Source organism: Harpia harpyja, chromosome 7 (genome assembly GCF_026419915.1).
Source record: "Harpia harpyja isolate bHarHar1 chromosome 7, bHarHar1 primary haplotype, whole genome shotgun sequence".
NCBI classification, from domain to species: domain Eukaryota; kingdom Metazoa; phylum Chordata; class Aves; order Accipitriformes; family Accipitridae; genus Harpia; species Harpia harpyja.
Genome location: NC_068946.1, coordinates 11,939,583 through 12,074,648, shown reverse-complemented (window position 1 = coordinate 12,074,648; position 135,066 = coordinate 11,939,583).

The following is a 135,066-nucleotide window of genomic DNA, read 5'->3' as shown; positions in this document are numbered from 1 at the left end:
CCCTTCCCTGTGGCAGAAGGAGCCGGACATTTGTCTTTTCGGCAAGAGGCTCTTCCGCGCCGAGCGCCATGAAATGATGCTTCTCTGGGAAAGTCCAGATCCCCACTGCTGTTGTGCCTGTAGATAGGGCGCCATGGGACCGTGAAGAGCAGCAAGAGCTTTCAGGGCTGGGCCCTTCCCTGTGGGAGAAGGAGCAGGACGTTTGCCTTTTCGGCAAGAGGCTCTGCCGCGGACGAGTGTCATGAGATGCTGAGTCTCTGAGATAGCCCAGATCGCCAGTCCTGTTGTGCCTGTAGGTAGGGCGCCAAAGGCACCGTGAAGAGCAGCAAGAGCTTTCAGGGCTGGGCCCTTCCCTGTGGGAGAATGAGCCGGACGTTTGCCTTTTAGGCAAGAGGCTCTGCCGCGGCCGAGCGCCATGAGATGTTGCTTCTCTGGGAAAGCCCAGATCCCCAGTGCTGTTGTGCCTGTAGATAGGGTGCCAAGGCACCGTGAAGAGCAGCAAGAGCTTTCAGGGCTGGGCCCTTCCCTGTGGGAGAAGGAGCCGGACGTTTGCCTTTTCTGCAAGAGGCTCTGCCGCGGCCGAGCGCCATGAGATTTTGTTTCTCTGGGAAAACACAGATCCGCAGTGCTGTTGTGCCTGTAGATAGGGCGCTAAGGCACCGTGAAGAGCAGCAACAGCTTTCAGGGCTGGGCCCTTCCCTGTTGCAGAAGGAGCCTCACATTTGCCTTTTCGGCAAGAGGCTCTGCCGCGGCCGAGCGCCATGAGATGTTGCGTCTCTGGGAAAGCCCAGATCCCCAGTGCTGTTGTGCCTGTAGATAGGGCGCCAAGGCACCGTGAAGAGCAGCAAGAGCTTTCAGGGCTGGGCCCTTCCCTGTTGCAGAAGGAGCAGGACGTTTGCCTTTTCGGCAAGAGGCTCTGCCGCTGCCGAGCGCCATGAGATGTTGGTTCATTGGGAAAGTCCAGATCCCCACTGCTGTTGTGCCTGTAGATAGGGCGCCATGGGACCGTGAAGAGCAGCAAGAGCTTTCAGGGCTGGGCCCTTCCCTGTGGAAGAAGGAGCCGCACTCTTGCTTTTTCGGTTAGAGGCTCTGCCACAGCCGAGCGCCATGATATATTGGTTCTCTGGGAAAGCCCAGATCCCGAGTGCTGTTGTGCCTGTAGATAGGGCGCCAAGGCACCGTGAAGAGCAGCAAGAGCTTTCAGGGCTGGGCCCTTCCCTGTGGGAGAAGGAGCCGGACGTTTGCCTTTTCGGCAAGAGGCTCTGCCGCGGCCAAGCGCCATGAGATGTTGCGTCTCTGGGAAAGTCCAGATCCCCAGTGCTGTTGTGCCTGTAGATAGGGCGCCAAGGCACCGTGAAGAGCAGCAAGAGCTTTCAGGGCTGGGCACTTCCCTGTGGGAGAATGAGCCGGACGTTTGCCTTTTCGGCAAGAGGCCCTGCCGCGGCCGAGCGCCATGGGATGTTGCTTCTCTGGGAAAGCCGATATTCCCAGTGCTGTTGTGCCTGTAGATAGGGCACCAAGGCACCGTGAAGAGCAGCAACAGCTTTCAGGGCTGGGCCCTTCCTTGTGGGAGAAGGAGCCGGACGTTTGCCTTTTCGGCAAGAGGCTCTGCCGCGGCCGAGCGCCATGAGATGTTGCGTCTCTGGGAAAACACAGATCCCCAGTGCTGTTGTGCCTGTAGATAGAGTGCTAAGGCACCGTGAAGAGCAGCAACAGCTTTCAGGGCTGGGCCCTTCCCTGTGGGAGAAGGAGCCGGACGTTTGCCTTTTCGGCAAGAGGCTCTGCCGCGGCCGTGCGCCATGAGATGTTGCTTCTCTGGGAAAGCCCAGATCCCCACTGCTCTTGTGCCTGTAGATAGGGTGCCAAGGTTAGGTGAAGAGCAGCAACAGCTTTCAGGGCTGGGCCCTTCCCTGTGGGAGAAGGAGCCGGACGTTTGCCTTTTCGGCAAGAGGCTCTGCCGCGGCCGAGCGCCATGAGATGTTGCTTCTCTGGGAAAGCCCAGATCCCCAGTGCTGTTGTGCCTGTAGATAGGGCGCCAAGGCACCGTGAAGAGCAGCAACAGCTTTCAGGGCTGGGCCCTTCCTTGTGGGAGAAGGAGCCGGACGTTTGCCTTTTCGGCAAGAGGCTCTGCCGCGGCCGAGCGCCATGAGATGTTGCGTCTCTGGGAAAACACAGATCCCCAGTGCTGTTGTGCCTGTAGATAGGGTGCTAAGGGACCGTGAAGAGCAGCAACAGCTTTCAGGGCTGGGCCCTTCCCTGTGGGAGAAGGAGCCGGACGTTTGCCTTTTCGGCAAGAGGCTCTGCCGCGGCCGTGCGCCATGAGATGTTGCTTCTCTGGGAAAGCCCAGATCCCCACTGCTGTTGTGCCTGTAGATAGGGTGCCAAGGTTAGGTGAAGAGCAGCAACAGCTTTCAGGGCTGGGCCCTTCCCTGTGGGAGAAGGAGCAGGACGTTTGCCTTTTCGGCAAGAGGCTCTGCCGCTGCCGAGCGCCATGAGATGTTGGTTCATTGGGAAAGCACAGATCCCCAGTGCTGTTGTGCCTGTAGATAGGGCGCCAAGGCACCGTGAAGAGCAGCAACAGCTTTCAGGGCTGGGCCCTTCCCTGTGGCAGAAGGAGCCGGACATTTGTCTTTTCGGCAAGAGGCTCTTCCGCGCCGAGCGCCATGAAATGATGCTTCTCTGGGAAAGTCCAGATCCCCACTGCTGTTGTGCCTGTAGATAGGGCGCCATGGGACCGTGAAGAGCAGCAAGAGCTTTCAGGGCTGGGCCCTTCCCTGTGGGAGAAGGAGCAGGACGTTTGCCTTTTCGGCAAGAGGCTCTGCCGCGGACGAGTGTCATGAGATGCTGAGTCTCTGAGATAGCCCAGATCGCCAGTCCTGTTGTGCCTGTAGATAGGGCGCCAAGGCACCGTGAAGAGCAGCAAGAGCTTTCAGGGCTGGGCCCTTCCCTGTGGGAGAAGGAGCCGGACGTTTGCCTTTTCTGCAAGAGGCTCTGCCGCGGCCGAGCGCCATGAGATTTTGTTTCTCTGGGAAAACACAGATCCGCAGTGCTGTTGTGCCTGTAGATAGGGCGCTAAGGCACCGTGAAGAGCAGCAACAGCTTTCAGGGCTGGGCCCTTCCCTGTTGCAGAAGGAGCCTCACATTTGCCTTTTCGGCAAGAGGCTCTGCCGCGGCCGAGCGCCATGAGATGTTGCGTCTCTGGGAAAGCCCAGATCCCCAGTGCTGTTGTGCCTGTAGATAGGGCGCCAAGGCACCGTGAAGAGCAGCAAGAGCTTTCAGGGCTGGGCCCTTCCCTGTTGCAGAAGGAGCAGGACGTTTGCCTTTTCGGCAAGAGGCTCTGCCGCTGCCGAGCGCCATGAGATGTTGGTTCATTGGGAAAGTCCAGATCCCCACTGCTGTTGTGCCTGTAGATAGGGCGCCATGGGACCGTGAAGAGCAGCAAGAGCTTTCAGGGCTGGGCCCTTCCCTGTGGGAGAAGGAGCCGCACTCTTGCTTTTTCGGTTAGAGGCTCTGCCACAGCCGAGCGCCATGATATATTGGTTCTCTGGGAAAGCCCAGATCCCGAGTGCTGTTGTGCCTGTAGATAGGGCGCCAAGGCACCGTGAAGAGCAGCAAGAGCTTTCAGGGCTGGGCCCTTCCCTGTGGGAGAAGGAGCCGGACGTTTGCCTTTTCGGCAAGAGGCCCTGCCGCGGCCGAGCGCCATGGGATGTTGCTTCTCTGGGAAAGCCGATATTCCCAGTGCTGTTGTGCCTGTAGATAGGGCACCAAGGCACCGTGAAGAGCAGCAACAGCTTTCAGGGCTGGGCCCTTCCTTGTGGGAGAAGGAGCCGGACGTTTGCCTTTTCGGCAAGAGGCTCTGCCGCGGCCGAGCGCCATGAGATGTTGCGTCTCTGGGAAAACACAGATCCCCAGTGCTGTTGTGCCTGTAGATAGAGTGCTAAGGCACCGTGAAGAGCAGCAACAGCTTTCAGGGCTGGGCCCTTCCCTGTGGGAGAAGGAGCCGGACGTTTGCCTTTTCGGCAAGAGGCTCTGCCGCGGCCGTGCGCCATGAGATGTTGCTTCTCTGGGAAAGCCCAGATCCCCACTGCTCTTGTGCCTGTAGATAGGGTGCCAAGGTTAGGTGAAGAGCAGCAACAGCTTTCAGGGCTGGGCCCTTCCCTGTGGGAGAAGGAGCCGGACGTTTGCCTTTTCGGCAAGAGGCTCTGCCGCGGCCGAGCGCCATGAGATGTTGCTTCTCTGGGAAAGCCCAGATCTCCACTGCTGTTGTGCCTGTAGATAGGGTGCCAAGGCACCGTGATGTGCAGCAAGAGCTTTCAGGGCTGGGCCCCCTGTGGCAGAAGGAACCGGACGTTTGCCTTTTCGGCAAGAGGCTCTGCCGCGGCCGAGCGCCATGAGATGTTGCTTCTCTGGGAAAGCCCAGATCCCCAGTGCTGTTGTGCCTGTAGATAGGGTGCTAAGGGACCGTGAAGAGCAGCAACAGCTTTCAGGGCTGGGCCCTTCCCTGTGGGAGAAGGAGCCGGACGTTTGCCTTTTCGGCAAGAGGCTCTGCCGCGGCCGTGTGCCATGAGATGTTGCTTCTCTGGGAAAGCCCAGATCCCCACTGCTGTTGTGCCTGTAGATAGGGTGCCAAGGTTAGGTGAAGAGCAGCAACAGCTTTCAGGGCTGGGCCCTTCCCTGTGGGAGAAGGAGCAGGACGTTTGCCTTTTCGGCAAGAGGCTCTGCCGCTGCCGAGCGCCATGAGATGTTGGTTCATTGGGAAAGCACAGATCCCCAGTGCTGTTGTGCCTGTAGATAGGGCGCCAAGGCACCGTGAAGAGCAGCAACAGCTTTCAGGGCTGGGCCCTTCCCTGTGGCAGAAGGAGCCGGACATTTGTCTTTTCGGCAAGAGGCTCTTCCGCGCCGAGCGCCATGAAATGATGCTTCTCTGGGAAAGTCCAGATCCCCACTGCTGTTGTGCCTGTAGATAGGGCGTCATGGGACCGTGAAGAGCAGCAAGAGCTTTCAGGGCTGGGCCCTTCCCTGTGGGAGAAGGAGCAGGACGTTTGCCTTTTCGGCAAGAGGCTCTGCCGCGGACGAGTGTCATGAGATGCTGAGTCTCTGAGATAGCCCAGATCGCCAGTCCTGTTGTGCCTGTAGATAGGGCGCCAAGGCACCGTGAAGAGCAGCAAGAGCTTTCAGGGCTGGGCCCTTCCCTGTTGCAGAAGGAGCAGGACGTTTGCCTTTTCGGCAAGAGGCTCTGCCGCTGCCGAGCGCCATGAGATGTTGGTTCATTGGGAAAGTCCAGATCCCCACTGCTGTTGTGCCTGTAGATAGGGCGCCATGGGACCGTGAAGAGCAGCAAGAGCTTTCAGGGCTGGGCCCTTCCCTGTGGGAGAAGGAGCCGCACTCTTGCTTTTTCGGTTAGAGGCTCTGCCACAGCCGAGCGCCATGATATATTGGTTCTCTGGGAAAGCCCAGATCCCGAGTGCTGTTGTGCCTGTAGATAGGGCGCCAAGGCACCGTGAAGAGCAGCAAGAGCTTTCAGGGCTGGGCCCTTCCCTGTGGGAGAAGGAGCCGGACGTTTGCCTTTTCGGCAAGAGGCCCTGCCGCGGCCGAGCGCCATGGGATGTTGCTTCTCTGGGAAAGCCGATATTCCCAGTGCTGTTGTGCCTGTAGATAGGGCACCAAGGCACCGTGAAGAGCAGCAACAGCTTTCAGGGCTGGGCCCTTCCTTGTGGGAGAAGGAGCCGGACGTTTGCCTTTTCGGCAAGAGGCTCTGCCGCGGCCGAGCGCCATGAGATGTTGCGTCTCTGGGAAAACACAGATCCCCAGTGCTGTTGTGCCTGTAGATAGAGTGCTAAGGCACCGTGAAGAGCAGCAACAGCTTTCAGGGCTGGGCCCTTCCCTGTGGGAGAAGGAGCCGGACGTTTGCCTTTTCGGCAAGAGGATCTGCCGCGGCCGTGCGCCATGAGATGTTGCTTCTCCTGGAAAGCCCAGATCCCCACTGCTCTTGTGCCTGTAGATAGGGTGCCAAGGTTAGGTGAAGAGCAGCAACAGCTTTCAGGGCTGGGCCCTTCCCTGTGGGAGAAGGAGCCGGACGTTTGCCTTTTCGGCAAGAGGCTCTGCCGCGGCCGAGCGCCATGAGATGTTGCTTCTCTGGGAAAGCCCAGATCTCCACTGCTGTTGTGCCTGTAGATAGGGTGCCAAGGCACCGTGATGTGCAGCAAGAGCTTTCAGGGCTGGGCCCCCTGTGGCAGAAGGAACCGGACGTTTGCCTTTTCGGCAAGAGGCTCTGCCGCGGCCGAGCGCCATGAGATGTTGCTTCTCTGGGAAAGCCCAGATCCCCAGTGCTGTTGTGCCTGTAGATAGGGCGCCAAGGCACCGTGAAGAGCAGCAACAGCTTTCAGGGCTGGGCCCTTCCTTGTGGGAGAAGGAGCCGGACGTTTGCCTTTTCGGCAAGAGGCTCTGCCGCGGCCGAGCGCCATGAGATGTTGCGTCTCTGGGAAAACACAGACCCCCAGTGCTGTTGTGCCTGTAGATAGGGTGCTAAGGGACCGTGAAGAGCAGCAACAGCTTTCAGGGCTGGGCCCTTCCCTGTGGGAGAAGGAGCCGGACGTTTGCCTTTTCGGCAAGAGGCTCTGCCGCGGCCGTGTGCCATGAGATGTTGCTTCTCTGGGAAAGCCCAGATCCCCACTGCTGTTGTGCCTGTAGATAGGGTGCCAAGGTTAGGTGAAGAGCAGCAACAGCTTTCAGGGCTGGGCCCTTCCCTGTGGGAGAAGGAGCAGGACGTTTGCCTTTTCGGCAAGAGGCTCTGCCGCTGCCGAGCGCCATGAGATGTTGGTTCATTGGGAAAGCACAGATCCCCAGTGCTGTTGTGCCTGTAGATAGGGCGCCAAGGCACCGTGAAGAGCAGCAACAGCTTTCAGGGCTGGGCCCTTCCCTGTGGCAGAAGGAGCCGGACATTTGTCTTTTCGGCAAGAGGCTCTTCCGCGCCGAGCGCCATGAAATGATGCTTCTCTGGGAAAGTCCAGATCCCCACTGCTGTTGTGCCTGTAGATAGGGCGTCATGGGACCGTGAAGAGCAGCAAGAGCTTTCAGGGCTGGGCCCTTCCCTGTGGGAGAAGGAGCAGGACGTTTGCCTTTTCGGCAAGAGGCTCTGCCGCGGACGAGTGTCATGAGATGCTGAGTCTCTGAGATAGCCCAGATCGCCAGTCCTGTTGTGCCTGTAGATAGGGCGCCAAAGGCACCGTGAAGAGCAGCAAGAGCTTTCAGGGCTGGGCCCTTCCCTGTGGGAGAATGAGCCGGACGTTTGCCTTTTAGGCAAGAGGCTCTGCCGCGGCCGAGCGCCATGAGATGTTGCTTCTCTGGGAAAGCCCAGATCCCCAGTGCTGTTGTGCCTGTAGATAGGGCGCCAAGGCCCCGTGAAGAGCAGCAAGAGCTTTCAGGGCTGGGGCCCTTCCCTGTGGGAGAAGGAGCCGGACGTTTGCCTTTTCTGCAAGAGGCTCTGCCGCGGCCGAGCGCCATGAGATTTTGTTTCTCTGGGAAAACACAGATCCGCAGTGCTGTTGTGCCTGTAGATAGGGCGCTAAGGCACCGTGAAGAGCAGCAACAGCTTTCAGGGCTGGGCCCTTCCCTGTTGCAGAAGGAGCCTCACATTTGCCTTTTCGGCAAGAGGCTCTGCCGCGGCCGAGCGCCATGAGATGTTGGTTCATTGGGAAAGTCCAGATCCCCACTGCTGTTGTGCCTGTAGATAGGGCGCCATGGGACCGTGAAGAGCAGCAAGAGCTTTCAGGGCTGGGCCCTTCCCTGTGGCAGAAGGAACCGGACGTTTGCCTTTTCGGCAAGAGGTTATGCCGCGGCCGAGCGCCATGAGATGTTGCTTCTCTGGTAAAGCCCAGATCCCCAGTGCTGTTGTGCCTGTAGATAGGGCACCAAGGCACCGTGAAGAGCAGCAAGAGCTTTCAGGGCTGGGCCCTTCCCTGTGGGAGAAGGAGCCGGACGTTTGCCTTTTCGGCAAGAGGCTCTGCCGCGGCCAAGCGCCATGAGATGTTGCGTCTCTGGGAAAGTCCAGATCCCCAGTGCTGTTGTGCCTGTAGATAGGGCGCCAAGGCACCGTGAAGAGCAGCAAGAGCTTTCAGGGCTGGGCCCTTCCCTGTGGGAGAATGAGCCGGACGTTTGCCTTTTCGGCAAGAGGCCCTGCCGCGGCCGAGCGCCATGGGATGTTGCTTCTCTGGGAAAGCCGATATTCCCAGTGCTGTTGTGCCTGTAGATAGGGCACCAAGGCACCGTGAAGAGCAGCAACAGCTTTCAGGGCTGGGCCCTTCCCTGTGGGAGAAGGAGCCGGACGTTTGCCTTTTCGGCAAGAGGCTCTGCCGCGGCCGTGCGCCATGAGATGTTGCTTCTCTGGGAAAGCCCAGATCCCCACTGCTCTTGTGCCTGTAGATAGGGTGCCAAGGTTAGGTGAAGAGCAGCAACAGCTTTCAGGGCTGGGCCCTTCCCTGTGGGAGAAGGAGCCGGACGTTTGCCTTTTCGGCAAGAGGCTCTGCCGCGGCCGAGCGCCATGAGATGTTGCTTCTCTGGGAAAGCCCAGATCTCCACTGCTGTTGTGCCTGTAGATAGGGTGCCAAGGCACCGTGATGTGCAGCAAGAGCTTTCAGGGCTGGGCCCTTCCCTGTGGCAGAAGGAACCGGACGTTTGCCTTTTCGGCAAGAGGCTATGCCGCGGCCGAGCGCCATGAGATGTTGCTTCTCTGGGAAAGCCCAGATCCCCAGTGCTGTTGTGCCTGTAGATAGGGCACCAAGGCACCGTGAAGAGCAGCAACAGCTTTCAGGGCTGGGCCCTTCCTTGTGGGAGAAGGAGCCGGACGTTTGCCTTTTCGGCAAGAGGCTCTGCCGCGGCCGAGCGCCATGAGATGTTGCGTCTCTGGGAAAACACAGATCCCCAGTGCTGTTGTGCCTGTAGATAGGGTGCTAAGGCACCGTGAAGAGCAGCAACAGCTTTCAGGGCTGGGCCCTTCCCTGTGGGAGAAGGAGCCGGACGTTTGCCTTTTCGGCAAGAGGCTATGCCGCGGCCGAGCGCCATGAGATGTTGCTTCTCTGGGAAAGCCCAGATCCCCAGTGCTGTTGTGCCTGTAGATAGGGCACCAAGGCACCGTGAAGAGCAGCAACAGCTTTCAGGGCTGGGCCCTTCCTTGTGGGAGAAGGAGCCGGACGTTTGCCTTTTCGGCAAGAGGCTCTGCCGCGGCCGAGCGCCATGAGATGTTGCGTCTCTGGGAAAACACAGATCCCCAGTGCTGTTGTGCCTGTAGATAGGGTGCTAAGGCACCGTGAAGAGCAGCAACAGCTTTCAGGGCTGGGCCCTTCCCTGTGGGGAGAAGGAGCCGGACGTTTGCCTTTTCGGCAAGAGGCTCTGCCGCGGCTGAGCGCCATGAGATGTTGCTTCTCTGGGAAAGCCCAGATCCCCAGTGCTGTTGTGCCTGTAGATAGGGCACCAAGGCACCGTGAGGAGCAGCAACAGCTTTCAGGGCTGGGCCCTTCCTTGTGGGAGAAGGAGCCGGACGTTTGCCTTTTCGGCAAGAGGCTCTGCCGCGGGCCGAGCGCCATGAGATGTTGCGTCTCTGGGAAAACACAGATCCCCAGTGCTGTTGTGCCTGTAGATAGGGTGCTAAGGCACCGTGAAGAGCAGCAACAGCTTTCAGGGCTGGGCCCTTCCCTGTGGGAGAAGGAGCCGGACGTTTGCCTTTTCGGCAAGAGGCTCTGCCGCGGCCGTGCGCCATGAGATGTTGCTTCTCTGGGAAAGCCCAGATCCCCACTGCTGTTGTGCCTGTAGATAGGGTGCCAAGGTTAGGTGAAGAGCAGCAACAGCTTTCAGGGCTGGGCCCTTCCCTGTGGGAGAAGGAGCCGGTTGTTTGCCTTTTCGGCAAGAGGCTCTGCCGCGGCCGAGCGCCATGAGATGATGCTTCTCTGGGAAAGTCCAGATCCCCAGTGCTGTTGTGCCTGTAGATAGGGCGCCATGGGACCGTGAAGAGAAGCAAGAGCTTTCAGGGCTGGGCCCTTCCCTGTGGGAGAAGGAGCCGGACGTTTGCCTTTTCCGCAAGAGGCTCTGCCGCGGCCGAGCGCCATGAGATGCTGCGTCTCTGGGAAAGCCCAGATCCGCAGTGCTGTTGTGCCTGTAGATAGGGTACCAAGGCACCGTGAAGAGCAGCAAGAGCTTTCAGGGCTGGGCCCTTCCCTGTGGGAGAAGGAGCCGGACGTTTGCCTTTTCGGCAAGAGGCTCTGCCGCGGCCGAGCGCCATGAGATGTTGCTTCTCTGGGAAAGCCCAGATCTCCACTGCTCTTGTGCCTGTAGATAGGGTGCCAAGGCACCGTGAAGAGCAGCAAGAGCTTTCAGGGCTGGGCCCTTCCCTGTGGCAGAAGGAGCAGGACGTTTGCCTTTTCGGCAAGAGGCTCTGCCGCTGCCGAGCGCCATGAGATGTTGGTTCATTGGGAAAGTCCAGATCTCCACTGCTGTTGTGCCTGTAGATAGGGCGCCATGGGACCGTGAAGAGCAGCAAGAGCTTTCAGGGCTGGGCCCCCTGTGGCAGAAGGAACCGTACGTTTGCCTTTTCGGCAAGAGGTTATGCCGCGGCCGAGCGCCATGAGATGTTGCTTCTCTGGGAAAGCCCAGATCCCCAGTGCTGTTGTGCCTGTAGATAGGGCACCAAGGCACCGTGAAGAGCAGCAACAGCTTTCAGGGCTGGGCCCTTCCTTGTGGGAGAATGAGCCGGACGTTTGCCTTTTCGGCAAGAGGCTCTGCCGCGGCCGAGCGCCATGAGATGTTGCGTCTCTGGGAAAACACAGATCCCCAGTGCTGTTGTGCCTGTAGATAGGGCGCCATGGGACCGTGAAGAGCAGCAAGAGCTTTCAGGGCTGGGCCCTTCCCTGTGGGAGAAGGAGCCGCAATTTTGCTTTTTCGGTTAGAGGCTCTGCCACAGCCGAGCGCCATGATATATTGCTTCTCTGGGAAAGCCCAGATCCCCAGTGCTGTTGTGCCTGTAGATAGGGCGCCAAGGCACCGTGAAGAGCAGCAAGAGCTTTCAGGGCTGGGCCCTTCCCTGTGGGAGAAGGAGCCGGACGTTTGCCTTTTCGGCAAGAGGCTCTGCCGCGGCCAAGCGCCATGAGATGTTGCTTCTCTGGGAAAGCCCAGATCCCCACTGCTCTTGTGCCTGTAGATAGGGTGCCAAGGTTAGGTGAAGAGCAGCAACAGCTTTCAGGGCTGGGCCCTTCCCTGTGGGAGAAGGAGCCGGACGTTTGCCTTTTCGGCAAGAGGCTCTGCCGCGGCCGAGCGCCATGAGATGTTGCTTCTCTGGGAAAGACCAGATCTCCACTGCTGTTGTGCCTGTAGATAGGGTGCCAAGGCACCGTGATGTGCAGCAAGAGCTTTCAGGGCTGGGCCCTTCCCTGTGGCAGAAGGAACCGGACGTTTGCCTTTTCGGCAAGAGGCTATGCCGCGGCCGAGCGCCATGAGATGTTGCTTCTCTGGGAAAGCCCAGATCCCCAGTGCTGTTGTGCCTGTAGATAGGGCACCAAGGCACCGTGAAGAGCAGCAACAGCTTTCAGGGCTGGGCCCTTCCCTGTGGGAGAAGGAGCCGGACGTTTGCCTTTTCGGCAAGAGGCTCTGCCGCGGCCAAGCGCCATGAGATGTTGCTTCTCTGGGAAAGCCCAGATCCCCACTGCTCTTGTGCCTGTAGATAGGGTGCCAAGGTTAGGTGAAGAGCAGCAACAGCTTTCAGGGCTGGGCCCTTCCCTGTGGGAGAAGGAGCCGGACGTTTGCCTTTTCGGCAAGAGGCTCTGCCGCGGCCGAGCGCCATGAGATGTTGCTTCTCTGGGAAAGACCAGATCTCCACTGCTGTTGTGCCTGTAGATAGGGTGCCAAGGCACCGTGATGTGCAGCAAGAGCTTTCAGGGCTGGGCCCTTCCCTGTGGCAGAAGGAACCGGACGTTTGCCTTTTCGGCAAGAGGCTATGCCGCGGCCGAGCGCCATGAGATGTTGCTTCTCTGGGAAAGCCCAGATCCCCAGTGCTGTTGTGCCTGTAGATAGGGCACCAAGGCACCGTGAAGAGCAGCAACAGCTTTCAGGGCTGGGCCCTTCCTTGTGGGAGAAGGAGCCGGACGTTTGCCTTTTCGGCAAGAGGCTCTGCCGCGGCCGAGCGCCATGAGATGTTGCGTCTCTGGGAAAACACAGATCCCCAGTGCTGTTGTGCCTGTAGATAGGGTGCTAAGGCACCGTGAAGAGCAGCAACAGCTTTCAGGGCTGGGCCCTTCCCTGTGGGAGAAGGAGCCGGACGTTTGCCTTTTCGGCAAGAGGCTATGCCGCGGCCGAGCGCCATGAGATGTTGCTTCTCTGGGAAAGCCCAGATCCCCAGTGCTGTTGTGCCTGTAGATAGGGCACCAAGGCACCGTGAAGAGCAGCAACAGCTTTCAGGGCTGGGCCCTTCCTTGTGGGAGAAGGAGCCGGACGTTTGCCTTTTCGGCAAGAGGCTCTGCCGCGGCCGAGCGCCATGAGATGTTGCGTCTCTGGGAAAACACAGATCCCCAGTGCTGTTGTGCCTGTAGATAGGGTGCTAAGGCACCGTGAAGAGCAGCAACAGCTTTCAGGGCTGGGCCCTTCCCTGTGGGAGAAGGAGCCGGACGTTTGCCTTTTCGGCAAGAGGCTCTGCCGCGGCTGAGCGCCATGAGATGTTGCTTCTCTGGGAAAGCCCAGATCCCCAGTGCTGTTGTGCCTGTAGATAGGGCACCAAGGCACCGTGAGGAGCAGCAACAGCTTTCAGGGCTGGGCCCTTCCTTGTGGGAGAAGGAGCCGGACGTTTGCCTTTTCGGCAAGAGGCTCTGCCGCGGCCGAGCGCCATGAGATGTTGCGTCTCTGGGAAAACACAGATCCCCAGTGCTGTTGTGCCTGTAGATAGGGTGCTAAGGCACCGTGAAGAGCAGCAACAGCTTTCAGGGCTGGGCCCTTCCCTGTGGGAGAAGGAGCCGGACGTTTGCCTTTTCGGCAAGAGGCTCTGCCGCGGCCGTGCGCCATGAGATGTTGCTTCTCTGGGAAAGCCCAGATCCCCACTGCTGTTGTGCCTGTAGATAGGGTGCCAAGGTTAGGTGAAGAGCAGCAACAGCTTTCAGGGCTGGGCCCTTCCCTGTGGGAGAAGGAGCCGGTTGTTTGCCTTTTCGGCAAGAGGCTCTGCCGCGGCCGAGCGCCATGAGATGATGCTTCTCTGGGAAAGTCCAGATCCCCAGTGCTGTTGTGCCTGTAGATAGGGCGCCATGGGACCGTGAAGAGAAGCAAGAGCTTTCAGGGCTGGGCCCTTCCCTGTGGGAGAAAGAGCCGGACGTTTGCCTTTTCCGCAAGAGGCTCTGCCGCGGCCGAGCGCCATGAGATGCTGCGTCTCTGGGAAAGCCCAGATCCCCAGTGCTGTTGTGCCTGTAGATAGGGTACCAAGGCACCGTGAAGAGCAGCAAGAGCTTTCAGGGCTGGGCCCTTCCCTGTGGGAGAAGGAGCCGGACGTTTGCCTTTTCGGCAAGAGGCTCTGCCGCGGCCGAGCGCCATGAGATGTTGCTTCTCTGGGAAAGCCCAGATCTCCACTGCTGTTGTGCCTGTAGATAGGGTGCCAAGGCACCGTGAAGAGCATCAAGAGCTTTCAGGGCTGGGCCCTTCCCTGTGGGAGAATGAGCCGGACGTTTGCCTTTTCGGCAAGAGGCCCTGCCGCGGCCGAGCGCCATGGGATGTTGCTTCTCTGGGAAAGCCGAGATTCCCAGTGCTGTTGTTCCTGTAGATAGGGCACCAAGGCACCGTGAAGAGCAGCAACAGCTTTCAGGGCTGGGCCCTTCCTTGTGGGAGAAGGAGCCGGACGTTTGCCTTTTCGGCAAGAGGCTCTGCCGCGGCCGAGCGCCATGAGATGTTGCGTCTCTGGGAAAACACAGATCCCCAGTGCTGTTGTGCCTGTAGATAGGGTGCTAAGGCACCGTGAAGAGCAGCAACAGCTTTCAGGGCTGGGCCCTTCCCTGTGGGAGAAGGAGCCGGACGTTTGCCTTTTCGGCAAGAGGCTCTGCCGCGGCCGTGCGCCATGAGATGTTGCTTCTCTGGGAAAGCCCAGATCCCCACTGCTGTTGTGCCTGTAGATAGGGTGCCAAGGTTAGGTGAAGAGCAGCAACAGCTTTCAGGGCTGGGCCCTTCCCTGTGGGAGAAGGAGCCGGTTGTTTGCCTTTTCGGCAAGAGGCTCTGCCGCGGCCGAGCGCCATGAGATGATGCTTCTCTGGGAAAGTCCAGATCCCCAGTGCTGTTGTGCCTGTAGATAGGGCGCCATGGGACCGTGAAGAGAAGCAAGAGCTTTCAGGGCTGGGCCCTTCCCTGTGGGAGAAAGAGCCGGACGTTTGCCTTTTCCGCAAGAGGCTCTGCCGCGGCCGAGCGCCATGAGATGCTGCGTCTCTGGGAAAGCCCAGATCTCCACTGCTGTTGTGCCTGTAGATAGGGTGCCAAGGCACCGTGAAGAGCAGCAAGAGCTTTCAGGGCTGGGCACTTCCCTGTGGGAGAAGGAGCCGGACGTTTGCCTTTTCTGCAAGAGGCTCTGCCGCGGCCGAGCGCCATGAGATGTTGCGTCTCTGGGAAAGCCCAGATCTCCACTGCTGTTGTGCCTGTAGATAGGGTGCCAAGGCACCGTGATGTGCAGCAAGAGCTTTCAGGGCTGGGCCCTTCCCTGTGGCAGAAGGAACCGGACGTTTGCCTTTTCGGCAAGAGGCTATGCCGCGGCCGAGCGCCATGAGATGTTGCTTCTCTGGGAAAGCCCAGATCCCCAGTGCTGTTGTGCCTGTAGATAGGGCACCAAGGCACCGTGAAGAGCAGCAACAGCTTTCAGGGCTGGGCCCTTCCTTGTGGGAGAAGGAGCCGGACGTTTGCCTTTTCGGCAAGAGGCTCTGCCGCGGCCGAGCGCCATGAGATGTTGCGTCTCTGGGAAAACACAGATCCCCAGTGCTGTTGTGCCTGTAGATAGGGTGCTAAGGCACCGTGAAGAGCAGCAACAGCTTTCAGGGCTGGGCCCTTCCCTGTGGGAGAAGGAGCCGGACGTTTGCCTTTTCGGCAAGAGGCTATGCCGCGGCCGAGCGCCATGAGATGTTGCTTCTCTGGGAAAGCCCAGATCCCCAGTGCTGTTGTGCCTGTAGATAGGGCACCAAGGCACCGTGAAGAGCAGCAACAGCTTTCAGGGCTGGGCCCTTCCTTGTGGGAGAAGGAGCCGGACGTTTGCCTTTTCGGCAAGAGGCTCTGCCGCGGCCGAGCGCCATGAGATGTTGCGTCTCTGGGAAAACACAGATCCCCAGTGCTGTTGTGCCTGTAGATAGGGTGCTAAGGCACCGTGAAGAGCAGCAACAGCTTTCAGGGCTGGGCCCTTCCCTGTGGGAGAAGGAGCCGGACGTTTGCCTTTTCGGCAAGAGGCTCTGCCGCGGCTGAGCGCCATGAGATGTTGCTTCTCTGGGAAAGCCCAGATCCCCAGTGCTGTTGTGCCTGTAGATAGGGCACCAAGGCACCGTGAGGAGCAGCAACAGCTTTCAGGGCTGGGCCCTTCCTTGTGGGAGAAGGAGCCGGACGTTTGCCTTTTCGGCAAGAGGCTCTGCCGCGGCCGAGCGCCATGAGATGTTGCGTCTCTGGGAAAACACAGATCCCCAGTGCTGTTGTGCCTGTAGATAGGGTGCTAAGGCACCGTGAAGAGCAGCAACAGCTTTCAGGGCTGGGCCCTTCCCTGTGGGAGAAGGAGCCGGACGTTTGCCTTTTCGGCAAGAGGCTCTGCCGCGGCCGTGCGCCATGAGATGTTGCTTCTCTGGGAAAGCCCAGATCCCCACTGCTGTTGTGCCTGTAGATAGGGTGCCAAGGTTAGGTGAAGAGCAGCAACAGCTTTCAGGGCTGGGCCCTTCCCTGTGGGAGAAGGAGCCGGTTGTTTGCCTTTTCGGCAAGAGGCTCTGCCGCGGCCGAGCGCCATGAGATGATGCTTCTCTGGGAAAGTCCAGATCCCCAGTGCTGTTGTGCCTGTAGATAGGGCGCCATGGGACCGTGAAGAGAAGCAAGAGCTTTCAGGGCTGGGCCCTTCCCTGTGGGAGAAGGAGCCGGACGTTTGCCTTTTCCGCAAGAGGCTCTGCCGCGGCCGAGCGCCATGAGATGCTGCGTCTCTGGGAAAGCCCAGATCCGCAGTGCTGTTGTGCCTGTAGATAGGGTACCAAGGCACCGTGAAGAGCAGCAAGAGCTTTCAGGGCTGGGCCCTTCCCTGTGGGAGAAGGAGCCGGACGTTTGCCTTTTCGGCAAGAGGCTCTGCCGCGGCCGAGCGCCATGAGATGTTGCTTCTCTGGGAAAGCCCAGATCTCCACTGCTGTTGTGCCTGTAGATAGGGTGCCAAGGCACCGTGAAGAGCAGCAAGAGCTTTCAGGGCTGGGCCCTTCCCTGTGGCAGAAGGAGCAGGACGTTTGCCTTTTCGGCAAGAGGCTCTGCCGCTGCCGAGCGCCATGAGATGTTGGTTCATTGGGAAAGTCCAGATCCCCACTGCTGTTGTGCCTGTAGATAGGGCGCCATGGGACCGTGAAGAGCAGCAAGAGCTTTCAGGGCTGGGCCCCCTGTGGCAGAAGGAACCGTACGTTTGCCTTTTCGGCAAGAGGTTATGCCGCGGCCGAGCGCCATGAGATGTTGCTTCTCTGGGAAAGCCCAGATCCCCAGTGCTGTTGTGCCTGTAGATAGGGCACCAAGGCACCGTGAAGAGCAGCAACAGCTTTCAGGGCTGGGCCCTTCCTTGTGGGAGAAGGAGCCGGACGTTTGCCTTTTCGGCAAGAGGCTCTGCCGCGGCCGAGCGCCATGAGATGTTGCGTCTCTGGGAAAACACAGATCCCCAGTGCTGTTGTGCCTGTAGATAGGGCGCCATGGGACCGTGAAGAGCAGCAAGAGCTTTCAGGGCTGGGCCCTTCCCTGTGGGAGAAGGAGCCGCACTTTTGCTTTTTCGGTTAGAGGCTCTGCCACAGCCGAGCGCCATGATATATTGCTTCTCTGGGAAAGCCCAGATCCCCAGTGCTGTTGTGCCTGTAGATAGGGCGCCAAGGCACCGTGAAGAGCAGCAAGAGCTTTCAGGGCTGGGCCCTTCCCTGTGGGAGAAGGAGCCGGACGTTTGCCTTTTCGGCAAGAGGCTCTGCCGCGGCCAAGCGCCATGAGATGTTGCTTCTCTGGGAAAGCCCAGATCCCCACTGCTCTTGTGCCTGTAGATAGGGTGCCAAGGTTAGGTGAAGAGCAGCAACAGCTTTCAGGGCTGGGCCCTTCCCTGTGGGAGAAGGAGCCGGACGTTTGCCCTTTCGGCAAGAGGCTCTGCCGCGGCCGAGCGCCATGAGATGTTGCTTCTCTGGGAAAGACCAGATCTCCACTGCTGTTGTGCCTGTAGATAGGGTGCCAAGGCACCGTGATGTGCAGCAAGAGCTTTCAGGGCTGGGCCCTTCCCTGTGGCAGAAGGAACCGGACGTTTGCCTTTTCGGCAAGAGGCTATGCCGCGGCCGAGCGCCATGAGATGTTGCTTCTCTGGGAAAGCCCAGATCCCCAGTGCTGTTGTGCCTGTAGATAGGGCACCAAGGCACCGTGAAGAGCAGCAACAGCTTTCAGGGCTGGGCCCTTCCCTGTGGGAGAAGGAGCCGGACGTTTGCCTTTTCCGCAAGAGGCTCTGCCGCGGCCAAGCGCCATGAGATGTTGCTTCTCTGGGAAAGCCCAGATCCCCACTGCTCTTGTGCCTGTAGATAGGGTGCCAAGGTTAGGTGAAGAGCAGCAACAGCTTTCAGGGCTGGGCCCTTCCCTGTGGGAGAAGGAGCCGGACGTTTGCCTTTTCGGCAAGAGGCTCTGCCGCGGCCGAGCGCCATGAGATGTTGCTTCTCTGGGAAAGACCAGATCTCCACTGCTGTTGTGCCTGTAGATAGGGTGCCAAGGCACCGTGATGTGCAGCAAGAGCTTTCAGGGCTGGGCCCTTCCCTGTGGCAGAAGGAACCGGACGTTTGCCTTTTCGGCAAGAGGCTATGCCGCGGCCGAGCGCCATGAGATGTTGCTTCTCTGGGAAAGCCCAGATCCCCAGTGCTGTTGTGCCTGTAGATAGGGCACCAAGGCACCGTGAAGAGCAGCAACAGCTTTCAGGGCTGGGCCCTTCCTTGTGGGAGAAGGAGCCGGACGTTTGCCTTTTCGGCAAGAGGCTCTGCCGCGGCCGAGCGCCATGAGATGTTGCGTCTCTGGGAAAACACAGATCCCCAGTGCTGTTGTGCCTGTAGATAGGGTGCTAAGGCACCGTGAAGAGCAGCAACAGCTTTCAGGGCTGGGCCCTTCCCTGTGGGAGAAGGAGCCGGACGTTTGCCTTTTCGGCAAGAGGCTATGCCGCGGCCGAGCGCCATGAGATGTTGCTTCTCTGGGAAAGCCCAGATCCCCAGTGCTGTTGTGCCTGTAGATAGGGCACCAAGGCACCGTGAAGAGCAGCAACAGCTTTCAGGGCTGGGCCCTTCCTTGTGGGAGAAGGAGCCGGACGTTTGCCTTTTCGGCAAGAGGCTCTGCCGCGGCCGAGCGCCATGAGATGTTGCGTCTCTGGGAAAACACAGATCCCCAGTGCTGTTGTGCCTGTAGATAGGGTGCTAAGGCACCGTGAAGAGCAGCAACAGCTTTCAGGGCTGGGCCCTTCCCTGTGGGAGAAGGAGCCGGACGTTTGCCTTTTCGGCAAGAGGCTCTGCCGCGGCTGAGCGCCATGAGATGTTGCTTCTCTGGGAAAGCCCAGATCCCCAGTGCTGTTGTGCCTGTAGATAGGGCACCAAGGCACCGTGAGGAGCAGCAACAGCTTTCAGGGCTGGGCCCTTCCTTGTGGGAGAAGGAGCCGGACGTTTGCCTTTTCGGCAAGAGGCTCTGCCGCGGCCGAGCGCCATGAGATGTTGCGTCTCTGGGAAAACACAGATCCCCAGTGCTGTTGTGCCTGTAGATAGGGTGCTAAGGCACCGTGAAGAGCAGCAACAGCTTTCAGGGCTGGGCCCTTCCCTGTGGGAGAAGGAGCCGGACGTTTGCCTTTTCGGCAAGAGGCTCTGCCGCGGCCGTGCGCCATGAGATGTTGCTTCTCTGGGAAAGCCCAGATCCCCACTGCTGTTGTGCCTGTAGATAGGGTGCCAAGGTTAGGTGAAGAGCAGCAACAGCTTTCAGGGCTGGGCCCTTCCCTGTGGGAGAAGGAGCCGGTTGTTTGCCTTTTCGGCAAGAGGCTCTGCCGCGGCCGAGCGCCATGAGATGATGCTTCTCTGGGAAAGTCCAGATCCCCAGTGCTGTTGTGCCTGTAGATAGGGCGCCATGGGACCGTGAAGAGAAGCAAGAGCTTTCAGGGCTGGGCCCTTCCCTGTGGGAGAAAGAGCCGGACGTTTGCCTTTTCCGCAAGAGGCTCTGCCGCGGCCGAGCGCCATGAGATGCTGCGTCTCTGGGAAAGCCCAGATCCCCAGTGCTGTTGTGCCTGTAGATAGGGTACCAAGGCACCGTGAAGAGCAGCAAGAGCTTTCAGGGCTGGGCCCTTCCCTGTGGGAGAAGGAGCCGGACGTTTGCCTTTTCGGCAAGAGGCTCTGCCGCGGCCGAGCGCCATGAGATGTTGCTTCTCTGGGAAAGCCCAGATCTCCACTGCTGTTGTGCCTGTAGATAGGGTGCCAAGGCACCGTGAAGAGCATCAAGAGCTTTCAGGGCTGGGCCCTTCCCTGTGGGAGAATGAGCCGGACGTTTGCCTTTTCGGCAAGAGGCCCTGCCGCGGCCGAGCGCCATGGGATGTTGCTTCTCTGGGAAAGCCGAGATTCCCAGTGCTGTTGTTCCTGTAGATAGGGCACCAAGGCATCGTGAAGAGCAGCAACAGCTTTCAGGGCTGGGCCCTTCCTTGTGGGAGAAGGAGCCGGACGTTTGCCTTTTCGGCAAGAGGCTCTGCCGCGGCCGAGCGCCATGAGATGTTGCGTCTCTGGGAAAACACAGATCCCCAGTGCTGTTGTGCCTGTAGATAGGGTGCTAAGGCACCGTGAAGAGCAGCAACAGCTTTCAGGGCTGGGCCCTTCCCTGTGGGAGAAGGAGCCGGACGTTTGCCTTTTCGGCAAGAGGCTCTGCCGCGGCCGTGCGCCATGAGATGTTGCTTCTCTGGGAAAGCCCAGATCCCCACTGCTGTTGTGCCTGTAGATAGGGTGCCAAGGTTAGGTGAAGAGCAGCAACAGCTTTCAGGGCTGGGCCCTTCCCTGTGGGAGAAGGAGCCGGACGTTTGCCTTTTCGGCAAGAGGCTCTGCCGCGGCCGAGCGCCATGAGATGATGCTTCTCTGGGAAAGTCCAGATCCCCAGTGCTGTTGTGCCTGTAGATAGGGCGCCATGGGACCGTGAAGAGAAGCAAGAGCTTTCAGGGCTGGGCCCTTCCCTGTGGGAGAAAGAGCCGGACGTTTGCCTTTTCCGCAAGAGGCTCTGCCGCGGCCGAGCGCCATGAGATGCTGCGTCTCTGGGAAAGCCCAGATCTCCACTGCTGTTGTGCCTGTAGATAGGGTGCCAAGGCACCGTGAAGAGCAGCAACAGCTTTCAGGGCTGGGCACTTCCCTGTGGGAGAAGGAGCCGGACGTTTGCCTTTTCTGCAAGAGGCTCTGCCGCGGCCGAGCGCCATGAGATGTTGCGTCTCTGGGAAAGCCCAGATCCCCAGTGCTGTTGTGCCTGTAGATAGGGCGCCAAGGCACCGTGAAGAGCAGCAAGAGCTTTCAGGGCTGGGCCCTTCCCTGTGGGAGAAGGAGCCGGACGTTTGCTTTTTCGGCAAGAGGCTCTGCCGCGGCCGAGCGCCATGAGATGTTGCGTCTCTGGGAATGCCGAGATCCCCAGTGCTGTTGTGCCTGTAGATAGGGCGCCAAGACACCGTGAAGAGCAGCAACAGCTTTCAGGGCTGGGCCCTTCCCTGTGGGAGAAGGAGCCGGACGTTTGCCTTTTCGGCAAGAGGCTCTGCCGCGGCCGAGCGCCATGAGATGTTTCTTCTCTGGGAAAGCCCAGATCCCCACTGCTGTTGTGCCTGTAGATAGGGCGCCATGGGACCGTGAAGAGCAGCAAGAGCTTTCAGGGCTGGGCCCTTCCCTGTGGCAGAAGGAGCCGGACATTTGTCTTTTCGGCAAGAGGCTCTTCCGCGCCGAGCGCCATGAGATGTTGCTTCTCTGGGAAAGCCCAGATCCCCAGTGCTGTTGTGCCTGTAGATAGGGCGCCAAGGTTAGGTGAACAGCAGCAACAGCTTTCAGGGCTGGGCCCTTCCCTGTGGGAGAAGGAGCCGCACTTTTGCTTTTTCGGTTAGAGGCTCTGCCACCGGCGAGCGCCATGATATGTTGCTTCTCTGGGAAAGCCCAGATCCCCAGTGCTGTTGTGCCTGTAGATAGGGCGCCAAGGCACCGTGAAGAGCAGCAAGAGCTTTCAGGGCTGGGCCCTTCCCTGTGGGAGAAGGAGCCGGACATTTGCCTTTTCGGCAAGAGGCTCTGCCGCTGCTGAGCACCATGGGATGTAGCGTCTCTGGGAAAGCCCAGACCCCCCGGTGCTGTTGTGCCTGTAGATAGCGTGCCAAGGCACCGTGAAGAGCAGCAACAGCTTTCAGGGCTGGGCCCTTCCCTGTGGGAGAAGGAGCCGGACGTTTGCCTTTTCGGCAAGAGGCTCTGCCGCGGCCGAGCGCCATGGGATGTTGCTTCTCTGGGAAAGCCCAGAACCCCAGTGCTCTTGTGCCTGTAGATAGGGCGCCAAGGCACCATGAAGAGCAGCAACAGCTTTCAGGGCTGGGCCCTTCCTTGTGGGAGAAGGAGCCGGACGTTTGCCTTTTCGGCAAGAGGCTCTGCCGCGGCCGAGCGCCATGAGATGTTGCGTCTCTGGGAAAGCCCAGATCCCCAGTGCTGTTGTGCCTGTAGATAGGGCACCAAGGCACCGTGAAGAGCAGCAAGAGCTTTCAGGGCTGGGCCCTTCCCTGTGGGAGAAGGAGCCGGACGTTTGCCTTTTCTGCAAGAGGCTCTGCCGCGGCCGAGCGCCATGAGATGTTGCTTCTCTGGGAAAGCCCAGATCCCCAGTGCTGTTGTGCCTGTAGATAGGGCGCCAAGGCACCGTGAAGAGCAGCAACAGCTTTCAGGGCTGGGCCCTTCCCTGTGGGAGAAGGAGCCGGACGTTTGCCTTTTCGGCAAGAGGCTCTGCCGCGGCCGAGCGCCATGAGATGCTGCGTCTCTGGGAAAGCCCAGATCCCCAGTGCTGTTGTGCCTGTAGATAGGGTACCAAGGCACCGTGAAGAGCAGCAACAGCTTTCAGGGCTGGGCCCTTCCCTGTGGGAGAAGGAGCCGGACATTTGTCTTTTCGGCAAGAGGCTCTTCTGCGGCCGAGCGCCATGAGATGTTGCTTCTCTGGTAAAGCCCAGATCCCCAGTGCTGTTGTGCCTGTAGATAGGGCGCCAAGGTTAGGTGAAGAGCAGCAACAGCTTTCAGGGCTGGGCCCTTCCTTGTGGGAGAAGGAGCCGGACGTTTGCCTTTTCGGCAAGAGGCTCTGCCGCTGCTGAGCACCATGGGATGTTGCGTCTCTGGGAAAGCCCAGAACCCCAGTGCTGTTGTGCCTGTAGATAGGGCGCCAAGGCACCATGAAGAGCAGCAAGAGCTTTCAGGGCTGGGCCCTTCCCTGTGGGAGAAGGAGCCGGACGTTTGCCTTTTCGGCAAGAGGCTCTGCCGCGGCCGAGCGCCATGAGATGTTGGTTCTCTGGGAAAGCCCAGATCCCCAGTGCTGTTGTGCCTGTAGATAGGGCGCCAAGGCATCGTGAAGAGCAGCAACAGCTTTCAGGGCTGGGCCCTTCCCTGTGGGAGAAGGAGCCGCACATTTGCCTTTTCGGAAAGAGGCTCTGCCGCTGCCGAGCGCCTTGAGATGTTGCATCTCTGGGAAAGAGCAGATCCCCACTGCTGTTGTGCCTGTAGATAGGGTGCCAAGGTTAGGAGGAACAGCAGCAACAGCTTTCAGGGCTGGGCCCTTCCCTGTGGGAGAAGGAGCCGGACGTTTGCCTTTTCGGCAAGAGGCTCTGCCGCGGCCGAGCGCCATGAGATGCTGCGTCATTGGGAAAGCCCAGATCCCCAGTGCTGTTGTGCCTGTAGATAGGGTACCAAGGCACCGTGAAGAGCAGCAACAGCTTTCAGGGCTGGGCCCTTCCCTGTGGGAGAATGAGCCGGACATTTGTCTTTTCGGCAAGAGGCTCTTCCGCGGCCGAGCGCCATGAGATGTTGCGTCTCTGGGAAAGCCCAGATCCCCAGTGCTGTTGTGCCTGTAGATAGGGCGCCAAGGTTAGGTGAACAGCAGCAACAACTTTCAGGGCTGGGCCCTTCCCTGTGGGAGAAGGAGCCGGACGTTTGCCTTTTCGGCAAGAGGCTCTGCCGCGGCCGAGCGCCATGAGATGTTGGTTCTCTGGGAAAGCACAGATCACCAGTGCTGTTGTGCCTGTAGATAGGGCGCCAAGGTTAGGTGAACAGCAGCAACAGCTTTCAGGGCTGGGCCCTTCCCTGTGGGAGAAGGAGCCGGACGTTTGCCTTTTCGGCAAGAGGCTCTGCCGCGGCCGAGCGCCATGAGATGTTGCTTCTCTGGGAAAGCCCAGATCCCCAGTGCTGTTGTGCCTGTAGATAGGGCCGCAAGGTTAGGTGAAGAGTAGCAACAGCTTTCAGGGCTGGGCCTCTCCCTGTGGGAGAAGGAGCCTGACGTTTGCCTTTTCTGCAAGAGGCTCTGCCGCGGCCGAGCGCCATGAGATGTTGCGTCTCTGGGAAAGCCCAGATCCCCAGTGCTGTTGTGCCTGTAGATAGGGCACCAAGGCACCGTGAAGAGCAGCAAGAGCTTTCAGGGCTGGGCCCTTCCCTGTGGGAGAAGGAGCCGGACGTTTGCCTTTTCTGCAAGAGGCTCTGCCGCGGCCGAGCGCCATGAGATGTTGCTTCTCTGGGAAAGCCCAGATCCCCAGTGCTGTTGTGCCTGTAGATAGGGCGCCAAGGTTAGGTGAAGAGCAGCAACAGCTTTCAGGGCTGGGCCCTTCCCTGTGGGAGAAGGAGCCGGACGTTTGCCTTTTCGGCAAGAGGCTCTGCCGCGGCCGAGCGCCATGAGATGTTGCGTCTCTGGGAAAGCCCAGATCCCCAGTGCTGTTGTGCCTGTAGATAGGGCGCCAAGGCACCGTGAAGAGCAGCAAGAGCTTTCAGGGCTGGGCCCTTCCCTGTGGGAGAAGGAGCCGGACGTTTGCTTTTTCGGCAAGAGGCTCTGCCGCGGCCGAGCGCCATGAGATGTTGCGTCTGTGGGAAAACACAGATCCCCAGTGCTGTTGTGCCTGTAGATAGGGCGCCAAGACACCGTGAAGAGCAGCAACAGCTTTCAGGGCTGGGCCCTTCCCTGTCGGAGAAGGAGCCGGACGTTTGCCTTTTCGGCAAGAGGCTCTGCCGCGGCCGAGCGCCATGAGATGTTGCTTCTCTGGGAAAGCCGAGATTCCCAGTGCTGTTGTGCCTGTAGATAGGGCACCAAGGCACCGTGAAGAGCAGCAACAGCTTTAAGGGCTGGGCCCTTCCTTGTGGGAGAAGGAGCCGGACGTTTGCCTTTTCGGCAAGAGGCTCTGCCGCGGCCGAGCGCCATGAGATGTTGCGTCTCTGGGAAAACACAGATCCCCCGTGCTGTTGTGCCTGTAGATAGGGCAGCAAGGTTAGGTGAAGAGCAGCAAGAGCTTTCAGGGCTGGGCCTCTCCCTGTGGGAGAAGGAGCCTGACGTTTGCCTTTTCGGCAAGAGGCTCTGCCGCGGCCGAGCGCCATGAGATGTTGCTTCTCTGGGAAAGCCCAGATCTCCACTGCTGTTGTGCCTGTAGATAGGGTGCCAAGGCACCGTGAAGAGCATCAAGAGCTTTCAGGGCTGGGCCCTTCCCTGTGGGAGAATGAGCCGGACGTTTGCCTTTTCGGCAAGAGGCCCTGCCGCGGCCGAGCGCCATGGGATGTTGCTTCTCTGGGAAAGCCGAGATTCCCAGTGCTGTTGTGCCTGTAGATAGGGCACCAAGGCACCGTGAAGAGCAGCAACAGCTTTAAGGGCTGGGCCCTTCCCTGTGGGAGAAGGAGCCGGACGTTTGCCTTTTCGGCAAGAGGCTCTGCCGCGGCCGAGCGCCATGAGATGCTGCGTCATTGGGAAAGCCCAGATCCCCAGTGCTGTTGTGCCTGTAGATAGGGTACCAAGGCACCGTGAAGAGCAGCAACAGCTTTCAGGGCTGGGCCCCTTCCCTGTGGGAGAAGGAGCCGGACATTTGTCTTTTCGGCAAGAGGCTCTGCCGCGGCCGAGCGCCATGAGATGTTGCTTCTCTGGTAAAGCCCAGATCCCCAGTGCTGTTGTGCCTGTAGATAGGGCGCCAAGGTTAGGTGAACAGCAGCAACAGCTTTCAGGGCTGGGCCCTTCCCTGTGGGAGAAGGAGCCGCAATTTTGCTTTTTCGGTTAGAGGCTCTGCCACCGGCGAGCGCCATGATATGTTGCTTCTCTGGGAAAGCCCAGATCCCCAGTGCTGTTGTGCCTGTAGATAGGGCGCCAAGGCACCGTGAAGAGCAGCAAGAGGTTTCAGGGCTGGGCCCTTCCCTGTGGGAGAAGGAGCCGGACATTTGCCTTTTCGGCAAGAGGCTCTGCCGCGGCAGAGCACCATGAGATGTTGCGTCTGTGGGAAAACACAGATCCCCAGTGCTGTTGTGCCTGTAGATAGGGCGCCAAGGCACCATGAAGAGCAGCAACAGCTTTCAGGGCTGGGCCCTTCCCTGTGGGAGAAGGAGCCGGACGTTTGCCTTTTCGGCAAGAGGGTCTGCCGCGGCTGAGCGCCATGAGATGTTGGTTCTCTGGGAAAGCACAGATCACCAGTGCTGTTGTGCCTGTAGATAGGGCGCCAAGGCACCATGAAGAGCAGCAACAGCTTTCAGGGCTGGGCCCTTCCTTGTGGGAGAAGGAGCCGGACGTTTGCCTTTTCGGCAAGAGGGTCTGCCGCGGCCGAGCGCCATGAGATGTTGCGTCTCTGGGAAAGCACAGATCCCCAGTGCTGTTGTGCCTGTAGATAGGGTGCCATGGGACCGTGAAGAGCAGCAACAGCTTTCAGGGCTGGGCCCTTCCCTGTGGGAGAAGGAATTGGACGTTTGCCTTTTCAGCAAGTGGCTCTGCCGCGGCCGAGCGCCATGAGATGTTGGTTCACTGGGAAAGCACAGATCCGCAGTGCTGTTGTGCCTGTAGATAGGACGCTAAGGCACAGTGAAGAGCAGCAAGAGCTTTCAGGGCTGGGCCCTTCCTTGTGGGAGAAGGAGCCGGACGTTTGCCTTTTCAGCAAGAGGCTCTGCCGCGGCCGAGCGCCATGAGATGTTGCGTCTCTGGGAAAGCCCAGATCCCCAGTGCTGTTGTGCCTGTAGATAGGGCGCCAAGGCATCGTGAAGAGCAGCAACAGCTTTCAGGGCTGGGCCCTTCCCTGTGGGAGAAGGAGCCGCACATTTGCCTTTTCGGAAAGAGGCTCTGCCGCTGCCGAGCGCCTTGAGATGTTGCATCTCTGGGAAAGAGCAGATCCCCACTGCTGTTGTGCCTGTAGATAGGGTGCCAAGGTTAGGAGGAACAGCAGCAACAGCTTTCAGGGCTGGGCCCTTCCCTGTGGGAGAAGGAGCCGGACGTTTGCCTTTTCGGCAAGAGGCTCTGCCGCGGCCGAGCGCCATGAGATGCTGCGTCATTGGGAAAGCCCAGATCCCCAGTGCTGTTGTGCCTGTAGATAGGGTACCAAGGCACCGTGAAGAGCAGCAACAGCTTTCAGGGCTGGGCCCTTCCCTGTGGGAGAATGAGCCGGACATTTGTCTTTTCGGCAAGAGGCTCTTCCGCGGCCGAGCGCCATGAGATGTTGCGTCTCTGGGAAAGCCCAGATCCCCAGTGCTGTTGTGCCTGTAGATAGGGCGCCAAGGTTAGGTGAACAGCAGCAACAACTTTCAGGGCTGGGCCCTTCCCTGTGGGAGAAGGAGCCGGACGTTTGCCTTTTCGGCAAGAGGCTCTGCCGCGGCCGAGCGCCATGAGATGTTGGTTCTCTGGGAAAGCACAGATCACCAGTGCTGTTGTGCCTGTAGATAGGGCGCCAAGGTTAGGTGAACAGCAGCAACAGCTTTCAGGGCTGGGCCCTTCCCTGTGGGAGAAGGAGCCGGACGTTTGCCTTTTCGGCAAGAGGCTCTGCCGCGGCCGAGCGCCATGAGATGTTGCTTCTCTGGGAAAGCCCAGATCCCCAGTGCTGTTGTGCCTGTAGATAGGGCCGCAAGGTTAGGTGAAGAGTAGCAACAGCTTTCAGGGCTGGGCCTCTCCCTGTGGGAGAAGGAGCCTGACGTTTGCCTTTTCTGCAAGAGGCTCTGCCGCGGCCGAGCGCCATGAGATGTTGCGTCTCTGGGAAAGCCCAGATCCCCAGTGCTGTTGTGCCTGTAGATAGGGCACCAAGGCACCGTGAAGAGCAGCAAGAGCTTTCAGGGCTGGGCCCTTCCCTGTGGGAGAAGGAGCCGGACGTTTGCCTTTTCTGCAAGAGGCTCTGCCGCGGCCGAGCGCCATGAGATGTTGCTTCTCTGGGAAAGCCCAGATCCCCAGTGCTGTTGTGCCTGTAGATAGGGCGCCAAGGTTAGGTGAAGAGCAGCAACAGCTTTCAGGGCTGGGCCCTTCCCTGTGGGAGAAGGAGCCGGACGTTTGCCTTTTCGGCAAGAGGCTCTGCCGCGGCCGAGCGCCATGAGATGTTGCGTCTCTGGGAAAGCCCAGATCCCCAGTGCTGTTGTGCCTGTAGATAGGGCGCCAAGGCACCGTGAAGAGCAGCAAGAGCTTTCAGGGCTGGGCCCTTCCCTGTGGGAGAAGGAGCCGGACGTTTGCTTTTTCGGCAAGAGGCTCTGCCGCGGCCGAGCGCCATGAGATGTTGCGTCTGTGGGAAAACACAGATCCCCAGTGCTGTTGTGCCTGTAGATAGGGCGCCAAGACACCGTGAAGAGCAGCAACAGCTTTCAGGGCTGGGCCCTTCCCTGTCGGAGAAGGAGCCGGACGTTTGCCTTTTCGGCAAGAGGCTCTGCCGCGGCCGAGCGCCATGAGATGTTGCTTCTCTGGGAAAGCCGAGATTCCCAGTGCTGTTGTGCCTGTAGATAGGGCACCAAGGCACCGTGAAGAGCAGCAACAGCTTTAAGGGCTGGGCCCTTCCTTGTGGGAGAAGGAGCCGGACGTTTGCCTTTTCGGCAAGAGGCTCTGCCGCGGCCGAGCGCCATGAGATGTTGCGTCTCTGGGAAAACACAGATCCCCCGTGCTGTTGTGCCTGTAGATAGGGCAGCAAGGTTAGGTGAAGAGCAGCAAGAGCTTTCAGGGCTGGGCCTCTCCCTGTGGGAGAAGGAGCCTGACGTTTGCCTTTTCGGCAAGAGGCTCTGCCGCGGCCGAGCGCCATGAGATGTTGCTTCTCTGGGAAAGCCCAGATCTCCACTGCTGTTGTGCCTGTAGATAGGGTGCCAAGGCACCGTGAAGAGCATCAAGAGCTTTCAGGGCTGGGCCCTTCCCTGTGGGAGAATGAGCCGGACGTTTGCCTTTTCGGCAAGAGGCCCTGCCGCGGCCGAGCGCCATGGGATGTTGCTTCTCTGGGAAAGCCGAGATTCCCAGTGCTGTTGTGCCTGTAGATAGGGCACCAAGGCACCGTGAAGAGCAGCAACAGCTTTAAGGGCTGGGCCCTTCCCTGTGGGAGAAGGAGCCGGACGTTTGCCTTTTCGGCAAGAGGCTCTGCCGCGGCCGAGCGCCATGAGATGCTGCGTCATTGGGAAAGCCCAGATCCCCAGTGCTGTTGTGCCTGTAGATAGGGTACCAAGGCACCGTGAAGAGCAGCAACAGCTTTCAGGGCTGGGCCCTTCCCTGTGGGAGAAGGAGCCGGACATTTGTCTTTTCGGCAAGAGGCTCTGCCGCGGCCGAGCGCCATGAGATGTTGCTTCTCTGGTAAAGCCCAGATCCCCAGTGCTGTTGTGCCTGTAGATAGGGCGCCAAGGTTAGGTGAACAGCAGCAACAGCTTTCAGGGCTGGGCCCTTCCCTGTGGGAGAAGGAGCCGCAATTTTGCTTTTTCGGTTAGAGGCTCTGCCACCGGCGAGCGCCATGATATGTTGCTTCTCTGGGAAAGCCCAGATCCCCAGTGCTGTTGTGCCTGTAGATAGGGCGCCAAGGCACCGTGAAGAGCAGCAAGAGGTTTCAGGGCTGGGCCCTTCCCTGTGGGAGAAGGAGCCGGACATTTGCCTTTTCGGCAAGAGGCTCTGCCGCGGCAGAGCACCATGAGATGTTGCGTCTGTGGGAAAACACAGATCCCCAGTGCTGTTGTGCCTGTAGATAGGGCGCCAAGGCACCATGAAGAGCAGCAACAGCTTTCAGGGCTGGGCCCTTCCCTGTGGGAGAAGGAGCCGGACGTTTGCCTTTTCGGCAAGAGGGTCTGCCGCGGCTGAGCGCCATGAGATGTTGGTTCTCTGGGAAAGCACAGATCACCAGTGCTGTTGTGCCTGTAGATAGGGCGCCAAGGCACCATGAAGAGCAGCAACAGCTTTCAGGGCTGGGCCCTTCCTTGTGGGAGAAGGAGCCGGACGTTTGCCTTTTCGGCAAGAGGGTCTGCCGCGGCCGAGCGCCATGAGATGTTGCGTCTCTGGGAAAGCACAGATCCCCAGTGCTGTTGTGCCTGTAGATAGGGTGCCATGGGACCGTGAAGAGCAGCAACAGCTTTCAGGGCTGGGCCCTTCCCTGTGGGAGAAGGAATTGGACGTTTGCCTTTTCAGCAAGTGGCTCTGCCGCGGCCGAGCGCCATGAGATGTTGGTTCACTGGGAAAGCACAGATCCGCAGTGCTGTTGTGCCTGTAGATAGGACGCTAAGGCACAGTGAAGAGCAGCAAGAGCTTTCAGGGCTGGGCCCTTCCTTGTGGGAGAAGGAGCCGGACGTTTGCCTTTTCAGCAAGAGGCTCTGCCGCGGCCGAGCGCCATGAGATGTTGCGTCTCTGGGAAAGCCCAGATCCCCAGTGCTGTTGTGCCTGTAGATAGGGCATAAATCACCGTGAAGACCAGCAACAGCTTTCAGGGCTGGGCCCTTCGCTGTGGGAGAAGGAGCCAGACGTTTGCCTTTTCGGCAAGTGGATCTGCCGCGGCCGAGCACCATGAGATGTTGCGTCTCTGGGAAAGCCCAGATCCCCGGTGCTGTTGTGCCTGTAGATAGGGCGCCAAGGCATCGTGAAGAGCAGCAACAGCTTTCAGGGCTGGGCCCTTCCCTGTGGCAGAAGGAGCCGCACATTTGCCTTTTCGGAAAGAGGCTCTGCCGCTGCCGAGCGCCTTGAGATGTTGCGTCTCTGGGAAAGACCAGATCCCCAGTGCTGTTGTGCCTGTAGATAGGGTGCTAAGGGATCTTTAAGAGCAGCAAAAGCTTTCAGGGCTGGTCCCTTCCCTGTGCGAGACGGAGCCGGACGTTTGCCTTTTCGGCAAGAGGCTCTGCCGCGGACGAGCGCCATGAGATGTTGCTTCTCTGGGAAAGCCCAGATCCCCAATGCTGTTGTGCCTGTAGATAGGGCGCCAAGGCACCGTGAAGAGCAGCAACAGCTTTCAGGGCTGGGCCCTTCCCTGTGGGAGAATGAGCCGGACGTTTGCCTTTTCGGCAAGAGGCCCTGCCGCGGCCGAGCGCCATGGGATGTTGCTTCTCTGGGAAAGCCGAGATTCTCAGTGCTGTTGTGCCTGTAGATAGGGCACCAAGGCACCGTGAAGAGCAGCAACAGCTTTCAGGGCTGGGCCCTTCCCTGTGGGAGAAGGAGCCGGACGTTTGCCTTTTCGGCAAGAGGCTCTGCCGCGGCCGAGCGCCATGAGATGCTGCGTCATTGGGAAAGCCCAGATCCCCAGTGCTGTTGTGCCTGTAGATAGGGCTTAAATCACCGTGAAGACCAGCAACAGCTTTCAGGGCTGGGCCCTTCGCTGTGGGAGAAGGAGCCAGACGTTTGCCTTTTCGGCAAGTGGATCTCCCGCGGCCGAGCGCCATGAGATGTTGCGTCTCTGGGAAAGCCCAGATCCCCAGTGCTGTTGTGCCTGTAGATAGGGTGCTAAGGGATCTTTAAGAGCAGCAAAAGCTTTCAGGGCTGGTCCCTTCCCTGTGCGAGACGGAGCCGGACGTTTGCCTTTTCGGCAAGAGGCTCTGCCGCGGCCGAGCGCCATGAGATGTTGCTTCTCTGGGAAAGCCCAGATCCCCAATTCTGTTGTGCCTGTAGATAGGGCGCCAAGGCACCGTGAAGAGCAGCAACAGCTTTCAGGGCTGGGCCCTTCCCTGTGGGAGAAGGAGCAGGACGTTTGCCTTTTCGGCAAAAGGCTCTGCCGCGGACGAGTGTCATGAGATGCTGAGTCTCTGAGATAGCCCAGATCCCCAGTCCTGTTGTGCCTGTAGATAGGGCGCCAAGGCACCGTGAAGAGCAGCAAGAGCTTTCAGGGCTGGGCCCTTCCCTGTGGGAGAATGAGCCGGACGTTTGCCTTTTCGGCAAGAGGCTCTGCCGCGGCCGAGCGCCATGAGATGAAGCGTCTCTGGGAAAACACAGATCCCCAGTGTTGTTGTGCCTGTAGATAGGGCGCCAAGGCACTGTGAAGAGCTGCAACATCTTTCAGGGCTGGGCCCTTCCCTGTGGCAGAAGGAGCCGGACGTTTGCCTTTTCTGCAAGAGGCTCTGCCGCGACCGAGCGCCATGAGATGTTGCTTCTCTGGGAAAGCCCAGATCCCCAGTCCTGTTGTGCCTGTAGATAGGGCGCCAAGGCACCGTGAAGAGCAGCAAGAGCTTTCAGGGCTGCGCCCTTCCCTGTGGGAGAATGAGCCGGACGTTTGACTTTTAGGCAAGAGGCTCTGCCGCGGCCGAGCGCCATGAGATGTTGCTTCTCTGGGAAAGCCCAGATCCCCACTGCTCTTGTGCCTGTAGATAGGGCAGCAAGGTTAGGTGAAGAGTAGCAACAGCTTTCAGGGCTGGGCCTCTCCCTGTGGGAGAAGGAGCCTGACGTTTGCCTTTTCGGCAAGAGGCTCTGCCGCGGCCGAGCGCCATGAGATGTTGCTTCTCTGGGAAAGCCCAGATCCCCAGTGCTGTTGTGCCTGTAGATAGGGCACCAAGGCACCGTGAAGAGCAGCAAGAGCTTTCAGGGCTGGGCCCTTCCCTGTGGGAGAAGGAGCCGGACGTTTGCCTTTTCTGCAAGAGGCTCTGCCGCGGCCGAGCGCCATGAGATGTTGCTTCTCTGGGAAAGCCCAGATCCCCAGTGCTGTTGTGCCTGTAGATAGGGCGCCAAGGTTAGGTGAAGAGCAGCAACAGCTTTCAGGGCTGGGCCCTTCCCTGTGGGAGAAGGAGCCGCAATTTTGCTTTTTCGGTTAGAGGCTCTGCCACCGGCGAGCGCCATGATATGTTGCTTCTCTGGGAAAGCCCAGATCCCCAGTGCTGTTGTGCCTGTAGATAGGGCGCCAAGGCACCGTGAAGAGCAGCAAGAGCTTTCAGGGCTGGGCCCTTCCCTGTTGGAGAAGGAGCCGGACATTTGCCTTTTCGGCAAGAGGCTCTGCCGCGGCAGAGCACCATGAGATGTTGCGTCTGTGGGAAAACACAGATCCCCAGTGCTGTTGTGCCTGTAGATAGGGCGCCAAGGCACCATGAAGAGCAGCAACAGCTTTCAGGGCTGGGCCCTTCCCTGTGGGAGAAGGAGCCGGACGTTTGCCTTTTCGGCAAGAGGGTCTGCCGCGGCTGAGCGCCATGAGATGTTGGTTCTCTGGGAAAGCACAGATCACCAGTGCTGTTGTGCCTGTAGATAGGGCGCCAAGGCACCATGAAGAGCAGCAACAGCTTTCAGGGCTGGGCCCTTCCTTGTGGGAGAAGAGGCCGGACGTTTGCCTTTTCGGCAAGAGGGTCTGCCGCGGCCGAGCGCCATGAGATGTTGCGTCTCTGGGAAAGCACAGATCCCCAGTGCTGTTGTGCCTGTAGATAGGGTGCCATGGGACCGTGAAGAGCAGCAACAGCTTTCAGGGCTGGGCCCTTCCCTGTGGGAGCAGGAATTGGACGTTTGCCTTTTCAGCAAGTGGCTCTGCCGCGGCCGAGCGCCATGAGATGTTGGTTCACTGGGAAAGCACAGATCCGCAGTGCTGTTGTGCCTGTAGATAGGACGCTAAGGCACAGTGAAGAGCAGCAAGAGCTTTCAGGGCTGGGCCCTTCCTTGTGGGAGAAGGAGCCGGACGTTTGCCTTTTCAGCAAGAGGCTCTGCCGCGGCCGAGCGCCATGAGATGTTGCGTCTCTGGGAAAGCCCAGATCCCCAGTGCTGTTGTGCCTGTAGATAGGGCGTAAATCACCGTGAAGACCAGCAACAGCTTTCAGGGCTGGGCCCTTCGCTGTGGGAGAAGGAGCCAGACGTTTGCCTTTTCGGCAAGTGGATCTGCCGCGGCCGAGCACCATGAGATGTTGCGTCTCTGGGAAAGCCCAGATCCCCGGTGCTGTTGTGCCTGTAGATAGGGCGCCAAGGCATCGTGAAGAGCAGCAACAGCTTTCAGGGCTGGGCCCTTCCCTGTGGCAGAAGGAGCCGCACATTTGCCTTTTCGGAAAGAGGCTCTGCCGCTGCCGAGCGCCTTGAGATGTTGCGTCTCTGGGAAAGCCCAGATCCCCAGTGCTGTTGTGCCTGTAGATAGGGTGCTAAGGGATCTTTAAGAGCAGCAAAAGCTTTCAGGGCTGGTCCCTTCCCTGTGCGAGACGGAGCCGGACGTTTGCCTTTTCGGCAAGAGGCTCTGCCGCGGCCGAGCGCCATGAGATGTTGCTTCTCTGGGAAAGCCCAGATCCCCAATGCTGTTGTGCCTGTAGATAGGGCGCCAAGGCACCGTGAAGAGCAGCAACAGCTTTCAGGGCTGGGCCCTTCCCTGTGGGAGAAGGAGCAGGACGTTTGCCTTTTCGGCAAGAGGCTCTGCCGCGGACGAGTGTCATGAGATGCTGAGTCTCTGAGATAGCCCAGATCGCCAGTCCTGTTGTGCCTGTAGATAGGGCGCCAAAGGCACCGTGAAGAGCAGCAAGAGCTTTCAGGGCTGGGCCCTTCCCTGTGGGAGAAGGAGCCGGACGTTTGCCTTTTCGGCAAGAGGCTCTGCCGCGGCCGAGTGCCATGAGATGAAGCGTCTCTGGGAAAACACAGATCCCCAGTGTTGTTGTGCCTGTAGATAGGGCGCCAAGGCACTGTGAAGAGCTGCAACATCTTTCAGGGCTGGGCCCTTCCCTGTGGCAGAAGGAGCCGGACGTTTGCCTTTTCTGCAAGAGGCTCTGCCGCGGCCGAGCGCCATGAGATGTTGCTTCTCTGGGAAAGCCCAGATCCCCAGTCCTGTTGTGCCTGTAGATAGGGCAGCAAGGTTAGGTGAAGAGCAGCAAGAGCTTTCAGGGCTGGGCCTCTCCCTGTGGGAGAAGGAGCCGGACGTTTGCCTTTTCGGCAAGAGGCTCTGCCGCGGCCGAGCGCCATGAGATGTTGCTTCTCTGGGAAAGCCCAGATCTCCACTGCTGTTGTGCCTGTAGATAGGGTGCCAAGGCACCGTGAAGAGCATCAAGAGCTTTCAGGGCTGGGCCCTTCCCTGTGGGAGAATGAGCCGGACGTTTGCCTTTTCGGCAAGAGGCCCTGCCGCGGCCGAGCGCCATGGGATGTTGCTTCTCTGGGAAAGCCGAGATTCCCAGTGCTGTTGTGCCTGTAGATAGGGCACCAAGGCACCGTGAAGAGCAGCAACAGCTTTAAGGGCTGGGCCCTTCCCTGTGGGAGAAGGAGCCGGACGTTTGCCTTTTCGGCAAGAGGCTCTGCCGCGGGCCGAGCGCCATGAGATGCTGCGTCATTGGGAAAGCCCAGATCCCCAGTGCTGTTGTGCCTGTAGATAGGGCTTAAATCACCGTGAAGACCAGCAACAGCTTTCAGGGCTGGGCCCTTCGCTGTGGGAGAAGGAGCCAGACGTTTGCCTTTTCGGCAAGTGGATCTGCCGCGGCCGAGCGCCATGAGATGTTGCGTCTCTGGGAAAGCCCAGATCCCCAGTGCTGTTGTGCCTGTAGATAGGGTGCTAAGGGATCTTTAAGAGCAGCAAAAGCTTTCAGGGCTGGTCCCTTCCCTGTGCGAGACGGAGCCGGACGTTTGCCTTTTCGGCAAGAGGCTCTGCCGCGGCCGAGCGCCATGAGATGTTGCTTCTCTGGGAAAGCCCAGATCCCCAATGCTGTTGTGCCTGTAGATAGGGCGCCAAGGCACCGTGAAGAGCAGCAACAGCTTTCAGGGCTGGGCCCTTCCCTGTGGGAGAAGGAGCAGGACGTTTGCCTTTTCGGCAAAAGGCTCTGCCGCGGACGAGTGTCATGAGATGCTGAGTCTCTGAGATAGCCCAGATCCCCAGTCCTGTTGTGCCTGTAGATAGGGCGCCAAGGCACCGTGAAGAGCAGCAAGAGCTTTCAGGGCTGGGCCCTTCCCTGTGGGAGAATGAGCCGGACGTTTGCCTTTTCGGCAAGAGGCTCTGCCGCGGCCGAGCGCCATGAGATGAAGCGTCTCTGGGGAAAACACAGATCCCCAGTGTTGTTGTGCCTGTAGATAGGGCGCCAAGGCACTGTGAAGAGCTGCAACATCTTTCAGGGCTGGGCCCTTCCCTGTGGCAGAAGGAGCCGGACGTTTGCCTTTTCTGCAAGAGGCTCTGCCGCGGCCGAGCGCCATGAGATGTTGCTTCTCTGGGAAAGCCCAGATCCCCAGTCCTGTTGTGCCTGTAGATAGGGCGCCAAGGCACCGTGAAGAGCAGCAAGAGCTTTCAGGGCTGGGCCCTTCCCTGTGGGAGAATGAGCCGGACGTTTGACTTTTAGGCAAGAGGCTCTGCCGCGGCCGAGCGCCATGAGATGTTGCTTCTCTGGGAAAGCCCAGATCCCCAGTGCTATTGTGCCTGTAGATAGGGCAGCAAGGTTAGGTGAAGAGTAGCAACAGCTTTCAGGGCTGGGCCTCTCCCTGTGGGAGAAGGAGCCTGACGTTTGCCTTTTCGGCAAGAGGCTCTGCCGCGGCCGAGCGCCATGAGATGTTGCTTCTCTGGGAAAGCCCAGATCCCCAGTGCTGTTGTGCCTGTAGATAGGGCACCAAGGCACCGTGAAGAGCAGCAAGAGCTTTCAGGGCTGGGCCCTTCCCTGTGGGAGAAGGAGCCGGACGTTTGCCTTTTCTGCAAGAGGCTCTGCCGCGGCCGAGCGCCATGAGATGTTGCTTCTCTGGGAAAGCCCAGATCCCCAGTGCTGTTGTGCCTGTAGATAGGGCGCCAAGGTTAGGTGAAGAGCAGCAACAGCTTTCAGGGCTGGGCCCTTCCCTGTGGGAGAAGGAGCCGCACTTTTGCTTTTTCGGTTAGAGGCTCTGCCACAGGCGAGCGCCATGAGATGTTGCGTCTGTGGGAAAACACAGATCCCCAGTGCTGTTGTGCCTGTAGATAGGGCGCCAAGGCACCATGAAGAGCAGCAACAGCTTTCAGGGCTGGGCCCTTCCTTGTGGGAGAAGGAGCCGGACGTTTGCCTTTTCGGCAAGAGGCTCTGCCGCTGCTGAGCGCCATGGGATGTTGCGTCTCTGGGAAAGCCCAGACCCCCCGGTGCTGTTGTGCCTGTAGATAGGGTGCCAAGGCACCGTGAAGAGCAGCAACAGCTTTCAGGGCTGGGCCCTTCCTTGTGGGAGAAGGAGCCGGACGTTTGCCTTTTCGGCAAGAGGCTCTGCCGCGGCCGAGCGCCATGAGATGTTGCGTCTCTGGGAAAACACAGATCCCCAGTGCTGTTGTGCCTGTAGATAGGGCGTAAATCACCGTGAAGACCAGCAACAGCTTTCAGGGCTGGGCCCTTCGCTGTGGGAGAAGGAGCCAGACGTTTGCCTTTTCGGCAAGTGGATCTGCCGCGGCCGAGCGCCATGAGATGTTGCTTCTCTGGGAAAGCCCAGATCCCCAGTGCTGTTGTGCCTGTAGATAGGGTGCTAAGGGATCTTTAAGAGCAGCAAAAGCTTTCAGGGCTGGTCCCTTCCCTGTGCGAGACGGAGCCGGACGTTTGCCTTTTCGGCAAGAGGCTCTGCCGCGGCCGAGCGCCATGAGATGTTGCTTCTCTGGGAAAGCCCAGATCCCCAATGCTGTTGTGCCTGTAGATAGGGCGCCAAGGCACCGTGAAGAGCAGCAACAGCTTTCAGGGCTGGGCCCTTCCCTGTGGGAGAAGGAGCAGGACGTTTGCCTTTTCGGCAAGAGGCTCTGCCGCGGCCGAGCGCCATGAGATGAAGCGTCTCTGGGAAAACACAGATCCCCAGTGTTGTTGTGCCTGTAGATAGGGCGCCAAGACACCGTGAAGAGCAGCAACAGCTTTCAGGGCTGGGCCTCTCCCTGTGGCAGAAGGAGCCGGACGTTTGCCTTTTCGGCAAGAGGCTCTGCCGCGGCCGAGCGCCATGAGATGAAGCGTCTCTGGGAAAACACAGATCCCCAGTGTTGTTGTGCCTGTAGATAGGGCGCCAAGGCACTGTGAAGAGCTGCAACATCTTTCAGGGCTGGGCCCTTCCCTGTGGCAGAAGGAGCCGGACGTTTGCCTTTTCTGCAAGAGGCTCTGCCGCGGCCGAGCGCCATGAGATGTTGCTTCTCTGGGAAAGCCCAGATCCCCAGTGCTGTTGTGCCTGTAGATAGGGCAGCAAGGTTAGGTGAAGAGCAGCAAAGCTTTCAGGGCTGGGCCTCTCCCTGTGGGAGAAGGAGCCGGACGTTTGCCTTTTCGGCAAGAGGCCCTGCCGCGGCCGAGCGCCATGGGATGTTGCTTCTCTGGGAAAGCCGAGATTCCCAGTGCTGTTGTGCCTGTAGATAGGGCACCAAGGCACCGTGAAGAGCAGCAACAGCTTTCAGGGCTGGGCCCTTCCTTGTGGGAGAAGGAGCCGGACGTTTGCCTTTTCGGCAAGAGGCTCTGCCGCGGCCGAGCGCCATGAGATGTTGCTTCTCTGGGAAAGCCCAGATCCCCACTGCTGTTGTGCCTGTAGATAGGGTGCCAAGGTTAGGTGAAGAGCAGCAACAGCTTTCAGGGCTGGGCCCTTCCCTCTGGGAGAAGGAGCCGGACGTTTGCCTTTTCGGCAAGAGGCTCTGCCGCGGCCGAGCGCCATGAGATGCTGCGTCTCTGGGAAAGCCCAGATCCCCAGTGCTGTTGTGCCTGTAGATAGGGTACCAAGGCACCGTGAAGAGCAGCAACAGCTTTCAGGGCTGGGCCCTTCCCTGTGGGAGAAGGAGCCGGACATTTGTCTTTTCGGCAAGAGGCTCTTCCGCGGCCGAGCGCCATGAGATGTTGCTTCTCTGGTAAAGCACAGATCCCCAGTGCTGTTGTGCCTGTAGATAGGGCGCCAAGGTTAGGTGAACAGCAGCAACAGCTTTCAGGGCTGGGCCCTTCCCTGTGGGAGAAGGAGCCGCACTTTTGCTTTTTCGGTTAGAGGCTCTGCCACAGGCGAGCGCCATGAGATGTTGCGTCTGTGGGAAAACACAGATCCCCAGTGCTGTTGTGCCTGTAGATAGGGCGCCAAGGCACCATGAAGAGCAGCAACAGCTTTCAGGGCTGGGCCCTTCCTTGTGGGAGAAGGAGCCGGACGTTTGCCTTTTCGGCAAGAGGCTCTGCCGCTGCTGAGCGCCATGGGATGTTGCGTCTCTGGGAAAGCCCAGACCCCCGGTGCTGTTGTGCCTGTAGATAGGGTGCCAAGGCACCGTGAAGAGCAGCAACAGCTTTCAGGGCTGGGCCCTTCCTTGTGGGAGAAGGAGCCGGACGTTTGCCTTTTCGGCAAGAGGCTCTGCCGCGGCCGAGCGCCATGAGATGTTGCGTCTCTGGGAAAACACAGATCCCCAGTGCTGTTGTGCCTGTAGATAGGGCGTAAATCACCGTGAAGAGCAGCAACAGCTTTCAGGGCTGGGCCCTTCGCTGTGGGAGAAGGAGCCAGACGTTTGCCTTTTCGGCAAGTGGATCTGCCGCGGCCGAGCGCCATGAGATGTTGCTTCTCTGGGAAAGCCCAGATCCCCAGTGCTGTTGTGCCTGTAGATAGGGTGCTAAGGGATCTTTAAGAGCAGCAAAAGCTTTCAGGGCTGGTCCCTTCCCTGTGCGAGACGGAGCCGGACGTTTGCCTTTTCGGCAAGAGGCTCTGCCGCGGCCGAGCGCCATGAGATGTTGCTTCTCTGGGAAAGCCCAGATCCCCAATGCTGTTGTGCCTGTAGATAGGGCGCCAAGGCACCGTGAAGAGCAGCAACAGCTTTCAGGGCTGGGCCCTTCCCTGTGGGAGAAGGAGCAGGACGTTTGCCTTTTCGGCAAGAGGCTCTGCCGCGGCCGAGCGCCATGAGATGAAGCGTCTCTGGGAAAACACAGATCCCCAGTGTTGTTGTGCCTGTAGATAGGGCGCCAAGGCACTGTGAAGAGCTGCAACATCTTTCAGGGCTGGGCCCTTCCCTGTGGCAGAAGGAGCCGGACGTTTGCCTTTTCGGCAAGAGGCTCTGCCGCGGCCGAGCGCCATGAGATGAAGCGTCTCTGGGAAAACACAGATCCCCAGTGTTGTTGTGCCTGTAGATAGGGCGCCAAGGCACTGTGAAGAGCTGCAACATCTTTCAGGGCTGGGCCCTTCCCTGTGGCAGAAGGAGCCGGACGTTTGCCTTTTCTGCAAGAGGCTCTGCCGCGGCCGAGCGCCATGAGATGTTGCTTCTCTGGGAAAGCCCAGATCCCCAGTGCTGTTGTGCCTGTAGATAGGGCAGCAAGGTTAGGTGAAGAGCAGCAAAGCTTTCAGGGCTGGGCCTCTCCCTGTGGGAGAAGGAGCCGGACGTTTGCCTTTTCGGCAAGAGGCCCTGCCGCGGCCGAGCGCCATGGGATGTTGCTTCTCTGGGAAAGCCGAGATTCCCAGTGCTGTTGTGCCTGTAGATAGGGCACCAAGGCACCGTGAAGAGCAGCAACAGCTTTCAGGGCTGGGCCCTTCCTTGTGGGAGAAGGAGCCGGACGTTTGCCTTTTCGGCAAGAGGCTCTGCCGCGGCCGAGCGCCATGAGATGTTGCTTCTCTGGGAAAGCCCAGATCCCCACTGCTGTTGTGCCTGTAGATAGGGTGCCAAGGTTAGGTGAAGAGCAGCAACAGCTTTCAGGGCTGGGCCCTTCCCTCTGGGAGAAGGAGCCGGACGTTTGCCTTTTCGGCAAGAGGCTCTGCCGCGGCCGAGCGCCATGAGATGCTGCGTCTCTGGGAAAGCCCAGATCCCCAGTGCTGTTGTGCCTGTAGATAGGGTACCAAGGCACCGTGAAGAGCAGCAACAGCTTTCAGGGCTGGGCCCTTCCCTGTGGGAGAAGGAGCCGGACATTTGTCTTTTCGGCAAGAGGCTCTTCCGCGGCCGAGCGCCATGAGATGTTGCTTCTCTGGTAAAGCACAGATCCCCAGTGCTGTTGTGCCTGTAGATAGGGCGCCAAGGTTAGGTGAACAGCAGCAAGAGCTTTCAGGTCTGGGCCCTTCCCTGTGGGAGAAGGAGCCGCACTTTTGCTTTTTCGGTTAGAGGCTCTGCCACCGGCGAGCGCCATGATATGTTGCTTCTCTGGGAAAGCCCAGATCCCCAGTGCTGTTGTGCCTGTAGATAGGGCGCCAAGGCACCGTGAAGAGCAGCAAGAGCTTTCAGGGCTGGGCCCTTCCCTGTGGGAGAAGGAGCCGGACATTTGCCTTTTCGGCAAGAGGCTCTGCCGCTGCTGAGCACCATGGGATGTAGCGTCTCTGGGAAAGCCCAGACCCCCGGTGCTGTTGTGCCTGTAGATAGGGTGCCAAGGCACCGTGAAGAGCAGCAACAGCTTTCAGGGCTGGGCCCTTCCCTGTGGGAGAAGGAGCCGGACGTTTGCCTTTTCGGCAAGAGGCTCTGCCGCGGCCGAGCGCCATGGGATGTTGCGTCTCTGGGAAAGCCCAGAACCCCAGTGCTCTTGTGCCTGTAGATAGGGCGCCAAGGCACCATGAAGAGCAGCAACAGCTTTCAGGGCTGGGCCCTTCCTTGTGGGAGAAGGAGCCGGACGTTTGCCTTTTCGGCAAGAGGCTCTGCCGCGGCCGAGCGCCATGAGATGTTGCGTCTCTGGGAAAGCCCAGATCCCCAGTGCTGTTGTGCCTGTAGATAGGGCACCAAGGCACCGTGAAGAGCAGCAAGAGCTTTCAGGGCTGGGCCCTTCCCTGTGGGAGAAGGAGCCGGACGTTTGCCTTTTCTGCAAGAGGCTCTGCCGCGGCCGAGCGCCATGAGATGTTGCTTCTCTGGGAAAGCCCAGATCCCCAGTGCTGTTGTGCCTGTAGATAGGGCGCCAAGGCACCGTGAAGAGCAGCAACAGCTTTCAGGGCTGGGCCCTTCCCTGTGGGAGAAGGAGCCGGACGTTTGCCTTTTCGGCAAGAGGCTCTGCCGCGGCCGAGCGCCATGAGATGCTGCGTCTCTGGGAAAGCCCAGATCCCCAGTGCTGTTGTGCCTGTAGATAGGGTACCAAGGCACCGTGAAGAGCAGCAACAGCTTTCAGGGCTGGGCCCTTCCCTGTGGGAGAAGGAGCCGGACATTTGTCTTTTCGGCAAGAGGCTCTTCTGCGGCCGAGCGCCATGAGATGTTGCTTCTCTGGTAAAGCCCAGATCCCCAGTGCTGTTGTGCCTGTAGATAGGGCGCCAAGGTTAGGTGAAGAGCAGCAACAGCTTTCAGGGCTGGGCCCTTCCTTGTGGGAGAAGGAGCCGGACGTTTGCCTTTTCGGCAAGAGGCTCTGCCGCTGCTGAGCACCATGGGATGTTGCGTCTCTGGGAAAGCCCAGAACCCCAGTGCTGTTGTGCCTGTAGATAGGGCGCCAAGGCACCATGAAGAGCAGCAAGAGCTTTCAGGGCTGGGCCCTTCCCTGTGGGAGAAGGAGCCGGACGTTTGCCTTTTCGGCAAGAGGCTCTGCCGCGGCCGAGCGCCATGAGATGTTGGTTCTCTGGGAAAGCACAGATCCCCAGTGCTGTTGTGCCTGTAGATAGGGTGCCATGGGACCGTGAAGAGCAGCGACAGCTTTCAGGGCTGGGCCCTTCCCTGTGGGAGAAGGAATTGGACGTTTGCCTTTTCAGCAAGTGGCTCTGCCGCGGCCGAGCGCCATGAGATGTTGGTTCACTGGGAAAGCACAGATCCGCAGTGCTGTTGTGCCTGTAGATAGGACGCTAAGGCACAGTGAAGAGCAGCAACAGCTTTCAGGGCTGGGCCCTTCCCTGTGGGAGAAGGAGCCGGACGTTTGCCTTTTCATCAAGAGGCTCTGCCGCGGCCGAGCGCCATGAGATGTTGCGTCTCTGGGGAAGCCCAGATCCCCAGTGCTGTTGTGCCTGTAGATAGGGCGTCAATCACTGTGAAGAGCAGCAACAGCTTTCAGGGCTGGGCCCTTCGCTGTGGGAGAAGGAGCCAGACGTTTGCCTTTTCGGCAAGTGGATCTGCCGCGGCCGAGCGCCATGAGATGTTGCGTCTCTGGGAAAACCCAGATCCCCAGTGCTGTTGTGCCTGTAGATAGGGCGCCAAGGCATCGTGAAGAGCAGCAAGAGCTTTCAGGGCTGGGCCCTTCCCTGTGGGAGAAGGAGCCGCACATTTGCCTTTTCGGAAAGAGGCTCTGCCGCTGCCGAGCGCCTTGAGATGTTGCATCTCTGGTAAAGCACAGATCCCCACTGCTGTTGTGCCTGTAGATAGGGTGCCAAGGTTAGGAGGAACAGCAGCAACAGCTTTCAGGGCTGGGCCCTTCCCTGTGGGAGAAGGAGCCGGACGTTTGCCTTTTCGGCAAGAGGCTCTGCCGCGGCCGAGCGCCATGAGATGCTGCGTCATTGGGAAAGCCCAGATCCCCAGTGCTGTTGTGCCTGTAGATAGGGTACCAAGGCACCGTGAAGAGCAGCAACAGCTTTCAGGGCTGGGCCCTTCCCTGTGGGAGAAGGAGCCGGACATTTGTCTTTTCGGCAAGAGGCTCCTCCGCGCCGAGCGCCATGAGATGTTGCTTCTCTGGTAAAGCCCAGATCCCCAGTGCTGTTGTGCCTGTAGATAGGGCGCCAAGGTTAGGTGAACAGCAGCAACAGCTTTCAGGGCTGGGCCCTTCCCTGTGGGAGAAGGAGCCGGACGTTTGCCTTTTCGGCAAGAGGGTCTGCCGCGGCCGAGCGCCATGAGATGTTGGTTCTCTGGGAAAGCACAGATCACCAGTGCTGTTGTGCCTGTAGATAGGGCGCCAAGGTTAGGTGAACAGCAGCAACAGCTTTCAGGGCTGGGCCCTTCCCTGTGGGAGAAGGAGCCGGACGTTTGCCTTTTCGGCAAGAGGCTCTGCCGCGGCCGAGCGCCATGAGATGTTGCTTCTCTGGAAAGCCCAGATCCCCAGTGCTGTTGTGCCTGTAGATAGGGCCGCAAGGTTAGGTGAAGAGTAGCAACAGCTTTCAGGGCTGGGCCTCTCCCTGTGGGAGAAGGAGCCTGACGTTTGCCTTTTCTGCAAGAGGCTCTGCCGCGGCCGAGCGCCATGAGATGTTGGTTCTCTGGGAAAGCCCAGATCCCCAGTGCTGTTGTGCCTGTAGATAGGGCACCAAGGCACCGTGAAGAGCAGCAAGAGCTTTCAGGGCTGGGCCCTTCCCTGTGGGAGAAGGAGCCGGACGTTTGCCTTTTCTGCAAGAGGCTCTGCCGCGGCCGAGCGCCATGAGATGTTGCTTCTCTGGGAAAGCCCAGATCCCCAGTGCTGTTGTGCCTGTAGATAGGGCGCCAAGGTTAGGTGAAGAGCAGCAACAGCTTTCAGGGCTGGGCCCTTCCCTGTGGGAGAAGGAGCCGGACGTTTGCCTTTTCGGCAAGAGGCTCTGCCGCGGCCGAGCGCCATGAGATGCTGCGTCTCTGGGAAAGCCCAGATCCCCAGTGCTGTTGTGCCTGTAGATAGGGTACCAAGGCACCGTGAAGAGCAGCAACAGCTTTCAGGGCTGGGCCCTTCCCTGTGGGAGAAGGAGCCGGACATTTGTCTTTTCGGCAAGAGGCTCTTCTGCGGCCGAGCGCCATGAGATGTTGCTTCTCTGGTAAAGCCCAGATCCCCAGTGCTGTTGTGCCTGTAGATAGGGCGCCAAGGCACCGTGAAGAGCAGCAAGAGCTTTCAGGGCTGGGCCCTTCCCTGTGGGAGAAGGAGCCGGACATTTGCCTTTTCGGCAAGAGGCTCTGCCGCGGCCGAGCGCCATGAGATGTTGCGTCTCTGGGAAAGCCCAGATCCCCAGTGCTGTTGTGCCTGTAGATAGGGCGCCAAGGCACCGTGAAGAGCAGCAAGAGCTTTCAGGGCTGGGCCCTTCCCTGTGGGAGAAGGAGCCGGACGTTTGCTTTTTCGGCAAGAGGCTCTGCCGCGGCCGAGCGCCATGAGATGTTGCGTCTGTGGGAAAACACAGATCCCCAGTGCTGTTGTGCCTGTAGATAGGGCGCCAAGACACCGTGAAGAGCAGCAACAGCTTTCAGGGCTGGGCCTCTCCCTGTGGGAGAAGGAGCCGGACGTTTGCCTTTTCGGCAAGAGGCTCTGCCGCGGCCGAGCGCCATGAGATGTTGCTTCTCTGGGAAAGCCCAGATCTCCACTGCTGTTGTGCCTGTAGATAGGGTGCCAAGGCACCGTGAAGAGCATCAAGAGCTTTCAGGGCTGGGCCCTTCCCTGTGGGAGAATGAGCCGGACGTTTGCCTTTTCGGCAAGAGGCCCTGCCGCGGCCGAGCGCCATGGGATGTTGCTTCTCTGGGAAAGCCGAGATTCCCAGTGCTGTTGTGCCTGTAGATAGGGCACCAAGGCACCGTGAAGAGCAGCAACAGCTTTAAGGGCTGGGCCCTTCCCTGTGGGAGAAGGAGCCGGACGTTTGCCTTTTCGGCAAGAGGCTCTGCCGCGGCCGAGCGCCATGAGATGCTGCGTCATTGGGAAAGCCCAGATCCCCAGTGCTGTTGTGCCTGTAGATAGGGTACCAAGGCACCGTGAAGAGCAGCAACAGCTTTCAGGGCTGGGCCCTTCCCTGTGGGAGAAGGAGCCGGACATTTGTCTTTTCGGCAAGAGGCTCTTCCGCGGCCGAGCGCCATGAGATGTTGCTTCTCTGGTAAAGCACAGATCCCCAGTGCTGTTGTGCCTGTAGATAGGGCGCCAAGGTTAGGTGAACAGCAGCAACAGCTTTCAGGGCTGGGCCCTTCCCTGTGGGAGAAGGAGCCGCACTTTTGCTTTTTCGGTTAGAGGCTCTGCCACCGGCGAGCGCCATGATATGTTGCTTCTCTGGGAAAGCCGAGATCCCAGTGCTGTTGTGCCTGTAGATAGGGCGCCAAGGCACCGTGAAGAGCAGCAAGAGCTTTCAGGGCTGGGCCCTTCCCTGTGGGAGAAGGAGCCGGACATTTGCCTTTTCGGCAAGAGGCTCTGCCGCGGCAGAGCACCATGAGATGTTGCGTCTGTGGGAAAACACAGATCCCCAGTGCTGTTGTGCCTGTAGATAGGGCGCCAAGGCACCATGAAGAGCAGCAACAGCTTTCAGGGCTGGGCCCTTCCCTGTGGGAGAAGGAGCCGGACGTTTGCCTTTTCGGAAAGAGGCTCTGCCGCGGCCGAGCGCCATGAGATGTTGGTTCTCTGGGAAAGCACAGATCACCAGTGCTGTTGTGCCTGTAGATAGGGCAACAAGGCACCGTGAAGAGCAGCAAGAGCTTTCAGGGCTGGGCCCTTCCTTGTGGGAGAAGGAGCCGGACGTTTGCCTTTTCGGCAAGAGGCTCTGCCGCTGCAGAGCGCCATGGGATGTTGCGTCTCTGGGAAAGCCCAGAACCCCAGTGCTCTTGTGCCTGTAGATAGGGCGCCAAGGCACCATGAAGAGCAGCAACAGCTTTCAGGGCTGGGCCCTTCCTTGTGGGAGAAGGAGCCGGACGTTTGCCTTTTCAGCAAGAGGCTCTGCCGCGGCCGAGCGCCATGAGATGTTGCGTCTCTGGGAAAGCCCAGATCCCCAGTGCTGTTGTGCCTGTAGATAGGGCTTAAATCACCGTGAAGAGCAGCAAGAGCTTTCAGGGCTGGGCCCTTCGCTGTGGGAGAAGGAGCCAGACGTTTGCCTTTTCGGCAAGTGGATCTGCCGCGGCCGAGCGCCATGAGATGTTGCGTCTCTGGGAAAGCCCAGATCCCCAGTGCTGTTGTGCCTGTAGATAGGGTGCTAAGGGATCTTTAAGAGCAGCAAAAGCTTTCAGGGCTGGTCCCTTCCCTGTGCGAGACGGAGCCGGACGTTTGCCTTTTCGGCAAGAGGCTCTGCCGCGGCCGAGCGCCATGAGATGTTGCTTCTCTGGGAAAGCCCAGATCCCCAATGCTGTTGTGCCTGTAGATAGGGCGCCAAGGCACCGTGAAGAGCAGCAACAGCTTTCAGGGCTGGGCCCTTCCCTGTGGGAGAAGGAGCAGGACGTTTGCCTTTTCGGCAAAAGGCTCTGCCGCGGACGAGTGTCATGAGATGCTGAGTCTCTGAGATAGCCCAGATCCCCAGTGCTGTTGTGCCTGTAGATAGGGCGCCAAGGCACCGTGAAGAGCAGCAAGAGCTTTCAGGGCTGGGCCCTTCCCTGTGGGAGAAGGAGCCGGACGTTTGCCTTTTCGGCAAGAGGCTCTGCCGCGGCCGAGCGCCATGAGATGAAGCGTCTCTGGGAAAACACAGATCCCCAGTGTTGTTGTGCCTGTAGATAGGGCGCCAAGGCACTGTGAAGAGCTGCAACATCTTTCAGGGCTGGGCCCTTCCCTGTGGCGGGAGCCGGACGTTTGCCTTTTCTGCAAGAGGCTCTGCCGCGGCCGAGCGCCATGAGATGTTGCTTCTCTGGGAAAGCCCAGATCCCCAGTCCTGTTGTGCCTGTAGATAGGGCGCCAAGGCACCGTGAAGAGCAGCAAGAGCTTTCAGGGCTGGGCCCTTCCCTGTGGGAGAATGAGCCGGACGTTTGCCTTTTAGGCAAGAGGCTCTGCCGTGGCCGAGCGCCATGAGATGTTGCTTCTCTGGGAAAGCCCAGATCCCCAGTGCTGTTGTGCCTGTAGATAGGGCAGCAAGGTTAGGTGAAGAGTAGCAACAGCTTTCAGGGCTGGGCCTCTCCCTGTGGGAGAAGGAGCCTGACGTTTGCCTTTTCGGCAAGAGGCTCTGCCGCGGCCGAGCGCCATGAGATGTTGCTTCTCTGGGAAAGCCCATATCCCCACTGCTGTTGTGCCTGTAGATAGGGCGCCAAGGTTAGGTGAAGAGCAGCAACAGCTTTCAGGGCTGGGCCCTTCCCTGTGGGAGAAGGAGCCGGACGTTTGCCTTTTCGGCAAGAGGCTCTGCCGCGGCCGAGCGCCATGAGATGCTGCGTCTCTGGGAAAGCCCAGATCCCCAGTGCTGTTGTGCCTGTAGATAGGGTACCAAGGCACCGTGAAGAGCAGCAACAGCTTTCAGGGCTGGGCCCTTCCCTGTGGGAGAAGGAGCCAGACATTTGTCTTTTCGGCAAGAGGCTCTTCTGCGGCCGAGCGCCATGAGATGTTGCTTCTCTGGTAAAGCCCAGATCCCCAGTGCTGTTGTGCCTGTAGATAGGGCGCCAAGGTTAGGTGAACAGCAGCAACAGCTTTCAGGGCTGGGCCCTTCCCTGTGGGAGAAGGAGCCGCACTTTTGCTTTTTCGGTTAGAGGCTCTGCCACAGGCGAGCGCCATGAGATGTTGCGTCTGTGGGAAAACACAGATCCCCAGTGCTGTTGTGCCTGTAGATAGGGCGCCAAGGCACCATGAAGAGCAGCAACAGCTTTCAGGGTTGGGCCCTTCCCTGTGGGAGAAGGAGCCGGACGTTTGCCTTTTCGGCAAGAGGCTCTGCCGCGGCCGAGCGCCATGAGATGTTGCTTCTCTGGGAAAGCCCAGATCCCCAGTCCTGTTGTGCCTGTAGATAGGGCGCCAAGGCACCGTGAAGAGCAGCAAGAGCTTTCAGGGCTGGGCCCTTCCCTGTGGGAGAAGGAGCCGGACGTTTGCCTTTTCGGCAAGAGGCTCTGCCGCGGCCGAGCGCCATGAGATGAAGCGTCTCTGGGAAAACACAGATCCCCAGTGTTGTTGTGCCTGTAGATAGGGCGCCAAGGCACTGTGAAGAGCTGCAACATCTTTCAGGGCTGGGCCCTTCCCTGTGGGAGAAGGAGCCGGACGTTTGCCTTTTCTGCAAGAGGCTCTGCCGCGGCCGAGTGCCATGAGATGTTGCTTCTCTGGGAAAGCCCAGATCCACAGTGCTGTTGTGCCTGTAGATAGGGTGCCAAGGCACCGTGAAGAGCAGCAAGAGCTTTCAGGGCTGGGCCCTTCCCTGTGGGAGAAGGAGCCGGACGTTTGCCTTTTCTGCAAGAGGCTCTGCCGCGGCCGAGCGCCATGAGATGTTGCTTCTCTGGGAAAGCCCAGATCCCCAGTGCTGTTGTGCCTGTAGATAGGGCGCCAAGGTTAGGTGAAGAGCAGCAACAGCTTTCAGGGCTGGGCCCTTCCCTGTGGGAGAAGGAGCCGGACGTTTGCCTTTTCGGCAAGAGGCTCTGCCGCGGCCGAGCGCCATGAGATGCTGCGTCTCTGGGAAAGCCCAGATCCCCAGTGCTGTTGTGCCTGTAGATAGGGTACCAAGGCACCGTGAAGAGCAGCAACAGCTTTCAGGGCTGGGCCCTTCCCTGTGGGAGAAGGAGCCGGACATTTGTCTTTTCGGCAAGAGGCTCTTCTGCGGCCGAGCGCCATGAGATGTTGCTTCTCTGGTAAAGCCCAGATCCCCAGTGCTGTTGTGCCTGTAGATAGGACGCCAAGGTTAGGTGAACAGCAGCAACAGCTTTCAGGGCTGGGCCCTTCCCTGTGGGAGAAGGAGCCGCACTTTTGCTTTTTCGGTTAGAGGCTCTGCCACAGGCGAGCGCCATGAGATGTTGCTTCTCTGGGAAAGCCGAGATCCCCAGTGCTGTTGTGCCTGTAGATAGGGCGCCAAGGTACCGTGAAGAGCAGCAAGAGCTTTCAGGGCTGGGCCCTTCCCTGTGGGAGAAGGAGCCGGACGTTTGCCTTTTCGGCAAGAGGCTCTGCCGCGGCAGAGCACCGTGAGATGTTGCGTCTGTGGGAAAACACAGATCCCCAGTGCTGTTGTGCCTGTAGATAGGGCGCCAAGGCACCATGAAGAGCAGCAACAGCTTTCAGGGCTGGGCCCTACCTTGTGGGAGAAGGAGCCGGACGTTTGCCTTTTCGGCAAGAGGGTCTGCCGCTGCTGAGCACCATGGGATGTTGCGTCTCTGGGAAAGCCCAGACCCCCGGTGCTGTTGTGCCTGTAGATAGGGTGCCAAGGCACCGTGAAGAGCAGCAAGAGCTTTCAGGGCTGGGCCCTTCCCTGTGGGAGAAGGAGCCGGACGTTTGCCTTTTCGGCAAGAGGCTCTGCCGCGGCCGAGCGCCATGGGATGTTGCGTCTCTGGGAAAGCACAGATCCCCAGTGCTGTTGTGCCTGTAGATAGGGTGCCATGGGACCGTGAAGAGCAGCGACAGCTTTCAGGGCTGGGCCCTTCCCTGTGGGAGAAGGAATTGGACGTTTGCCTTTTCAGCAAGTGGCTCTGCCGCGGCCGAGCGCCATGAGATGTTGGTTCACTGGGAAAGCACAGATCCGCAGTGCTGTTGTGCCTGTAGATAGGACGCTAAGGCACAGTGAAGAGCAGCAACAGCTTTCAGGGCTGGGCCCTTCCTTGTGGGAGAAGGAGCCGGACGTTTGCCTTTTCAGCAAGAGGCTCTGCCGCGGCCGAGCGCCATGAGATGTTGCGTCTCTGGGAAAGCCCAGATCCCCAGTGCTGTTGTGCCTGTAGATAGGGCGCCAAGGCATCGTGAAGAGCAGCAACAGCTTTCAGGGCTGGGCCCTTCCCTGTGGCAGAAGGAGCCGCACATTTGCCTTTTCGGAAAGAGGCTCTGCCGCTGCCGAGCGCCTTGAGATGTTGCGTCTCTGGGAAAGAGCAGATCCCCAGTGCTGTTGTGCCTGTAGATAGGGTGCTAAGGGATCTTTAAGAGCAGCAAAAGCTTTCAGGGCTGGTCCCTTCCCTGTGCGAGACGGAGCCGGACGTTTGCCTTTTCGGCAAGAGGCTCTGCCACGGCCGAGCGCCATGAGATGTTGCGTCTCTGGGAAAGCCCAGATCCCCAGTGCTGTTGTGCCTGTAGATAGGGCGCCAAGGCACCGTGAAGAGCAGCAACAGCTTTCAGGGCTGGGCCCTTCCCTGTGGGAGAAGGAGCCGGACGTTTGCCTTTTCGGCAAGAGGCTCTGCCGCTGCTGAGCACCATGGGATGTTGCGTCTCTGGGAAAGCCCAGACCCCCGGTGCTGTTGTGCCTGTAGATAGGGTGCCAAGGCACCATGAAGAGCAGCAACAGCTTTCAGGGCTGGGCCCTTCCTTGTGGGAGAAGGAGCCGGACGTTTGCCTTTTCAGCAAGAGGCTCTGCCGCGGCCGAGCGCCATGAGATGTTGCGTCTCTGGGAAAGCCCAGATCCCCAGTGCTGTTGTGCCTGTAGATAGGGCGTAAATCACCGTGAAGACCAGCAACAGCTTTCAGGGCTGGGCCCTTCGCTGTGGGAGAAGGAGCCAGACGTTTGCCTTTTCGGCAAGTGGATCTGCCGCGGCCGAGCGCCATGAGATGTTGCGTCTCTGGGAAAGCCCAGATCCCCAGTGCTGTTGTGCCTCTAGATAGGGTGCTAAGGGATCTTTAAGAGCAGCAAAAGCTTTCAGGGCTGGTCCCTTCCCTGTGCGAGACGGAGCCGGACGTTTGCCTTTTCGGCAAGAGGCTCTGCCGCGGCCGAGCGCCATGAGATGTTGCTTCTCTGGGAAAGCCCAGATCCCCAATGCTGTTGTGCCTGTAGATAGGGCGCCAAGGCACCGTGAAGAGCAGCAACAGCTTTCAGGGCTGGGCCCTTCCCTGTGGGAGAAGGAGCAGGACGTTTGCCTTTTCGGCAAGAGGCTCTGCCGCGGACGAGTGTCATGAGATGCTGAGTCTCTGAGATAGCCCAGATCCCCAGTCCTGTTGTGCCTGTAGATAGGGCGCCAAAGGCACCGTGAAGAGCAGCAAGAGCTTTCAGGGCTGGGCCCTTCCCTGTGGGAGAAGGAGCCGGACGTTTGCCTTTTCGGCAAGAGGCTCTGCCGCGGCCGAGCGCCATGAGATGAAGCGTCTCTGGGAAAACACAGATCCCCAGTGTTGTTGTGCCTGTAGATAGGGCGCCAAGGCACTGTGAAGAGCTGCAACATCTTTCAGGGCTGGGCCCTTCCCTGTGGCAGAAGGAGCCGGACGTTTGCCTTTTCTGCAAGAGGCTCTGCCGCGGCCGAGCGCCATGAGATGTTGCTTCTCTGGGAAAGCCCAGATCCCCAGTCCTGTTGTGCCTGTAGATAGGGCGCCAAGGCACCGTGAAGAGCAGCAAGAGCTTTCAGGGATGGGCCCTTCCCTGTGGGAGAATGAGCCGGACGTTTGCCTTTTAGGCAAGAGGCTCTGCCGCGGCCGAGCGCCATGAGATGTTGCTTCTCTGGGAAAGCCCAGATCCCCAGTGCTGTTGTGCCTGTAGATAGGGCAGCAAGGTTAGGTGAAGAGTAGCAACAGCTTTCAGGGCTGGGCCTCTCCCTGTGGGAGAAGGAGCCTGACGTTTGCCTTTTCTGCAAGAGGCTCTGCCGCGGACGAGCGCCATGAGATGTTGCTTCTCTGGGAAAGCCCAGATCCCCAGTGCTGTTGTGCCTGTAGATAGGGCACCAAGGCACCGTGAAGAGCAGCAAGAGCTTTCAGGGCTGGGCCCTTCCCTGTGGGAGAAGGAGCCGGACGTTTGCCTTTTCTGCAAGAGGCTCTGCCGCGGCCGAGCGCCATGAGATGTTGCTTCTCTGGGAAAGCCCAGATCCCCAGTGCTGTTGTGCCTGTAGATAGGGCGCCAAGGTTAGGTGAAGAGCAGCAACAGCTTTCAGGGCTGGGCCCTTCCCTGTGGGAGAAGGAGCCGGACGTTTGCCTTTTCGGCAAGAGGCTCTGCCGCGGCCGAGCGCCATGAGATGCTGCGTCTCTGGGAAAGCCCAGATCCCCAGTGCTGTTGTGCCTGTAGATAGGGTACCAAGGCACCGTGAAGAGCAGCAACAGCTTTCAGGGCTGGGCCCTTCCCTGTGGGAGAAGGAGCCGGACGTTTGTCTTTTCGGCAAGAGGCTCTTCTGCGGCCGAGCGCCATGAGATGTTGCTTCTCTGGTAAAGCCCAGATCCCCAGTGCTGTTGTGCCTGTAGATAGGACGCCAAGGTTAGGTGAACAGCAGCAACAGCTTTCAGGGCTGGGCCCTTCCCTGTGGGAGAAGGAGCCGCACTTTTGCTTTTTCGGTTAGAGGCTCTGCCACAGGCGAGCGCCATGGGATGTTGCTTCTCTGGGAAAGCCCAGATCCCCAGTGCTGTTGTGCCTGTAGATAGGGCGCCAAGGCACCGTGAAGAGCAGCAAGAGCTTTCAGGGCTGGGCCCTTCCCTGTGGGAGAAGGAGCTGGACATTTGCCTTTTCGGCAAGAGGCTCTGCCGCGGCAGAGCACCGTGAGATGTTGCGTCTGTGGGAAAACACAGATCCCCAGTGCTGTTGTGCCTGTAGATAGGGCGCCAAGGCACCATGAAGAGCAGCAACAGCTTTCAGGGCTGGGCCCTACCTTGTGGGAGAAGGAGCCGGACGTTTGCCTTTTCGGCAAGAGGCTCTGCCGCTGCTGAGCACCATGGGATGTTGCGTCTCTGGGAAAGCCCAGACCCCCGGTGCTGTTGTGCCTGTAGATAGGGTGCCAAGGCACCGTGAAGAGCAGCAACAGCTTTCAGGGCTGGGCCCTTCCCTGTGGGAGAAGGAGCCGGACGTTTGCCTTTTCGGCAAGAGGCTCTGCCGCGGCCGAGCGCCATGGGATGTTGCGTCTCTGGGAAAGCCCAGAACCCCAGTGCTCTTGTGCCTGTAGATAGGGCGCCAAGGCACCATGAAGAGCAGCAACAGCTTTCAGGGCTGGGCCCTTCCTTGTGGGAGAAGGAGCCGGACGTTTGCCTTTTCAGCAAGAGGCTCTGCCGCGGCCGAGCGCCATGAGATGTTGCGTCTCTGGGAAAGCCCAGATCCCCAGTGCTGTTGTGCCTGTAGATAGGGCGTAAATCACCGTGAAGACCAGCAACAGCTTTCAGGGCTGGGCCCTTCGCTGTGGGAGAAGGAGCTAGACGTTTGCCTTTTCGGCAAGTGGATCTGCCGCGGCCGAGCGCCATGAGATGTTGCGTCTCTGGGAAAGCCCAGATCCCCAGTGCTGTTGTGCCTGTAGATAGGGTGCTAAGGGATCTTTAAGAGCAGCAAAAGCTTTCAGGGCTGGTCCCTTCCCTGTGCGAGACGGAGCCGGACGTTTGCCTTTTCAGCAAGAGGCTCTGCCGCGGCCGAGCGCCATGAGATGTTGCTTCTCTGGGAAAGCCCAGATCCCCAATGCTGTTGTGCCTGTAGATAGGGCGCCAAGGCACCGTGAAGAGCAGCAACAGCTTTCAGGGCTGGGCCCTTCCCTGTGGGAGAAGGAGCAGGACGTTTGCCTTTTCGGCAAGAGGCTCTGCCGCGGACGAGTGTCATGAGATGCTGAGTCTCTGAGATAGCCCAGATCCCCAGTGCTGTTGTGCCTGTAGATAGGGCGCCAAAGGCACCGTGAAGAGCAGCAAGAGCTTTCAGGGCTGGGCCCTTCCCTGTGGGAGAAGGAGCCGGACGTTTGCCTTTTCGGCAAGAGGCTCTGCCGCGGCCGAGCGCCATGAGATGAAGCGTCTCTGGGAAAACACAGATCCCCAGTGTTGTTGTGCCTGTAGATAGGGCGCCAAGGCACTGTGAAGAGCTGCAACATCTTTCAGGGCTGGGCCCTTCCCTGTGGCAGAAGGAGCCGGACGTTTGCCTTTTCTGCAAGAGGCTCTGCCGCGGCCGAGCGCCATGAGATGTTGCTTATCTGGGAAAGCCCAGATCCCCAGTCCTGTTGTGCCTGTAGATAGGGCGCCAAGGCACCGTGAAGAGCAGCAAGAGCTTTCAGGGCTGGGCCCTTCCCTGTGGGAGAATGAGCCGGACGTTTGCCTTTTAGGCAAGAGGCTCTGCCGCGGCCGAGCGCCATGAGATGTTGCTTCTCTGGGAAAGCCCAGATCCCCAGTGCTGTTGTGCCTGTAGATAGGGCAGCAAGGTTAGGTGAAGAGTAGCAACAGCTTTCAGGGCTGGGCCTCTCCCTGTGGGAGAAGGAGCCTGACGTTTGCCTTTTCTGCAAGAGGCTCTGCCGCGGACGAGCGCCATGAGATGTTGCTTCTCTGGGAAAGCCCAGATCCCCAGTGCTGTTGTGCCTGTAGATAGGGCGCCAAGGTTAGGTGAAGAGCAGCAACAGCTTTCAGGGCTGGGCCCTTCCCTGTGGGAGAAGGAGCCGGACGTTTGCCTTTTCGGCAAGAGGCTCTGCCGCGGCCGAGCGCCATGAGATGCTGCGTCTCTGGGAAAGCCCAGATCCCCAGTGCTGTTGTGCCTGTAGATAGGGTACCAAGGCACCGTGAAGAGCAGCAAGAGCTTTCAGGGCTGGGCCCTTCCCTGTGGGAGAAGGAGCCGGACATTTGTCTTTTCGGCAAGAGGCTCTTCTGCGGCCGAGCGCCATGAGATGTTGCTTCTCTGGTAAAGCCCAGATCCCCAGTGCTGTTGTGCCTGTAGATAGGGCGCCAAGGTTAGGTGAACAGCAGCAACAGCTTTCAGGGCTGGGCCCTTCCCTGTGGGAGAAGGAGCCGCACTTTTGCTTTTTCGGTTAGTGGCTCTGCCACAGGCGAGCGCCATGATATGTTGCTTCTCTGGGAAAGCCCAGATCCCCAGTGCTGTTGTGCCTGTAGATAGGGCGCCAAGGCACCGTGAAGAGCAGCAAGAGCTTTCAGGGCTGGGCCCTTCCCTGTGGGAGAAGGAGCCGGACATTTGCCTTTTCGGCAAGAGGCTCTGCCGCGGCAGAGCACCGTGAGATGTTGCGTCTGTGGGAAAACACAGATCCCCAGTGCTGTTGTGCCTGTAGATAGGGCGCCAAGGCACCATGAAGAGCAGCAAGAGCTTTCAGGGCTGGGCCCTTCCCTGTGGGAGAAGGAGCCGGACGTTTGCCTTTTCAGCAAGAGGCTCTGCCGCGGCCGAGCGCCATGAGATGTTGCGTCTCTGGGAAAGCCCAGATCCCCAGTGCTGTTGTGCCTGTAGATAGGGCACCAACGTTAGGTGAAGAGCAGCAACAGCTTTCAGGGCTGGGCCCTACCTTGTGGGAGAAGGAGCCGGACGTTTGCCTTTTCGGCAAGAGGCTCTGCCGCTGCTGAGCACCATGGGATGTTGCGTCTCTGGGAAAGCCCAGACCCCCGGTGCTGTTGTGCCTGTAGATAGGGTGCCAAGGCACCGTGAAGAGCAGCAACAGCTTTCAGGGCTGGGCCCTTCCCTGTGGGAGAAGGAGCCGGACGTTTGCCTTTTCGGCAAGTGGCTCTGCCGCGGCCGAGCGCCATGAGATGTTGGTTCACTGGGAAAGCACAGATCCGCAGTGCTGTTGTGCCTGTAGATAGGACGCTAAGGCACCGTGAAGAGCAGCAAGAGCTTTCAGGGCTGGGCCCTACCTTGTGGGAGAAGGAGCCGGACGTTTGCCTTTTCAGCAAGAGGCTCTGCCGCGGCCGAGCGCCATGAGATGTTGCGTCTCTGGGAAAGCCCAGGTCCCCAGTGCTGTTGTGCCTGTAGATAGGGCGCCAAGGCATCGTGAAGAGCAGCAACAGCTTTCAGGGCTGGGCCCTTCCCTGTGGCAGAAGGAGCCGCACATTTGCCTTTTCGGAAAGAGGCTCTGCCGCTGCCGAGCGCCTTGAGATGTTGCGTCTCTGGGAAAGCCCAGATCCCCAGTGCTGTTGTGCCTGTAGATAGGGTGCTAAGGGATCTTTAAGAGCAGCAAAAGCTTTCAGGGCTGGTCCCTTCCCTGTGCGAGACGGAGCCGGACGTTTGCCTTTTCGGCAAGAGGCTCTGCCGCGGCCGAGCGCCATGAGATGTTGCTTCTCTGGGAAAGCCCAGATCCCCAATGCTGTTGTGCCTGTAGATAGGGCGCCAAGGCACCGTGAAGAGCAGCAACAGCTTTCAGGGCTGGGCCCTTCCCTGTGGGAGAAGGAGCCGGACGTTTGCCTTTTCGGCAAGAGGCTCTGCCGCGGCCGAGCGCCATGAGATGAAGCGTCTCTGGGAAAACACAGATCCCCAGTGTTGTTGTGCCTGTAGATAGGGCGCCAAGGCACTGTGAAGAGCTGCAACATCTTTCAGGGCTGGGCCCTTCCCTGTGGCAGAAGGAGCCGGACGTTTGCCTTTTCTGCAAGAGGCTCTGCCGCGGCCGAGCGCCATGAGATGTTGCTTCTCTGGGAAAGCCCAGATCCCCAGTGCTGTTGTGCCTGTAGATAGGGCAGCAAGGTTAGGTGAAGAGTAGCAACAGCTTTCAGGGCTGGGCCTCTCCCTGTGGGAGAAGGAGCCGGACGTTTGCCTTTTCTGCAAGAGGCTCTGCCGTGGCCGAGCGCCATGAGATGTTGCTTCTCTGGTAAAGCACAGATCCCCAGTGCTGTTGTGCCTGTAGATAGGGCGCCAAGGTTAGGTGAACAGCAGCAAAAGCTTCCAGGGCTGGGCCCTTCCCTGTGGCAGAAGGAGCCGCACTTTTGCTTTTTTGGTTAGAGGCTATGCCGCGGCCAAGCGCCATGATATGTTGCTTCTCTGGGAAAGCCCAGATCCCCAGTGCTGTTGTGCCTGTAGATAGGGCGCCAAGGCACCGTGAAGAGCAGCAAGAGCTTTCAGGGCTGGGCCCTTCCCTGTGGGAGAAGGAGCCGGACGTTTGCCTTTTCGGCAAGAGGCTCTGCCGCGGCCAAGCGCCATGAGATGTTGCGTCTCTGGGAAAGTCCAGATCCCCAGTGCTGTTGTGCCTGTAGATAGGGTGCCAAGGCACCGTGAAGAGCAGCAACAGCTTTCAGGGCTGGGCCCTTCCCTGTGGGAGAAGGAGCCGGACGTTTGCCTTTTCGGCAAGAGGCTCTGCCGCGGCCGAGCGCCATGAGATGTTGCTTCTCTGGGAAAGCCCAGATCCCCAGTGCTGTTGTGCCTGTAGATAGGGCGCCAAGGCACCGTGAAGAGCAGCAAGAGCTTTCAGGGCTGGGCCCTTCCCTGTGGGAGAAGGAGCCGGACATTTGCCTTTTCGGCAAGAGGCTCTGCCGCGGCAGAGCACCATGAGATGTTGCGTCTGTGGGAAAACACAGATCCCCAGTGCTGTTGTGCCTGTAGATAGGGCGCCAAGGCACCATGAAGAGCAGCAACAGCTTTCAGGGCTGGGCCCTTCCCTGTGGGAGAAGGAGCCGGACGTTTGCCTTTTCGGAAAGAGGCTCTGCCGCGGCCGAGCGCCATGAGATGTTGGTTCTCTGGGAAAGCACAGATCACCAGTGCTGTTGTGCCTGTAGATAGGGCAACAAGGCACCGTGAAGAGCAGCAAGAGCTTTCAGGGCTGGGCCCTTCCTTGTGGGAGAAGGAGCCGGACGTTTGCCTTTTCGGCAAGAGGCTCTGCCGCTGCAGAGCGCCATGGGATGTTGCGTCTCTGGGAAAGCCCAGAACCCCAGTGCTCTTGTGCCTGTAGATAGGGCGCCAAGGCACCATGAAGAGCAGCAACAGCTTTCAGGGCTGGGCCCTTCCTTGTGGGAGAAGGAGCCGGACGTTTGCCTTTTCAGCAAGAGGCTCTGCCGCGGCCGAGCGCCATGAGATGTTGCGTCTCTGGGAAAGCCCAGATCCCCAGTGCTGTTGTGCCTGTAGATAGGGCTTAAATCACCGTGAAGAGCAGCAAGAGCTTTCAGGGCTGGGCCCTTCGCTGTGGGAGAAGGAGCCAGACGTTTGCCTTTTCGGCAAGTGGATCTGCCGCGGCCGAGCGCCATGAGATGTTGCGTCTCTGGGAAAGCCCAGATCCCCAGTGCTGTTGTGCCTGTAGATAGGGTGCTAAGGGATCTTTAAGAGCAGCAAAAGCTTTCAGGGCTGGTCCCTTCCCTGTGCGAGACGGAGCCGGACGTTTGCCTTTTCGGCAAGAGGCTCTGCCGCGGCCGAGCGCCATGAGATGTTGCTTCTCTGGGAAAGCCCAGATCCCCAATGCTGTTGTGCCTGTAGATAGGGCGCCAAGGCACCGTGAAGAGCAGCAACAGCTTTCAGGGCTGGGCCCTTCCCTGTGGGAGAAGGAGCAGGACGTTTGCCTTTTCGGCAAAAGGCTCTGCCGCGGACGAGTGTCATGAGATGCTGAGTCTCTGAGATAGCCCAGATCCCCAGTGCTGTTGTGCCTGTAGATAGGGCGCCAAGGCACCGTGAAGAGCAGCAAGAGCTTTCAGGGCTGGGCCCTTCCCTGTGGGAGAAGGAGCCGGACGTTTGCCTTTTCGGCAAGAGGCTCTGCCGCGGCCGAGCGCCATGAGATGAAGCGTCTCTGGGAAAACACAGATCCCCAGTGTTGTTGTGCCTGTAGATAGGGCGCCAAGGCACTGTGAAGAGCTGCAACATCTTTCAGGGCTGGGCCCTTCCCTGTGGCGGGAGCCGGACGTTTGCCTTTTCTGCAAGAGGCTCTGCCGCGGCCGAGCGCCATGAGATGTTGCTTCTCTGGGAAAGCCCAGATCCCCAGTCCTGTTGTGCCTGTAGATAGGGCGCCAAGGCACCGTGAAGAGCAGCAAGAGCTTTCAGGGCTGGGCCCTTCCCTGTGGGAGAATGAGCCGGACGTTTGCCTTTTAGGCAAGAGGCTCTGCCGTGGCCGAGCGCCATGAGATGTTGCTTCTCTGGGAAAGCCCAGATCCCCAGTGCTGTTGTGCCTGTAGATAGGGCAGCAAGGTTAGGTGAAGAGTAGCAACAGCTTTCAGGGCTGGGCCTCTCCCTGTGGGAGAAGGAGCCTGACGTTTGCCTTTTCGGCAAGAGGCTCTGCCGCGGCCGAGCGCCATGAGATGTTGCTTCTCTGGGAAAGCCCAGATCCCCAGTGCTGTTGTGCCTGTAGATAGGGCGCCAAGGTTAGGTGAAGAGCAGCAACAGCTTTCAGGGCTGGGCCCTTCCCTGTGGGAGAAGGAGCCGGACGTTTGCCTTTTCGGCAAGAGGCTCTGCCGCGGCCGAGCGCCATGAGATGCTGCGTCTCTGGGAAAGCCCAGATCCCCAGTGCTGTTGTGCCTGTAGATAGGGTACCAAGGCACCGTGAAGAGCAGCAACAGCTTTCAGGGCTGGGCCCTTCCCTGTGGGAGAAGGAGCCAGACATTTGTCTTTTCGGCAAGAGGCTCTTCTGCGGCCGAGCGCCATGAGATGTTGCTTCTCTGGTAAAGCCCAGATCCCCAGTGCTGTTGTGCCTGTAGATAGGGCGCCAAGGTTAGGTGAACAGCAGCAACAGCTTTCAGGGCTGGGCCCTTCCCTGTGGGAGAAGGAGCCGCACTTTTGCTTTTTCGGTTAGAGGCTCTGCCACAGGCGAGCGCCATGAGATGTTGCGTCTGTGGGAAAACACAGATCCCCAGTGCTGTTGTGCCTGTAGATAGGGCGCCAAGGCACCATGAAGAGCAGCAACAGCTTTCAGGGTTGGGCCCTTCCCTGTGGGAGAAGGAGCCGGACGTTTGCCTTTTCGGCAAGAGGCTCTGCCGCGGCCGAGCGCCATGAGATGTTGCTTCTCTGGGAAAGCCCAGATCCCCAGTCCTGTTGTGCCTGTAGATAGGGCGCCAAGGCACCGTGAAGAGCAGCAAGAGCTTTCAGGGCTGGGCCCTTCCCTGTGGGAGAAGGAGCCGGACGTTTGCCTTTTCGGCAAGAGGCTCTGCCGCGGCCGAGCGCCATGAGATGAAGCGTCTCTGGGAAAACACAGATCCCCAGTGTTGTTGTGCCTGTAGATAGGGCGCCAAGGCACTGTGAAGAGCTGCAACATCTTTCAGGGCTGGGCCCTTCCCTGTGGGAGAAGGAGCCGGACGTTTGCCTTTTCTGCAAGAGGCTCTGCCGCGGCCGAGTGCCATGAGATGTTGCTTCTCTGGGAAAGCCCAGATCCACAGTGCTGTTGTGCCTGTAGATAGGGTGCCAAGGCACCGTGAAGAGCAGCAAGAGCTTTCAGGGCTGGGCCCTTCCCTGTGGGAGAAGGAGCCGGACGTTTGCCTTTTCTGCAAGAGGCTCTGCCGCGGCCGAGCGCCATGAGATGTTGCTTCTCTGGGAAAGCCCAGATCCCCAGTGCTGTTGTGCCTGTAGATAGGGCGCCAAGGTTAGGTGAAGAGCAGCAACAGCTTTCAGGGCTGGGCCCTTCCCTGTGGGAGAAGGAGCCGGACGTTTGCCTTTTCGGCAAGAGGCTCTGCCGCGGCCGAGCGCCATGAGATGCTGCGTCTCTGGGAAAGCCCAGATCCCCAGTGCTGTTGTGCCTGTAGATAGGGTACCAAGGCACCGTGAAGAGCAGCAACAGCTTTCAGGGCTGGGCCCTTCCCTGTGGGAGAAGGAGCCGGACATTTGTCTTTTCGGCAAGAGGCTCTTCTGCGGCCGAGCGCCATGAGATGTTGCTTCTCTGGTAAAGCCCAGATCCCCAGTGCTGTTGTGCCTGTAGATAGGACGCCAAGGTTAGGTGAACAGCAGCAACAGCTTTCAGGGCTGGGCCCTTCCCTGTGGGAGAAGGAGCCGCACTTTTGCTTTTTCGGTTAGAGGCTCTGCCACAGGCGAGCGCCATGAGATGTTGCTTCTCTGGGAAAGCCGAGATCCCCAGTGCTGTTGTGCCTGTAGATAGGGCGCCAAGGTACCGTGAAGAGCAGCAAGAGCTTTCAGGGCTGGGCCCTTCCCTGTGGGAGAAGGAGCCGGACGTTTGCCTTTTCGGCAAGAGGCTCTGCCGCGGCAGAGCACCGTGAGATGTTGCGTCTGTGGGAAAACACAGATCCCCAGTGCTGTTGTGCCTGTAGATAGGGCGCCAAGGCACCATGAAGAGCAGCAACAGCTTTCAGGGCTGGGCCCTACCTTGTGGGAGAAGGAGCCGGACGTTTGCCTTTTCGGCAAGAGGGTCTGCCGCTGCTGAGCACCATGGGATGTTGCGTCTCTGGGAAAGCCCAGACCCCCGGTGCTGTTGTGCCTGTAGATAGGGTGCCAAGGCACCGTGAAGAGCAGCAAGAGCTTTCAGGGCTGGGCCCTTCCCTGTGGGAGAAGGAGCCGGACGTTTGCCTTTTCGGCAAGAGGCTCTGCCGCGGCCGAGCGCCATGGGATGTTGCGTCTCTGGGAAAGCACAGATCCCCAGTGCTGTTGTGCCTGTAGATAGGGTGCCATGGGACCGTGAAGAGCAGCGACAGCTTTCAGGGCTGGGCCCTTCCCTGTGGGAGAAGGAATTGGACGTTTGCCTTTTCAGCAAGTGGCTCTGCCGCGGCCGAGCGCCATGAGATGTTGGTTCACTGGGAAAGCACAGATCCGCAGTGCTGTTGTGCCTGTAGATAGGACGCTAAGGCACAGTGAAGAGCAGCAACAGCTTTCAGGGCTGGGCCCTTCCTTGTGGGAGAAGGAGCCGGACGTTTGCCTTTTCAGCAAGAGGCTCTGCCGCGGCCGAGCGCCATGAGATGTTGCGTCTCTGGGAAAGCCCAGATCCCCAGTGCTGTTGTGCCTGTAGATAGGGCGCCAAGGCATCGTGAAGAGCAGCAACAGCTTTCAGGGCTGGGCCCTTCCCTGTGGCAGAAGGAGCCGCACATTTGCCTTTTCGGAAAGAGGCTCTGCCGCTGCCGAGCGCCTTGAGATGTTGCGTCTCTGGGAAAGAGCAGATCCCCAGTGCTGTTGTGCCTGTAGATAGGGTGCTAAGGGATCTTTAAGAGCAGCAAAAGCTTTCAGGGCTGGTCCCTTCCCTGTGCGAGACGGAGCCGGACGTTTGCCTTTTCGGCAAGAGGCTCTGCCGCGGCGAGCGCCATGAGATGTTGCGTCTCTGGGAAAGCCCAGACCCCCAGTGCTGTTGTGCCTGTAGATAGGGCGCCAAGGCACCGTGAAGAGCAGCAAGAGCTTTCAGGGCTGGGCCCTTCCCTGTGGGAGAAGGAGCCGGACGTTTGCCTTTTTGGCAAGAGGCTCTGCCGCGGCCGAGCGCCATGAGATGTTGCGTCTCTGGGAAAGCCCAGACCCCCAGTGCTGTTGTGCCTGTAGATAGGGCGCCAAGGCACCGTGAAGAGCAGCAAGAGCTTTCAGGGCTGGGCCTTTCCCTGTGGGAGAAGGAGCCGGATGTTTGCCTTTTTGGCAAGAGGCTCTGCCGCGGCCGAGCGCCATGAGATGTTGCTTCTCTGGGAAAGCACAGATCCCCAGTGCTGTTGTGCCTGAAGATAGGGCGCCAAGGCACCGTGAAGAGCAGCAAGAGCTTTCAGGGCTGGGCCCTTCCCTGTGGAAGAAGGAGCCGGACATTTGCCTTTTCGGCAAGAGGCTCTGCCGCGGCCGAGCGCCATGAGGTGTTGCGTTCCTGGGAAAGCACAGATCCCCAGTGCTGTTGTGCCTGTAGATAGGTCGCCAAGGCACCGTGAAGAGCAGCAACAGCTTTCAGGGCTGGGCCCTTCCTTGTGGGAGAAGAAGACGCACGTTTGCCTATTCGACAAGAGGGTCTGCCGCGGCCGAGCGCCATGAGATGTTGCGTCTCTGGGAAGACACAGATCCCCAGTGCTGTTGTGCCTGAAGATAGGGCGCCAAGGGACCGTGAAGAGCAGCAACAGCTTTCAGGGCTGGGCCCTTCCTTGTGAGAGAAAGTGCCGGACGTTTGCCTTTTCGGCAAGAGGCTCTGCCGCGGCCGAGCGCCATGAGATGTTGCGTCTCTGGGAAAGCACAGATGCCCAGTGCTGTTGTGCCTGTAGATAGGGTACCAAGGCACCGTGAAGAGCAGCAACAGCTTTCAGGGCTGGGCCCTTCCCTGTGGGAGAAGGAGCCGGACATTTGTCTTTTCGGCAAGAGGCTCTTCCGCGGCCGAGCGCCATGAGATGTTGCTTCTCTGGTAAAGCCCAGATCCCCAGTGGTGTTGTGCCTGTAGATAGGGCGCCAAGGTTAGGTGAACAGCAGCAACAGCTTTCAGGGCTGGGCCCTTCCCTGTGGGAGAAGGAGCCGCACTTTTGCTTTTTCGATTAGAGACTCTGCCACAGCCGAGCGCCATGATATGTTGCTTCTCTGGGAAAGCCCAGATCCCCAGTGCTCTTGTGCCTGTAGATAGGGCGCCAAGGCACCGTGAAGAGCAGCAAGAGCTTTCAGGGCTGGGCCCTTCCCTGTGGGAGAAGGAGCCGGACGTTTGCCTTTTCGGCAAGAGGCTCTGCCGCGGCCGAGCGCCATGAGATGTTGCTTCTCTGGGAAAGCCCAGATCCCCAGTGCTGTTGTGCCTGTAGATAGGGCAGCAAGGTTAGGTGAAGAGCAGCAAGAGCTTTCAGGGCTGGGCCTCTCCCTGTGGGAGAAGGAGCCGGACGTTTGCCTTTTCGGCAAGAGGCTCTGCCGCGGCCGAGCGCCATGAGATGTTGCTTCTCTGGGAAAGCCCAGATCCCCAGTGCTGTTGTGCCTGTAGATAGGGTGCTAAGGCACCGTGAAGAGCAGCAAGAGCTTTCAGGGCTGGGCCCTTCCCTGTGGCAGAAGGAACCGGACGTTTGCCTTTTCGGCAAGAGGCTCTGCCGCGGCCGAGCGCCATGAGATGTTGCTTCTCTGGGAAAGCACAGATCCCCAGTGCTGTTGTGCCTGTAGATAGGGCACCAAGGCACCGTGAAGAGCAGCAAGAGCTTTCAGGGCTGGGCCCTTCCCTGTGGGAGAAGGAGCCGGACGTTTGCCTTTTCGGCAAGAGGCTCTGCCGCGGCCGAGCGCCATGAGATGTTGCTTCTCTGGGAAAGCCCAGATCCCCAGGCTGTTGTGCCTGTAGATAGGGCACCAAGGCACCGTGAAGAGCAGCAAGAGCTTTCAGGGCTGGGCCCTTCCCTGTGGGAGAAGGAGCCGGACGTTTGCCTTTTCGGCAAGAGGCTCTGCCGCGGCGAGCGCCATGAGATGTTGCGTCTCTGGGAAAGCCCAGACCCCCAGTGCTGTTGTGCCTGTAGATAGGGCGCCAAGGCACCGTGAAGAGCAGCAAGAGCTTTCAGGGCTGGGCCCTTCCCTGTGGGAGAAGGAGCCGGACGTTTGCCTTTTTGGCAAGAGGCTCTGCCGCGGCCGAGCGCCATGAGATGTTGCGTCTCTGGGAAAGCCCAGACCCCCAGTGCTGTTGTGCCTGTAGATAGGGCGCCAAGGCACCGTGAAGAGCAGCAAGAGCTTTCAGGGCTGGGCCTTTCCCTGTGGGAGAAGGAGCCGGATGTTTGCCTTTTTGGCAAGAGGCTCTGCCGCGGCCGAGCGCCATGAGATGTTGCTTCTCTGGGAAAGCACAGATCCCCAGTGCTGTTGTGCCTGAAGATAGGGCGCCAAGGCACCGTGAAGAGCAGCAAGAGCTTTCAGGGCTGGGCCCTTCCCTGTGGAAGAAGGAGCCGGACATTTGCCTTTTCGGCAAGAGGCTCTGCCGCGGCCGAGCGCCATGAGGTGTTGCGTTCCTGGGAAAGCCCAGATCCCCAGTGCTGTTGTGCCTGTAGATAGGTCGCCAAGGCACCGTGAAGAGCAGCAACAGCTTTCAGGGCTGGGCCCTTCCTTGTGGGAGAAGAAGACGCACGTTTGCCTATTCGACAAGAGGGTCTGCCGCGGCCGAGCGCCATGAGATGTTGCGTCTCTGGGAAGACACAGATCCCCAGTGCTGTTGTGCCTGAAGATAGGGCGCCAAGGGACCGTGAAGAGCAGCAACAGCTTTCAGGGCTGGGCCCTTCCTTGTGAGAGAAAGTGCCGGACGTTTGCCTTTTCGGCAAGAGGCTCTGCCGCGGCCGAGCGCCATGAGATGTTGCGTCTCTGGGAAAGCACAGATGCCCAGTGCTGTTGTGCCTGTAGATAGGGTACCAAGGCACCGTGAAGAGCAGGAAGAGCTTTCAGGGCTGGGCCCTTCCCTGTGGGAGAAGGAGCCGGACATTTGTCTTTTCGGCAAGAGGCTCTTCCGCGGCCGAGCGCCATGAGATGTTGCTTCTCTGGTAAAGCCCAGATCCCCAGTGCTGTTGTGCCTGTAGATAGGGCGCCAAGGTTAGGTGAACAGCAGCAACAGCTTTCAGGGCTGGGCCCTTCCCTGTGGGAGAAGGAGCCGCACTTTTGCTTTTTCGATTAGAGGCTCTGCCACTGCCGAGCGCCATGATATGTTGCTTCTCTGGGATAGCCCAGATCCCCAGTGCTGTTGTGCCTGTAGATAGGGCGCCAAGGCACCGTGAAGAGCAGCAAGAGCTTTCAGGGCTGGGCCCTTCCCTGTGGGAGAAGGAGCCGGACGTTTGCCTTTTCGGCAAGAGGCTCTGCCGCGGCCAAGCGCCATGAGATGTTGCGCATCTGGGAAAGTCCAGATCCCCAGTGCTGTTGTGCCTGTAGATAGGGCGCCAAGGCACCGTGAAGAGCAGCAACAGCTTTCAGGGCTGGGCCCTTCCCTGTGGGAGAATGAGCCGGACGTTTGCCTTTTCGGCAAGAGGCTCTGCCGCGGCCGAGCGCCATGAGATGTTGCTTCTCTGGGAAAGCCCAGATCCCCAGTGCTGTTGTGCCTGTAGATAGGGCGCCAAGGCACCGTGAAGAGCAGCAAGAGCTTTCAGGGCTGGGCCCTTCCCTGTGGGAGAAGGAGCCGGACGTTTGCCTTTTCGGCAAGAGGCTCTGCCGCGGCCGAGCGCCATGAGATGTTGCTTCTCTGGGAAAGCCCAGATCCCCAGTGCTGTTGTGCCTGTAGATAGGGCAGCAAGGTTAGGTGAAGAGCAGCAAGAGCTTTCAGGGCTGGGCCTCTCCCTGTGGGAGAAGGAGCCGGACGTTTGCCTTTTCGGCAAGAGGCTCTGCCGCGGCCGAGCGCCATGAGATTTTGCTTCTCTGGGAAAGCCCAGATCCCCAGTGCTGTTGTGCCTGTAGATAGGGCGCCAAGGCACCGTGAAGAGCAGCAAGAGCTTTCAGGGCTGGGCCCTTCCCTGTGGCAGAAGGAACCGGACGTTTGCCTTTTCGGCAAGAGGCTCTGCCGCGGCCGAGCGCCATGAGATGTTGCTTCTCTGGGAAAGCCCAGATCCCCAGGCTGTTGTGCCTGTAGATAGGGCGCCAAGGTTAGGTGAAGAGCAGCAAGAGCTTTCAGGGCTGGGCCCTTCCCTGTGGGAGAAGGAGCCGGACGTTTGCCTTTTCGGCAAGAGGCTCTGCCGCGGCCGAGCGCCATGAGATGTTGCGTCTCTGGGAAAGCCCAGACCCCCAGTGCTGTTGTGCCTGTAGATAGGGCGCCATGGGACCGTGAACAGCAGCAACAGCTTTCAGGGCTGGGCCCTTCCCTGTGGGAGAAGGAGCCGGACGTTTGCCTTTTTGGCAAGAGGCTCTGCCGCGGCCGAGCGCCATGAGATGTTGCGTCTCTGGGAAAGCCCAGACCCCCAGTGCTGTTGTGCCTGTAGATAGGGCGCCAAGGCACCGTGAAGAGCAGCAAGAGCTTTCAGGGCTGGGCCTTTCCCTGTGGGAGAAGGAGCCGGATGTTTGCCTTTTTGGCAAGAGGCTCTGCCGCGGCCGAGCGCCATGAGATGTTGGTTCTCTGGGAAAGCACAGATCCCCAGTGCTGTTGTGCCTGAAGATAGGGCGCCAAGGCACCGTGAAGAGCAGCAAGAGCTTTCAGGGCTGGGCCCTTCCCTGTGGAAGAAGGAGCCGGACATTTGCCTTTTCGGCAAGAGGCTCTGCCGCGGCCGAGCGACATGAGGTGTTGCGTTCCTGGGAAAGCCCAGATCCCCAGTGCTGTTGTGCCTGTAGATAGGTCGCCAAGGCACCGTGAAGAGCAGCAACAGCTTTCAGGGCTGGGCCCTTCCTTGTGGGAGAAGAAGACGCACGTTTGCCTATTCGACAAGAGGGTCTGCCGCGGCCGAGCGCCATGAGATGTTGCGTCTCTGGGAAGACACAGATCCCCAGTGCTGTTGTGCCTGAAGATAGGGCGCCAAGGGACCGTGAAGAGCAGCAACAGCTTTCAGGGCTGGGCCCTTCCTTGTGAGAGAAAGTGCCGGACGTTTGCCTTTTCGGCAAGAGGCTCTGCCGCGGCCGAGCGCCATGAGATGTTGCGTCTCTGGGAAAGCACAGATGCCCAGTGCTGTTGTGCCTGTAGATAGGGTACCAAGGCACCGTGAAGAGCAGGAAGAGCTTTCAGGGCTGGGCCCTTCCCTGTGGGAGAAGGAGCCGGACATTTGTCTTTTCGGCAAGAGGCTCTTCCGCGGCCGAGCGCCATGAGATGTTGCTTCTCTGGTAAAGCCCAGATCCCCAGTGCTGTTGTGCCTGTAGATAGGGCGCCAAGGTTAGGTGAACAGCAGCAACAGCTTTCAGGGCTGGGCCCTTCCCTGTGGGAGAAGGAGCCGCACTTTTGCTTTTTCGATTAGAGGCTCTGCCACTGCCGAGCGCCATGATATGTTGCTTCTCTGGGAAAGCCCAGATCCCCAGTGCTGTTGTGCCTGTAGATAGGGCGCCAAGGCACCGTGAAGAGCAGCAAGAGCTTTCAGGGCTGGGCCCTTCCCTGTGGGAGAAGGAGCCGGACGTTTGCCTTTTCGGCAAGAGGCTCTGCCGCGGCCAAGCGCCATGAGATGTTGCGCATCTGGGAAAGTCCAGATCCCCAGTGCTGTTGTGCCTGTAGATAGGGCGCCAAGGCACCGTGAAGAGCAGCAACAGCTTTCAGGGCTGGGCCCTTCCCTGTGGGAGAATGAGCCGGACGTTTGCCTTTTCGGCAAGAGGCTCTGCCGCGGCCGAGCGCCATGAGATGTTGCTTCTCTGGGAAAGCCCAGATCCCCAGTGCTGTTGTGCCTGTAGATAGGGCGCCAAGGCACCGTGAAGAGCAGCAAGAGCTTTCAGGGCTGGGCCCTTCCCTGTGGGAGAAGGAGCCGGACGTTTGCCTTTTCGGCAAGAGGCTCTGCCGCGGCCGAGCGCCATGAGATGTTGCTTCTCTGGGAAAGCCCAGATCCCCAGTGCTGTTGTGCCTGTAGATAGGGCAGCAAGGTTAGGTGAAGAGCAGCAAGAGCTTTCAGGGCTGGGCCTCTCCCTGTGGGAGAAGGAGCCGGACGTTTGCCTTTTCGGCAAGAGGCTCTGCCGCGGCCGAGCGCCATGAGATTTTGCTTCTCTGGGAAAGCCCAGATCCCCAGTGCTGTTGTGCCTGTAGATAGGGCGCCAAGGCACCGTGAAGAGCAGCAAGAGCTTTCAGGGCTGGGCCCTTCCCTGTGGCAGAAGGAACCGGACGTTTGCCTTTTCGGCAAGAGGCTCTGCCGCGGCCGAGCGCCATGAGATGTTGCTTCTCTGGGAAAGCCTGGATCCCCAGTGCTGTTGTGCCTGTAGATAGGGCACCAAGGCACCGTGAAGAGCAGCAAGAGCTTTCAGGGCTGGGCCCTTCCCTGTGGGAGAAGGAGCCGGACGTTTGCCTTTTCGGCAAGAGGCTCTGCCGCGGCCGAGCGCCATGAGATGTTGCTTCTCTGGGAAAGCCCAGATCCCCAGGCTGTTGTGCCTGTAGATAGGGCGCCAAGGTTAGGTGAAGAGCAGCAAGAGCTTTCAGGGCTGGGCCCTTCCCTGTGGGAGAAGGAGCCGGACGTTTGCCTTTTCGGCAAGAGGCTCTGCCGCGGCCGAGCGCCATGAGATGTTGCGTCTCTGGGAAAGCCCAGACCCCCAGTGCTGTTGTGCCTGTAGATAGGGCGCCATGGGACCGTGAACAGCAGCAACAGCTTTCAGGGCTGGGCCCTTCCCTGTGGGAGAAGGAGCCGGACGTTTGCCTTTTCGGCAAGAGGCTCTGCCGCGGCCGAGCGCCATGAGATGTTGCTTCTCTGGGAAAGCCCAGATCCCCAGTGCTGTTGTGCCTGTAGATAGGGCCGCAAGGTTAGGTGAAGAGTAGCAACAGCTTTCAGGGCTGGGCCTCTCCCTGTGGGAGAAGGAGCCTGACGTTTGCCTTTTCTGCAAGAGGCTCTGCCGCGGCCGAGCACCATGAGATGTTGGTTCTCTGGGAAAGCCCAGATCCCCAGTGCTGTTGTGCCTGTAGATAGGGCACCAAGGCACCGTGAAGAGCAGCAAGAGCTTTCAGGGCTGGGCCCTTCCCTGTGGGAGAAGGAGCCGGACGTTTGCCTTTTCGGCAAGAGGCTCTGCCGCGGCCGAGCGCCATGAGATGTTGCTTCTCTGGGAAAGCCCAGATCCCCAGTGCTGTTGTGCCTGTAGATAGGGCAGCAAGGTTAGGTGAAGAGCAGCAAGAGCTTTCAGGGCTGGGCCTCTCCCTGTGGGAGAAGGAGCCGGACGTTTGCCTTTTCGGCAAGAGGCTCTGCCGCGGCCGAGCGCCATGAGATTTTGCTTCTCTGGGAAAGCCCAGATCCCCAGTGCTGTTGTGCCTGTAGATAGGGCGCCAAGGCACCGTGAAGAGCAGCAAGAGCTTTCAGGGCTGGGCCCTTCCCTGTGGCAGAAGGAACCGGACGTTTGCCTTTTCGGCAAGAGGCTCTGCCGCGGCCGAGCGCCATGAGATGTTGCTTCTCTGGGAAAGCCCGGATCCCCAGTGCTGTTGTGCCTGTAGATAGGGCACCAAGGCACCGTGAAGAGCAGCAAGAGCTTTCAGGGCTGGGCCCTTCCCTGTGGGAGAAGGAGCCGGACGTTTGCTTTTTCGGCAAGAGGCTCTGCCGCGGCCGAGCGCCATGAGATGTTGCTTCTCTGGGAAAGCCCAGATCCCCAGGCTGTTGTGCCTGTAGATAGGGCGCCATGGGACCGTGAAGAGCAGCAAGAGCTTTCAGGGCTGGGCCCTTCCCTGTGGCAGAAGGAACCGGACGTTTGCCTTTTCGGCAAGAGGCTCTGCCGCGGCCGAGCGCCATGAGATGTTGCGTCTCTGGGAAAGCCCAGACCCCCAGTGCTGTTGTGCCTGTAGATAGGGCGCCATGGGACCGTGAACAGCAGCAACAGCTTTCAGGGCTGGGCCCTTCCCTGTGGGAGAAGGAGCCGGACGTTTGCCTTTTTGGCAAGAGGCTCTGCCGCGGGCCGAGCGCCATGAGATGTTGCGTCTCTGGGAAAGCCCAGACCCCCAGTGCTGTTGTGCCTGTAGATAGGGCGCCAAGGCACCGTGAAGAGCAGCAAGAGCTTTCAGGGCTGGGCCTTTCCCTGTGGGAGAAGGAGCCGGATGTTTGCCTTTTTGGCAAGAGGCTCTGCCGCGGCCGAGCGCCATGAGATGTTGGTTCTCTGGGAAAGCACAGATCCCCAGTGCTGTTGTGCCTGAAGATAGGGCGCCAAGGCACCGTGAAGAGCAGCAAGAGCTTTCAGGGCTGGGCCCTTCCCTGTGGAAGAAGGAGCCGGACATTTGCCTTTTCGGCAAGAGGCTCTGCCGCGGCCGAGCGCCATGAGGTGTTGCGTTCCTGGGAAAGCCCAGATCCCCAGTGCTGTTGTGCCTGTAGATAGGTCGCCAAGGCACCGTGAAGAGCAGCAACAGCTTTCAGGGCTGGGCCCTTCCTTGTGGGAGAAGAAGACGCACGTTTGCCTATTCGACAAGAGGGTCTGCCGCGGCCGAGCGCCATGAGATGTTGCGTCTCTGGGAAGACACAGATCCCCAGTGCTGTTGTGCCTGAAGATAGGGCGCCAAGGGACCGTGAAGAGCAGCAACAGCTTTCAGGGCTGGGCCCTTCCTTGTGAGAGAAAGTGCCGGACGTTTGCCTTTTCGGCAAGAGGCTCTGCCGCGGCCGAGCGCCATGAGATGTTGCGTCTCTGGGAAAGCACAGATGCCCAGTGCTGTTGTGCCTGTAGATAGGGTACCAAGGCACCGTGAAGAGCAGGAAGAGCTTTCAGGGCTGGGCCCTTCCCTGTGGGAGAAGGAGCCGGACATTTGTCTTTTCGGCAAGAGGCTCTTCCGCGGCCGAGCGCCATGAGATGTTGCTTCTCTGGTAAAGCCCAGATCCCCAGTGCTGTTGTGCCTGTAGATAGGGCGCCAAGGTTAGGTGAACAGCAGCAACAGCTTTCAGGGCTGGGCCCTTCCCTGTGGGAGAAGGAGCCGCACTTTTGCTTTTTCGATTAGAGGCTCTGCCACTGCCGAGCGCCATGATATGTTGCTTCTCTGGGAAAGCCCAGATCCCCAGTGCTGTTGTGCCTGTAGATAGGGCGCCAAGGCACCGTGAAGAGCAGCAACAGCTTTCAGGGCTGGGCCCTTCCCTGTGGGAGAAGGAGCCGGACGTTTCCCTTTTCGGCAAGAGGCTCTGCCGCGGCCAAGCACCATGAGATGTTGCGCATCTGGGAAAGTCCAGATCCCCAGTGCTGTTGTGCCTGTAGATAGGGCGCCAAGGCACCGTGAAGAGCAGCAACAGCTTTCAGGGCTGGGCCCTTCCCTGTGGGAGAATGAGCCGGACGTTTGCCTTTTCGGCAAGAGGCTCTGCCGCGGCCGAGCGCCATGAGATGTTGCTTCTCTGGGAAAGCCCAGATCCCCAGTGCTGTTGTGCCTGTAGATAGGGCACCAAGGCACCGTGAAGAGCAGCAAGAGCTTTCAGGGCTGGGCCCTTCCCTGTGGGAGAAGGAGCCGGACGTTTGCCTTTTCGGCAAGAGGCTCTGCCGCGGCCGAGCGCCATGAGATGTTGCTTCTCTGGGAAAGCCCAGATCCCCAGTGCTGTTGTGCCTGTAGATAGGGCAGCAAGGTTAGGTGAAGAGCAGCAAGAGCTTTCAGGGCTGGGCCTCTCCCTGTGGGAGAAGGAGCCGGACGTTTGCCTTTTCGGCAAGAGGCTCTGCCGCGGCCGAGCGCCATGAGATTTTGCTTCTCTGGGAAAGCCCAGATCCCCAGTGCTGTTGTGCCTGTAGATAGGGCGCCAAGGCACCGTGAAGAGCAGCAAGAGCTTTCAGGGCTGGGCCCTTCCCTGTGGCAGAAGGAACCGGACGTTTGCCTTTTCGGCAAGAGGCTCTGCCGCGGCCGAGCGCCATGAGATGTTGCTTCTCTGGGAAAGCCCGGATCCCCAGTGCTGTTGTGCCTGTAGATAGGGCACCAAGGCACCGTGAAGAGCAGCAACAGCTTTCAGGGCTGGGCCCTTCCCTGTGGGAGAAGGAGCCGGACGTTTGCCTTTTCGGCAAGAGGCTCTGCCGCGGCCGAGCGCCATGAGATGTTGCTTCTCTGGGAAAGCCCAGATCCCCAGGCTGTTGTGCCTGTAGATAGGGCGCCAAGGTTAGGTGAAGAGCAGCAAGAGCTTTCAGGGCTGGGCCCTTCCCTGTGGGAGAAGGAGCCGGACGTTTGCCTTTTCGGCAAGAGGCTCTGCCGCGGCCGAGCGCCATGAGATGTTGCGTCTCTGGGAAAGCCCAGACCCCCAGTGCTGTTGTGCCTGTAGATAGGGCGCCATGGGACCGTGAACAGCAGCAACAGCTTTCAGGGCTGGGCCCTTCCTTGTGGGAGAAGGAGCCGGACGTTTGCCTTTTCTGCAAGAGGCTCTGCCGCGGCCGAGCGCCATGAGATGTTGCGTCTCTGGGAAAGCCCAGACCCCCAGTGCTGTTGTGCCTGTAGATAGGGCGCCAAGGCACCGTGAAGAGCAGCAAGAGCTTTCAGGGCTGGGCCTTTCCCTGTGGGAGAAGGAGCCGGATGTTTGCCTTTTTGGCAAGAGGCTCTGCCGCGGCCGAGCGCCATGAGATGTTGGTTCTCTGGGAAAGCACAGATCCCCAGTGCTGTTGTGCCTGAAGATAGGGCGCCAAGGCACCGTGAAGAGCAGCAAGAGCTTTCAGGGCTGGGCCCTTCCCTGTGGAAGAAGGAGCCGGACATTTGCCTTTTCGGCAAGAGGCTCTGCCGCGGCCGAGCGCCATGAGGTGTTGCGTTCCTGGGAAAGCCCAGATCCCCAGTGCTGTTGTGCCTGTAGATAGGGCGCCAAGGTTAGGTGAACAGCAGCAACAGCTTTCAGGGCTGGGCCCTTCCCTGTGGGAGAAGGAGCCGCACTTTTGCTTTTTCGATTAGAGGCTCTGCCACAGCCGAGCGCCATGATATGTTGCTTCTCTGGAAAGCCCAGATCCCCAGTGCTGTTGTGCCTGTAGATAGGGCGCCAAGGCACCGTGAAGAGCAGCAAGAGCTTTCAGGGCTGGGCCCTTCCCTGTGGGAGAAGGAGCCGGACGTTTGCCTTTTCGGCAAGAGGCTCTGCCGCGGCCAAGCGCCATGAGATGTTGCGCATCTGGGAAAGTCCAGATCCCCAGTGCTGTTGTGCCTGTAGATAGGGCGCCAAGGCACCGTGAAGAGCAGCAACAGCTTTCAGGGCTGGGCCCTTCCCTGTGGGAGAAGGAGCCGGACGTTTGCCTTTTCGGCAAGAGGCTCTGCCGCGGCCGAGCGCCATGAGATGTTGCTTCTCTGGGAAAGCCCAGATCCCCAGTGCTGTTGTGCCTGTAGATAGGGCGCCAAGGCACCGTGAAGAGCAGCAAGAGCTTTCAGGGCTGGGCCCTTCCCTGTGGGAGAAGGAGCCGGACGTTTGCCTTTTCGGCAAGAGGCTCTGCCGCGGCCGAGCGCCATGAGATGTTGCTTCTCTGGGAAAGCCCAGATCCCCAGTGCTGTTGTGCCTGTAGATAGGGCAGCAAGGTTAGGTGAAGAGCAGCAAGAGCTTTCAGGGCTGGGCCTCTCCCTGTGGGAGAAGGAGCCGGACGTTTGCCTTTTCGGCAAGAGGCTCTGCCGCGGCCGAGCGCCATGAGATGTTGCTTCTCTGGGAAAGCCCAGATCCCCAGTGCTGTTGTGCCTGTAGATAGGGTGCTAAGGCACCGTGAAGAGCAGCAAGAGCTTTCAGGGCTGGGCCCTTCCCTGTGGCAGAAGGAACCGGACGTTTGCCTTTTCGGCAAGAGGCTCTGCCGCGGCCGAGCGCCATGAGATGTTGCTTCTCTGGGAAAGCCCGGATCCCCAGTGCTGTTGTGCCTGTAGATAGGGCACCAAGGCACCGTGAAGAGCAGCAAGAGCTTTCAGGGCTGGGCCCTTCCCTGTGGGAGAAGGAGCCGGACGTTTGCCTTTTCGGCAAGAGGCTCTGCCGCGGCCGAGCGCCATGAGATGTTGCTTCTCTGGAAAAGCCCAGATCCCCAGGCTGTTGTTCCTGTAGATAGGGCACCAAGGCACCGTGAAGAGCAGCAAGAGCTTTCAGGGCTGGGCCCTTCCCTGTGGGAGAAGGAGCCGGACGTTTGCCTTTTCGGCAAGAGGCTCTGCCGCGGCGAGCGCCATGAGATGTTGCGTCTCTGGGAAAGCCCAGACCCCCAGTGCTGTTGTGCCTGTAGATAGGGCGCCAAGGCACCGTGAAGAGCAGCAAGAGCTTTCAGGGCTGGGCCCTTCCCTGTGGGAGAAGGAGCCGGACGTTTGCCTTTTTGGCAAGAGGCTCTGCCGCGGCCGAGCGCCATGAGATGTTGCGTCTCTGGGAAAGCCCAGACCCCCAGTGCTGTTGTGCCTGTAGATAGGGCGCCAAGGCACCGTGAAGAGCAGCAAGAGCTTTCAGGGCTGGGCCTTTCCCTGTGGGAGAAGGAGCCGGATGTTTGCCTTTTTGGCAAGAGGCTCTGCCGCGGCCGAGCGCCATGAGATGTTGCTTCTCTGGGAAAGCACAGATCCCCAGTGCTGTTGTGCCTGAAGATAGGGCGCCAAGGCACCGTGAAGAGCAGCAAGAGCTTTCAGGGCTGGGCCCTTCCCTGTGGAAGAAGGAGCCGGACATTTGCCTTTTCGGCAAGAGGCTCTGCCGCGGCCGAGCGCCATGAGGTGTTGCGTTCCTGGGAAAGCCCAGATCCCCAGTGCTGTTGTGCCTGTAGATAGGTCGCCAAGGCACCGTGAAGAGCAGCAACAGCTTTCAGGGCTGGGCCCTTCCTTGTGGGAGAAGAAGACGCACGTTTGCCTATTCGACAAGAGGGTCTGCCGCGGCCGAGCGCCATGAGATGTTGCGTCTCTGGGAAGACACAGATCCCCAGTGCTGTTGTGCCTGAAGATAGGGCGCCAAGGGACCGTGAAGAGCAGCAACAGCTTTCAGGGCTGGGCCCTTCCTTGTGAGAGAAAGTGCCGGACGTTTGCCTTTTCGGCAAGAGGCTCTGCCGCGGCCGAGCGCCATGAGATGTTGCGTCTCTGGGAAAGCACAGATGCCCAGTGCTGTTGTGCCTGTAGATAGGGTACCAAGGCACCGTGAAGAGCAGGAAGAGCTTTCAGGGCTGGGCCCTTCCCTGTGGGAGAAGGAGCCGGACATTTGTCTTTTCGGCAAGAGGCTCTTCCGCGGCCGAGCGCCATGAGATGTTGCTTCTCTGGTAAAGCCCAGATCCCCAGTGGTGTTGTGCCTGTAGATAGGGCGCCAAGGTTAGGTGAACAGCAGCAACAGCTTTCAGGGCTGGGCCCTTCCCTGTGGGAGAAGGAGCCGCACTTTTGCTTTTTCGATTAGAGGCTCTGCCACAGCCGAGCGCCATGATATGTTGCTTCTCTGGGAAAGCCCAGATCCCCAGTGCTCTTGTGCCTGTAGATAGGGCGCCAAGGCACCGTGAAGAGCAGCAAGAGCTTTCAGGGCTGGGCCCTTCCCTGTGGGAGAAGGAGCCGGACGTTTGCCTTTTCGGCAAGAGGCTCTGCCGCGGCCGAGCGCCATGAGATGTTGCTTCTCTGGGAAAGCCCAGATCCCCAGTGCTGTTGTGCCTGTAGATAGGGCAGCAAGGTTAGGTGAAGAGCAGCAAGAGCTTTCAGGGCTGGGCCTCTCCCTGTGGGAGAAGGAGCCGGACGTTTGCCTTTTCGGCAAGAGGCTCTGCCGCGGCCGAGCGCCATGAGATGTTGCTTCTCTGGGAAAGCCCAGATCCCCAGTGCTGTTGTGCCTGTAGATAGGGTGCTAAGGCACCGTGAAGAGCAGCAAGAGCTTTCAGGGCTGGGCCCTTCCCTGTGGCAGAAGGAACCGGACGTTTGCCTTTTCGGCAAGAGGCTCTGCCGCGGCCGAGCGCCATGAGATGTTGCTTCTCTGGGAAAGCACAGATCCCCAGTGCTGTTGTGCCTGTAGATAGGGCACCAAGGCACCGTGAAGAGCAGCAAGAGCTTTCAGGGCTGGGCCCTTCCCTGTGGGAGAAGGAGCCGGACGTTTGCCTTTTCGGCAAGAGGCTCTGCCGCGGCCGAGCGCCATGAGATGTTGCTTCTCTGGGAAAGCCCAGATCCCCAGGCTGTTGTGCCTGTAGATAGGGCACCTAGGCACCGTGAAGAGCAGCAAGAGCTTTCAGGGCTGGGCCCTTCCCTGTGGGAGAAGGAGCCGGACGTTTGCCTTTTCGGCAAGAGGCTCTGCCGCGGCGAGCGCCATGAGATGTTGCGTCTCTGGGAAAGCCCAGACCCCCAGTGCTGTTGTGCCTGTAGATAGGGCGCCAAGGCACCGTGAAGAGCAGCAAGAGCTTTCAGGGCTGGGCCCTTCCCTGTGGGAGAAGGAGCCGGACGTTTGCCTTTTTGGCAAGAGGCTCTGCCGCGGCCGAGCGCCATGAGATGTTGCGTCTCTGGGAAAGCCCAGACCCCCAGTGCTGTTGTGCCTGTAGATAGGGCGCCAAGGCACCGTGAAGAGCAGCAAGAGCTTTCAGGGCTGGGCCTTTCCCTGTGGGAGAAGGAGCCGGATGTTTGCCTTTTTGGCAAGAGGCTCTGCCGCGGCCGAGCGCCATGAGATGTTGCTTCTCTGGGAAAGCACAGATCCCCAGTGCTGTTGTGCCTGAAGATAGGGCGCCAAGGCACCGTGAAGAGCAGCAAGAGCTTTCAGGGCTGGGCCCTTCCCTGTGGAAGAAGGAGCCGGACATTTGCCTTTTCGGCAAGAGGCTCTGCCGCGGCCGAGCGCCATGAGGTGTTGCGTTCCTGGGAAAGCCCAGATCCCCAGTGCTGTTGTGCCTGTAGATAGGTCGCCAAGGCACCGTGAAGAGCAGCAACAGCTTTCAGGGCTGGGCCCTTCCTTGTGGGAGAAGAAGACGCACGTTTGCCTATTCGACAAGAGGGTCTGCCGCGGCCGAGCGCCATGAGATGTTGCGTCTCTGGGAAGACACAGATCCCCAGTGCTGTTGTGCCTGAAGATAGGGCGCCAAGGGACCGTGAAGAGCAGCAACAGCTTTCAGGGCTGGGCCCTTCCTTGTGAGAGAAAGTGCCGGACGTTTGCCTTTTCGGCAAGAGGCTCTGCCGCGGCCGAGCGCCATGAGATGTTGCGTCTCTGGGAAAGCACAGATGCCCAGTGCTGTTGTGCCTGTAGATAGGGTACCAAGGCACCGTGAAGAGCAGGAAGAGCTTTCAGGGCTGGGCCCTTCCCTGTGGGAGAAGGAGCCGGACATTTGTCTTTTCGGCAAGAGGCTCTTCCGCGGCCGAGCGCCATGAGATGTTGCTTCTCTGGTAAAGCCCAGATCCCCAGTGCTGTTGTGCCTGTAGATAGGGCGCCAAGGTTAGGTGAACAGCAGCAACAGCTTTCAGGGCTGGGCCCTTCCCTGTGGGAGAAGGAGCCGCACTTTTGCTTTTTCGATTAGAGGCTCTGCCACTGCCGAGCGCCATGATATGTTGCTTCTCTGGGATAGCCCAGATCCCCAGTGCTGTTGTGCCTGTAGATAGGGCGCCAAGGCACCGTGAAGAGCAGCAAGAGCTTTCAGGGCTGGGCCCTTCCCTGTGGGAGAAGGAGCCGGACGTTTGCCTTTTCGGCAAGAGGCTCTGCCGCGGCCAAGCGCCATGAGATGTTGCGCATCTGGGAAAGTCCAGATCCCCAGTGCTGTTGTGCCTGTAGATAGGGCGCCAAGGCACCGTGAAGAGCAGCAACAGCTTTCAGGGCTGGGCCCTTCCCTGTGGGAGAATGAGCCGGACGTTTGCCTTTTCGGCAAGAGGCTCTGCCGCGGCCGAGCGCCATGAGATGTTGCTTCTCTGGGAAAGCCCAGATCCCCAGTGCTGTTGTGCCTGTAGATAGGGCGCCAAGGCACCGTGAAGAGCAGCAAGAGCTTTCAGGGCTGGGCCCTTCCCTGTGGGAGAAGGAGCCGGACGTTTGCCTTTTCGGCAAGAGGCTCTGCCGCGGCCGAGCGCCATGAGATGTTGCTTCTCTGGGAAAGCCCAGATCCCCAGTGCTGTTGTGCCTGTAGATAGGGCAGCAAGGTTAGGTGAAGAGCAGCAAGAGCTTTCAGGGCTGGGCCCTCTCCCTGTGGGAGAAGGAGCCGGACGTTTGCCTTTTCGGCAAGAGGCTCTGCCGCGGCCGAGCGCCATGAGATTTTGCTTCTCTGGGAAAGCCCAGATCCCCAGTGCTGTTGTGCCTGTAGATAGGGCGCCAAGGCACCGTGAAGAGCAGCAAGAGCTTTCAGGGCTGGGCCCTTCCCTGTGGCAGAAGGAACCGGACGTTTGCCTTTTCGGCAAGAGGCTCTGCCGCGGCCGAGCGCCATGAGATGTTGCTTCTCTGGGAAAGCCCGGATCCCCAGTGCTGTTGTGCCTGTAGATAGGGCACCAAGGCACCGTGAAGAGCAGCAAGAGCTTTCAGGGCTGGGCCCTTCCCTGTGGGAGAAGGAGCCGGACGTTTGCCTTTTCGGCAAGAGGCTCTGCCGCGGCCGAGCGCCATGAGATGTTGCTTCTCTGGGAAAGCCCAGATCCCCAGGCTGTTGTGCCTGTAGATAGGGCGCCAAGGTTAGGTGAAGAGCAGCAAGAGCTTTCAGGGCTGGGCCCTTCCCTGTGGGAGAAGGAGCCGGACGTTTGCCTTTTCGGCAAGAGGCTCTGCCGCGGCCGAGCGCCATGAGATGTTGCGTCTCTGGGAAAGCCCAGACCCCCAGTGCTGTTGTGCCTGTAGATAGGGCGCCATGGGACCGTGAACAGCAGCAACAGCTTTCAGGGCTGGGCCCTTCCCTGTGGGAGAAGGAGCCGGACGTTTGCCTTTTTGGCAAGAGGCTCTGCCGCGGCCGAGCGCCATGAGATGTTGCGTCTCTGGGAAAGCCCAGACCCCCAGTGCTGTTGTGCCTGTAGATAGGGCGCCAAGGCACCGTGAAGAGCAGCAAGAGCTTTCAGGGCTGGGCCTTTCCCTGTGGGAGAAGGAGCCGGATGTTTGCCTTTTTGGCAAGAGGCTCTGCCGCGGCCGAGCGCCATGAGATGTTGGTTCTCTGGGAAAGCACAGATCCCCAGTGCTGTTGTGCCTGAAGATAGGGCGCCAAGGCACCGTGAAGAGCAGCAAGAGCTTTCAGGGCTGGGCCCTTCCCTGTGGAAGAAGGAGCCGGACATTTGCCTTTTCGGCAAGAGGCTCTGCCGCGGCCGAGCGCCATGAGGTGTTGCGTTCCTGGGAAAGCCCAGATCCCCAGTGCTGTTGTGCCTGTAGATAGGTCGCCAAGGCACCGTGAAGAGCAGCAACAGCTTTCAGGGCTGGGCCCTTCCTTGTGGGAGAAGAAGACGCACGTTTGCCTATTCGACAAGAGGGTCTGCCGCGGCCGAGCGCCATGAGATGTTGCGTCTCTGGGAAGACACAGATCCCCAGTGCTGTTGTGCCTGAAGATAGGGCGCCAAGGGACCGTGAAGAGCAGCAACAGCTTTCAGGGCTGGGCCCTTCCTTGTGAGAGAAAGTGCCGGACGTTTGCCTTTTCGGCAAGAGGCTCTGCCGCGGCCGAGCGCCATGAGATGTTGCGTCTCTGGGAAAGCACAGATGCCCAGTGCTGTTGTGCCTGTAGATAGGGTACCAAGGCACCGTGAAGAGCAGGAAGAGCTTTCAGGGCTGGGCCCTTCCCTGTGGGAGAAGGAGCCGGACATTTGTCTTTTCGGCAAGAGGCTCTTCCGCGGCCGAGCGCCATGAGATGTTGCTTCTCTGGTAAAGCCCAGATCCCCAGTGCTGTTGTGCCTGTAGATAGGGCGCCAAGGTTAGGTGAACAGCAGCAACAGCTTTCAGGGCTGGGCCCTTCCCTGTGGGAGAAGGAGCCGCACTTTTGCTTTTTCGATTAGAGGCTCTGCCACTGCCGAGCGCCATGATATGTTGCTTCTCTGGGAAAGCCCAGATCCCCAGTGCTGTTGTGCCTGTAGATAGGGCGCCAAGGCACCGTGAAGAGCAGCAACAGCTTTCAGGGCTGGGCCCTTCCCTGTGGGAGAAGGAGCCGGACGTTTCCCTTTTCGGCAAGAGGCTCTGCCGCGGCCAAGCGCCATGAGATGTTGCGCATCTGGGAAAGTCCAGATCCCCAGTGCTGTTGTGCCTGTAGATAGGGCGCCAAGGCACCGTGAAGAGCAGCAACAGCTTTCAGGGCTGGGCCCTTCCCTGTGGGAGAATGAGCCGGACGTTTGCCTTTTCGGCAAGAGGCTCTGCCGCGGCCGAGCGCCATGAGATGTTGCTTCTCTGGGAAAGCCCAGATCCCCAGTGCTGTTGTGCCTGTAGATAGGGCGCCAAGGCACCGTGAAGAGCAGCAAGAGCTTTCAGGGCTGGGCCCTTCCCTGTGGGAGAAGGAGCCGGACGTTTGCCTTTTCGGCAAGAGGCTCTGCCGCGGCCGAGCGCCATGAGATGTTGCTTCTCTGGGAAAGCCCAGATCCCCAGTGCTGTTGTGCCTGTAGATAGGGCAGCAAGGTTAGGTGAAGAGCAGCAAGAGCTTTCAGGGCTGGGCCTCTCCCTGTGGGAGAAGGAGCCGGACGTTTGCCTTTTCGGCAAGAGGCTCTGCCGCGGCCGAGCGCCATGAGATTTTGCTTCTCTGGGAAAGCCCAGATCCCCAGTGCTGTTGTGCCTGTAGATAGGGCGCCAAGGCACCGTGAAGAGCAGCAAGAGCTTTCAGGGCTGGGCCCTTCCCTGTGGCAGAAGGAACCGGACGTTTGCCTTTTCGGCAAGAGGCTCTGCCGCGGCCGAGCGCCATGAGATGTTGCTTCTCTGGGAAAGCCCGGATCCCCAGTGCTGTTGTGCCTGTAGATAGGGCACCAAGGCACCGTGAAGAGCAGCAAGAGCTTTCAGGGCTGGGCCCTTCCCTGTGGGAGAAGGAGCCGGACGTTTGCCTTTTCGGCAAGAGGCTCTGCCGCGGCCGAGCGCCATGAGATGTTGCTTCTCTGGGAAAGCCCAGATCCCCAGGCTGTTGTGCCTGTAGATAGGGCGCCAAGGTTAGGTGAAGAGCAGCAAGAGCTTTCAGGGCTGGGCCCTTCCCTGTGGGAGAAGGAGCCGGACGTTTGCCTTTTCGGCAAGAGGCTCTGCCGCGGCCGAGCGCCATGAGATGTTGCGTCTCTGGGAAAGCCCAGACCCCCAGTGCTGTTGTGCCTGTAGATAGGGCGCCATGGGACCGTGAACAGCAGCAACAGCTTTCAGGGCTGGGCCCTTCCCTGTGGGAGAAGGAGCCGGACGTTTGCCTTTTCGGCAAGAGGCTCTGCCGCGGCCGAGCGCCATGAGATGTTGCTTCTCTGGGAAAGCCCAGATCCCCAGTGCTGTTGTGCCTGTAGATAGGGCCGCAAGGTTAGGTGAAGAGTAGCAACAGCTTTCAGGGCTGGGCCTCTCCCTGTGGGAGAAGGAGCCTGACGTTTGCCTTTTCTGCAAGAGGCTCTGCCGCGGCCGAGCGCCATGAGATGTTGGTTCTCTGGGAAAGTCCAGATCCCCAGTGCTGTTGTGCCTGTAGATAGGGCACCAAGGCACCGTGAAGAGCAGCAAGAGCTTTCAGGGCTGGGCCCTTCCCTGTGGGAGAAGGAGCCGGACGTTTGCCTTTTCGGCAAGAGGCTCTGCCGCGGCCGAGCGCCATGAGATGTTGCTTCTCTGGGAAAGCCCAGATCCCCAGTGCTGTTGTGCCTGTAGATAGGGCAGCAAGGTTAGGTGAAGAGCAGCAAGAGCTTTCAGGGCTGGGCCTCTCCCTGTGGGAGAAGGAGCCGGACGTTTGCCTTTTCGGCAAGAGGCTCTGCCGCGGCCGAGCGCCATGAGATTTTGCTTCTCTGGGAAAGCCCAGATCCCCAGTGCTGTTGTGCCTGTAGATAGGGCGCCAAGGCACCGTGAAGAGCAGCAAGAGCTTTCAGGGCTGGGCCCTTCCCTGTGGCAGAAGGAACCGGACGTTTGCCTTTTCGGCAAGAGGCTCTGCCGCGGCCGAGCGCCATGAGATGTTGCTTCTCTGGGAAAGCCCGGATCCCCAGTGCTGTTGTGCCTGTAGATAGGGCACCAAGGCACCGTGAAGAGCAGCAAGAGCTTTCAGGGCTGGGCCCTTCCCTGTGGGAGAAGGAGCCGGACGTTTGCCTTTTCGGCAAGAGGCTCTGCCGCGGCCGAGCGCCATGAGATGTTGCTTCTCTGGGAAAGCCCAGATCCCCAGGCTGTTGTGCCTGTAGATAGGGCGCCAAGGTTAGGTGAAGAGCAGCAAGAGCTTTCAGGGCTGGGCCCTTCCCTGTGGGAGAAGGAGCCGGACGTTTGCCTTTTCGGCAAGAGGCTCTGCCGCGGCCGAGCGCCATGAGATGTTGCGTCTCTGGGAAAGCCCAGACCCCCAGTGCTGTTGTGCCTGTAGATAGGGCGCCATGGGACCGTGAACAGCAGCAACAGCTTTCAGGGCTGGGCCCTTCCCTGTGGGAGAAGGAGCCGGACGTTTGCCTTTTTGGCAAGAGGCTCTGCCGCGGCCGAGCGCCATGAGATGTTGCGTCTCTGGGAAAGCCCAGACCCCCAGTGCTGTTGTGCCTGTAGATAGGGCGCCAAGGCACCGTGAAGAGCAGCAAGAGCTTTCAGGGCTGGGCCTTTCCCTGTGGGAGAAGGAGCCGGATGTTTGCCTTTTTGGCAAGAGGCTCTGCCGCGGCCGAGCGCCATGAGATGTTGGTTCTCTGGGAAAGCACAGATCCCCAGTGCTGTTGTGCCTGAAGATAGGGCGCCAAGGCACCGTGAAGAGCAGCAAGAGCTTTCAGGGCTGGGCCCTTCCCTGTGGAAGAAGGAGCCGGACATTTGCCTTTTCGGCAAGAGGCTCTGCCGCGGCCGAGCGCCATGAGGTGTTGCGTTCCTGGGAAAGCCCAGATCCCCAGTGCTGTTGTGCCTGTAGATAGGTCGCCAAGGCACCGTGAAGAGCAGCAACAGCTTTCAGGGCTGGGCCCTTCCTTGTGGGAGAAGAAGACGCACGTTTGCCTATTCGACAAGAGGGTCTGCCGCGGCCGAGCGCCATGAGATGTTGCGTCTCTGGGAAGACACAGATCCCCAGTGCTGTTGTGCCTGAAGATAGGGCGCCAAGGGACCGTGAAGAGCAGCAACAGCTTTCAGGGCTGGGCCCTTCCTTGTGAGAGAAAGTGCCGGACGTTTGCCTTTTCGGCAAGAGGCTCTGCCGCGGCCGAGCGCCATGAGATGTTGCGTCTCTGGGAAAGCACAGATGCCCAGTGCTGTTGTGCCTGTAGATAGGGTACCAAGGCACCGTGAAGAGCAGGAAGAGCTTTCAGGGCTGGGCCCTTCCCTGTGGGAGAAGGAGCCGGACATTTGTCTTTTCGGCAAGAGGCTCTTCCGCGGCCGAGCGCCATGAGATGTTGCTTCTCTGGTAAAGCCCAGATCCCCAGTGCTGTTGTGCCTGTAGATAGGGCGCCAAGGTTAGGTGAACAGCAGCAACAGCTTTCAGGGCTGGGCCCTTCCCTGTGGGAGAAGGAGCCGCACTTTTGCTTTTTCGATTAGAGGCTCTGCCACTGCCGAGCGCCATGATATGTTGCTTCTCTGGGAAAGCCCAGATCCCCAGTGCTGTTGTGCCTGTAGATAGGGCGCCAAGGCACCGTGAAGAGCAGCAACAGCTTTCAGGGCTGGGCCCTTCCCTGTGGGAGAAGGAGCCGGACGTTTCCCTTTTCGGCAAGAGGCTCTGCCGCGGCCAAGCGCCATGAGATGTTGCGCATCTGGGAAAGTCCAGATCCCCAGTGCTGTTGTGCCTGTAGATAGGGCGCCAAGGCACCGTGAAGAGCAGCAAGAGCTTTCAGGGCTGGGCCCTTCCCTGTGGGAGAATGAGCCGGACGTTTGCCTTTTCGGCAAGAGGCTCTGCCGCGGCCGAGCGCCATGAGATGTTGCTTCTCTGGGAAAGCCCAGATCCCCAGTGCTGTTGTGCCTGTAGATAGGGCGCCAAGGCACCGTGAAGAGCAGCAAGAGCTTTCAGGGCTGGGCCCTTCCCTGTGGGAGAAGGAGCCGGACGTTTGCCTTTTCGGCAAGAGGCTCTGCCGCGGCCGAGCGCCATGAGATGTTGCTTCTCTGGGAAAGCCCAGATCCCCAGTGCTGTTGTGCCTGTAGATAGGGCAGCAAGGTTAGGTGAAGAGCAGCAAGAGCTTTCAGGGCTGGGCCTCTCCCTGTGGGAGAAGGAGCCGGACGTTTGCCTTTTCGGCAAGAGGCTCTGCCGCGGCCGAGCGCCATGAGATTTTGCTTCTCTGGGAAAGCCCAGATCCCCAGTGCTGTTGTGCCTGTAGATAGGGCGCCAAGGCACCGTGAAGAGCAGCAAGAGCTTTCAGGGCTGGGCCCTTCCCTGTGGCAGAAGGAACCGGACGTTTGCCTTTTCGGCAAGAGGCTCTGCCGCGGCCGAGCGCCATGAGATGTTGCTTCTCTGGGAAAGCCCGGATCCCCAGTGCTGTTGTGCCTGTAGATAGGGCACCAAGGCACCGTGAAGAGCAGCAAGAGCTTTCAGGGCTGGGCCCTTCCCTGTGGGAGAAGGAGCCGGACGTTTGCCTTTTCGGCAAGAGGCTCTGCCGCGGCCGAGCGCCATGAGATGTTGCTTCTCTGGGAAAGCCCAGATCCCCAGGCTGTTGTGCCTGTAGATAGGGCGCCAAGGTTAGGTGAAGAGCAGCAAGAGCTTTCAGGGCTGGGCCCTTCCCTGTGGGAGAAGGAGCCGGACGTTTGCCTTTTCGGCAAGAGGCTCTGCCGCGGCCGAGCGCCATGAGATGTTGCGTCTCTGGGAAAGCCCAGACCCCCAGTGCTGTTGTGCCTGTAGATAGGGCGCCATGGGACCGTGAACAGCAGCAACAGCTTTCAGGGCTGGGCCCTTCCCTGTGGGAGAAGGAGCCGGACGTTTGCCTTTTCTGCAAGAGGCTCTGCCGCGGCCGAGCGCCATGAGATGTTGCGTCTCTGGGAAAGCCCAGACCCCCAGTGCTGTTGTGCCTGTAGATAGGGCGCCAAGGCACCGTGAAGAGCAGCAAGAGCTTTCAGGGCTGGGCCTTTCCCTGTGGGAGAAGGAGCCGGATGTTTGCCTTTTTGGCAAGAGTCTCTGCCGCGGCCGAGCGCCATGAGATGTTGGTTCTCTGGGAAAGCACAGATCCCCAGTGCTGTTGTGCCTGAAGATAGGGCGCCAAGGCACCGTGAAGAGCAGCAAGAGCTTTCAGGGCTGGGCCCTTCCCTGTGGAAGAAGGAGCCGGACATTTGCCTTTTCGGCAAGAGGCTCAGCCGCGGCCGAGCGCCATGAGGTGTTGCGTTCCTGGGAAAGCCCAGATCCCCAGTGCTGTTGTGCCTGTAGATAGGGCGCCAAGGTTAGGTGAACAGCAGCAACAGCTTTCAGGGCTGGGCCCTTCCCTGTGGGAGAAGGAGCCGCACTTTTGCTTTTTCGATTAGAGGCTCTGCCACAGCCGAGCGCCATGATATGTTGCTTCTCTGGAAAGCCCAGATCCCCAGTGCTGTTGTGCCTGTAGATAGGGCGCCAAGGCACCGTGAAGAGCAGCAAGAGCTTTCAGGGCTGGGCCCTTCCCTGTGGGAGAAGGAGCCGGACGTTTGCCTTTTCGGCAAGAGGCTCTGCCGCGGCCAAGCGCCATGAGATGTTGCGCATCTGGGAAAGTCCAGATCCCCAGTGCTGTTGTGCCTGTAGATAGGGCGCCAAGGCACCGTGAAGAGCAGCAACAGCTTTCAGGGCTGGGCCCTTCCCTGTGGGAGAAGGAGCCGGACGTTTGCCTTTTCGGCAAGAGGCTCTGCCGCGGCCGAGCGCCATGAGATGTTGCTTCTCTGGGAAAGCCCAGATCCCCAGTGCTGTTGTGCCTGTAGATAGGGCGCCAAGGCACCGTGAAGAGCAGCAAGAGCTTTCAGGGCTGGGCCCTTCCCTGTGGGAGAAGGAGCCGGACGTTTGCCTTTTCGGCAAGAGGCTCTGCCGCGGCCGAGCGCCATGAGATGTTGCTTCTCTGGGAAAGCCCAGATCCCCAGTGCTGTTGTGCCTGTAGATAGGGCAGCAAGGTTAGGTGAAGAGCAGCAAGAGCTTTCAGGGCTGGGCCTCTCCCTGTGGGAGAAGGAGCCGGACGTTTGCCTTTTCGGCAAGAGGCTCTGCCGCGGCCGAGCGCCATGAGATGTTGCTTCTCTGGGAAAGCCCAGATCCCCAGTGCTGTTGTGCCTGTAGATAGGGTGCCAAGGCACCGTGAAGAGCAGCAACAGCTTTCAGGGCTGGGCCCTTCCCTGTGGCAGAAGGAACCGGACGTTTGCCTTTTCGGCAAGAGGCTATGCCGCGGCCGAGCGCCATGAGATGTTGCTTCTCTGGGAAAGCCCAGATCCCCAGTGCTGTTGTGCCTGTAGATAGGGCGCCAAGGCACCGTGAAGAGCAGCAAGAGCTTTCAGGGCTGGGCCCTTCCCTGTGGGAGAAGGAGCCGGACGTTTGCCTTTTCGGCAAGAGGCTCTGCCGCGGCCGAGCGCCATGAGATGTTGCTTCTCTGGGAAAGCCCAGATCCCCAGGCTGTTGTGCCTGTAGATAGGGCGCCAAGGTTAGGTGAAGAGCAGCAAGAGCTTTCAGGGCTGGGCCCTTCCCTGTGGGAGAAGGAGCCGGACGTTTGCCTTTTCGGCAAGAGGCTCTGCCGCGGCCGAGCGCCATGAGATGTTGCGTCTCTGGGAAAGCCCAGACCCCCAGTGCTGTTGTGCCTGTAGATAGGGCACCAAGGCACCGTGAAGAGCAGCAAGAGCTTTCAGGGCTGGGCCTTTCCCTGTGGGAGAAGGAGCCGGATGTTTGCCTTTTTGGCAAGAGGCTCTGCCGCGGCCGAGCGCCATGAGATGTTGGTTCTCTGGGAAAGCACAGATCCCCAGTGCTGTTGTGCCTGAAGATAGGGCGCCAAGGCACCGTGAAGAGCAGCAAGAGCTTTCAGGGCTGGGGCCCTTCCCTGTGGAAGAAGGAGCCGGACATTTGCCTTTTCGGCAAGAGGCTCTGCCGCGGCCGAGCGCCATGAGGTGTTGCGTTCCTGGGAAAGCACAGATCCCCAGTGCTGTTGTGCCTGTAGATAGGTCGCCAAGGCACCGTGAAGAGCAGCAACAGCTTTCAGGGCTGGGCCCTTCCTTGTGGGAGAAGAAGACGCACGTTTGCCTATTCGACAAGAGGGTCTGCCGCGGCCGAGCGCCATGAGATGTTGCGTCTCTGGGAAGACACAGATCCCAGTGCTGTTGTGCCTGAAGATAGGGCGCCAAGGGACCGTGAAGAGCAGCAACAGCTTTCAGGGCTGGGCCCTTCCTTGTGAGAGAAAGTGCCGGACGTTTGCCTTTTCGGCAAGAGGCTCTGCCGCGGGCCGAGCGCCATGAGATGTTGCGTCTCTGGGAAAGCACAGATGCCCAGTGCTGTTGTGCCTGTAGATAGGGCGCCAAGGCACCGTGAAGAGCAGCAACAGCTTTCAGGGCTGGGCCCTTCCCTGTGGGAGAAGGAGCCGGACGTTTGCCTTTTTGGCAAGAGGCTCTGCCGCGGCCGAGCGCCATGAGATGTTGCGTCTCTGGGAAAGCCCAGGTCCCCAGTGCTGTTGTGCCTGTAGATAGGGCAGCAAGGTTAGGTGAAGAGCAGCAAGAGCTTTCAGGGCTGGGCCTCTCCCTGTGGGAGAATGAGCCGGACGTTTGCCATTTCGGCAAGAGGCTCTGCCGCGGCCGAGCGCCATGAGATGTTGCTTCTCTGGGAAAGCCCAGATCTCCACTGCTGTTGTGCCTGTAGATAGGGTGCCAAGGCACCGTGAAGAGCAGCAAGAGCTTTCAGGGCTGGGCCCTTCCCTGTGGCAGAAGGAACCGGACGTTTGCCTTTTCGGCAAGGGGCTATGCCGCGGCCGAGCGCCATGAGATGTTGCTTCTCTGGGAAAGCCCAGATCCCCAGTGCTGTTGTGCCTGTAGATAGGGCGCCAAGGCACCGTGAAGAGCAGCAAGAGCTTTCAGGGCTGGGCCCTTCCCTGTGGGAGAATGAGCCGGACGTTTGCCTTTTCGGCAAGAGGCTCTGCCGCGGCCGAGCGCCATGAGATGTTGCTTCTCTGGGAAAGCCCAGATCCCCAGTGCTGTTGTGCCTGTAGATAGGGCACCAAGGCACCGTGAAGAGCAGCAACAGCTTTCAGGGCTGGGCCCTTCCTTGTGGGAGAAGGAGGCGGACGTTTGCCTTTTCGGCAAGAGGCTCTGCCGCGGCCGAGCGCCATGAGATGTTGCGTCTCTGGGAAAACACAGATCCCCAGTGCTGTTGTGCCTGTAGATAGGGTGCTAAGGCACCGTGAAGAGCAGCAAGAGCTTTCAGGGCTGGGCCCTTCCCTGTGGGAGAAGGAGCCGGACGTTTGCCTTTTCGGCAAGAGGCTCTGCTGCGGCCGTGCGCCATGAGATGTTGCTTCTCTGGGAAAGTCCAGATCCCCAGTGCTGTTGTGCCTGTAGATAGGGCGCCATGGGACCATGAAGAGAAGCAAGAGCTTTCAGGGCTGGGCCCTTCCCTGTGGGAGAAAGAGCCGGACGTTTGCCTTTTCCGCAAGAGGCTCTGCCGCGGCCGAGCGCCATGAGATGCTGCGTCTCTGGGAAAGCCCAGATCCCCAGTGCTGTTGTGCCTGTAGATAGGGTACCAAGGCACCGTGAAGAGCAGCAACACCTTTCACGGCTGGGCCCTTCCCTGTGGCAGAAGGAGCCGGACATTTGTCTTTTCGGCAAGAGGCTCTTCCGCGCCGAGCGCCATGAGATGTTGCTTCTCTGGTAAAGCACAGATCCCCAGTGCTGTTGTGCCTGTAGATAGGGCGCCAAGGTTAGGTGAACAGCAGCAACAGCTTTCAGGGCTGGGCCCTTCCCTGTGGGAGAAGGAGCCGGACGTTTGCCTTTTCGGCAAGAGGCTCTTCCGCGGCCGAGCGCCATGATATGTTGCTTCTCTGGGAAAGCCCAGATCCCCAGTGCTGTTGTGCCTGTAGATAGGGCGCCAAGGCACCGTGAAGAGCAGCAACAGCTTTCAGGGCTGGGCCCTTCGCTGTCGGAGAAGGAGCCGGACGTTTGCCTTTTCGGCAAGAGGCTATGCCGCGGCCGAGCGCCATGAGATGTTGCTTCTCTGGGAAAGCCCAGATCCCCAGTGCTGTTTTGCCTGTAGATAGGGTGCCAATGTTAGGTGAAGAGCAGCAAGAGCTTTCAGGGCTGGGCCTCTCCCTGTGGGAGAAGGAGCCGGACGTTTGCCTTTTCGGCAAGAGACTCTGCCGCGGCCAAGCGCCATGAGATGTTGCTTCTCTGGGAAAGCCCAGATCTCCACTGCTGTTGTGCCTGTAGATAGGGTGCCAAGGCACCGTGAAGAGCATCAAGAGCTTTCAGGGCTGGGCCCTTCCCTGTGGGAGAAGGAGCCGGACGTTTGCCTTTTCGGCAAGAGGCCCTGCCGCGGCCGAGCGCCATGGGATGTTGCTTCTCTGGGAAAGCCCAGATCCCCAGTGCTGTTGTGCCTGTAGATAGGGCGCCAAGGTTAGGTGAAGAGCAGCAACAGCTTTAAGGGCGGGGCCCTTCCTTGTGGGAGAAGGAGCCGGACGTTTGCCTTTTCGGCAAGAGGCTCTGCCGCGGCCGAGCGCCATGAGATGTTGCGTCTCTGGGAAAACACAGATCCCCAGTGCTGTTGTGCCTGTAGATAGGGCACTAAGGCACCGTGAAGAGCAGCAACAGCTTTCAGGGCTGGGCCCTTCCCTGTGGGAGAAGGAGCCGGACGTTTGCCTTTTTGGCAAGAGGCTCTGCCGCGGCCGTGCGCCATGAGATGTTGCTTCTCTGGGACAGCCCAGATCCCCACTGCTGTTGTGCCTGTAGATAGGGTGCCAAGGTTAGGTGAAGAGCAGTAACAGCATTCAGGGCTGGGCCCTTCCCTGTGGGAGAAGGAGCCGGACGTTTGCCTTTTCGGCAAGAGGCTCTGCCGCGGCCGAGCGCCATGATATGTTGCTTCTCTGGGAAAGCCCAGATCCCCAGTGCTGTTGTGCCTGTAGATAGGGTACCAAGGCACCGTGAAGAGCAGCAACAGCTTTCAGGGCTGGGCCCTTCCCTGTGGGAGAAGGAGCCGGACATTTGTCTTTTCGGCAAGAGGCTCTTCCGCGGCCGAGCGCCATGAGATGTTGCTTCTCTGGTAAAGCCCAGATCCCCAGTGCTGTTGTGCCTGTAGATAGGGCGCCAAGGTTAGGTGAACAGCAGCAACAGCTTTCAGGGCTGGGCCCTTCCCTGTGGGAGAAGGAGCCGCACTTTTGCTTTTTCGGTTAGAGGCTCTGCCACAGCCGAGCGCCATGATATGTTGCTTCTCTGGGAAAGCCCAGATCCCCAGTGCTGTTGTGCCTGTAGATAGGGCGCCAAGGCACCGTGAAGAGCAGCAAGAGCTTTCAGGGCTGGGCCCTTCCCTGTGGGAGAAGGAGCCGGACGTTTGCCTTTTCGGCAAGAGGCTCTGCCGCGGCCAAGCGCCATGAGATGTTGCGCATCTGGGAAAGTCCAGATCCCCAGTGCTGTTGTGCCTGTAGATAGGGCGCCAAGGCACCGTGAAGAGCAGCAAGAGCTTTCAGGGCTGGGCCCTTCCCTGTGGGAGAATGAGCCGGACGTTTGCCTTTTCGGCAAGAGGCTGTGCCGCGGCCGAGCACCATGAGATGTTGCTTCTCTGGGAAAGCCCAGATCCCCAGTGCTGTTGTGCCTGTAGATAGGGCGCCTAGGCACCGTGAAGAGCAGCAAGAGCTTTCAGGGCTGGGCCCTTCCCTGTGGGAGAAGGAGCCGGACGTTTGCCTTTTCGGCAAGAGGCTCTGCCGCGGCCGAGCGCCATGAGATGTTGCTTCTCTGGGAAAGCCCAGATCCCCAGTGCTGTTGTGCCTGTAGATAGGGCAGCAAGGTTAGGTGAAGAGCAGCAAGAGCTTTCAGGGCTGGGCCTCTCCCTGTGGGAGAAGGAGCCGGACGTTTGCCTTTTCGGCAAGAGGCTCTGCCGCGGCCGAGCGCCATGAGATGTTGCTTCTCTGGGAAAGCCCAGATCCCCAGTGCTGTTGTGCCTGTAGATAGGGTGCCAAGGCACCGTGAAGAGCAGCAAGAGCTTTCAGGGCTGGGCCCTTCCCTGTGGCAGAAGGAACCGGACGTTTTCCTTTTCGGCAAGAGGCTATGCCGCGGCCGAGCGCCATGAGATGTTGCTTCTCTGGAAAGCCCAGATCCCCAGGCTGTTGTGCCTGTAGATAGGGCGCCAAGGTTAGGTGAAGAGCAGCAAGAGCTTTCAGGGCTGGGCCCTTCCCTGTGGGAGAAGGAGCCGGACGTTTGCCTTTTCGGCAAGAGGCTCTGCCGCGGCGAGCGCCATGAGATGTTGCGTCTCTGGGAAAGCCCAGACCCCCAGTGCTGTTGTGCCTGTAGATAGGGCGCCAAGGGACCGTGAAGAGCAGCAAGAGCTTTCAGGGCTGGGCCCTTCCCTGTGGGAGAAGGAGCCGGACGTTTGCCTTTTCGGCAAGAGGCTCTGCCGCGGCCGAGCGCCATGAGATGTTGCGTCTCTGGGAAAGCCCAGACCCCCAGTGCTGTTGTGCCTGTAGATAGGGCACCAAGGCACCGTGAAGAGCAGCAACAGCTTTCAGGGCTGGGCCTTTCCCTGTGGGAGAAGGAGCCGGATGTTTGCCTTTTTGGTAAGAGGCTCTGCCGCGGCCGAGCGCCATGAGATGTTGCTTCTCTGGGAAAGCACAGATCCCCAGTGCTGTTGTGCCTGAAGATAGGGCGCCAAGGCACCGTGAAGAGCAGCAACAGCTTTCAGGGCTGGGCCCTTCCTTGTGGGAGAAGAAGATGCACGTTTGCCTATTCGACAAGAGGGTCTGCCGCGGCCGAGCGCCATGAGATGTTGCGTCTCTGGGAAGACACAGATCCCCAGTGCTGTTGTGCCTGAAGATAGGGCGCCAAGGCACCGTGAAGAGCAGCAACAGCTTTCAGGGCTGGGCCCTTCCTTGTGAGAGAAAGTGCCGGACGTTTGCCTTTTCGGCAAGAGGCTCTGCCGCGGCCGAGCGCCATGAGATGTTGCGTCTCTGGGAAAGCACAGATGCCCAGTGCTGTTGTGCCTGTAGATAGGGCACCAAGGCACCGTGAAGAGCAGCAACAGCTTTCAGGGCTGGGCCCTTCCCTGTAGGAGAAGGAGCCGGACGTTTGCCTTTTTGGCAAGAGGCTCTTCCGCGGCCGAGCGCCATGAGATGTTGCGTCTCTGGGAAAGCCCAGGTCCCCAGTGCTGTTGTGCCTGTAGATAGGGCACCAAGGCACCATGAAGAGCAGCAACAGCTTTCAGGGCTGGGCCCTTCCCTGTGGGAGAAGGATTCGCACGTTTGCCTTTTCGGCAAGAGGGTCTTCCACGGCCGAGCGCCATGAGATGTTGAGTCTCTGGGAAAGCCCAGATGCCCAGTGCTGTTGTGCCTGTAGATAGGGCGCCAAGGCACCGTGAAGAGCAGCAACAGCTTTCAGGGCTGGGCCTTTTCCTGTGGGAGAAGGGGCCGCACGTTTGCCTTTTCGGCAAGAGGCTCTGCCGCGGCCGAGCGCCATGAGATGTTGCATCTCTGGAAAAGCCCAGACCACCAGGGCTGTTGTGCCTGTAGATAGGGCACCATGGCACCGTGAAAAGCAGCAACAGCTTTCTGGGCTGGGCACTTAATGTGGGAGAAGGAGCCGGACGTTTGCCTTTTTGGCAAGAGGCTCTGCCGCGGCCGAGCGCCATGAGATGTTGGTTCTCTGGGAAAGCACAGATCCCCAGTGCTGTTGTGCCTGCAGATAGGGTGCTAAGGCACCGTGAAGAGCAGCAACAGCTTTCAGGGCTGGGCCCTTCCCTGTGGGAGAATGTGCCAGACGTTTGCCTTTTCGGCAAGAGGCTCTGCCGCGGCCGAGCGCCATGAGATGTTGCGTCTCTGGGAAAGTCCAGATCCCCAGTGCTGTTGTGCCTTTAGATAGGGCACCAAGGCACCGTGAAGAGTAGCAACAGCTTTCAGGGCTGGGCACTTGCCTGTGGGAGAAGGAGCCGGACGTTTGCCTTTTTGGCAAGAGGCTCTGCCGTGGCCGAGCACCATGAGATGTTGGTTCTCTGGGAAAGCACAGATCCCCAGTGCTGTTGTGCCTGTAGATAGGGCACCAAGGCACCGTGAAGAGCAGCAACAGCGTTCAGGGCTGGGCCCTTCCTTGTGGGAGAAGGAGCCGGACGTTTCCCTTTTCGGCAAGAGGGTCTGCCGCGGCCGAGCGCCATGAGATGTTGCGTCTCTGGGAAAGCCCAGACCCCCAGTGCTGTTGTGCCTGTAGATAGGTCACCAAGGCACCGTGAAGAGCAGCAACAGCTTTCAGGGCTGGGCCCTTCCCTGTGGGAGAAGGAGCCGGATGTTTGCCTTTTCGGCAAGAGGCTCTGCCGCGGCCGAGCGCCATGAGATGTTGCTTCTCTGGGAAAGCCCAGATCCCCAGTGCTGTTTTGCCTGTAGATAGGGTGCCAAGGTTAGGTGAAGAGCAGCAAGAGCTTTCAGGGCTGGGCCTCTCCCTGTGGGAGAAGGAGCCGGACGTTTGCCTTTTCGGCAAGAGGCTCTGCCGCGGCCGAGCGCCATGAGATGTTGGTTCTCTGGGAAAGCCCAGATCCCCAGTGCTGTTTTGCCTGTAGATAGGGTGCCAAGGTTAGGTGAAGAGCAGCAAGAGCTTTCAGGGCTGGGCCTCTCCCTGTGGGAGAAGGAGCCGGACGTTTGCCTTTTCGGCAAGAGGCTCTGCCGCGGCCGAGCGCCATGAGATGTTGCTTCTCTGGTAAAGCACAGATCCCCAGTGCTGTTGTGCCTGTAGATAGGGCGCCAAGGTTAGGTGAACAGCAGCAAGAGCTTTCAGGGCTGGGCCCTTCCCTGTGGGAGAAGGAGCCGCACTTTTGCTTTTTCGGTTAGAGGCTCTGCCACAGCCGAGAGCCATGATATATTGCTTCTCTGGGAAAGCCCAGATCCCCAGTGCTGTTGTGCCTGTAGATAGGGCGCCAAGGCACCGTGAAGAGCAGCAAGAGCTTTCAGGGCTGGGCCCTTCCCTGTGGGAGAAGGAGCCGGACGTTTGCCTTTTCGGCAAGAGGCTCTGCCGCGGCCAAGCGCCATGAGATGTTGCTTCTCTGGGAAAGCCCAGATCCCCAGTGCTGTTGTGCCTGTAGATAGGGCGCCAAGGCACCGTGAAGAGCAGCAAGAGCTTTCAGGGCTGGGCCCTTCCCTGTGGGAGAAGGAGCCGGACGTTTGCCTTTTCGGCAAGAGGCTCTGCCGCGGCCGAGCGCCATGAGATGTTGCTTCTCTGGTAAAGCCCAGATCCCCAGTGCTGTTGTGCCTGTAGATAGGGCAGCAAGGTTAGGTGAAGAGCAGCAAGAGCTTTCAGGGCTGGGCCTCTCCCTGTGGGAGAAGGAGCCGGACGTTTGCCTTTTCGGCAAGAGGCTCTGCCGCGGCCGAGCGCCATGAGATGTTGCTTCTCTGGGAAAGCCCAGATCCCCAGTGCTGTTGTGCCTGTAGATAGGGTGCCAAGGCACCGTGAAGAGCAGCAAGAGCTTTCAGGGCTGGGCCCTTCCCTGTGGCAGAAGGAGCCGGATGTTTGCCTTTTCGGCAAGTGGCTATGCCGCGGCCGAGCGCCATGAGATGTTGCTTCTCTGGGAAAGCCCAGATCCCCAGTGCTGTTGTGCCTGTAGATAGGGCACCAAGGCACCGTGAAGAGCAGCAAGAGCTTTCAGGGCTGGGCCCTTCCCTGTGGGAGAAGGAGCCGGACGTTTGCCTTTTCGGCAAGAGGCTCTGCCGCGGCCGAGCGCCATGAGATGTTGCTTCTCTGGGAAAGCCCAGATCCCCAGGCTGTTGTGCCTGTAGATAGGGCACCAAGGCACCGTGAAGAGCAGCAACAGCTTTCAGGGCTGGGCCTTTCCCTGTGGGAGAAGGAGCCGGATGTTTGCCTTTTTGGTAAGAGGCTCTGCCGCGGCCGAGCGCCATGAGATGTTGCTTCTCTGGGAAAGCACAGATCCCCAGTGCTGTTGTGCCTGAAGATAGGGCGCCAAGGCACCGTGAAGAGCAGCAACAGCTTTCAGGGCTGGGCCCTTCCTTGTGGGAGAAGAAGATGCACGTTTGCCTATTCGACAAGAGGGTCTGCCGCGGCCGAGCGCCATGAGATGTTGCGTCTCTGGGAAGACACAGATCCCCAGTGCTGTTGTGCCTGAAGATAGGGCGCCAAGGCACCGTGAAGAGCAGCAACAGCTTTCAGGGCTGGGCCCTTCCTTGTGAGAGAAAGTGCCGGACGTTTGCCTTTTCGGCAAGAGGCTCTGCCGCGGCCGAGCGCCATGAGATGTTGCGTCTCTGGGAAAGCACAGATGCCCAGTGCTGTTGTGCCTGTAGATAGGGCACCAAGGCACCGTGAAGAGCAGCAACAGCTTTCAGGGCTGGGCCCTTCCCTGTAGGAGAAGGAGCCGGACGTTTGCCTTTTTGGCAAGAGGCTCTTCCGCGGCCGAGCGCCATGAGATGTTGCGTCTCTGGGAAAGCCCAGGTCCCCAGTGCTGTTGTGCCTGTAGATAGGGCACCAAGGCACCATGAAGAGCAGCAACAGCTTTCAGGGCTGGGCCCTTCCCTGTGGGAGAAGGATTCGCACGTTTGCCTTTTCGGCAAGAGGGTCTTCCACGGCCGAGCGCCATGAGATGTTGAGTCTCTGGGAAAGCCCAGATGCCCAGTGCTGTTGTGCCTGTAGATAGGGCGCCAAGGCACCGTGAAGAGCAGCAACAGCTTTCAGGGCTGGGCCTTTTCCTGTGGGAGAAGGGGCCGCACGTTTGCCTTTTCGGCAAGAGGCTCTGCCGCGGCCGAGCGCCATGAGATGTTGCATCTCTGGAAAAGCCCAGACCACCAGGGCTGTTGTGCCTGTAGATAGGGCACCATGGCACCGTGAAAAGCAGCAACAGCTTTCTGGGCTGGGCACTTAATGTGGGAGAAGGAGCCGGACGTTTGCCTTTTTGGCAAGAGGCTCTGCCGCGGCCGAGCGCCATGAGATGTTGGTTCTCTGGGAAAGCACAGATCCCCAGTGCTGTTGTGCCTGCAGATAGGGTGCTAAGGCACCGTGAAGAGCAGCAACAGCTTTCAGGGCTGGGCCCTTCCCTGTGGGAGAATGTGCCAGACGTTTGCCTTTTCGGCAAGAGGCTCTGCCGCGGCCGAGCGCCATGAGATGTTGCGTCTCTGGGAAAGTCCAGATCCCCAGTGCTGTTGTGCCTTTAGATAGGGCACCAAGGCACCGTGAAGAGTAGCAACAGCTTTCAGGGCTGGGCACTTGCCTGTGGGAGAAGGAGCCGGACGTTTGCCTTTTTGGCAAGAGGCTCTGCCGTGGCCGAGCACCATGAGATGTTGGTTCTCTGGGAAAGCACAGATCCCCAGTGCTGTTGTGCCTGTAGATAGGGCACCAAGGCACCGTGAAGAGCAGCAACAGCGTTCAGGGCTGGGCCCTTCCTTGTGGGAGAAGGAGCCGGACGTTTCCCTTTTCGGCAAGAGGGTCTGCCGCGGCCGAGCGCCATGAGATGTTGCGTCTCTGGGAAAGCCCAGACCCCCAGTGCTGTTGTGCCTGTAGATAGGTCACCAAGGCACCGTGAAGAGCAGCAACAGCTTTCAGGGCTGGGCCCTTCCCTGTGGGAGAAGGAGCCGGATGTTTGCCTTTTCGGCAAGAGGCTCTGCCGCGGCCGAGCGCCATGAGATGTTGCTTCTCTGGGAAAGCCAGATCCCCAGTGCTGTTTTGCCTGTAGATAGGGTGCCAAGGTTAGGTGAAGAGCAGCAAGAGCTTTCAGGGCTGGGCCTCTCCCTGTGGGAGAAGGAGCCGGACGTTTGCCTTTTCGGCAAGAGGCTCTGCCGCGGCCGAGCGCCATGAGATGTTGGTTCTCTGGGAAAGCCCAGATCCCCAGTGCTGTTTTGCCTGTAGATAGGGTGCCAAGGTTAGGTGAAGAGCAGCAAGAGCTTTCAGGGCTGGGCCTCTCCCTGTGGGAGAAGGAGGCCGGACGTTTGCCTTTTCGGCAAGAGGCTCTGCCGCGGCCGAGCGCCATGAGATGTTGCTTCTCTGGTAAAGCACAGATCCCCAGTGCTGTTGTGCCTGTAGATAGGGCGCCAAGGTTAGGTGAACAGCAGCAAGAGCTTTCAGGGCTGGGCCCTTCCCTGTGGGAGAAGGAGCCGCACTTTTGCTTTTTCGGTTAGAGGCTCTGCCACAGCCGAGAGCCATGATATATTGCTTCTCTGGGAAAGCCCAGATCCCCAGTGCTGTTGTGCCTGTAGATAGGGCGCCAAGGCACCGTGAAGAGCAGCAAGAGCTTTCAGGGCTGGGCCCTTCCCTGTGGGAGAAGGAGCCGGACGTTTGCCTTTTCGGCAAGAGGCTCTGCCGCGGCCAAGCGCCATGAGATGTTGCTTCTCTGGGAAAGCCCAGATCCCCAGTGCTGTTGTGCCTGTAGATAGGGCGCCAAGGCACCGTGAAGAGCAGCAAGAGCTTTCAGGGCTGGGCCCTTCCCTGTGGGAGAAGGAGCCGGACGTTTGCCTTTTCGGCAAGAGGCTCTGCCGCGGCCGAGCGCCATGAGATGTTGCTTCTCTGGTAAAGCCCAGATCCCCAGTGCTGTTGTGCCTGTAGATAGGGCAGCAAGGTTAGGTGAAGAGCAGCAAGAGCTTTCAGGGCTGGGCCTCTCCCTGTGGGAGAAGGAGCCGGACGTTTGCCTTTTCGGCAAGAGGCTCTGCCGCGGCCGAGCGCCATGAGATGTTGCTTCTCTGGGAAAGCCCAGATCCCCAGTGCTGTTGTGCCTGTAGATAGGGTGCCAAGGCACCGTGAAGAGCAGCAAGAGCTTTCAGGGCTGGGCCCTTCCCTGTGGCAGAAGGAGCCGGATGTTTGCCTTTTCGGCAAGTGGCTATGCCGCGGCCGAGCGCCATGAGATGTTGCTTCTCTGGGAAAGCCCAGATCCCCAGTGCTGTTGTGCCTGTAGATAGGGCACCAAGGCACCGTGAAGAGCAGCAAGAGCTTTCAGGGCTGGGCCCTTCCCTGTGGGAGAAGGAGCCGGACGTTTGCCTTTTCGGCAAGAGGCTCTGCCGCGGCCGAGCGCCATGAGATGTTGCTTCTCTGGGAAAGCCCAGATCCCCAGGCTGTTGTGCCTGTAGATAGGGCGCCAAGGCACCGTGAAGAGCAGCAACAGCTTTCAGGGCTGGGGCCTTCCCTGTGGGAGAAGGAGCCGGACGTTTGCCTTTTCGGCAAGAGGCTCTGCCGCGGCCGAGCGCCATGAGATGTTGCTTCTCTGGGAAAGCACAGATCCCCAGTGCTGTTGTGCCTGAAGATAGGGCGCCAAGGCACCGTGAAGAGCAGCAAGAGCTTTCAGGGCTGGGCCCTTCCCTGTGGAAGAAGGAGCCGGACATTTGCCTTTTCGGCAAGAGGCTCTGCCGCGGGCCGAGCGCCATGAGATGTTGCTTCTCTGGGAAAGCACAGATCCCCAGTGCTGTTGTGCCTGAAGATAGGGCGCCAAGGCACCGTGAAGAGCAGCAAGAGCTTTCAGGGCTGGGCCCTTCCCTGTGGAAGAAGGAGCCGGACATTTGCCTTTTCGGCAAGAGGCTCTGCCGCGGCCGAGCGCCATGAGGTGTTGCGTTCCTGGGAAAGCCCAGATCCCCAGTGCTGTTGTGCCTGTAGATAGGTCGCCAAGGCACCGTGAAGAGCAGCAACAGCTTTCAGGGCTGGGCCCTTCCTTGTGGGAGAAGAAGACGCACGTTTGCCTATTCGACAAGAGGGTCTGCCGCGGCCGAGCGCCATGAGATGTTGCGTCTCTGGGAAGACACAGATCCCCAGTGCTGTTGTGCCTGAAGATAGGGCGCCAAGGGACCGTGAAGAGCAGCAACAGCTTTCAGGGCTGGGCCCTTCCTTGTGAGAGAAAGTGCCGGACGTTTGCCTTTTCGGCAAGAGGCTCTGCCGCGGCCGAGCGCCATGAGATGTTGCGTCTCTGGGAAAGCACAGATGCCCAGTGCTGTTGTGCCTGTAGATAGGGCGCCAAGGCACCGTGAAGAGCAGCAACAGCTTTCAGGGCTGGGCCATTCCCTGTGGGAGAAGGAGCCGGACGTTTGCCTTTTCGGCAAGAGGCTCTGCCGCGGCCGAGCGCCATGAGATGTTGCTTCTCTGGGAAAGCCCAGATCCCCAGGCTGTTGTGCCTGTAGATAGGGCGCCAAGGTTAGGTGAAGAGCAGCAAGAGCTTTCAGGGCTGGGCCCTTCCCTGTGGGAGAAGGAGCCGGACGTTTGCCTTTTCGGCAAGAGGCTCTGCCGCGGCCCGAGCGCCATGAGATGTTGCGTCTCTGGGAAAGCCCAGACCCCCAGTGCTGTTGTGCCTGTAGATACGGCGCCATGGGACCGTGAACAGCAGCAACAGCTTTCAGGGCTGGGCCCTTCCCTGTGGGAGAAGGAGCCGGACGTTTGCCTTTTCGGCAAGAGGCTCTGCCGCGGCCGAGCGCCATGAGATGTTGCTTCTCTGGGAAAGCCCAGATCCCCAGTGCTGTTGTGCCTGTAGATAGGGCAGCAAGGTTAGGTGAAGAGCAGCAAGAGCTTTCAGGGCTGGGCCTCTCCCTGTGGGAGAAGGAGCCGGACGTTTGCCTTTTCGGCAAGAGGCTCTGCCGCGGCCGAGCGCCATGAGATGTTGCTTCTCTGGGAAAGCCCAGATCCCCAGTGCTGTTGTGCCTGTAGATAGGGTGCCAAGGCACCGTGAAGAGCAGCAACAGCTTTCAGGGCTGGGCCCTTCCCTGTGGCAGAAGGAACCGGACGTTTGCCTTTTCGGCAAGAGGCTATGCCGCGGCCGAGCGCCATGAGATGTTGCTTCTCTGGGAAAGCCCAGATCCCCAGTGCTGTTGTGCCTGTAGATAGGGCGCCAAGGCACCGTGAAGAGCAGCAAGAGCTTTCAGGGCTGGGCCCTTCCCTGTGGGAGAAGGAGCCGGACGTTTGCCTTTTCGGCAAGAGGCTCTGCCGCGGCCGAGCGCCATGAGATGTTGCTTCTCTGGGAAAGCCCAGATCCCCAGGCTGTTGTGCCTGTAGATAGGGCGCCAAGGTTAGGTGAAGAGCAGCAAGAGCTTTCAGGGCTGGGCCCTTCCCTGTGGGAGAAGGAGCCGGACGTTTGCCTTTTCGGCAAGAGGCTCTGCCGCGGCCGAGCGCCATGAGATGTTGCGTCTCTGGGAAAGCCCAGACCCCCAGTGCTGTTGTGCCTGTAGATAGGGCGCCAAGGCACCGTGAAGAGCAGCAAGAGCTTTCAGGGCTGGGCCTTTCCCTGTGGGAGAAGGAGCCGGATGTTTGCCTTTTTGGCAAGAGGCTCTGCCGCGGCCGAGCGCCATGAGATGTTGGTTCTCTGGGAAAGCACAGATCCCCAGTGCTGTTGTGCCTGAAGATAGGGCGCCAAGGCACCGTGAAGAGCAGCAAGAGCTTTCAGGGCTGGGCCCTTCCCTGTGGAAGAAGGAGCCGGACATTTGCCTTTTCGGCAAGAGGCTCTGCCGCGGCCGAGCGCCATGAGGTGTTGCTTTCCTGGGAAAGCACAGATCCCCAGTGCTGTTGTGCCTGTAGATAGGTCGCCAAGGCACCGTGAAGAGCAGCAACAGCTTTCAGGGCTGGGCCCTTCCTTGCGGGAGAAGAAGACGCACGTTTGCCTATTCGACAAGAGGGTCTGCCGCGGCCGAGCGCCATGAGATGTTGCGTCTCTGGGAAGACACAGATCCCCAGTGCTGTTGTGCCTGAAGATAGGGCGCCAAGGGACCGTGAAGAGCAGCAACAGCTTTCAGGGCTGGGCCCTTCCTTGTGAGAGAAAGTGCCGGACGTTTGCCTTTTCGGCAAGAGGCTCTGCCGCGGCCGAGCGCCATGAGATGTTGCGTCTCTGGGAAAGCACAGATGCCCAGTGCTGTTGTGCCTGTAGATAGGGCGCCAAGGCACCGTGAAGAGCAGCAACAGCTTTCAGGGCTGGGCCATTCCCTGTGGGAGAAGGAGCCGGACGTTTGCCTTTTCGGCAAGAGGCTCTGCCGCGGCCGAGCGCCATGAGATGTTGCTTCTCTGGGAAAGCCCAGATCCCCAGGCTGTTGTGCCTGTAGATAGGGCGCCAAGGTTAGGTGAAGAGCAGCAAGAGCTTTCAGGGCTGGGCCCTTCCCTGTGGGAGAAGGAGCCGGACGTTTGCCTTTTCGGCAAGAGGCTCTGCCGCGGCCGAGCGCCATGAGATGTTGCGTCTCTGGGAAAGCCCAGACCCCCAGTGCTGTTGTGCCTGTAGATACGGCGCCATGGGACCGTGAACAGCAGCAACAGCTTTCAGGGCTGGGCCCTTCCCTGTGGGAGAAGGAGCCGGACGTTTGCCTTTTCGGCAAGAGGCTCTGCCGCGGCCGAGCGCCATGAGATGTTGCTTCTCTGGGAAAGCCCAGATCCCCAGTGCTGTTGTGCCTGTAGATAGGGCAGCAAGGTTAGGTGAAGAGCAGCAAGAGCTTTCAGGGCTGGGCCTCTCCCTGTGGGAGAAGGAGCCGGACGTTTGCCTTTTCGGCAAGAGGCTCTGCCGCGGCCGAGCGCCATGAGATGTTGCTTCTCTGGGAAAGCCCAGATCCCCAGTGCTGTTGTGCCTGTAGATAGGGTGCCAAGGCACCGTGAAGAGCAGCAACAGCTTTCAGGGCTGGGCCCTTCCCTGTGGCAGAAGGAACCGGACGTTTGCCTTTTCGGCAAGAGGCTATGCCGCGGCCGAGCGCCATGAGATGTTGCTTCTCTGGGAAAGCCCAGATCCCCAGTGCTGTTGTGCCTGTAGATAGGGCGCCAAGGCACCGTGAAGAGCAGCAAGAGCTTTCAGGGCTGGGCCCTTCCCTGTGGGAGAAGGAGCCGGACGTTTGCCTTTTCGGCAAGAGGCTCTGCCGCGGCCGAGCGCCATGAGATGTTGCTTCTCTGGGAAAGCCCAGATCCCCAGGCTGTTGTGCCTGTAGATAGGGCGCCAAGGTTAGGTGAAGAGCAGCAAGAGCTTTCAGGGCTGGGCCCTTCCCTGTGGGAGAAGGAGCCGGACGTTTGCCTTTTCGGCAAGAGGCTCTGCCGCGGCCGAGCGCCATGAGATGTTGCGTCTCTGGGAAAGCCCAGACCCCCAGTGCTGTTGTGCCTGTAGATAGGGCGCCAAGGCACCGTGAAGAGCAGCAAGAGCTTTCAGGGCTGGGCCTTTCCCTGTGGGAGAAGGAGCCGGATGTTTGCCTTTTTGGCAAGAGGCTCTGCCGCGGCCGAGCGCCATGAGATGTTGGTTCTCTGGGAAAGCACAGATCCCCAGTGCTGTTGTGCCTGAAGATAGGGCGCCAAGGCACCGTGAAGAGCAGCAAGAGCTTTCAGGGCTGGGCCCTTCCCTGTGGAAGAAGGAGCCGGACATTTGCCTTTTCGGCAAGAGGCTCTGCCGCGGCCGAGCGCCATGAGGTGTTGCTTTCCTGGGAAAGCACAGATCCCCAGTGCTGTTGTGCCTGTAGATAGGTCGCCAAGGCACCGTGAAGAGCAGCAACAGCTTTCAGGGCTGGGCCCTTCCTTGCGGGAGAAGAAGACGCACGTTTGCCTATTCGACAAGAGGGTCTGCCGCGGCCGAGCGCCATGAGATGTTGCGTCTCTGGGAAGACACAGATCCCCAGTGCTGTTGTGCCTGAAGATAGGGCGCCAAGGGACCGTGAAGAGCAGCAACAGCTTTCAGGGCTGGGCCCTTCCTTGTGAGAGAAAGTGCCGGACGTTTGCCTTTTCGGCAAGAGGCTCTGCCGCGGCCGAGCGCCATGAGATGTTGCGTCTCTGGGAAAGCACAGATGCCCAGTGCTGTTGTGCCTGTAGATAGGGCGCCAAGGCACCGTGAAGAGCAGCAACAGCTTTCAGGGCTGGGCCCTTCCCTGTGGGAGAAGGAGCCGGACGTTTGCCTTTTTGGCAAGAGGCTCTGCCGCGGCCGAGCGCCATGAGATGTTGCGTCTCTGGGAAAGCCCAGGTCCCCAGTGCTGTTGTGCCTGTAGATAGGGCAGCAAGGTTAGGTGAAGAGCAGCAAGAGCTTTCAGGGCTGGGCCTCTCCCTGTGGGAGAATGAGCCGGACGTTTGCCATTTCGGCAAGAGGCTCTGCCGCGGCCCGAGCGCCATGAGATGTTGCGCATCTGGGAAAGCCCAGATCTCCACTGCTGTTGTGCCTGTAGATAGGGTGCCAAGGCACCGTGAAGAGCATCAAGAGCTTTCAGGGCTGGGCCCTTCCCTGTGGCAGAAGGAACCGGACGTTTGCCTTTTCGGCAAGAGGCTATGCCGCGGCCGAGCGCCATGAGATGTTGCTTCTCTGGGAAAGCCCAGATCCGCAGTGCTGTTGTGCCTGTAGATAGGGCGCCAAGGCACCGTGAAGAGCAGCAAGAGCTTTCAGGGCTGGGCCCTTCCCTGTGGGAGAATGAGCCGGACGTTTGCCTTTTCGGCAAGAGGCTCTGCCGCGGCCGAGCGCCATGAGATGTTGCTTCTCTGGGAAAGCCCAGATCCCCAGTGCTGTTGTGCCTGTAGATAGGGCACCAAGGCACCGTGAAGAGCAGCAACAGCTTTCAGGGCTGGGCCCTTCCTTGTGGGAGAAGGAGGCGGACGTTTGCCTTTTCGGCAAGAGGCTCTGCCGCGGCCGAGCGCCATGAGATGTTGCGTCTCTGGGAAAACACAGATCCCCAGTGCTGTTGTGCCTGTAGATAGGGTGCTAAGGCACCGTGAAGAGCAGCAAGAGCTTTCAGGGCTGGGCCCTTCCCTGTGGGAGAAGGAGCCGGACGTTTGCCTTTTCGGCAAGAGGCTCTGCTGCGGCCGTGCGCCATGAGATGTTGCTTCTCTGGGAAAGTCCAGATCCCCAGTGCTGTTGTGCCTGTAGATAGGGCGCCATGGGACCATGAAGAGAAGCAAGAGCTTTCAGGGCTGGGCCCTTCCCTGTGGGAGAAAGAGCCGGACGTTTGCCTTTTCCGCAAGAGGCTCTGCCGCGGCCAAGCGCCATGAGATGCTGCGTCTCTGGGAAAGCCCAGATCCCCAGTGCTGTTGTGCCTGTAGATAGGGTACCAAGGCACCGTGAAGAGCAGCAACACCTTTCACGGCTGGGCCCTTCCCTGTGGCAGAAGGAGCCGGACATTTGTCTTTTCGGCAAGAGGCTCTTCCGCGCCGAGCGCCATGAGATGTTGCTTCTCTGGTAAAGCACAGATCCCCAGTGCTGTTGTGCCTGTAGATAGGGCGCCAAGGTTAGGTGAACAGCAGCAACAGCTTTCAGGGCTGGGCCCTTCCCTGTGGGAGAAGGAGCCGGACGTTTGCCTTTTCGGTTAGAGGCTCTGCCACAGCCGAGCGCCATGATATGTTGCTTCTCTGGGAAAGCCCAGATCCCCAGTGCTGTTGTGCCTGTAGATAGGGCGCCAAGGCACCGTGAAGAGCAGCAACAGCTTTCAGGGCTGGGCCCTTCGCTGTCGGAGAAGGAGCCGGACGTTTGCCTTTTCGGCAAGAGGCTATGCCGCGGCCGAGCGCCATGAGATGTTGCTTCTCTGGGAAAGCCCAGATCCCCAGTGCTGTTTTGCCTGTAGATAGGGTGCCAATGTTAGGTGAAGAGCAGCAAGAGCTTTCAGGGCTGGGCCTCTCCCTGTGGGAGAAGGAGCCGGACGTTTGCCTTTTCGGCAAGAGGCTCTGCCGCGGCCAAGCGCCATGAGATGTTGCTTCTCTGGGAAAGCCCAGATCTCCACTGCTGTTGTGCCTGTAGATAGGGTGCCAAGGCACCGTGAAGAGCATCAAGAGCTTTCAGGGCTGGGCCCTTCCCTGTGGGAGAAGGAGCCGGACGTTTGCCTTTTCGGCAAGAGGCCCTGCCGCGGCCGAGCGCCATGGGATGTTGCTTCTCTGGGAAAGCCCAGATCCCCAGTGCTGTTGTGCCTGTAGATAGGGCGCCAAGGTTAGGTGAAGAGCAGCAACAGCTTTAAGGGCGGGGCCCTTCCTTGTGGGAGAAGGAGCCGGACGTTTGCCTTTTCGGCAAGAGGCTCTGCCGCGGCCGAGCGCCATGAGATGTTGCGTCTCTGGGAAAACACAGATCCCCAGTGCTGTTGTGCCTGTAGATAGGGCACTAAGGCACCGTGAAGAGCAGCAACAGCTTTCAGGGCTGGGCCCTTCCCTGTGGGAGAAGGAGCCGGACGTTTGCCTTTTTGGCAAGAGGCTCTGCCGCGGCCGTGCGCCATGAGATGTTGCTTCTCTGGGACAGCCCAGATCCCCACTGCTGTTGTGCCTGTAGATAGGGTGCCAAGGTTAGGTGAAGAGCAGTAACAGCATTCAGGGCTGGGCCCTTCCCTGTGGGAGAAGGAGCCGGACGTTTGCCTTTTCGGCAAGAGGCTCTGCCGCGGCCGAGCGCCATGAGATGTTGCTTCTCTGGGAAAGCCCAGATCCCCAGTGCTGTTGTGCCTGTAGATAGGGTACCAAGGCACCGTGAAGAGCAGCAACAGCTTTCAGGGCTGGGCCCTTCCCTGTGGGAGAAGGAGCCGGACATTTGTCTTTTCGGCAAGAGGCTCTTCCGCGGCCGAGCGCCATGAGATGTTGCTTCTCTGGTAAAGCCCAGATCCCCAGTGCTGTTGTGCCTGTAGATAGGGCGCCAAGGTTAGGTGAACAGCAGCAACAGCTTTCAGGGCTGGGCCCTTCCCTGTGGGAGAAGGAGCCGCACTTTTGCTTTTTCGGTTAGAGGCTCTGCCACAGCCGAGCGCCATGATATGTTGCTTCTCTGGGAAAGCCCAGATCCCCAGTGCTGTTGTGCCTGTAGATAGGGCGCCAAGGCACCGTGAAGAGCAGCAAGAGCTTTCAGGGCTGGGCCCTTCCCTGTGGGAGAATGAGCCGGACGTTTGCCTTTTCGGCAAGAGGCTGTGCCGCGGCCGAGCACCATGAGATGTTGCTTCTCTGGGAAAGCCCAGATCCCCAGTGCTGTTGTGCCTGTAGATAGGGCGCCTAGGCACCGTGAAGAGCAGCAAGAGCTTTCAGGGCTGGGCCCTTCCCTGTGGGAGAAGGAGCCGGACGTTTGCCTTTTCGGCAAGAGGCTCTGCCGCGGCCGAGCGCCATGAGATGTTGCTTCTCTGGGAAAGCCCAGATCCCCAGTGCTGTTGTGCCTGTAGATAGGGCAGCAAGGTTAGGTGAAGAGCAGCAAGAGCTTTCAGGGCTGGGCCTCTCCCTGTGGGAGAAGGAGCCGGACGTTTGCCTTTTCGGCAAGAGGCTCTGCCGCGGCCGAGCGCCATGAGATGTTGCTTCTCTGGGAAAGCCCAGATCCCCAGTGCTGTTGTGCCTGTAGATAGGGTGCCAAGGCACCGTGAAGAGCAGCAAGAGCTTTCAGGGCTGGGCCCTTCCCTGTGGCAGAAGGAACCGGACGTTTTCCTTTTCGGCAAGAGGCTATGCCGCGGCCGAGCGCCATGAGATGTTGCTTCTCTGGGAAAGCCCAGATCCCCAGGCTGTTGTGCCTGTAGATAGGGCGCCAAGGTTAGGTGAAGAGCAGCAAGAGCTTTCAGGGCTGGGCCCTTCCCTGTGGGAGAAGGAGCCGGACGTTTGCCTTTTCGGCAAGAGGCTCTGCCGCGGCGAGCGCCATGAGATGTTGCGTCTCTGGGAAAGCCCAGACCCCCAGTGCTGTTGTGCCTGTAGATAGGGCGCCAAGGCACCGTGAAGAGCAGCAAGAGCTTTCAGGGCTGGGCCCTTCCCTGTGGGAGAAGGAGCCGGACGTTTGCCTTTTCGGCAAGAGGCTCTGCCGCGGCCGAGCGCCATGAGATGTTGCGTCTCTGGGAAAGCCCAGACCCCCAGTGCTGTTGTGCCTGTAGATAGGGCACCAAGGCACCGTGAAGAGCAGCAACAGCTTTCAGGGCTGGGCCTTTCCCTGTGGGAGAAGGAGCCGGATGTTTGCCTTTTTGGTAAGAGGCTCTGCCGCGGCCGAGCGCCATGAGATGTTGCTTCTCTGGGAAAGCACAGATCCCCAGTGCTGTTGTGCCTGAAGATAGGGCGCCAAGGCACCGTGAAGAGCAGCAACAGCTTTCAGGGCTGGGCCCTTCCTTGTGGGAGAAGAAGACGCACGTTTGCCTATTCGACAAGAGGGTCTGCCGCGGCCGAGCGCCATGAGATGTTGCGTCTCTGGGAAGACACAGATCCCCAGTGCTGTTGTGCCTGAAGATAGGGCGCCAAGGCACCGTGAAGAGCAGCAACAGCTTTCAGGGCTGGGCCCTTCCTTGTGAGAGAAAGTGCCGGACGTTTGCCTTTTCGGCAAGAGGCTCTGCCGCGGCCGAGCGCCATGAGATGTTGCGTCTCTGGGAAAGCACAGATGCCCAGTGCTGTTGTGCCTGTAGATAGGGCACCAAGGCACCGTGAAGAGCAGCAACAGCTTTCAGGGCTGGGCCCTTCCCTGTAGGAGAAGGAGCCGGACGTTTGCCTTTTTGGCAAGAGGCTCTTCCGCGGCCGAGCGCCATGAGATGTTGCGTCTCTGGGAAAGCCCAGGTCCCCAGTGCTGTTGTGCCTGTAGATAGGGCACCAAGGCACCATGAAGAGCAGCAACAGCTTTCAGGGCTGGGCCCTTCCCTGTGGGAGAAGGATTCGCACGTTTGCCTTTTCGGCAAGAGGGTCTTCCACGGCCGAGCGCCATGAGATGTTGAGTCTCTGGGAAAGCCCAGATGCCCAGTGCTGTTGTGCCTGTAGATAGGGCGCCAAGGCACCGTGAAGAGCAGCAACAGCTTTCAGGGCTGGGCCTTTTCCTGTGGGAGAAGGGGCCGCACGTTTGCCTTTTCGGCAAGAGGCTCTGCCGCGGCCGAGCGCCATGAGATGTTGCATCTCTGGAAAAGCCCAGACCACCAGGGCTGTTGTGCCTGTAGATAGGGCGCCATGGCACCGTGAAAAGCAGCAACAGCTTTCTGGGCTGGGCACTTAATGTGGGAGAAGGAGCCGGACGTTTGCCTTTTTGGCAAGAGGCTCTGCCGCGGCCGAGCGCCATGAGATGTTGGTTCTCTGGGAAAGCACAGATCCCCAGTGCTGTTGTGCCTGCAGATAGGGTGCTAAGGCACCGTGAAGAGCAGCAACAGCTTTCAGGGCTGGGCCCTTCCCTGTGGGAGAATGTGCCAGACGTTTGCCTTTTCGGCAAGAGGCTCTGCCGCGGCCGAGCGCCATGAGATGTTGCGTCTCTGGGAAAGTCCAGATCCCCAGTGCTGTTGTGCCTTTAGATAGGGCACCAAGGCACCGTGAAGAGTAGCAACAGCTTTCAGGGCTGGGCACTTGCCTGTGGGAGAAGGAGCCGGACGTTTGCCTTTTTGGCAAGAGGCTCTGCCGTGGCCGAGCACCATGAGATGTTGGTTCTCTGGGAAAGCACAGATCCCCAGTGCTGTTGTGCCTGTAGATAGGGCACCAAGGCACCGTGAAGAGCAGCAACAGCGTTCAGGGCTGGGCCCTTCCTTGTGGGAGAAGGAGCCGGACGTTTCCCTTTTCGGCAAGAGGGTCTGCCGCGGCCGAGCGCCATGAGATGTTGCGTCTCTGGGAAAGCCCAGACCCCCAGTGCTGTTGTGCCTGTAGATAGGTCACCAAGGCACCGTGAAGAGCAGCAACAGCTTTCAGGGCTGGGCCCTTCCCTGTGGGAGAAGGAGCCGGATGTTTGCCTTTTCGGCAAGAGGCTCTGCCGCGGCCGAGCGCCATGAGATGTTGCTTCTCTGGGAAAGCCCAGATCCCCAGTGCTGTTTTGCCTGTAGATAGGGTGCCAAGGTTAGGTGAAGAGCAGCAAGAGCTTTCAGGGCTGGGCCTCTCCCTGTGGGAGAAGGAGCCGGACGTTTGCCTTTTCGGCAAGAGGCTCTGCCGCGGCCGAGCGCCATGAGATGTTGGTTCTCTGGGAAAGCCCAGATCCCCAGTGCTGTTTTGCCTGTAGATAGGGTGCCAAGGTTAGGTGAAGAGCAGCAAGAGCTTTCAGGGCTGGGCCTCTCCCTGTGGGAGAAGGAGCCGGACGTTTGCCTTTTCGGCAAGAGGCTCTGCCGCGGCCGAGCGCCATGAGATGTTGCTTCTCTGGTAAAGCACAGATCCCCAGTGCTGTTGTGCCTGTAGATAGGGCGCCAAGGTTAGGTGAACAGCAGCAAGAGCTTTCAGGGCTGGGCCCTTCCCTGTGGGAGAAGGAGCCGCACTTTTGCTTTTTCGGTTAGAGGCTCTGCCACAGCCGAGAGCCATGATATATTGCTTCTCTGGGAAAGCCCAGATCCCCAGTGCTGTTGTGCCTGTAGATAGGGCGCCAAGGCACCGTGAAGAGCAGCAAGAGCTTTCAGGGCTGGGCCCTTCCCTGTGGGAGAAGGAGCCGGACGTTTGCCTTTTCGGCAAGAGGCTCTGCCGCGGCCAAGCGCCATGAGATGTTGCTTCTCTGGGAAAGCCCAGATCCCCAGTGCTGTTGTGCCTGTAGATAGGGCGCCAAGGCACCGTGAAGAGCAGCAAGAGCTTTCAGGGCTGGGCCCTTCCCTGTGGGAGAAGGAGCCGGACGTTGGCCTTTTCGGCAAGAGGCTCTGCCGCGGCCGAGCGCCATGAGATGTTGCTTCTCTGGTAAAGCCCAGATCCCCAGTGCTGTTGTGCCTGTAGATAGGGCAGCAAGGTTAGGTGAAGAGCAGCAAGAGCTTTCAGGGCTGGGCCTCTCCCTGTGGGAGAAGGAGCCGGACGTTTGCCTTTTCGGCAAGAGGCTCTGCCGCGGCCGAGCGCCATGAGATGTTGCTTCTCTGGGAAAGCCCAGATCCCCAGTGCTGTTGTGCCTGTAGATAGGGTGCCAAGGCACCGTGAAGAGCAGCAAGAGCTTTCAGGGCTGGGCCCTTCCCTGTGGCAGAAGGAACCGGATGTTTGCCTTTTCGGCAAGTGGCTATGCCGCGGCCGAGCGCCATGAGATGTTGCTTCTCTGGGAAAGCCCAGATCCCCAGTGCTGTTGTGCCTGTAGATAGGGCACCAAGGCACCGTGAAGAGCAGCAAGAGCTTTCAGGGCTGGGCCCTTCCCTGTGGGAGAAGGAGCCGGACGTTTGCCTTTTCGGCAAGAGGCTCTGCCGCGGCCGAGCGCCATGAGATGTTGCTTCTCTGGGAAAGCCCAGATCCCCAGGCTGTTGTGCCTGTAGATAGGGCGCCAAGGCACCGTGAAGAGCAGCAACAGCTTTCAGGGCTGGGCCCTTCCCTGTGGGAGAAGGAGCCGGACGTTTGCCTTTTCGGCAAGAGGCTCTGCCGCGGCCGAGCGCCATGAGATGTTGCTTCTCTGGGAAAGCACAGATCCCCAGTGCTGTTGTGCCTGAAGATAGGGCGCCAAGGCACCGTGAAGAGCAGCAAGAGCTTTCAGGGCTGGGCCCTTCCCTGTGGAAGAAGGAGCCGGACATTTGCCTTTTCGGCAAGAGGCTCTGCCGCGGCCGAGCGCCATGAGGTGTTGCGTTCCTGGGAAAGTCCAGATCCCCAGTGCTGTTGTGCCTGTAGATAGGTCGCCAAGGCACCGTGAAGAGCAGCAACAGCTTTCAGGGCTGGGCCCTTCCCTGTGGGAGAAGAAGACGCACGTTTGCCTATTCGACAAGAGGGTCTGCCGCGGCCGAGCGCCATGAGATGTTGCGTCTCTGGGAAGACACAGATCCCCAGTGCTGTTGTGCCTGAAGATAGGGCGCCAAGGGACCGTGAAGAGCAGCAACAGCTTTCAGGGCTGGGCCCTTCCTTGTGAGAGAAAGTGCCGGACGTTTGCCTTTTCGGCAAGAGGCTCTGCCGCGGCCGAGCGCCATGAGATGTTGCGTCTCTGGGAAAGCACAGATGCCCAGTGCTGTTGTGCCTGTAGATAGGGCGCCAAGGCACCGTGAAGAGCAGCAACAGCTTTCAGGGCTGGGCCATTCCCTGTGGGAGAAGGGGCCGCACGTTTGCCTTTTCGGCAAGAGGCTCTGCCGCGGCCGAGCGCCATGAGATGTTGCATCTCTGGAAAAGCCCAGACCACCAGGGCTGTTGTGCCTGTAGATAGGGCACCATGGCACCGTGAAAAGCAGCAACAGCTTTCAGGGCTGGGCCCTTGCTTGTGGGAGAAGGAGCCGGACGTTTGCCTTTTCGGCAAGAGGCTCTGCCGCGGCCGAGCGCCATGAGATGTTGCGTCTCTGGGAAAGCACAGATCCGCAGTGCTGTTGTGCCTGTAGATAGGTGTCCAAGGCACCGTGAAGAGCAGCAATAGCTTTCAGGGCTTGGCTCTTCCCTGTGGGAGAAGGAGCCGGACGTTTGCCTTTTCGGCAAGAGGCTCTGCCGCGGCCGAACGCCATGAGTTGTTGCTTCTCTTGGAAAGCCGAGATCCCCAGTGCTGTTGTGACTGCAGATAGGGTGCTAAGGCACCGTGAAGAGCAGCAACAGCTTTCAGGGCTGGGCCCTTCCCTGTGGGAGAATGTGCCAGACGTTTGCCTTTTCGGCAAGAGGCTCTGCCGCGGCCGAGCGCCATGAGATGTTGCGTCTCTGGGAAAGCCCAGATCCCCAGTGCTGTTGTGCCTGTAGATAGGGCACCAAGGCACCGTGAAGAGCAGCAACAGCTTTCAGGGCTGGGCCCTTCCTTGTGGGAGAAGGAGCCGGACGTTTCCCTTTTTGGCAAGAGGCTCTGCCGCGGCCGAGCGCCATGAGATGTTGGTTCTCTGGGAAAGCACAGATCCCCAGTGCTGTTGTGCCTGTAGATACGTCGCCAAGGCACCGTGAAGAGCAGCAACAGCTTTCAGGGCTGGGCCCTTCCCTGTGGGAGAAGGAGCCAGACGTTTGCCTTTTCGGCAAGAGGCTCTGCCGCGGCCGAGCGCCATGAGATGTTGCGTCTCTGGGAAAGCCCAGAACCCCAGTGCTGTTGTGCCTGTAGATAGGGCGCCAAGGCACCGTGAAGAGCAGCAACAGCTTTCAGGGCTGGGCCCTTCCCTGTGGGAGAAGGAGCCGGACGTTTGCCTTTTCGGCAAGAGGCTCTGCCGCGGCCGAGCGCCATGAGATGTTGGTTCTCTGGGAAAGCACAGATCCCCAGTGCTGTTGTGCCTATAGATAGGGCAACAAGGCACCGTGAAGAGCAGCAACAGCTTTCAGGGCTGGGCCCTTCCTTGTGGGAGACGGAGCCGGACGTTTGCCTTTTCGGCAAGAGGCTCTGCCGCTGCTGAGCACCATGGGATGTTGCGTCTCTGGGAAAGCCCAGACCCCCGGTGCTGTTGTGCCTGTAGATAGGGTGCCAAGGCACCGTGAAGAGCAGCAAGAGCTTTCAGGGCTGGGCCCTTCCCTGTGGGAGAAGGAGCCGGACGTTTGCCTTTTCGGCAAGAGGCTCTGCCGCGGCCGATCGCCATGAGTTGTTGCTTCTCTTGGAAAGCCGAGATCCCCAGTGCTGTTGTGCCTGCAGATAGGGTGCTAAGGCACCGTGAAGAGCAGCAACAGCTTTCAGGGCTGGGCCCTTCCTTGTGGGAGAAGGAGCCGGACGTTTGCCTTTTCGGCAAGAGGCTCTGCCGCGGCCGAGCGCCATGGGATGTTGCGTCTCTGGGAAAGCCCAGAACCCCAGTGCTCTTGTGCCTGTAGATAGGGTGCCAAGGCACCATGAAGAGCAGCAACAGCTTTCAGGGCTGGGCCCTTCCTTGTGGGAGAAGGAGCCGGACGTTTGCCTTTTCGGCAAGAGGCTCTGCCGCGGCCGAGCGCCATGAGCTGTTGCGTCTCTGGGAAAGCCCAGAACCCCAGTGCTCTTGTGCCTGTAGATAGGGTGCCATGGGACCGTGAAGAGCAGCGACAGCTTTCAGGGCTGGGCCCTTCCCTGTGGGAGAAGGAATTGGACGTTTGCCTTTTCAGCAAGTGGCTCTGCCGCGGCCGAGCGCCATGAGATGTTGGTTCACTGGGAAAGCACAGATCCGCAGTGCTGTTGTGCCTGTAGATAGGACGCTAAGGCACAGTGAAGAGCAGCAACAGCTTTCAGGGCTGGGCCCTTCCCTGTGGGAGAAGGAGGCAGACGTTTGCCTTTTTGGCAAGAGGCTCTGCCGCGGCCGAGCGCCATGAGATGTTGCGTCTCTGGGAAAGCCCAGATCCCCACTGCTGTTGTGCCTGTAGATAGGGCGCCAAGGCATCGTGAAGAGCAGCAACAGCTTTCAGGGCTGGGCCCTTCCCTGTGGCAGAAGGAGCCGCACATTTGCCTTTTCGGCAAGAGGCTCTGCCGCTGCCGAGCGCCTTGAGATGTTGCGTCTCTGGGAAAGACCAGATCCCCAGTGCTGTTGTGCCTGTAGATAGGGCGCCAAGGCACCGTGAAGAGCAGGAAGAGCTTTCAGGGCTGAGCCCTTCCCTGTGGGAGAATGAGCCGGACGTTTGCCTTTTAGGCAAGAGGCTCTGCCGCGGCCGAGCGCCATGAGATGTTGCTTCTCTGGGAAAGCCCAGATCCCCAATGCTGTTGTGCCTGTAGATAGGGCGCCAAGGCACCGTGAAGAGCAGCAAGAGCTTTCAGGGCTGGGCCCTTCCCTGTGGGAGAATGAGCCGGACGTTTGCCTTTTAGGCAAGAGGCTCTGCCGCGGCCGAGCGCCATGAGATGTTGCTTCTCTGGGAAAGCCCAGATCCCCAGTGCTGTTGTGCCTGTAGATAGGGCAGCAAGGTTAGGTGAAGAGTAGCAACAGCTTTCAGGGCTGGGCCTCTCCCTGTGGGAGAAGGAGCCGGACGTTTGCCTTTTCTGCAAGAGGCTCTGCCGCGGCCGAGCGCCATGAGATGTTTCTTCTCTGGGAAAGCCCAGATCCCCAGTGCTGTTGTGCCTGTAGATAGGGCACCAAGGCACCGTGAAGAGTAGCAACAGCTTTCAGGGCTGGGCCCTTCCCTGTGGGAGAAGGAGCCGCACTTTTGCTTTTTCGGTTAGAGGCTCTGCCACGGCCGAGCGCCATGAGATGTTGCGTCTCTGGGAAAGACCAGATCCCCAGTGCTGTTGTGCCTGTAGATAGGGCGCCAAGGCACCGTGAAGAGCATCAAGAGCTTTCAGGGCTGAGCCCTTCCCTGTGGGAGAATGAGCCGGACGTTTGCCTTTTAGGCAAGAGGCTCTGCCGCGGCCGAGCGCCATGAGATGTTGGTTCTCTGGGAAAGCACAGATCCCCAGTGTTGTTGTGCCTGAAGATAGGGCGCCAAGGCACCGTGAAGAGCAGCAAGAGCTTTCAGGGCTGGGCCCTTCCCTGTGGAAGAAGGAGCCGGACATTTGCCTTTTCGGAAAGAGGCTCTGCCGCGGCCGAGTGCCATGAGATGTTGTGTCTCTGGGAATGCCGAGATCCCCAGTGCTGTTGTGCCTGTAGATAGGGCAGCAAGGTTAGGTGAAGAGCAGCAAGAGCTTTCAGGGCTGGGCCCTTCCTTGTGGGATAAGGAGCCGGACGTTTGCCTTTTCGGCAAGAGGCTCTGCCGCGGCTGAGCGCCATGAGATGTTGCGTCTCTGGGAAAGCCCAGACCCCCAGTGCTGTTGTGCCTGTAGATAGGGCGCCAAGGCACCGTGAAGAGCAGCAACAGCTTTCAGGGCTGGGCCCTTCCCTCTGGGAGAAGGAGCCGGACGTTTGCCTTTTTGGCAAGAGGCTCTGCCGCGGCCAAGCGCCATGAGATGTTGGTTGTCTGGGAAAGCACAGATCCCCAGTGCTGTTGTGCCTGTAGATACGTCGCCAAGGCACCGTGAAGAGCAGCAACAGCTTTCAGGGCTGGGCCCTTCCCTGTGGGAGAAGGAGCCAGACGTTTGCCTTTTCGGCAAGAGGCTCTGCCGCGGCCGAGCGCCATGAGATGTTGCGTCTCTGGGAAAGCCCAGAACCCCAGTGCTGTTGTGCCTGTAGATAGGGCGCCAAGGCACCATGAAGAGCAGCAAGAGCTTTCAGGGCTGGGCCCTTCCCTGTGGGAGAAGGAGCCGGACGTTTGCCTTTTCGGCAAGAGGGTCTGCCGCGGCCGAGCGCCATGAGATGTTGGTTCTCTGGGAAAGCACAGATCCCCAGTGCTGTTGTGCCTATAGATAGGGCAACAAGGCACCGTGAAGAGCAGCAACAGCTTTCAGGGCTGGGCCCTTCCTTGTGGGAGAAGGAGCCGGACGTTTGCCTTTTCGGCAAGAGGCTCTGCCGCTGCTGAGCACCATGGGATGTTGCGTCTCTGGGAAAGCCCAGACCCCCGGTGCTGTTGTGCCTGTAGATAGGGTGCCAAGGCACCGTGAAGAGGAGCAAGAGCTTTCAGGGCTGGGCCCTTCCCTGTGGGAGAAGGAGCCGGACGTTTGCCTTTTCGGCAAGAGGCTCTGCCGCGGCCGATCGCCATGAGTTGTTGCTTCTCTTGGAAAGCCGAGATCCCCAGTGCTGTTGTGCCTGCAGATAGGGTGCTAAGGCACCGTGAAGAGCAGCAACAGCTTTCAGGGCTGGGCCCTTCCTTGTGGGAGAAGGAGCCGGACGTTTGCCTTTTCGGCAAGAGGCTCTGCCGCGGCCGAGCGCCATGGGATGTTGCGTCTCTGGGAAAGCCCAGAACCCCAGTGCTCTTGTGCCTGTAGATAGGGCGCCAAGGCACCATGAAGAGCAGCAACAGCTTTCAGGGCTGGGCCCTTCCTTGTGGGAGAAGGAGCCGGACGTTTGCCTTTTCGGCAAGAGGCTCTGCCGCGGCCGAGCGCCATGAGCTGTTGCGTCTCTGGGAAAGCCCAGACCCCCAGTGCTGTTGTGCCTGTAGATAGGGTGCCATGGGACCGTGAAGAGCAGCGACAGCTTTCAGGGCTGGGCCCTTCCCTGTGGGAGAAGGAATTGGACGTTTGCCTTTTCAGCAAGTGGCTCTGCCGCGGCCGAGCGCCATGAGATGTTGCTTCTCTGGGAAAGCCCAGATCCCCAATGCTGTTGTGCCTGTAGATAGGGCGCCAAGGCACCGTGAAGAGCAGCAAGAGCTTTCAGGGCTGGGCACTTCCCTGTGGGAGAATGAGCCGGACGTTTGCCTTTTCGGCAAGAGGCTCTGCCGCGGCCGAGCGCCATGGGATGTTGCGTCTCTGGGAAAGCCCAGAACCCCAGTGCTCTTGTGCCTGTAGATAGGGCGCCAAGGCACCATGAAGAGCAGCAACAGCTTTCAGGGCTGGGCCCTTCCTTGTGGGAGAAGGAGCCGGACGTTTGCCTTTTCGGCAAGAGGCTCTGCCGCGGCCGAGCGCCATGAGCTGTTGCGTCTCTGGGAAAGCCCAGACCCCCAGTGCTGTTGTGCCTGTAGATAGGGTGCCATGGGACCGTGAAGAGCAGCGACAGCTTTCAGGGCTGAGCCCTTCCCTGTGGGAGAATGAGCCGGACGTTTGCCTTTTAGGCAAGAGTCTCTGCCGCGGCCGAGCGCCATGAGATGTTGCTTCTCTGGGAAAGCCCAGATCCCCAATGCTGTTGTGCCTGTAGATAGGGCGCCAAGGCACCGTGAAGAGCAGCAAGAGCTTTCAGGGCTGGGCCCTTCCCTGTGGGAGAATGAGCCGGACGTTTGCCTTTTAGGCAAGAGGCTCTGCCGCGGCCGAGCGCCATGAGATGTTGCTTCTCTGGGAAAGCCCAGATCCCCAGTGCTGTTGTGCCTGTAGATAGGGCACCAAGGCACCGTGAAGAGCAGCAAGAGCTTTCAGGGCTGGGCCCTTCCCTGTGGGAGAAGGAGCCAGACGTTTGCCTTTTCGGCAAGAGGCTCTGCCGCGGCCGAGCGCCATGAGATGTTGCGTCTCTGGGAAAGCCCAGATCCCCAGTGCTGTTGTGCCTGTAGATAGGGCGCCAAGGCACCGTGAAGAGCAGCAAGAGCTTTCAGGGCTGGGCCCTTCCCTGTGGGAGAAAGAGCCGGACGTTTGCCTTTTCGGCAAGAGGCTCTGCCGCGGCCGAGCGCCATGAGATGTTGCTTCTCTGGGAAAGCCCAGATCCCCAGTGCTGTTGTGCCTGTAGATAGGGCGCCAAGGCACCGTGAAGAGCAGCAACAGCTTTCAGGGCTGGGCCCTTCCCTGTGGGAGAAGGAGCCGGACGTTTGCCTTTTCGGCAAGAGGCTCTGCCGCGGCCGAGCGCCATGAGATGTTGCTTCTCTGGGAAAGCACAGATCCCCAGTGCTGTTGTGCCTGTAGATAGGGCGCCAAGGCACCGTGAAGAGCAGCAAGAGCTTTCAGGGCTGGGCCCTTCCCTGTGGGAGAAGGAGCCGGACGTTTGCCTTTTCGGCAAGAGGCTCTGCCGCGGCCGAGCGCCATGAGATGTTGCTTCTCTGGGAAAGCCCAGATCCCCAGTGCTGTTGTGCCTGTAGATAGGGCACCAAGAGACCGTGAAGAGCAGCAAGAGCTTTCAGGGCTGGGCCCTTCCCTGTGGGAGAAGGAGCCGGACGTTTGCCTTTTCGGCAAGAGGCTCTGCCGCGGCCGAGCGCCATGAGATGTTGCTTCTCTGGGAAAGCCCAGATCCCCAGTGCTGTTGTGCCTGTAGATAGGGCAGCAAGGTTAGGTGAAGAGCAGCAACAGCTTTCAGGGCTGGGCCTCTCCCTGTGGGAGAAGGAGCCGGACGTTTGCCTTTTCGGCAAGAGGCTCTGCCGCGGCCGAGCGCCATGAGATGTTGCTTCTCTGGGAAAGCCCAGATCCCCAGTGCTGTTGTGCCTGTAGATAGGGCACCAAGAGACCATGAAGAGCAGCAAGAGCTTTCAGGGCTGGGCCCTTCCCTGTGGGAGAAGGAGCCGGACGTTTGCCTTTTAGGCAAGAGGCTCTGCCGCGGCCGAGCGCCATGAGATGTTGCTTCTCTGGGAAAGCCCAGATCCCCAGTGCTGTTGTGCCTGTAGATAGGGCACCAAGGCACCGTGAAGAGCAGCAAGAGCTTTCAGGGCTGGGCCCTTCCCTGTGGGAGAAGGAGCCAGACGTTTGCCTTTTCGGCAAGAGGCTCTGCCGCGGCCGAGCGCCATGAGATGTTGCGTCTCTGGGAAAGCCCAGATCCCCAGTGCTGTTGTGCCTGTAGATAGGGCGCCAAGGCACCGTGAAGAGCAGCAAGAGCTTTCAGGGCTGGGCCCTTCCCTGTGGGAGAAAGAGCCGGACGTTTGCCTTTTCGGCAAGAGGCTCTGCCGCGGCCGAGCGCCATGAGATGTTGCTTCTCTGGGAAAGCCCAGATCCCCAGTGCTGTTGTGCCTGTAGATAGGGCGCCAAGGCACCGTGAAGAGCAGCAACAGCTTTCAGGGCTGGGCCCTTCCCTGTGGGAGAAGGAGCCGGACGTTTGCCTTTTCGGCAAGAGGCTCTGCCGCGGCCGAGCGCCATGAGATGTTGCTTCTCTGGGAAAGCACAGATCCCCAGTGCTGTTGTGCCTGTAGATAGGGCGCCAAGGCACCGTGAAGAGCAGCAAGAGCTTTCAGGGCTGGGCCCTTCCCTGTGGGAGAAGGAGCCGGACGTTTGCCTTTTCGGCAAGAGGCTCTGCCGCGGCCGAGCGCCATGAGATGTTGCTTCTCTGGGAAAGCCCAGATCCCCAGTGCTGTTGTGCCTGTAGATAGGGCACCAAGAGACCGTGAAGAGCAGCAAGAGCTTTCAGGGCTGGGCCCTTCCCTGTGGGAGAAGGAGCCGGACGTTTGCCTTTTCGGCAAGAGGCTCTGCCGCGGCCGAGCGCCATGAGATGTTGCTTCTCTGGGAAAGCCCAGATCCCCAGTGCTGTTGTGCCTGTAGATAGGGCAGCAAGGTTAGGTGAAGAGCAGCAACAGCTTTCAGGGCTGGGCCTCTCCCTGTGGGAGAAGGAGCCGGACGTTTGCCTTTTCGGCAAGAGGCTCTGCCGCGGCCGAGCGCCATGAGATGTTGCTTCTCTGGGAAAGCCCAGATCCCCAGTGCTGTTGTGCCTGTAGATAGGGCACCAAGAGACCATGAAGAGCAGCAAGAGCTTTCAGGGCTGGGCCCTTCCCTGTGGGAGAAGGAGCCGGACGTTTGCCTTTTTTGCAAGAGTTTCTGCCGCGGCCGAGCGCCATGAGATGTTGCTTCTCTGGTAAAGCCCAGATCCCCAGTGCTGTTGTGCCTGTAGATAGGGCGCCAAGGCACCGTGAAGAGCAGCAACAGCTTTCAGGGCTGGGCCCTTCCTTGTGGGAGAAGGAGCCGGACGTTTGCCTTTTTGGCAAGACGTTCTGCCGCGGCCGAGCGCCATGAGATGTTGGTTCTCTGGGAAAGCACAGATCCCCAGTGCTGTTGTGCCTGAAGATAGGGCGCCAAGGCACCGTGAAGAGCAGCAAGAGCTTTCAGGGCTGGGCCCTTCCCTGTGGAAGAAGGAGCCGGACATTTGCCTTTTCGGAAAGAGGTACTGCCGCGGCCGAGCGCCATGAGATGTTGCGTCTCTGGGAATGCCGAGATCCCCAGTGCTGTTGTGCCTGTAGATAGGGCAGCAAGGTTAGGTGAAGAGCAGCAAGAGCTTTCAGGGCTGGGCCCTTCCCTGTGGAAGAAGGAGCCGGACGTTTGCCTTTTCGGCAAGAGGCTCTGCCGCGGCCGAGCGCCATGAGTTGTTGCTTCTCTGGGAAAGCCGAGATCCCCAGTGCTGTTGTGCCTGCAGATACGGTGCTAAGGCACCGTGAAGAGCAGCAACAGCTTTCAGGGCTGGGCCCTTCCTTGTGGGAGAAGGAGCCGGACGTTTGCCTTTTCGGCAAGAGGCTCTGCCGCGGCCGAGCGCCATGGGATGTTGCGTCTCTGGGAAAGCCCAGAACCCCAGTGCTCTTGTGCCTGTAGATAGGGCGCCAAGGCACCATGAAGAGCAGCAACAGCTTTCAGGGCTGGGCCCTTCCTTGTGGGAGAAGGAGCCGGACGTTTGCCTTTTCGGCAAGAGGCTCTGCCGCGGCCGAGCGCCATGAGCTGTTGCGTCTCTGGGAAAGCCCAGACCCCCAGTGCTGTTGTGCCTGTAGATAGGGTGCCATGGGACCGTGAAGAGCAGCGACAGCTTTCAGGGCTGGGCCCTTCCCTGTGGGAGAAGGAATTGGACGTTTGCCTTTTCAGCAAGTGGCTCTGCCGCGGCCGAGCGCCATGAGATGTTGGTTCACTGGGAAAGCACAGATCCGCAGTGCTGTTGTGCCTGTAGATAGGACGCTAAGGCACAGTGAAGAGCAGCAACAGCTTTCAGGGCTGGGGCCCTTCCTTGTGGGGAGAAGGAGCCGGACGTTTGCCTTTTCAGCAAGAGGCTCTGCCGCGGCCGAGCGCCATGAGATGTTGCGTCTCTGGGAAAGCCCAGATCCCCAGTGCTGTTGTGCCTGTAGATAGGGCGCCAATCACCGTGAAGAGCAGCAACAGCTTTCAGGGCTGGGCCCTTCGCTGTGGGAGAAGGAGCCAGATGTTTGCCTTTTCGGCAAGTGGATCTGCCGCGGCCGAGCGCCATGAGATTTTGTTTCTCTGGGAAAACACAGATCCGCAGTGCTGTTGTGCCTGTAGATAGGGCGCTAAGGCACCGTGAAGAGCAGCAACAGCTTTCAGGGCTGGGCCCTTCCCTGTGGGAGAAGGAGGCAGACGTTTGCCTTTTTGGCAAGAGGCTCTGCCGCGGCCGAGCGCCATGAGATGTTGCGTCTCTGGGAAAGCCCAGATCCCCAGTGCTGTTGTGCCTGTAGATAGGGTGCCATGGGACCGTGAAGAGCAGCGACAGCTTTCAGGGCTGGGCCCTTCCCTGTGGGAGAAGGAATTGGACGTTTGCCTTTTCAGCAAGTGGCTCTGCCGCGGCCGAGCGCCATGAGATGTTGGTTCACTGGGAAAGCACAGATCCGCAGTGCTGTTGTGCCTGTAGATAGGACGCTAAGACACCGTGAAGAGCAGCAACAGCTTTCAGGGCTGGGCCCTTCCCTGTGGGAGAAGGAGCCGGACGTTTGCCTTTTCGGCAAGAGGCTCTGCCGCGGCGGAGCGCCATGAGATGTTGCGTCTCTGGGAAAGCACAGATCCCCAGTACTGTTGTGCCTGTAGATAGGACAGCAAGGTTAGGTGAAGAGCAGCAACAGGATTCAGGGCTCGGCCCTTCCTTGTGGGAGAAGGAGCCGGACGTTTGCCTTTTCGGCAAGAGGCTCTGCCGCGGTCGAGCGCCATGGGATGTTGCTTCTCTGGGAAAGTCCAGATCCCCAGTGCTGTTGTGCCTGTAGATAGGGCGCCAAGGCACCGTGAAGAGCAGCAACAGCTTTCAGGGCTGGGCCCTTCCCTGCGGGAGAAGGAGCCGGACGTTTGCCTTTTCGGCAAGAGGCTCTGCCGCGGCCGAGCGCCATGGGATGTTGCTTCTCTGGGAAAGCCCAGATCCCCACTGCTGTTGTGCCTGTAGATAGGGCAGCAAGGTTAGGTGAAGAGCAGCAAGAGCTTTCAGGGCTGGGCCTCTCCCTGTGGGAGAAGGAGCCGGACGTTTGCCTTTTCGGCAAGAGGCTCTGCCGCGGCCGAGCGCCATGAGATGTTGCTTCTCTGGGAAAGCCCAGATCTCCACTGCTGTTGTGCCTGTAGATAGGGTGCCAAGGCACCGTGAAGAGCAGCAACAGCTTTCAGGGCTGGGCCCTTCCTTGTGGGAGAAGGAGCCGGACGTTTCCCTTTTCGGCAAGAGGGTCTGCCGCGGCCGAGCGCCATGAGATGTTGCGTCTCTGGGAAAGCCCAGATCCCCAGTGCTGTTGTGCCTGTAGATAGGGTGCCATGGGACCGTGAAGAGCAGCGACAGCTTTCAGGGCTGGGCCCTTCCCTGTGGGAGAAGGAATTGGACGTTTGCCTTTTCAGCAAGTGGCTCTGCCGCGGCCGAGCGCCATGAGATGTTGGTTCACTGGGAAAGCACAGATCCGCAGTGCTGTTGTGCCTGTAGATAGGACGCTAAGACACCGTGAAGAGCAGCAACAGCTTTCAGGGCTGGGCCCTTCCCTGTGGGAGAAGGAGCCGGACGTTTGCCTTTTCGGCAAGAGGCTCTGCCGCGGCGGAGTGCCATGAGATGTTGCGTCTCTGGGAAAGCACAGATCCCCAGTACTGTTGTGCCTGTAGATAGGACAGCAAGGTTAGGTGAAGAGCAGCAACAGGATTCAGGGCTCGGCCCTTCCTTGTGGGAGAAGGAGCCGGACGTTTGCCTTTTCTGCAAGAGGCTCTGCCGCGGCCGAGCGCCATGAGATGTTGCTTCTCTGGGAAAGCCCAGATCCCCAGTGCTGTTGTGCCTGTAGATAGGGCAGCAAGGTTAGGTGAAGAGTAGCAACAGCTTCAGGGCTGGGCCTCTCCCTGTGGGAGAAGGAGCCGGACGTTTGCCTTTTCGGCAAGAGGCCTCTGCCGCGGCCGAGCGCCATGAGATGTTGCTTCTCTGGGAAAGCCCAGATCCCCAGTGCTGTTGTGCCTGTATATAGGGCACCAAGGCACCGTGAAGAGCAGCAACAGCTTTCAGGGCTGGGCCCTTCCCTGTGGGAGAAGGAGCCGGACGTTTGCCTTTTCTGCAAGAGGCTCTGCCGCGGCCGAGCGCCATGAGATGTTGCGTCTCTGGGAAAGCCCAGATCCCCAGTGCTGTTGTGCCTGTATATAGGGTGCCAAGGCACCGTGAAGAGCAGCAAGAGCTTTCAGGGCTGGGCCCTTCCCTTGTGGGAGAAGGAGCCGCACTTTTGCTTTTTCGGTTAGAGGCTCTGCCGCGGCCGAGCGCCATGAGATGTTGCGTCTCTGGGAAAGCCCAGATCCCCAGTGCTGTTGTGCCTGTAGATAGGGCGCCATGGGACCGTGAAGAGCAGCAACAGCTTTCAGGGCTGGGCCCTTCCCTGTGGGAGAAGGAGCCGGACGTTTGCCTTTTCGGCAAGAGGCTCTGCCGCGGCCAAGCGCCATGAGATGATGCTTCTCTGGTAAAGCACAGATCCCCAGTGCTGTTGTGCCTGTAGATAGGGCGCCAAGGTTAGGTGAACAGCAGCAACAGCTTTCAGGGCTGGGCCCTTCCCTGTGGGAGAAGGAGCCGCACTTTTGCTTTTTCGGTTAGAGGCTCTGCCACAGCCGAGCGCCATGATATGTTGCTTCTCTGGGAAAGCCCAGATCCCCAGTGCTGTTGTGCCTGTAGATAGGGCGCCCAGGCACCGTGAAGAGCAGCAAGAGCTTTCAGGGCTGGGCCCTTCCCTGTGGGAGAAGGAGCCGGACGTTTGCCTTTTCGGCAAGAGGATCTGCCGCGGCCAAGTGCCATGAGATGTTGCGTCTCTGGGAAAGTCCAGATCCCCAGTGCTGTTGTGCCTGTAGATAGGGCGCCAAGGCACCGTGAAGAGCAGCAACAGCTTTCAGGGCTGGGCCCTTCCCTGTGGGAGAAGGAGCCGGACGTTTGCCTTTTCGGCAAGAGGCTCTGCCGCGGCCGAGCGCCATGAGATGTTGCTTCTCTGGGAAAGCCCAGATCCCCAGTGCTGTTGTGCCTGTAGATAGGGCAGCAAGGTTAGGTGAAGAGTAGCAAGAGCTTTCAGGGCTGGGCATCTCCCTGTGGGAGAAGGAGCCGGACGTTTGCCTTTTCGGCAAGAGGCTCTGCCGCGGCCGAGCGCCATGAGATGTTGCTTCTCTGGGAAAGCCCAGATCCCCAGTGCTGTTGTGCCTGTAGATAGGGCACCAAGGCACCGTGAAGAGCAGCAAGAGCTTTCAGGGCTGGGCCCTTCCCTGTGGGAGAAGGAGCCGGACGTTTGCCTTTTCTGCAAGAGGCTCTGCCGCGGCCGAGCTCCATGAGATGTTGCTTCTCTGGGAAAGCCCAGATCCCCACTGCTGTTGTGCCTGTAGATAGGGCGCCAAGGTTAGGTGAACAGCAGCAACAGCTTTCAGGGCTGGGCCCTTCCCTGTGGGAGAAGGAGCCGCACTTTTGCTTTTTCGGTTAGAGGCTCTGCCACAGCCGAGCGCCATGAGATGTTGCTTCTCTGGGAAAGCCCAGATCCCCAGTGCTGTTGTGCCTGTAGATAGGGCGCCAAGGCACCGTGAAGAGCAGCAAGAGCTTTCAGGGCTGGGCCCTTCCCTGTGGGAGAATGAGCCGGACGTTTGCCTTTTCGGCAAGAGGCTCTGCCGCGGCCAAGCGCCATGAGATGTTGCGTCTCTGGGAAAGTCCAGATCCCCAGTGCTGTTGTGCCTGTAGATAGGGCGCCAAGGCACCGTGAAGAGCAGCAACAGCTTTCAGGGCTGGGCCCTTCCCTGTGGGAGAAGGAGCCGGACGTTTGCCTTTTCGGCAAGAGGCTCTGCCGCGGCCGAGCGCCATGAGATGTTGCTTCTCTGGGAAAGCCCAGATCCCCACTGCTGTTGTGCCTGTAGATAGGGCAGCAAGGTTAGGTGAAGAGCAGCAAGAGCTTTCAGGGCTGGGCCTCTCCCTGTGGGAGAAGGAGCCGGACGTTTGCCTTTTCGGCAAGAGGCTCTGCCGCGGCCGAGCGCCATGAGATGTTGCTTCTCTGGGAAAGCCCAGATCTCCACTGCTGTTGTGCCTGTAGATAGGGTGCCAAGGCACCGTGAAGAGCAGCAAGAGCTTTCAGGGCTGGGCCCTTCCCTGTGGCAGAAGGAACCGGACGTTTGCCTTTTCGGCAAGAGGCTATGCCGCGGCCGAGCGCCATGAGATGTTGCTTCTCTGGGAAAGCCCAGATCCCCAGTGCTGTTGTGCCTGTAGATAGGGCGCCAAGGCACCGTGAAGAGCAGCAAGAGCTTTCAGGGCTGGGCCCTTCCCTGTGGGAGAAGGAGCCGGACGTTTGCCTTTTCGGCAAGAGGCTCTGCCGCGGCCGAGCGCCATGAGATGTTGCTTCTCTGGGAAAGCCCAGATCCCCAGTGCTGTTGTGCCTGTAGATAGGGCAGCAAGGTTAGGTGAAGAGCAGCAAGAGCTTTCAGGGCTGGGCCTCTCCCTGTGGGAGAAGGAGCCGGACGTTTGCCTTTTCGGCAAGAGGCTCTGCCGCGGCCGAGCGCCATGAGATGTTGCTTCTCTGGGAAAGCCCAGATCTCCACTGCTGTTGTGCCTGTAGATAGGGTGCCAAGGCACCGTGAAGAGCAGCAACAGCTTTCAGGGCTGGGCCCTTCCTTGTGGGAGAAGGAGCCGGACGTTTCCCTTTTCGGCAAGAGGGTCTGCCGCGGCCGAGCGCCATGAGATGTTGCGTCTCTGGGAAAGCCCAGATCCCCAGTGCTGTTGTGCCTGTAGATAGGGTGCCATGGGACCGTGAAGAGCAGCGACAGCTTTCAGGGCTGGGCCCTTCCCTGTGGGAGAAGGAATTGGACGTTTGCCTTTTCAGCAAGTGGCTCTGCAGCGGCCGAGCGCCATGAGATGTTGGTTCACTGGGAAAGCACAGATCCGCAGTGCTGTTGTGCCTGTAGATAGGACGCTAAGACACCGTGAAGAGCAGCAACAGCTTTCAGGGCTGGGCCCTTCCCTGTGGGAGAAGGAGCCGGACGTTTGCCTTTTCGGCAAGAGGCTCTGCCGCGGCGGAGCGCCATGAGATGTTGCGTCTCTGGGAAAGCACAGATCCCCAGTACTGTTGTGCCTGTAGATAGGACAGCAAGGTTAGGTGAAGAGCAGCAACAGGATTCAGGGCTCGGCCCTTCCTTGTGGGAGAAGGAGCCGGACGTTTGCCTTTTCTGCAAGAGGCTCTGCCGCGGCCGAGCGCCATGAGATGTTGCTTCTCTGGGAAAGCCCAGATCCCCAGTGCTGTTGTGCCTGTAGATAGGGCAGCAAGGTTAGGTGAAGAGTAGCAACAGCTTTCAGGGCTGGGCCTCTCCCTGTGGGAGAAGGAGCCGGACGTTTGCCTTTTCGGCAAGAGGCTCTGCCGCGGCCGAGCGCCATGAGATGTTGCTTCTCTGGGAAAGCCCAGATCGCCAGTGCTGTTGTGCCTGTATATAGGGCACCAAGGCACCGTGAAGAGCAGCAACAGCTTTCAGGGCTGGGCCCTTCCCTGTGGGAGAAGGAGCCGGACGTTTGCCTTTTCTGCAAGAGGCTCTGCCGCGGCCGAGCGCCATGAGATGTTGCGTCTCTGGGAAAGCCCAGATCCCCAGTGCTGTTGTGCCTGTATATAGGGTGCCAAGGCACCGTGAAGAGCAGCAAGAGCTTTCAGGGCTGGGCCCTTCCCTGTGGGAGAAGGAGCCGCACTTTTGCTTTTTCGGTTAGAGGCTCTGCCGCGGCCGAGCGCCATGAGATGATGCTTCTCTGGTAAAGCACAGATCCCCAGTGCTGTTGTGCCTGTAGATAGGGCGCCAAGGTTAGGTGAACAGCAGCAACAGCTTTCAGGGCTGGGCCCTTCCCTGTGGGAGAAGGAGCCGCACTTTTGCTTTTTCGGTTAGAGGCTCTGCCACAGCCGAGCGCCATGATATGTTGCTTCTCTGGGAAAGCCCAGATCCCCAGTGCTGTTGTGCCTGTAGATAGGGCGCCAAGGCACCGTGAAGAGCAGCAAGAGCTTTCAGGGCTGGGCCCTTCCCTGTGGGAGAAGGAGCCGGACGTTTGCCTTTTCGGCAAGAGGATCTGCCGCGGCCAAGTGCCATGAGATGTTGCGTCTCTGGGAAAGTCCAGATCCCCAGTGCTGTTGTGCCTGTAGATAGGGCGCCAAGGCACCGTGAAGAGCAGCAACAGCTTTCAGGGCTGGGCCCTTCCCTGTGGGAGAAGGAGCCGGACGTTTGCCTTTTCGGCAAGAGGCTCTGCCGCTGCCGAGCGCCATGAGATGTTGCTTCTCTGGGAAAGCCCAGATCCCCAGTGCTGTTGTGCCTGTAGATAGGGCAGCAAGGTTAGGTGAAGAGTAGCAAGAGCTTTCAGGGCTGGGCCTCTCCCTGTGGGAGAAGGAGCCGGACGTTTGCCTTTTCGGCAAGAGGCTCTGCCGCGGCCGAGCGCCATGAGATGTTGCTTCTCTGGGAAAGCCGAGATCCCCAGTGCTGTTGTGCCTGTAGATAGGGCACCAAGGCACCGTGAAGAGCAGCAAGAGCTTTCAGGGCTGGGCCCTTCCCTGTGGGAGAAGGAGCCGGACGTTTGCCTTTTCTGCAAGAGGCTCTGCCGCGGCCGAGCTCCATGAGATGTTGCTTCTCTGGGAAAGCCCAGATCCCCACTGCTGTTGTGCCTGTAGATAGGGCGCCAAGGTTAGGTGAACAGCAGCAACAGCTTTCAGGGCTGGGCCCTTCCCTGTGGGAGAAGGAGCCGCACTTTTGCTTTTTCGGTTAGAGGCTCTGCCACAGCCGAGCGCCATAAGATGTTGCTTCTCTGGGAAAGCCCAGATCCCCAGTGCTGTTGTGCCTGTAGATAGGGCGCCAAGGCACCGTGAAGAGCAGCAAGAGCTTTCAGGGCTGGGCCCTTCCCTGTGGGAGAATGAGCCGGACGTTTGCCTTTTCGGCAAGAGGCTCTGCCGCGGCCAAGCGCCATGAGATGTTGCGTCTCTGGGAAAGTCCAGATCCCCAGTGCTGTTGTGCCTGTAGATAGGGCAGCAAGGTTAGGTGAAGAGCAGCAAGAGCTTTCAGGGCTGGGCCTCTCCCTGTGGGAGAAGGAGCCGGACGTTTGCCTTTTCGGCAAGAGGCTCTGCCGCGGCCGAGCGCCATGAGATGTTGCTTCTCTGGGAAAGCCCAGATCTCCACTGCTGTTGTGCCTGTAGATAGGGTGCCAAGGCACCGTGAAGAGCAGCAACAGCTTTCAGGGCTGGGCCCTTCCCTGTGGGAGAAGGAGCCGGACGTTTGCCTTTTCGGCAAGAGGCTCTGCCGCGGCCGTGCGCCATGAGATGTTGCTTCTCTGGGAAAGCCCAGATCCCCACTGCTGTTGTGCCTGTAGATAGGGTGCCAAGGTTAGGTGAAGAGCAGCAAGAGCTTTCAGGGCTGGGCCCTTCCCTGTGGGAGAAGGAGCCGGACGTTTGCCTTTTCGGCAAGAGGCTCTGCCGCGGCCGAGCGCCATGAGATGCTGCTTCTCTGGGAAAGTCCAGATCCCCACTGCTGTTGTGCCTGTAGATAAGGCGCCATGGGACCGTGAAGAGCAGCAAGAGCTTTCAGGGCTGGGCCCTTCCCTGTGGGAGAAAGAGCCGGACGTTTGCCTTTTCCGCAAGAGGCTCTGCCGCGGCCGAGCGCCATGAGATGCTGCGTCTCTGGGAAAGCCCAGATCCCCAGTGCTGTTGTGCCTGTAGATAGGGTACCAAGGCACCGTGAAGAGCAGCAACACCTTTCACGGCTGGGCCCTTCCCTGTGGCAGAAGGAGCCGGACATTTGTCTTTTCGGCAAGAGGCTCTTCCGCGGCCGAGCGCCATGAGATGTTGCTTCTCTGGTAAAGCACAGATCCCCAGTGCTGTTGTGCCTGTAGATAGGGCGCCAAGGTTAGGTGAAGAGCAGCAAGAGCTTTCAGGGCTGGGCCCTTCCCTGTGGGAGAAGGAGCCGCACTTTTGCTTTTTCGGTTAGAGGCTCTGCCACAGCCGAGCGCCATGATATGTTGCTTCTCTGGGAAAGCCCAGATCCCCAGTGCTGTTGTGCCTGTAGATAGGGCGCCAAGGCACCGTGAAGAGCAGCAAGAGCTTTCAGGGCTGGGCCCTTCCCTGTGGGAGAAGGAGCCGGACGTTTGCCTTTTCGGCAAGAGGCTATGCCGCGGCCAAGCGCCATGAGATGTTGCGTCTCTGGGAATGTCCAGATCCCCAGTGCTGTTGTGCCTGTAGATAGGGCAGCAAGGTTAGGTGAAGAGCAGCAAGAGCTTTCAGGGCTGGGCCTCTCCCTGTGGGAGAAGGAGCCGGACGTTTGCCTTTTCGGCAAGAGGCTCTGCCGCGGCCGAGCGCCATGAGATGTTGCTTCTCTGGGAAAGCCCAGATCTCCACTGCTGTTGTGCCTGTAGATAGGGTGCCAAGGCACCGTGAAGAGCAGCAAGAGCTTTCAGGGCTGGGCCCTTCCCTGTGGCAGAAGGAACCGGACGTTTGCCTTTTCGGCAAGAGGCTCTGCCGCGGCCGAGCGCCATGAGATGTTGCTTCTCTGGGAAAGCCCAGATCCCCAGTGCTGTTGTGCCTGTAGATAGGGCGCCAAGGCACCGTGAAGAGCATCAAGAGCTTTCAGGGCTGGGCCCTTCCCTGTGGGAGAATGAGCCGGACGTTTGCCTTTTCGGCAAGAGGCCCTGCCGCGGCCGAGCGCCATGGGATGTTGCTTCTCTGGGAAAGCCGAGATTCCCAGTGCTGTTGTGCCTGTTGATAGGGCACCAAGGCACCGTGAAGAGCAGCAACAGCTTTAAGGGCTGGGCCCTTCCTTGTGGGAGAAGGAGCCGGACGTTTGCCTTTTCGGCAAGAGGCTCTGCCGCAGCCGAGCGCCATGGGATGTTGCTTCTCTGGGAAAGTCCAGATCCCCACTGCTGTTGTGCCTGTAGATAGGGCGCCATGGGACAGTGAACAGCAGCAACAGCTTTCAGGGCTGGGCCCTTCCCTGTGGGAGAAAGAGCCGGACGTTTGCTTTTTCGGCAAGAGGCTCTGCCGCGGCCGAGCGCCATGAGATGTTGCGTCTCTGGGAAAGCCCAGACCCCCAGGGCTGTTGTGCCTGTAGATAGGGCGCCAAGGCACTGTGAAGAGCAGCAACAGCTTTCAGGGCTGGGCCCTTCCTTGTGGGAGAAGGAGCCGGACGTTTGCCTTTTCGGCAAGAGGCTCTGCCGCGGCAGAGCACCATGAGATGTTGCGTCTGTGGGAAAGCACAGATCCCCAGGGCTGTTGTGCCTGTAGATAGGGCACCAAGGCACTGTGAGGAGCAGCAACAGCTTTCAGGCCTGGGCCCTTCCCTGTGGAAGAAAGAGCCGGACATTTGCCTTTTCGGAAAGCGGCTCTGCCACGGCCGAGCGCCATGAGATGTTGCTTCTCTGGGAAAGCCGAGATTCCCAGTGCTGTTGTGCCTGTAGATAGGGCACCAAGGCACCGTGAAGAGCAGCAACAGCTTTCAGGGCTGGGCCCTTCATTGTGGGAGAAGGAGCAGGACGTTTGCCTTTTCGGCAAGAGGCTCTGCCGCGGCCGAGCGCCATGAGATGTTGCATCTCTGGGAAAGCACAGATCCCCAGTGCTGTTGTGCCTGTAGATAGGGCGCCAAGGCACCGTGAAGAGCAGCAAGAGCTTTCAGGGCTGGGCCCTTCCCTGTGGGAGAAGGAGCCGGACGTTTGCCTTTTCGGCAAGAGGCTCTGCCGCGGCCGAGCGCCATGAGATGTTGCTTCTCTGGGAAAGCCCAGATCCCCAGGCTGTTGTGCCTGTAGATAGGGCGCCAAGGTTAGGTGAACAGCAGCAACAGCTTTCAGGGCTGGGCCCTTCCCTGTGGGAGAAGGAGCCGCACTTTTGCTTTTTCGGTTAGAGGCTCTGCCACAGCCGAGCGCCATGAGATGTTGCTTCTCTGGGAAAGCCCAGATCCCCAGTGCTGTTGTGCCTGTAGATAGGGCGCCAAGGCACCGTGAAGAGCAGCAACAGCTTTCAGGGCTGGGCCCTTCCCTGTGGGAGAAGGAGCCGGACGTTTGCCTTTTCGGCAAGAGGCTCTGCCGCGGCCGAGCACCATGAGATGTTGCTTCTCTGGGAAAGCCCAGATCCCCAGTGCTGTTGTGCCTGTAGATAGGGCGCCAAGGCACCGTGAAGAGCAGCAAGAGCTTTCAGGGCTGGGCCCTTCCCTGTGGGAGAAGGAGCCGGACGTTTGCCTTTTCGGCAAGAGGCTCTGCCGCGGCCGAGCGCCATGAGATGTTGCTTCTCTGGGAAAGCCCAGATCCCCAGTGCTGTTGTGCCTGTAGATAGGGCACCAAGGCACCGTGAAGAGCAGCAAGAGCTTTCAGGGCTGGGCCTCTCCCTGTGGGAGAAGGAGCCGGACGTTTGCCTTTTCGGCAAGAGGCTCTGCCGCGGCCGAGCGCCATGAGATGTTGCTTCTCTGGGAAAGCCCAGATCCCCAGTGCTGTTGTGCCTGTAGATAGGGCACCAAGGCACCGTGAAGAGCAGCAAGAGCTTTCAGGGCTGGGCCCTTCCCTGTGGCAGAAGGAACCGGACGTTTGCCTTTTCGGCAAGAGGCTCTGCCGCGGCCGAGCGCCATGAGATGTTGCTTCTCTGGGAAAGCCCAGATCCCCAGTGCTGTTGTGCCTGTAGATAGGGCACCAAGGCACCGTGAAGAGCAGCAAGAGCTTTCAGGGCTGGGCCCTTCCCTGTGGGAGAAGGAGCCGGACGTTTGCCTTTTCGGCAAGAGGCTCTGCCGCGGCCGAGCGCCATGAGATGTTGCTTCTCTGGGAAAGCCCAGATCCCCAGGCTGTTGTGCCTGTAGATAGGGCGCCAAGGTTAGGTGAAGAGCAGCAAGAGCTTTCAGGGCTTGGGCCCTTCCCTGTGGGAGAAGGAGCCGGACGTTTGCCTTTTTGGCAAGAGGCTCTTCCGCGGCCGAGCGCCATGAGATGTTGCGTCTCTGGGAAAGCCCAGATCCCCAATGCTGTTGTGCCTGTAGATAGGGCGCCAAGGCACCGTGGAAGAGCAGCAACAGCTTTCAGGGCTGGGCCCCTTCCCTGTGGGAGAAGGAGCCGCACTTTTGCTTTTTCGGTTAGAGGCTCTGCCGCGGCGAGCGCCATGAGATGTTGCGTCTCTGGGAAAGCCCAGATCCCCAGTGCTGTTGTGCCTGTAGATAGGGCGCCAAGACACCGTGAACAGCAGCAACAGCTTTCAGGCTGGGCCCTTCCCTGTGGGAGAAGGAGCCGGACGTTTGCCTTTTCGGCAAGAGGCTCTGCCGCGGGCCGAGCGCCATGAGATGTTGCGTCTCTGGGAAAGCCCAGACCCCCAGGGCTGTTGTGCCTGTAGATAGGGCGCCAAGGCACTGTGAAGAGCAGCAACAGCTTTCAGGGCTGGGCCCTTCCTTGTGGGAGAATGAGCCGGACGTTTGCCTTTTCGGGCAAGAGGCTCTGCCACGGCAGAGCACCATGAGATGTTGCGTCTGTGGGAAAGCACAGATCCCCAGGGCTGTTGTGCCTGTAGATAGGGCACCAAGGCACTGTGAGGAGCAGCAACAGCTTTCAGGCCTGGGCCCTTCCCTGTGGAAGAAAGAGCCGGACATTTGCCTTTTCGGAAAGCGGCTCTGCCACGGCCGAGCGCCATGAGATGTTGCTTCTCTGGGAAAGCCGAGATTCCCAGTGCTGTTGTGCCTGTAGATAGGGCACCAAGGCACCGTGAAGAGCAGCAACAGCTTTCAGGGCTGGGCCCTTCATTGTGGGAGAAGGAGCAGGACGTTTGCCTTTTCGGCAAGAGGCTCTGCCGCGGCCGAGCGCCATGAGATGTTGCATCTCTGGGAAAGCACAGATCCCCAGTGCTGTTGTGCCTGTAGATAGGGCGCCAAGGCACCGTGAAGAGCAGCAAGAGCTTTCAGGCCTGGGCCCTTCCTTGTGGGAGAAGGAGCCGGACGTTTGCCTTTTCGGCAAGAGGCTCTGCCGCGGCCGAGCGCCATGAGATGTTGCTTCTCTGGGAAAGCCGAGATCCCCAGTGCTGTTGTGCCTGTAGATAGGGCACCAAGGTTAGGTGAAGAGCAGCAACAGCTTACAGGGCTGGGCCCTTCCCTGTGGGAGAAGGAGCCGGACGTTTGCCTTTTCGGCAAGAGGCTCTGCCGCGGCCGAGCACCATGAGATGTTGCGTCTCTGGGAAAACACAGATCCCCAGTGCTGTTGTGGCTGTAGATAGGGTGCTAAGGCACCGTGAAGAGCAGCAACAGCTTTCAGGGCTGGGCCCTTCCCTGTGGGAGAAGGAGCCGGACGATTGCCTTTTCGGCAAGAGGCTCTGCCGCGGCCGTGCGCCATGAGATGTTGCTTCTCTGGGAAAGCCCAGATCCCCAGTGCTGTTGTGCCTGTAGATGGGGTGCCAAGGTTAGGTGAAGAGCAGGAACAGCTTTCAGGGCTGGGCCCTTCCCTGTGGGAGAAGGAGCCGCACTTTTGCTTCTTCGGTTAGAGGCTCTGCCACAGCCGAGCGCCATGATATGTTGCTTCTCTGGGAAAGCCCAGATCCCCAGTGCTGTTGTGCCTGTAGATAGGGCGCCAAGGCACCGTGAAGAGCAGCAAGAGCTTTCAGGGCTGGGCCCTTCCCTGTGGGAGAAGGAGCCGGACGTTTGCCTTTTCGGCAAGAGGCCCTGCCGCGGCCGAGCGCCATGGGATGTTGCTTCTCTGGGAAAGCCGAGATTCCCAGTGCTGTTGTGCCTGTAGATAGGGTGCCAAGGCACCGTGAAGAGCAGCAACAGCTTTCAGGGCTGGGCCCTTCCCTGTGGGAGAAGGAACGGACGTTTGCCTTTTCGGCAAGAGGCTCTGCCGCGGCCGAGCGCCATGAGATGTTGCGTCTCTGGGAAAACACAGATCCCCAGTGCTGTTGTGCCTGTAGATAGGGTGCCAAGGCACCGTGAAGAGCAGCAACACCTTTCACGGCTGGGCCCTTCCCTGTGGCAGAAGGAGCCGGACATTTGTCCTTTTCGGCAAGAGGCTCTTCCGCGGCCGAGCGCCATGAGATGTTGCTTCTCTGGGAAAGCACAGATCCCCAGTGCTGTTGTGCCTGTAGATAGGGCGCCAAGGTTAGGTGAACAGCAGCAACAGCTTTCAGGGCTGGGCCCTTCCCTGTGGGAGAAGGAGCCGCACTTTTGCTTCTTCGGTTAGAGGCTCTGCCACAGCCGAGCGCCATGATATGTTGCTTCTCTGGGAAAGCCCAGATCCCCAGTGCTGTTGTGCCTGTAGATAGGGCGCCAAGGCACCGTGAAGAGCAGCAACAGCTTTCAGGGCTGGGCCCTTCCCTGTGGGAGAATGAGCCGGACGTTTGCCTTTTCGGCAAGAGGCTCTGCCGCGGCCGAGCACCATGAGATGTTGCTTCTCTGGGAAAGCCCAGATCCCCAGTGCTGTTGTGCCTGTAGATAGGGCGCCAAGGCACCGTGAAGAGCAGCAAGAGCTTTCAGGGCTGGGCCCTTCCCTGTGGGAGAAGGAGCCGGACGTTTGCCTTTTCGGCAAGAGGCTCTGCCGCGGCCGAGCGCCATGAGATGTTGCTTCTCTGGGAAAGCCCAGATCCCCAGTGCTGTTGTGCCTGTAGATAGGGCAGCAAGGTTAGGTGAAGAGCAGCAAGAGCTTTCAGGGCTGGGCCTCTCCCTGTGGGAGAAGGAGCCGGACGTTTGCCTTTTCGGCAAGAGGCTCTGCCGCGGCCGAGCGCCATGAGATGTTGCTTCTCTGGGAAAGCCCAGATCCCCAGTGCTGTTGTGCCTGTAGATAGGGTGCCAAGGCACCGTGAAGAGCAGCAAGAGCTTTCAGGGCTGGGGCCTTCCCTGTGGGAGAAGGAGCCGGACGTTTGCCTTTTCGGCAAGAGGCTCTGCCGCGGCCGAGCGCCATGAGATGTTGCTTCTCTGGGAAAGCCCAGATCCCCAGTGCTGTTGTGCCTGTAGATAGGGCACCAAGGGACCGTGAAGAGCAGCAAGAGCTTTCAGGGCTGGGCCCTTCCCTGTGGGAGAAGGAGCCGGACGTTTGCCTTTTCGGCAAGAGGCTCTGCCGCGGCCGAGCGCCATGAGATGTTGCTTCTCTGGGAAAGCCCAGATCCCCAGGCTGTTGTGCCTGTAGATAGGGCGCCAAGGTTAGGTGAAGAGCAGCAAGAGCTTTCAGGGCTGGGCCCTTCCCTGTGGGAGAAGGAGCCGGACGTTTGCCTTTTCGGCAAGAGGCTCTGCCGCGGCCGAGCGCCATGAGATGTTGCGTCTCTGGGAAAGCCCAGATCCCCAATGCTGTTGTGCCTGTAGATAGGGCGCCAAGGCACCGTGAACAGCAGCAACAGCTTTCAGGGCTGGGCCCTTCCCTGTGGGAGAAGGAGCCGGACGTTTGCCTTTTCGGCAAGAGGCTCTGCCGCGGCCGAGCGCCATGAGATGTTGCGTCTCTGGGAAAGCCCAGATCCCCAGTGCTGTTGTGCCTGTAGATAGGGTGCCAAGACACCGTGAACAGCAGCAACAGCTTTCAGGGCTGGGCCTCTCCCTGTGGGAGAAGGAGCCGGACGTTTGCCTTTTCGGCAAGAGGCTCTGCCGCGGCCGAGCGCCATGGGATGTTGCTTCTCTGGGAAAGTCCAGATCCCCACTGCTGTTGTGCCTGTAGATAGGGCGCCATGGGACAGTGAACAGCAGCAACAGCTTTCAGGGCTGGGCCCTTCCCTGTGGGAGAAAGAGCCGGACGTTTGCCTTTTCGGCAAGAGGCTCTGCCGCGGCCGAGCGCCATGAGATGTTGCGTCTCTGGGAAAGCCCAGACCCCCAGGGCTGTTGTGCCTGTAGATAGGGCGCCAAGGCACTGTGAAGAGCAGCAACAGCTTTCAGGGCTGGGCCCTTCCTTGTGGGAGAATTAGCCGGAAGTTTGCCTTTTCGGCAAGAGGCTCTGCCGCGGCCGAGCACCATGAGATGTTGCTTCTCTGGGAAAGCCCAGATCCCCAGTGCTGTTGTGCCTGTAGATAGGGCGCCAAGGCACCGTGAAGAGCAGCAAGAGCTTTTAGGGCTGGGCCC